We start from the raw sequence: 144,179 nt of genomic DNA on the forward strand, positions 1-144,179 counted from the left end.
TGACAATTTGTTAGCTACAATATTCTTACGAACCGCATAGCATTACAGCAGTATGTTACGATATTGTAATGACCCGGAAACTGGGCTATTGTTCAGGCCACAGCCCACGCCGCTAATGCCGAACGTACACAATTATACATGTCGAGTTAAGGTCACTCTCATAGGAACAGATCAAGGCCCGAACAGAAGAGAGAGATATGAGACACTCATCCCTCTTTATGCATTTCCAAATCCCGCGGGATTACCCATCATACCCCCCCAACCTTTCCATCTGTCCTGACATATTTAACCCCTGCTAGTAGCCATGAGAACCATAACACACCCACAAACACAGAACACAATACCGGGTCGTTACATAGCCCCCCCCTTTCTAAACCCTAGCCCCTAGGGTTACACAACAAAATCCTTAAAACGACCCGGAGGTCGCATCAGTCTCTTGGGCCTCCCCGTGACTCTCCCTGGTGAACCCCCAGAACACTCCTCTGCCCCAATGTCATTTCCAGCGCCCTCCGAAGAAGCAGCCCCCTCCCCAGGCTCAGGTTGCGCTAGAGTCCCCTCGTTAGACTGTTCCCGTGGGCTCACATCAGAGACCTCACTCCCATTCCCTACCGTTTTCCTCCCTCTGTAGGGTGCCAATCGATCCCGGTGGACCACCACCTTCCTGCTCCGTGGAGGGACCTCCACCCGGTACGTCACTTCCCCCACTCTCTCTATCACCAGACACGGCCCCACCCATGCACTGTCCAGCTTTGGGCACCGCCCCTTCTTGCGCGTGGGGTTGTGAAGCCACACACATTCTCCCGCTCCAAAGTGCCTCCCCCTAGCGCGCGAGTCGTAGTGGCGCTTTTGGCGCACCCCTGCGTTCTCGAGTTGCTCTCTTGCGAAGGTGTGAGCCGCTTCTAACCGGTTCTGCAGACGACACACATAGTCCGGGCCAGGCAAAACCCGGTCGCCACTATCAGGAGGGTGGCCAAACGTCAGTTCGGCTGGGGTGCGCAACTCACGACCTAACATTAGTAGTGCTGGGGAGCACGCAGTCGATTCTTGAACAGCCGACCTACACGCCATAAGAATAAACGGTAAGTGGGTGTCCCAATCTCTCTGGTGTTTTGAGGTAACGATGGCCAGCTGCTGTGCTAATGTTCTGTTGAATCTTTCCACCAACCCATCACTCTGGGGGTGAAGCGGAGTAGTGCGCGTCTTCTCCGCGCCTAACCGTCTACACAACTCTGTGAACACCCGTGACTCGAAGTTTCTCCCCTGGTCGCTGTGAATAGACTGTGGCACCCCGAACCGACTGATTATTCCCCCCACCAACGCATCAGCTACTGTCCCCGCCTCCTGGTCTGGGAGAGCGTAAGCCTCCGGCCACTTGGTGAAGTAGTCCATAGCGGTTAGAATCCACCTGTTACCGCTGTCTGTGGTTGGAAACGGCCCTACTATGTCTACCCCCAGTCTCTCCATGGGCTCCCCTACTGGGAATTGTTGTAGGAGGGCGTGTGACTGACCTGGAGGTCCTTTTTTAGCAGCACACTCATCGCACTGCCTACAAAAGTCCTCAACATCCCTCCTGTGCCTGGCCCAATAGAATCCTTTACGCATGCGCTTTAACGTTTTGGAGACCCCAAAATGCCCTGCGCCTACTCCCCCATGAAGCTGCTGTAACACGCTCCCCTGCAGCCTTTTGGGCACCACTACCTGCCACGTAATTTCTCCAGTCGCTGGCTTTTTCCACCCCCTCTGGAGCACTCCCTCAGCCACTCTAAGGACTGTGAATTTAGCCCACAGTCCTTTGGTGACTGGTGACAGAGGGGCTACGTCCCCCCACGGCGGTCGTCTTCTCTCTTCCACCCACCGCAGCACAGGACGCAGCTCTGCGTCCTCCTCCTGGCGACGCCTCCACTCCCCAACATCCACAGCCTCAAGCTCCCGGCACTCTGTCACACTCAGCTGACTCACCGTGGCGGTGACTCCCTCCTCCCTGCACAGTTCTCTCTCTCGCTCCACCCGTTTGGCGCAGTACCCACAGCCATCCTCAGCACACGGGCGGCGGGACAAGGCGTCTGCATTGCTGTGGCGAAGGCCGGCTCTGTGCTCCACCTGGAAGTCGTAGGGTTGTAGCCCCTCCAGCCAGCGGGCAATCTGACCCTCTGGCTCCTTGAAGGAGAGAAGCCACTGCAGGGCGGAGTGATCCGTCCGGACCACAAACGGCAGGCCCCCCAGGTAGTACTTGAAATGGCGTACTGCTGCCACGACAGCCAAAAGCTCTCTCCTTGTCACGCAGTAGCGTTTTTCAGCCTTATCAAAAGTCCTGCTGTAATAAGCTACTACGTGTTCCCCATCAGGACCCCGCTGAGCCAGCACAGCCCCCAACCCCTCATTGCTTGCGTCGGTGTCCAGGATGAACGGACGGTTCGGGTCTGGTGAGGCCAGGACAGGGGCCTCCATCAGGGCCCGTTTGAGGGCCTCAAACGCCCGCTGGTGCTCTTCGGTCCACTGAAAAACAGTGTCCTCCTTGAGTAGCTGGTTCAAAGGAGCCGCTACCCCCGCAAACCCCTTCACAAACCTACGATAGTAGGATGCCAGCCCCAGGAAGCTCTTAACCTCTTTTTTTCCCCCTGGAACTGGCCACCCCCTCACAGCCTCTACTTTGTCTGGCATCGTGCTGATGCCCTCACCACCCAGCTGATGCCCCAGGAACGCCACCTCCCTTTGCATGAAATGGCACTTTCCCGGATGTAATTTTAGCCCCGCCCCCGAGATTCTCTCCAACACTCGCCTAATTGCCCCCAGTGCCCCCTCAAACGATGTGCCGTGCACCAATATGTCGTCTAGGTACACAACACACTCGTCTCTCGGAACCCCCGCCAGCACTCTGTCCATGAGCCTCTCAAAGGTGGCAGGAGCATTACAGAGCCCGAAGCACAGCACCTTGAACTGCCAATGGCCCCTATCTGTGGAGAAGGCCGTTTTTTCACGTGCCCCTGGCGAGAGGGGCACCTGCCAGTAGCCACTGCGCAGATCAAGGGAGGAGAACCACGAGGACCCTCTCACGTGGTCTAGCGACTCATCAATCCTCGGTAGGGGATAAGAGTCTTTAGTGGTGACAGAATTTAGGCCCCTGTAGTCAACACAAAACCTAAGTTTACCCCCTTTCTTAGGCACCATGACGACCGGCGCGGACCATGGGCTATCTGATGGCTCAATGAAATCAGCCCGCAACATGTCAACAATAGCTGTGTCTGCTGCTTCCCTCCTGGCAAGGGGAATACGACGGGGCCGAATTTTAATGGGTCGGGCGTCCCCAGTGTCTATTTCGTGCTGAACTAGGTGCGTTTGTCCTACCTCATCTTCCCCCCAAGCGAAGCTATCTTTAAAGTCCAACAGCAGCTGCTTTAACTGTCTCTGTTGTCCCTCATCCAGACCCTGACAGTTCTTCAGCCACACAGCCTCGACGGCGTCGATAGCTTCCTCCTTCCCCCCGTCGGGCTGATGGGTTGAAGGGGCCAGTGTGTTTTGGGCTACTGGGCTGCCTGTGCTTGCACCATGATGGGGAGTGAAGGCCGTCGCCGCCGGAGACAGCTGCTGGGATGGCACAACGACCAAGGGAGCAGCCGGGATGACCGGTGGAGTTTCTGCAAGCTTGGAGGAAGACGGAGGAACAGCCCTGCCCCCTGCTGGCCCTCCCGAAGGCGACATTCCCACTGTGGGCCCCCCCGACAGCCTCAAAGTACCTGACGCTAAGTCCAACTGAGCCCCACAGTTTTTCAAAAAGTCCATTCCCAGTATACAGGGGTCCTGCACCGCTGCTACCCACACCGGACACCCCACAGTTCTCCCCCCCACAGTCACAGATAGCTGACACTTCCCTAACATGGGGGCTAGCTCCCCCGTGACAGTCCGTAGCTGGACATGGGTCGGCTCCACCCGCACCCCAACAGGTAGTATGTCTGGTCTCACCAGGGTTACTGTAGAGCCCGTGTCGACCAGGGCCAAACATTCCACCCCCTCTACCTTGACGACGACATTGCAGAAGTCCCCAACGGTGGTACGTCCCACCACAACTACCGGACTAGGAAACACGGCGGCAGCTACACCCTGGGGGAGCAGGTCCCCACCCTCTTGTCTGCGCTGCTGGGTACCTCCTTTGCTTACAGTGGGTTCGGGGGCGGGGGGGTGGGCCCGCGCTGCCCCCTGCGCGAGAACCCGTTGTCGTTTCCCTGGTGACGGGGGAATCTGCCACACTCCCGCTGAATGTGGCCAGGTTGGCCACAACCCCAGCAGACAATAGGAGTTGAGCTGACACTGCGACGTTGCCTGGAGCCCCTCTCCATGACAAGCGAAGCAGTCTTGACTAGCCCGCCCAACTCGTCAACCCACTCTGGCTTTGTGACCCCTGGCACCCCAGCCACCGCTGCTCTCACCTCTGGTTGACTGGTGACTTCCACTCTCACTCCCTCACCCCAGATCAGCTCCCTCTTCCTGGCTATCTCCACTGCAGCCTGCAGAGATGGTGGGTCCGCCATCTGAACATGCTTACCCAGTTCGGTGGAAGAGAGCGCTCTAATAAAACTGTCCCGTGCCAGCTCGTCTTGCACCCCAATCGGCATAGTTGCATAAGCCCGCCTGGTCAGGCTCAGAATACCACTTGCCAACGCCTTTAATGATTCCCCCTGAAGTCTCTTTTTGTTACACAGTTCAATACGCAGCATGTTGGGCTGCGCGTCGCTGCCGAAACGGCCCCCCAATGCCTCCACTAGTGCACCGTAGTCGCCCCTATCGCCCGGGGCTAGCGTTAGCAGGCATTCCGACGCCTCCTCCGCCAGGCTCAGGGCAAGCTGTAACGCTTTCGTCTCGTCAGACCACCTCCCGGCTCTAGCCAACAACTCGAATTGAGTGAAAAAAACTTCCCATTTACCTTGTCCATTGAACTTTGGTAGTTTAGCCGCTACCGTGGCTAATGGCAATAGGTCGCCGCCATCTCTGTTTACATAAGCAGGCCCAGCCATTTCCGCACCCGGTGACGTCGATATCCCCGTCGCCGTGACGTCTGCTCTCGAGCGATGTGAAGGAAAACCCGCCAGTTCTGCCATCTTGCTGACTGACAATTTAACTCCCGCCAAGTGGCTCTCAAGCCCCTCCACGGCAGTCGCCGCCTGACCCTCCCGACCGGGTACCCCCGAGCTCACAACGGACACTTTGTCCGACTCTTCCTTAATTTTCCGCCTCGCCCCAGGCATCATGACCGTAGATGCGAGTCACGCTAAAGCCAACCCGGCCTATACTGAACAGCTAACTCGCCTAGTCTCGATCCCTTAGTTCGAAAGCACTTCTGACACCAATGTAATGACCCGGCTGGGTCATTAAAGAGAAAAGAGACGGACTCCAGGTGTAAAGGTCAGAACACAGGTTTATTCCTAAACTGGGCTATTGTTCAGGCCACAGCCCACGCCGCTAATGCCGAACGTACACAATTATACATGTCGAGTTAAGGTCACTCTCATAGGAACAGATCAAGGCCCGAACAGAAGAGAGAGATATGAGACACTCATCCCTCTTTATGCATTTCCAAATCCCGCGGGATTACCCATCATACCCCCCCAACCTTTCCATCTGTCCTGACATATTTAACCCCTGCTAGTAGCCATGAGAACCATAACACACCCACAAACACAGAACACAATACCGGGTCGTTACAATATGTTAGCTAGTTACCTAACATTATTTGGCTAATACATCGAACTTGCCAGGCAGTATATTAACTAACTACCCAACGTTAATTGACTTGATTATTCACATTCTTAGCTAAGTGCTATAGTCGTTGTGCGTTCTCAATGGGCATTGTTAATTCTGGCTATCTACTCCGATTTCAGAGCACTCTCATCTGAGCGTGCAGAGCACACATCTAATGAATGTAGGAATGCTCAACACTGTTGAATGTGGCCGTTGTCAGTGAACGTAAAAGCGTAATTAAATTGTTGCCAACAGCACAGTTACAGTCACCAACACTCTGGATGAAATGAAAACAGCCTAACCATCTCTGCTAGGGCAAGTAAAATGGTCAGAGCTAGGTGTTCTCTCATTTGTGTCTGGAAGTAGCTAGTCAACGTTAGCAAGTTAGCTTAGGTGCTTGACTGCCGTGGAACACTCGGTTCAACCCTATTCTTCAGCCAGAGCGTCCAGTGTGGGCTCTGGATGTACAAACGGACAATCTGACAATGCTCCAGATTGAATTTACGAAACACCCAAAGTCATAAAATGTCTAGCTAGTCATTTGTTACACTAACAAGCTAGCAAGATGTTGCATAGCAACATAACCAACTTCCGGTAGACAGGCGAAACTATAGTAGGCTCAACTGAAATGATACGTTTCGTTTACAGTATAATAAAATGAACTAATAGTAGGTAGTATACAGTTAGAGTATTCGAACACAGATACAGTCTTTACACCGAGATACAGTACGGCCAAATATTGTTTTATAACTAGCTCATTGTTCTTTCTGTGGTAGGCCTACAGACTGGAACGCGCCCATTTTCAAGTCTGCGCAGTCGCAATGACGAAGGCATCGGAGAAACAGCGCCATTTTTGCTTAGCTTGCGCCTCAGTCGGTGTCTGGCATTGTGTTAGAAATCTGAGAAAAAATTACTTGTAATAATGAGGGTAATTGTGAAATTTTGGGGGGAATAAGCCCATATAGTGCCCCGTTTGCATAAGGTGCATTTTACCAGCTCAAGATGTCCTCAGAGATGCTCAGGTAACGTTAATATAGCAAAGGTCTCCAGCTCCCTGAGCATGCTAATCGTGCAAGCAATAGCTAACTAGCTAGTTTATTTGCTGCAGATAGTCCTAAAGTAGCTAGTTAGTCAGTTCTCGCATTCAAGCTGCTAGTCCTACTTGTAACATTTACATTCAATTAGTGCGTGCATCAAGATGGCCACATATCTGTACCCAAAGTTATGCATTTTGTTTGATATTTAAGTATGATAGCTACTAGCGAACGTTAGCTAGCTAACGTTAGCTAGCTAAATTGTTTTGTCAATGATCTGGAATGCATATCTAGCCAAGTATTGAATCATGATAATAACTGTGCCTGAAGGAAATGGACCGATGCGCACAAGGACAGATATGTCCACATCATAGCTATATCATATCCACACACTTTTTTGGTTAGGGGGGGGGGGGGGGTTGTTGAAAGAAACTCGCATGATTGAGGACATTTGTTTAATTACTGGTCATTCTATTCATTCCTTTTAGCGTTCCTCCTGGCACGAGCAAGCTCGATGTGTTGGTGACTAAACTGCATGAGTTCTTGGCTCATGCTCCAGAGGATGATGAGAACACACTGGTGACAGAAAGTCCTGATGGTGAGAACTTTAATAAGTGAAACTTTAACTCAGGCATGGTGGTGTTTGTAGTAATATTAGTAGTGACTCACAATTGTCTACTGATTTTAATTCACAGGTATGACAAACAAGGACTGTGTGGAGCCACACTCAACAGACCGAACCCGTCTTGAGGTATTATGAGAAGTATCAGTTTAGGCTGTTATAGACCAAAGAGTATTCTGTTTTGATGCAGATCTAGAAGATATATTTGTAAAATGTTCTTGTTGAATACAGCCTCAACAGACCTCAACAGACACCCTGAAGCAGTCTGGATGTGGTTCCAGGAGGTGGGCTTCCTTCCGATATTTTGAACAATTTGATAGTTCATGTACATTGTTTATGGATGGGGAAACATAAAAACACAGTATATTGATGTATGTGCATACTCTAATGGATGTCACTTGTATTACAGAAAACCTTCAGTTGTGATTAAACACAGTGGACTGGATGAATCTGGTGCTTCAAATGAAAGTGATGATGATGATGATGGCTTGATCATCAATTCAAACGGTTATCCTGATGTAACAAGATTACCTAAAGGTTAGTTTTTCTACTACTGCTTGCAATTAAACTGTACGAAGATATTAACACTGGAAATTAATAATGTAATGCATTTATTAACTGAAAATGCTTTGGCTTTCATTCATGTGTTTTTACATGTCTTATGCACAGGCACTGTACTGGTGAGGCCTGAGCCAGTGGAAAATGTCAGAGATGACTTCAGAGGTCCCGAATTCCGTTGCGGAAAATCTGGCAATCTGAAGAGAGCTTTTTCTAGGAGACGTGGAGGTGAGCTTTCGTTAATAAATAGGAAAAGACATATCCTTTACCTTAAAATAGTGTGCCGCAGAATGACGATTGATGTGTGTTTGTAGGTGGTGAACACTTGGAGATTGTTAGCTGTACAGCCTGTGGCCAGCAAGTGAACCACTTCCAGAGGGACTCCTTCTATCAGCATCCAGTACTCAAAGTACTTATTTGCAAGGTGAGGGGATCCTGGGTCTGTCAAAGAATGGGTCAATTAAATAAATAGGCTTAATATCACATTGGTTAAAATGGGCATTCTCCAACAATGTTGTTGAGCTCATCTACATTTTTAGGGGCTCCATTCCTAATGTTCTTGTCTTATTATTTTCTCAGTCTTGTTTCAAGTATTACTCAAGTGATGACATCAGCAAGGATTGTGATGGCATGGATGAACAGTGCAGGTACGATGGGGTGGTTCTCTTGTACAACAAGATGCTCCAAGCAAATCCTGAGATGTTAATAAACATACAGGTTGTTACGTTAATCATTACTTCAATCTATTATATTTGCTTTTTACAGATGGTGTGCAGAGGGGGGAAACCTGATCTGCTGCGACTTTTGCCCCAATGCCTTCTGTAAGAAATGCATTTTGCGGAACCTGGGGCGAAAAGAGTTGTCTGGCATCCTGGATGAGGAGAGTAAGTGGTACTGCTACGTATGCAGCCCAGAGCCTCTTCTGGACTTGGTCGTCGCTTGTGACAACGTCCTTGACAACTTGGGGCATTTGTGGCCAGAGCACCGCAAGAGGGGCAGAGGCGAGGGAAAATCTGGACATTATGACTCCCATCCAAGGCATTCTCAAAACATTCCCGTGGGTCATTGGAACCATGGTGGCATGGATGGTCACGTTGTGTTCAACTACAACACCCTTCAAATTCCAGAGGAGATGGCGAAAAAGGCTAAAAACCTGGTGGACTCTACAAACACCGTAAACACAACTTTTGTGAAGTTTATTCAAGGTGGCATGCAGCAGAAACAGACAACCGAGTTAAAACTACAATACCTGAAGACTTTCCAGTCAGTACTGAAGGGTCTGAAGAAGTCTCAGACAGCTCTGGAGGAAGCCCTTTTGGAGGAGTTCAGAGAGATGGGTTTGCCAAATGGTGGCGAAAACCCCACGTTTGAGGATACTGATGTACCTCAACAAGAACAAGAGGGTTGTGTGGAAATTGACATTTCTGATAAGAATGGCCTTCATTACTTAAAGAAAATTGCAGCTGAACATTTGGAAGAGAATGATTCAGACTCAAATGGCTTTATGGATGATGGAAGGCCTTCGTCCTCAATTGAAATGAAAGGTGTCCTTGGCACAGAGATAATTCCCCGACGAGGTAGAGGCAGGCCGCGGAAAAACTCAAAGCCTGGAGAAGATGCTTGCAACGTGACAAAACAACTGGTGGTGCAAATTTCACCTGCCCCTGTTGAACAAGAGCCACTCTCTGGCCCCCCAGAGTTGGAGGTGGAAGTGGAGTTGGAGGCAGAGGAGGAAGAGAGAAAAGAAAAAGTGGAGGAACGGGAGGGAGACTGTGAATCTATTGAACTTGTAACAGAGGGGGAGTATGAATCTGCTGAAGGAAGCGAATCTCTGGAACTGGAAGAGGAGCCAGATAATAGACGCTCACCTCGGGTAAAGACCACACCCTTGCGCAGGCCAGGTGAGGGCAAGATCCAGCCGACCCCCTCGGGCGCGGACAGTGAGAGTGATTCGGACCCTGACACCAGCCCCAATGCTGAAGTGCCTCAAGGAGCTGACGAGGGAGGGCTTGGGAGAGGAACTGATGACTCTGACTCCGATGAGGTCCCAGCTGTCCTCCAGCGGGCCGCCATGACGCGCAGTTCAGACGAAGCCGAGAGTGACGATGGAGACCATCGGAGTGTGACCAAGAAATGCCTCTTCGGCCTGAAGAAGAACACACCCCTCTCTCCAGAAAGAGTTGTCCGCAAACGCAAGGTGCCAGACCGCTCCTCTGACTCTGATTCCTCCAGTGACGATCCGGACCTGCAGAAGGAGATCAAGACTATGACCAGGCCCAGGGGGAGGCCTCGGAAGGTTAAGAGAGAGGATGAACCTACCCCCAGCAAGGATAGTCCGCAACATAGGCCCAGGGGCAGACCTCGGAAGGTCAAGAAAGAGGATGAATCTACATCCAGCAAAGAGGGTAATACCCAGGCAGCCAAGCCTCAAAGCACACCTCAATCTGAGCATAGAACGAAGCAGACGCCATCCTCTTCCAGTCAAGAAGAGGGGGACCTGGACTCTGAGTCTAGCGATGACAGTGGTGACCAGAAGATCAAGCCTATCACTGAGGAGGTGGCCTTACTGGGGGCAGCAGCTTTCCACCAGTCATCCGGTGAGCTGGTCTCTCACTTTCTCTGTACTTTTTAGACAATGCACTGCATTCATGAGCTGTATTTTAACAATCTTCAGCTTGCGGTGTAGATTTCCTGTAGCAAATGTTGAACTAACCTTCTCATTTTTTTTGTACTCTGTAGGCGATGAAGAGCAGCCCCAGTCTGGGCCTTCTTGGGCAGCAGAAGATGATGACGATCCAGAAAATAGGTATGGTTCAGAACGAACGGACATAGCGTTTGTAACACACCCTAGGCGCAGGAGAAAGGTCATGCCACGGAACCCTAAGTTGAGTGCTAATAATGGGGACTCCTCCGTTGTCAAGACCCCGTCCCAATCGAAAAGGTCTCGTCCTACTCGCAGCTGCAGTAAACCAGCAGCTATCCCATACAATTTCTAGTGTTAAGTTCAGAGGTACGTGTCAAGCGCAGGGAGAAACCCCTCATACCTTGCTTAGGCTGTGTTATAAATGATAGGCCACTTATGCCACTCTGTTTTCGTTGATTACCTATTCTTTAATTCATTTTTTTGTCTTTCATTTGAAGTTGTGTGACGTGTCTTAGCAGAATGTGGCATCAGTTGAGTCCATGTCTCTGTGCATACTAAGGCGATTAAGAGTGGAAAATGCTGTTTAATGCATCAGTTTGCACAAAAGCATTATACACTTATTAAAACAGATTAAATAAATTATTTTATCTCATAGTTTCTTATTGGTTAACTATTTTGTAAGTCCGGGGTGTCAAACTAATTTCCCCCCGGGGCCGCATTCAGTCTTAAACGAGGTCCAGAAGGTCGCATATTTTTGGTATTTCCTTGCCGTCAAAATGTGCTATTTTTTTCCTATCTTGTCGTTTTTGGAATTTGCGATGGTCCTTGACTGTCTCGCTGTAATTTCTGGGATTTATAAATGAACTGGACTCCGTCAAGAAACTAGGAATGTTGTTTGATTATCATTTTTACAGTTTCGATTTGGTTTGAGTCATTTTAAGGTATATTGAGTTCGCCCCGACCCACCCCCCTGCGGGCCGGATTGCACGCCCTCCCGGCCCGCGTACCGTATGTTTGACACCCCTGCTGTAAGTCATCCTTATTTCTTCCACATACAGTGTTCTTTAAATTTTTCACACAAATAAATAACTGTATACTGAATATTAAAACTTATTTTAAGCCATGTTAAGGATTTGATTGCATTATTTGTAAATAATGTATAATTTTATTTGCTCCAAATATGTTAAGTTACACTCATTTGAATCTGGATTCGGTTCTTGATCTATAGTCTGATGGTAGAACATGCATTAAAACAAGCTAGCAAGGTGATGTTTTTGTAGAATTTTTGTTTTTCGCAAAGCATATCCTAAAATGGTTAACTAATAAACCACACCACCAATCCACACAAGTGTACACAATACAAACCTGAAAATGCCCTTAGACTTCACTTACAGATCTGGATATATCTGTATCATTATACTAGATGGGGTGAATTATGTTCCTCTCACTGGGAGTTGGTCATCATGGAATATTATGTTATTTCTGAAGTGACTGATTTAGAACCCAGACCCTGATGATATAATACATGCCCTAATGGTCAACTCATGATCAGGCATTCTTTAGGGTGGCATTATTGTACATCACTGCACCCTTGTACAGTGGTGTAAAAGTAACAAAGTAAAAATACTTTGAAGTACTACTTAAGTTATTTTCTTGGGTATCTGTACTATTTATGTTTGAACTTTTTTACTTTTACTCCACAACATTCCTAAAGAAAATAGGTTATTTTTACTCCCCTTTTCCTGGACACCAAAAAGTACTTTGTACATTTCAAATGCTCAGGCAGGACAGCAAAATAGTTAAATTCACGTACCTATCAATATAACGGGTTGTCATCTCTACTGCCTCTGATCTGGCGAACTCACTAAACACACAAATACTGCGTTTTATAAATTATTTCTGAGTGTTGCAGTGTACCCCTGGCTGTCCGTGAATAAAATAGTTTGCATAATATAAGGAATTTGATGAATAGCTTCTACATTTACTCAAGTATGACAATTAAGTATTTTTCGCACCAATACTTAAGTCAATTTTAAACCACTTTAACTCAAGTAGTCTTTTACTGGGTGACTTTACTTGAGTCATTTTCCGTTATGGTATCTTTACTTTTTACTCCAGTATGACAATTGAGTACTTTTTCCACCACTGTCCTTGTGGCTGCTGGGTTTGCTAATTTCTCTAAGTCATTGTAAAATCACACAAGTTTCTGCGAGCATTTGGTAATTCTGTTGGTTTATGGTTACAATATGGAGAATTCTTTCTTTGATATATTGATAACGTTCATGTGCAATATGCCAGTGGTGATGTGGCTGTTTTACGTGCTGCTATTCTCATACTAATACGATGGGTTGACAATCCGATTATCTCTGAACAGAATGGCAAGAAAATCTATTCTGCTTGATTCAATTTTAAAATATATGATTTATCGCTTCTGACAGGTTGAGGGCTTAGCAGAGAAGGAGGACTTGTGATGCTAAACATCAGTATACCAAATACACTGATTATTAGACCTACTGTACTGTATTTGGGAGCTGTTTGTTTTTCCTACCACAGGCACCAAGCTGAATTTCTTGTATGCTTTGTTTATTGTACTCGATCCATAATCATATTTTCAGTATTTTCATGTCTGTTTTGCATGCAAGGCCACATTTATTGGTCATTTAGCTACATTTAAAATTATTTAAAGTTTAAATGCAATTGCATTTCACTTTGGAGGAGCTCGATGCCCTAAGCAACAGCTCTGAAAGCTGGTCCTGTAAGAGTGGTTGTAATGCATTTTATTCAACCACAACTTTGACCTTTGAGGTCAGCCTTACAACATTACTGTGAGACGAGTATGTAGTGAAGTGTCTTTTTTTCTTCCATTTTTCTCTCTTCCCAGTTTAAACACTTGAGGTAAGGCCCAGGCCGAGGCTGTTGCCGGCCGCTGCTGTTTGTTACTGCCTCATATGGGGCCCTCATCATGTACACGTACTTCTCGCTGAGGCTTCATCAGAGGCTTCGTTCAACTATTACTATCTGCCAAAAGGATTCTTTCTGCAAAACATATTCATGTCTAAATGGATACGTACGTGTATTTCACAGTATCGAACTTGGAAAAGCCCTACAAAACCATTTTGACCCTGTTTTTTTTTTACCCTTTACAAACTTTCTTTCGTACCAACTAAAAAAAACAGTGGTTAGAAAACGTATTTTCAAATTGAATTAATCATTTATGTTGTCTTTAGCTCTGAGGTGCTGTAGTGTTAGCCTTGTAGAGGCCTGTTACTTGTAGAGCATGCATTAAACAAGGATATGTTCTTACTTTTGTAATTGAATGAACTCTGTAAGAGAAACTATTCGTTGTAATAAATTAATACCCTTTATGATGTCTCGTATGTCTTCCTTATTCTATATAGGACCGGGTTTGTTCATCTTGTTCTGAGTGATAAGTCTTAGATATTTGTTATGGAGGGGTTGTTTACAAGGTCATTAAGTCATCTGACTTTTGACTCCTCAATGTGTTGCATTAAGACAAAATTAAATGAAGTGAAATCGTCCTTGACAGTGTTTTAGCTCTATCTATTTGCTCAGAGCATACATTATATATGCAAAAGTATGTCGACACCCCATAAAATTTGTGGATTCGGCTATTTTTGCCGCACCTGTTGCTGACAGGTGTATTAAATTTAGCACACAGCCGTGCAATCTCCATAGACAAAAAATGGCAGTAGAATGGCCTTAAGGAAGAGCTCAGTGACTTTCAACGTGACACTGTCATAGGATGATACCTTTCCAAAAAGTCAATTCGTAATTTTTTTGCCCTGCTAGAGCGGCCCAGGTCAACTGTAAGTGCTGTTATTGTAAAGTGGAAACGTCTAGAAGCAACAATGACTGAGCTGTGAAGTGGTCGGCCATATAAGCTCATAGAACGGGACTACCGATTGCTGTAGCACGTTAAAATCGTCTGTCCTTGATTGCAGCATTCACTATTGAGTTCCAAACTGCCTCTGGAAGCAACGTCAGCACAATAACTGTTTGTCAGGAGTTTCATGAAATGGGTTTCTTGCTGAGCAGATGCACACAAGCCTAAGATCATGCGCATGCTCGATGCAAAGCGTCGGCTGGACTGGTGTAAAGCTCACTGCCATTGGACTCTGGAAACGCGTTCTCTGGAGTGATGAATCACGCTTCACTATCTGGCAGTCCGAATGACGAATCTGGGTTTGGCGGATGCCAGGTGAACGTTACCTTCCCAAATGCATAGTGCCAACTAAAGTTCAGTAGAGTAGGAATGATGGTCTGGGGATCTTTTTTATCATTCTGGCTAGACCCCTTAGTTCCAGTGAAGATGAATCTTAACGCCAAAGCATACAATGACATTCTAGACGATTCTGACTTTGTGGCAGCAGTTTGGGGAAGGCCTGTTCCTGTTTCAGCATGACAATGCCCCCATGCACAACGCGTGGTCAATACAGAATTGGTTTGTCAAAATTGTTGTGGAAGAATTTGACTGGCCTGGACAGAGCCCTGACCTCAACCCCATTAAACACCTTTGGGATGAATTGGAATGCCAACTGCGAGCCAGGCCTAATCGCCCAAGTTCACTAATGCTCTTGGCTGAATGGAAGCAAGTCCCTGCAGCAATATTCCAACATCTAGTGGAAAGCCTTCTGAGAAGAGTGGAGGCTGTTATAACAGCAAAGGGGGACCAACTCCATATTAATGCCCATTTTATTTTGGAATAAATTGTTTGATGAGCAGGTGTCCACATACTTTTGGTCATCTAGTGTATTCACATCAGTAAAGAAAACTTTCAACTACTTAATGCAATGGCCTTTCCCCTCACATAGTCACTTAAACTATATTGTTGGCTGTTTACAGGTGGGGGACTGCAAAGTGATATTAGAATAGCTAACATTACCTTGTTATTTTCATTAATTCTATAATAAATGTATCTCCTGGTAATATTACGTTTAAGGTGAAATCCTGTATAAATCCTGTATAAATTTCCTATATAAAGACAAGTTCCTTTAGAGAATAAACCTATTAAGCAGTGCTTGATGGATTTGATGTGATGATCATTAAAATGATCCCCCGGTCCCTTTCCCTCTCTCCCTTGCTTCTGAAAGAATCGCTAAGAAAATGCTCTTGGCCCAAATCAAAGCCAACTACTCATCGGGGGAGGATTTCTCTTCAGATGTGGAGTCATCACATGATGATGAGTCTGACAGGGAAGAGAAGGAGCAAGAAGATGTGAAAGATGAAAGCTCCGATGAGAATGGTGGGTGATCCCTCCATACCGCCGCTACAATTTCAAGTTTATTTTGAGATGCAGCAATAAGCTCAATTTAGTGTTGCTTTGAATAAGGCAATTTTTTTGACATTAGGCTGAAATACTTATCTGACATCACCTGTTGCTTAGTAACTGAACATTTTAAAGTAGGTCCATTATTGTTGTGATGATCTAAACCATCACCCTGTGTTACTGTGTGTTAGTGTACAGGTTGCATTGACATTCACTATGGGAGTATGATGTCCTCCTGACAATATACCATGTTGTTTCTGCTGCAGGGGAGACTTCCAGTTTGACCTCTGACTCTGAGTCCAGTAAAACATGTCACAGACATCGTCTGCTACGCCACAAGCTCAGCCTTGACAATGGAAATCCAAGTGATCAGAAAACCGCTGAAGAAGATGGGATTGAGCAGAAAGTCAGGAAGTCTAGAAGAACCAAAGGTTTGTATGGGATGGGTTCTGTGGTACTACTATGATTGGATACCATCAGTGCCATAGTGTTGGAGTGGCTCTTTTACCCAGAGTAAACTCATTCTCTGCTTTCTTCCATCGCCTCAGGTGAGAAATTGGATAACCAGAGTAGTGATGATGATAGCCAATCACAGCAGGAAGAGTCTGGTATGAGTGAAGAGCTGAGCCAATCGGAGAACGAGGGCAATGAACAGATGCTCAAAAGGTAAGAAGACCACTTATTGGTCAGTGCTGCTAACCAGGAAGGAAACCTCATTTTCTTTCATTACATGTGCATTTCTTTCATTACATGTGCATTACATGTGCATCAGTGAAATAACTTTCTGCTCTTTTGTCTCCTTAGCTCTACATCATCTTCCTCTAGAGTCGAGAGGGAATCAGTCCGTAGTTATCTACAGAAGAAGCAGCAACCCCCATATATTGTGCTGTCTGACTCCAGTGTCGATAAGGTAACCAATCACTAGTTGTCGCATCCCCAGCTGAATGAATGGTCAACTCTCAAACTGATGGTTCATGAAAGTTTAATGCGGTACCATTTCCATAAACACCGTAAGAGATGATGGAGAAACAAACCAAAAATGCTCTTACAATATGAACAATACAGTGCACAAACAATACACTTTTACACAACTTTACATTGGCATGCTTCGTACATGAAATGCATCAATAAGCATGAGAATTTCTACCCAAATAGTTGATTACGTGCTAATAGCGTGTTAAAACTTCTTGTGGATAGGGGGCAGCATTTTCACGTTTGGATGAAAAGCGTGCCCAGAGTAAACTCCCTCTTACTCGGTCCCAGATGCTAATATATGCATATTATTATTAGTATTGAATAGAAAACACTCAGAAGTTTCTAAAACTGTTTGAATCATGTCTGTGACTATAACATAACTTATTTGGCAGGCAAAACCCCGAGGACAAACCATTCAGATTTTTTTGTTGTTGAGGTCACTCTTTTCAATGGGTTTTCACTGGGAATCCAGATTTCTAAGGGACCTTCCTGCAGTTCCTATCGCTTCCACTGGATGTCAACAGTCTTTAGAAATTGGTTGAGGTTTTTTCTTTGAGAAATGAAGAAGTAGCCATGTTCAGAATAAGGCTCCAGTGAAGTGGACTGTTTGTTAGAGGAGAATGACCAGAAAGCATGCTACACATTGTTTTCCTCCGGTATTGAACAAAGATCATCCTGTCTTCAATTTTATTGATTATTTACGTTAAAAAATACCTAAAGTTGTATTACAAAAGTAGTTTGAAATGTTTGGACAAAGCTTACAGGTAACTTTTGAGATATTTTGTAGTCACGTTGTGCAAGTTGGAACCGGTGTTTTTCTGGATCAAACGCGCCAAATAAATGGACATTTTGGATATATATCGACGGAATTAATCAAACAAAAGGACCATTTGTGATGTTTATGGGACATATTGGAGTGCCAACAGAAGAAGCTCGTCAAAGGTAAGGCATGAATTATATCTTTATTTCTGCGTTTTGTGTCGAGCCGGGGGGGTTGAAATATGATGGTCTGTGTTTGTTTGCTTGGTTGCTATCCTCAAATAATAGCATTGTTTGCTATCGCCGTAAAGCATTTTTGAAATCTGACACGTTGGCTGGATTCACAACAAGTGTAGCTTTAATTTGGTATATTGACTGTGATTTCATGAAAGTTTATTTTTATTTTTATAGTAATTTATTTGAATTTGGCGCTCTGCATTTTCACTGGATGTTGGCCAGGTGGGACGCTACCATCCCACATATCCCAGAGAGGTTAATGTGGTGCAAGATTAACTAATATTAGCCAGCACCAACAGTGGAGCTAGGCTACAGCTAATAACGTTATATTCCTAGCATACTTCAGAAAATCAATTACAATACAAATATCTGTAAAGAATTAGAAAGATTTCTGAAACAAGACCAATATTGAAAGACACTAAATACCTTGTTCTCTTTCCAGCTAGGTGCTAAGTTTGACGTTGTTTCTTGGACAAAAAAAGTAATTTTCCTTTTTCTCTCACGCCCATTTCCCATGTACCCTTTGCGCGTAAAACAGGCAAAAAACATGCTGTCAAAATGTTTATTTTAAAAATGTATTTATGGATCGGTGTCCCGTCCACGGGAGAGTTGAGCTCATGTGATTAGCGGATTAGCGTGAGGTTGTAAGTAACTAGAAAATTTCCCAGGACATGGACATATCTGATATTGTCAGAAAGCTTAAATTCTTGTTAATTTTTTATTTTATTTTTTTATACATTTTATCCCCTTTTCCCCCAAAATTTTCGTGGTATCCAATCGCTAGTAATTACTATCTTGTCTCATCGCTACAACTCCCGTACGGGCTCGGGAGAGACGAGGGTCTAAAGCCATGCGTCCTCCGAAGCACAACCCAACCAAGCCGCACTGCTTCTTAACACAGCGCGCCTCCAACCCAGAAGCCAGCCGCACCAATGTGTCGGAGGAAACACCGTGCACCCGCCCCCCTCGGTTAGCGCGCACTGCGCCCGGCCCGCCACAGGAGTCGCTGGAGCGCGATGAGACAAGGATATCCCTACCGGCCAAACCCTCCCTAACCCGGATGACGCTAAGCCAATTGTGCGTCGCCCCACGGACCTCCCGGTCGCGGCTGGTTGCGACAGAGCCTGGGCGCGAACCCAGAGACTCTGGTGGCGCAGCTAGCACTGCGATGCAGTGCTCTAGACCACTGCGCCACCCGGGAGGCCTTCAATTCTTGTTAATTTAACTGCACTGTCCAATTTACATTGTGGTCTGACACTTGTTTTTAGGGTTTCATTTACACTCCCACCAAATCATGAGTGATTTGGAGCAATTTACATGGTATACACAAAGCACAAATTATTTCTGTACTTTAAATGACTTATGACCATAAATTGGGTATCATAAAGGTATGGAATCATAGTACAAACCATTCAAAAGTACGAGATTATGGTTAGATACCAGTCTCCAGCAACAAGACCAGCTTCTGAACTGGGTGTTCGAACACTGACAGCTTGGTGAGACGCTTGCCTGTCTTGTCTAACATCCGATCACCAACACATATTTTGACTCTCTTTACTAGTCCATCTTTATCAACAGTAGTCTCTGAAACTCTACCCAAGCGCCACTCATTCCTAGGCAGATCATTGTCTATCATCATCACTATGTCACCGATTCGCAGGTTTCTCTTCGGGGTGTGCCAGCGCTGCCTGATGGCGATGTTGGCTAGATACTCTCTTCGCCAGCGGCTCCAAAACTATTCTGCTAGATAATGAACATTCCGCCACCTTTTCCGAGCGTACATGTCCTCCCTCATGAACATGCCTGGAGGAGGTAGAGCTGTGGTAGATTTCATAGTAAGTAGATGATTAGGCGTGAGTGGCTCAAGACTGTTTGGATCATTGAGGATGTGAACTGTGAGTGGGCGATTGTTTACAATTGCCATTGCTTTGTAGAAAAAGGTTCGTAGAGAAGAATCATCTAGTCTACCAGAAGAGAGTGTGGAGCTAAGGACACCTCTCACTGTCCTGATATATCACTCCCAGACGCTGCCCACGTGACTTGAATGGGGGAGCATTCATGCTGAAGTCACACTGTTGAGTGCTTCCTTCAGTTCATTTTTGGCTCCCACTAATTTGCTTCCTTGGTCACATTTAATCTGACGAACTGCACCACGTATGGCTTTGAAGCAACACAGACCATTAATGAAGTCATCTGTTGACATGTCATCCAACATTTCAATATGAACGGCACGAGAGCAAAAACGGGTGAAGAGAAGACCATACCTTTTGTGCACTCTTCGTCCTTACTTAATGATAAATGGGCCAAAACAATCCATACCACAGTATGTAAAGAGAGGTGATGAGTCCATGCACTCTGGAGGGAGATCAGCCATATTTTGCTCTTCTGTGGGTCTCCTGAGCTTTCTAAGTCACACTTTGGCGAAGATGAGGTGCTACGGCCCGATTAATACCTGGGATCCAGTAGTCATTTGACCTGATCTCATTAATGGTGTGAGGCCTTTTACCCTGGTGTTTCACCGTTTCCATGGTAGTGAGCAATTATAATTTTCGTGATGTGGTGTTCCTTGGGCATGATTGTAGGGTGTTTGACTGAGTTAGGAAGAGGTGAGACAAAGTCTTCCTGCCACCCTGAGCACAGAAATTGTGTCTAGGAAGGCATTGAGGCAGTACAACTCATTTTGGAGTGGCAGCTGAGTCCCTTTACCTAGTAACTTAAGCTCATCTTCATACAGTGCATTCGGAAAGTACTCAGACCACATGACTTTTTCCACATTTTGTTACGTTACAGCCTTATTTTAAAATTGATTAAATAGTTTTCCCCCTCATCAATCTACACACAATACCCCATAATTACAAAGCAAATACAGATTTTTAGCAAATGTATTACATAAAAAAAAAATATATATATCAAATTTACTTAATTATTCAGACCCTTTACTCAGTACACCGTTGAATCACCTTTGGTTGCGATTACAGCCTTGAGTCTTCTTGGGTATGACCCTAGAAGCTTGGCACACCTGCATTTGGGGAGTTTCTCCCATTCCTCTCTGCAAATCCTCAAGCTCTGTCAGGTTGGATGGGGAGCGTTGCGGCACAGCTATTTTCAGGTGTCTCCAGAGATATTTGACCGGGTTCATGTCCAGGCTCTGGCTGGGCCACCATTTGTCTTGATGATAGCTTTGCACACTCTTGGCATTCGTTCAACCAGCTTCATGAGGTAGTCACCTGGAGTGTATTTCAATTGACAGGTGTGTCTTGTTAAAAGTTCATTTGCAGAATTTCTTTCATTCTTAATACGTTTGAGCCAATCAGTAAGTGTTTTGACAAGGTAAGGGTGGTATAAAAAAGATAGCCCTATTTGGTAAAAGACCAAGTCCATATTATGGCAAGAACAGCTCAAATAAGCAAGGCGAAATGACAGGCCTTCATTACTTTAAGACATGAAGGTCAGTCAATCTGGAAAATGTCAAGAACTTTGAGAGTTTCTTCAAGTGCAGTTGCAAAAACCATCTAGCGCTATGACGAAACTGGCTCTCATGATGACCGCCACAGGAAAGGAAGCCCCAGAGTTACCTCTGCTGCAGAGGATAAGTTAATTAGAGTTACCAGCCTCAGAAATTGCAACCCAAATAAATGCTTCACAGAGTTCAAGTTTATTTTTAATTTTTTAATTTCACCTTTATTTAACCGGGTAGGCTAGTTAAGAGCAAGTTCTCATTTACAACTGCAACCTGGCCAAGATAAAGCAAAGCAAAACAACACAGAGTTACACATGGAATAAACAAACATACAGTCAATAACACAATAGAAAAAGTCTATATACAGTGTGTGCAAATGAGGTAAGATAAGGGAGGTAAGGCAATAAATAACCCATAATGGCAAAATAATTACAATTTAGCAATTAAATAATGGAGTGATAGATGTGCAGAAGATGAATGTGCAAGTAGAGATACTGGGGTGCAAATGAGCAAAAATAAATAACAGTATGGGGATGAGGTAGTTGAATGGGCTATTTACAGATGGGCTATGTACAGGTGCAGTGATCTGTGAGCTGCTCTGACAGCTGGTGCTTAAAGTTAGTGAGGGAGATATGAGTCTCCAGCTTCAGTGATTTTTGCAATTAGTTCCAGTCATTGGCAGCAGAGAACTGTAAGGAAAGGCGGCCAAAGGAGGAATTGGCTTTGGGGGTGACCAGTGAAATATACCTGCTGGAGCGCGTGCTACAGGTGGGTGCTGCTATGGTGACCAGTGAGCTGAGATAAGGCGGGGCTTTACCTAGCAAAGACTTACAGATGACCTGGAGCCAGTGGGTTTGGCGACGAATATGAAGCGAGGGCCAGCCAACGAGAGAATACAGGTCGCAGTGGTGGGTAGTATATGGGGCTTTGGTGACAAAACGGATGGCACTGTGATAGATTGCATCCAATTTGGTGAGTAGAGTGTTGGAGGCTATTTTGTAAATGACATCGCCGAAGTGAAGGATCGTTAGGATAGTCAGTTTTACGAGGGTATGTTTGGCAGCATGAGTGAAGGATGCTTTGTTGCGAAATAGGACGCCGATTCAAGATTTCATTTTGGATTGGAGATGCTTATTGTGAGTCTGGAAGGAAAGTTTACAGTCTAATCAGAGACCTAGGTATTTGTAGTTGTCCACATATTCTAAGTCAGAACCGTCCAGAGTAGTGATGCTGGATGGGCGGGCAGGTGCGGGCTGCGATCGGTTGAAAAGCATGCATTTAGTTTTACTTGTATTTAAGAGCAGTTGGAGGCCACAGAAGGAGAGTTGTATGGCATTAAAGCTTGTCTGGAGGTTAGTTAATACAGTGTCCAAAGAAGGGCCAGATGTATACAGAATGGTGTCGTCTGCTTAGAGGTGCTAACAGTAACAGCCACATCTCAACATCAACTGTTCAGAGGAGACTGCATGAATCATGCCTTTATGGTTGAATTGCTGCAAAGAAACCACTACTAAAGGACACCAATAATAAGAAGAGACTTGCTTGGGCCAAGAAACACAAGCAATGGACATTAGACCAGTGAAAATCTGTCTTTTGGTTTGATGAATCCAATTTTGCGTTTTTTTTTGTTCCAACCGCTGTGTCTTTGTGAGACGCAGAGTAGGTGAATGGTTGATCTCCCCATGTTTGGTTCCCACTGTGAAGCATGGAGGAGGAAGTGTGATTGTGTGGGGGTGCTTGGCTAGTGACACTGTCGGGATTTATTTAGAATTCAAGACACACTTAACCAGCATGGCTACCACAGCATTCTGCAGAGATACGCCATCCCATCTGGTTTGGGCTTAGTTAGACTATCATTTGTTTTTCAACAGGACAATGACCCAACTCACCTCCAGGCTGTGTAAGAGCTATTTGACCAAGAAGGAGAGTGATGGAGTGCTGCATTAGATGACCAGGCCTTCACAATCTCAACCCAATTGAGATGGTTTGGGATGAGTTGGACCACAGAGTGAAGGAAAAGCAGCCAACAAGTGCTCAGCATATGTGGGAACTCCTTGCAGACTGTTGGAAAAGCTTAACAGGTGAAGCTGGTTGATAATAGTGTGCAATAGTGTGCCAAGTGTGCAAAGCTGTCATCAAGGCAAAGGGTGGCTACTTTGAAGAATCTATAATCTAAACCCTTTTTTGGTTACTACATGATTCCATATGTGTTATTTCATAGTTTTGATGTCTTCACTATTATTCTACAATGTAGAAAATAGTCGAAAATTGAACGAGTAGGTGTGTCCAAACCTTTGATTGTTACTGTACCTGTCCCTGCACATCTTTGATTATGAGATGCTCTGCGTTTATCCTGTTCCATTACCAATGAGAGACCATTTGATCTGGCCTTGGTGATTTGTCCAAGAATATGTGCAACAGCTTGAGAAGCCCTAAACCAGGATGAGAGGTTAGACAGGTGTGGTGGCATATTTCTGCATTAGCAAATGAGGAGAGTTACAAACTTCACACACCAGTCAGAGTTAAACTTAAACTACATCTTTAATAATAAGAGCTTTGCAATAGCCTTTTTGACTTTCAATGATGCGCTATTTCTAATGAACCATTGAAAGTGACCACAGAAAAGTACAAAGATCTTTTATAGCCAAGATACACCCCTCTCAACCTACATGACGAACCACAGATCTTAGGAACAGTTCACAAAGGTTACGATTTGTATGCAAGATATCTATAAAACATAGCAGACAGTTACTGCTGTGTCAACAGTTTTCATTGTAAAGACCAGTGTCTGGCCCTCCTACTCCAAACTGGAACTGTCTCTCCCTGGTACGGTATTGAACAGAACCATTAGCTCATGTTCTCTGGAATGCTCTTTCGGTTTTATCACCCAAAGACATCGTAAATCTCCTCTGTCAGTGTTATCTCATAGAGGCCCATCCTCAGTAGAACACACACACAATAGTTAACCTGTTTGGGCTGCAAGCTGAATATTGAAAAAAATGGAAAATGTGTGCACATTTTCAAACGGCCTCCTAAGAAACTTTTTATTTTCCAATATGCATATATTTACTACTGTTGGATAGATAACAGTCTATAGTTTCTAAAAAGGTTTGAATTGTTTCTCTAAGTCGAACAGAAATATTTTTACAGCCATTTTCCCAGCCGAATTGAGATTTCCAAAATGCGATGTGTCTCTTTAAGACCTTCTCTATAAAAGGCCCTTTGACTTGGGACCATAGGAACACGTCACACGCCTTCGTCAGGCTGTAATGCGGAAGTGAGAATTGAAAGGAGTCGAATATCTCGTCCATGGACTGAATAACACACCTTCTTGTGAGACCTGCGCAGTTAAAAAAAAATTCCGGGCGCGAAGCATAATTTGGTCTCGGCTTCTGGAACAAGGTAGATAACGGTGAATATGATGTCTGACTACAATATTATTTGATACATGTCACAAAATCATCCTAAAGTATGTTTTTTCAATATACTTTAATTATATTATTGCAATTTATTCTGGACTTTAGATGTGATACGACGGAATAATTTTTTGAAGAAACGCTGTGTAGCGCCGCAATGCTATTGTGCTTGCTAACCAAAGAGGGAAATAATTCGTTCTGGAACCCAACTAAAGACTCTACTGGACATTGGACCCCGTTACAACATTCTGATGGAATATCAACAAAGATAAGACCCAATTTGGGATGCTTTTTCATATATCTGTTGAGCTGTGCTGTGCTAAGTGGGCTAACTGTGCTAGGCTAGCGCTTGACCAATGCTAGTGCTGACTTATGCTAGCTTATGTTGTTAGCTAATATAACGATATATTGTGTTTTCGCTGTAAAACACTTCAAAAATCGGAAATGTTGGCTTTATTCACACGATATCTGTCTTTCATTAGCTATCCACCATATGTTTTTCTGAAATGTTTTATGAGGTGTAATTAGTAGCCGACGTTGGTGTATGTATTTTCTCTGGCTACTCCCGTCTGGATTCAGACTCTAGCTATGTGTTAGCATTTATGTTAGCATCAATGTAAAACTGATTTATAGCTAAAATATGCACTTTTTATGAACAAAACATAGATTTATTGTGTAACATGTTATATGACTGTCATCTGAGGTAGTTTTTTCTGGGCTCTTTAGGTTGGTTTTAGTTTATTTCGGTTGGCTTGTGCATGCTACTTGAATCATAATTCATACTTCATAATCATATCCATACGTGTCTGTCCACTTTTGTATTTGGTGGTGAGCTAACATAAATATATGTGGTGTTTTCTCTGTAAAACATTTAAAAAATCGGACATGTTGGCTGGATTGACAAGATGTTTATCTTTCAAATGCTGTATTGGACTTGTTAATGTGTAAAAGTTAAAATATTTTTAAAAAATAGATTTTGAATTTCGCGCCCTGCAGCTGTTGTCATTTTCGTCCGATTTCGGGCTTGCAGCCCAAACAGGTTAACAGAATACTCTATTCGGTCGAATAAAACAACCATTATAATGCAATACAAGCATTATAACATAATCTTGCAATTTTCCACGACATCTCCCCCATTTTGAGAATCTTCTCAACTTAACCTTAACGTGAGACGTTAGCGTCCCACCTCTTCAACAGCCAGTGAAAGTGCAGGGCGCCAAATTCAAAACAACAGAAATCCCACCATTAAAATTCCTCAAACATACATGTATTTTACACCATTTTAAAGATACACTTGTTGTAAATCCAGCCACAGTGTCCGATTTCAAAAAAGCTTTACGACGAAAGCAAACCAAATGATTATATTAGGTGAGTGCCTATTCACAGAATAACACAGCCATTTTTCCAGCCAAAGAGAGGATTCACAAAAAGCAGAAATAAAGATAAAATTAATCACTAACCTTTGATGATCTTCATCAGATGGCACTCATAGGACTTCATGTTACACAATACATGTATGTTTTGTTTGGTAGTTCATATTTATATCCAAAAATCGGAGTTTACATTGGCGCCTTACGTTCAGAAGTCACAAATATCCTTTGATTTTGCAGAGAGCCACATCAATTTACAGGAATAATCATAATAAACATTGCTAAACGATACAACAGTTATGCATGGAATTTTAGATGCACTTCTCCTTAATGCAACCGCTGTGTCAGATTTCAAAAAAGCTTTACGGAAAAAGCAAACCATGCAATAATCGGCGCTCGGAGCCCAATCAAGATACAAATATAGCCGCCATATTATGCAGTCAACAGAAGTCAGAAGTAACAATATAAACATTCACTTACCTTTGATGATCTTCATCAGAATGCATTCCCAGGAATCCCAGTTCCACAATAAATTTTTGTTTTGTTCGATAATGTCCATCATTTATGTCCAAATTCCTCCTTGTTGTTCTAGCGTTCAGTACACTTTCCAAACTCACGACGCGCGGGCAGGTCCAGCAGAATGTACGGACGAAAAGTTTAAAAAGTTATATTACAGTCCGTAAAAACATGACAAACGAAGTATTGAATCAATCTTTAGGATGTTTTTAACAGAATTCTTCAATAATGTTCCAACCGGAGTATTCCTGTGTCTTCAGAATTGCGATGGAACAGAGCTCGCTCTCACGTGAACGCGCATGGTCAGAGCATGTTCAGGTCATGGCAGACCTGACTCATTCTTCTCTCCTTCGGCCCCACTAAACAGTAGAGGCATCAGACAAGGTTCTAACGACTGTTGACATCTAGTGGAAGCCTTAGGAAGTGCAACATGACCAATATCCCACTGTATCTTCAATAGGAACTGAGTTGAAAATCGACCAACCTCAGATTTCTCACTTCCTGGTTGGATTTTTTCTCAGGTTTTTGCCTGCCTGATGAGTTCTGTTATACTCACCGACATCATTCAAACAGCTTTAGAAACTTCAGAGTGTTTTCTATCCAAATCTACTAATAATATGCATATTCTAGCTTTTATGGCTTTGTAGCAGGCCGTTTACTCTGGGCATGCTTTTCATCCGGACGTGAAAATACTGCCCCCTACCCCAAAGAAGTTAAAAGAAAATTACAAGATTTAAGAACATTCATTCACATAGAAAATACATATATTCTACATAAACCAAAAATCATGACCAGCTTCCACAACACTAACTCAGCCTCATTCCAAGAAACTCAGCACTGTCTCTTATTTCAATCCCCAACACATTTTCTAAGCACTCTAGCAATTTGTCTGGGAAGGTTATGATCCACAGTCATCTGCACGAAACCACGAAGAAAAAGAAAAAATACATACAGTTAATGAGATTCAAAGCTATAATTTCCATAGACAGTGAAAGGCACATGTTTAATGCATAATGCAGTGCATGCAACAATGGAGTTTAATAAAATAAGCTTTAGTTATCTATCACACTCCAATGGATCAGCATAGTATGTTGGAAATGACTATGTCCATCCCAGAAACTAAAGTTAGCATATCTTGTTGTACAAATCCAGGTAATGACTCCTAGTTAAAATAAAATGTATCTCTTTGGTGCCTAATGAACATGACCAAAGACAAGCATCATGATTCCACTATTTATAAGGCAATGCCTATAGAACAAATAGATTAGGATCATTTTCACTCTCCAGATCAGAGTTCACCCATCTCCATTCACCATGGCATGCTTATAAAAGTTTCAACGTCTTTAGTTCATAACAACAATCATTCAATTTCCAAATAAAATCATAATTAGAACCCAACTAATTATCCAACCAAAATTTAGAATGACATTGCTCAGTGATTCAAATTGGTCCTATCGCTCAAAGTAAACAACTTAATTTAACACACATCGACATTGGCAGAATGTACATTTATTAACATCCAATATAATTATCCCATAATTCTACTATGAACTTTTTATCACGATTATAATACAGATCAGTATCTCAATGCATTCTTAATCTAAATTACTATAATTTTACGTGGTGTAGACCTATACCCCAATACCTATACCCCAAAAGTCTAAACAAGAATTTTTTCCCCCCAGTTGACCAACCCCCTCCTTCAGGCACTGATTCTTCTGGCGTCTTTTTCGTTCTTCTTCAGATAGCTTTACAGTTCAAAGTGGATGGCCCATGATAATGTCCCAATTTCAATGTTTCACCTTAGACGCCATCACCTTTACCACCCATTATGTCTTGTCCATTCGTCAACCAGTATACCAGCAACATAAGAGAAGTTTAGAACAGATTTCTCTCCATGCTCACTCCACGTGGACTCCTCTCACACACCTGAGAGAAACATGAGAGAAAAGCGGTTGATAGAGAACAGATCTGATGCTGTACACCGATTTCTGGCCCAGCTCCTTTCTCTCGGTAGAAGTGGTTCGGACAAGGCCTTTGTCACTTTTCTTCAGCCAGTTAGAGGGGGATTTGAGGTACACACACTGTTCGGTCCAATTATCTCTTCCATGCATTAAGATACCGTCTGATGTCACTTTTCATGATAACCTCGAAAGAACAGCTCAGAACAACAGTTTAGTTCAGTTCATTAGCTACATGATAAATTATTACTTTTACCAATTATTCTTAATACAAATGTCTAAACATATTTCAAAGAGAATAACAACATATTCTATTGAAACTATTCTTTCAAATGGGCTTATACTCCCCATCACAATTTCAACTTCATCGCAGAGCCACATGATCAGGAAGTTAGACTTATAACCCATCGGGAATAGAACAGAACAAACAACACAACAATACACTCCTTCACATCACTCAAGGTGTGTAAACTTCAATCCAAAACCTCAAAGAACTGAATCCAAAACCTCAAAGGACTGTATCCCCTCCCATTTTTAACACATAACTCTTCATGAGAGTAATGTATAAAACAACACTACTACTGGTCAAAAGATAAAACAAAATGTCAAATAACCTAATCAAATTAAAATCACTACTCTGAAAAACTCCACAAAGAAAAATGATTTGACCCATATGGTCATAGGAAAATAGACTTAAAGCAGCCTACCGTTAGTCAAAGGCAATGCCCTCTCCTTCTTCACATTGTTCCAAATTACAAATATGGCTAAGAACTATAAAAGAACTCCACAATAATTATCAATTACACAAATTACCTTGAAATCATTATTACAAATTACCTTTAAATTCATTATCCAAATGGCTTTCCAATGAGGCTGATCAAGCCACAATGAAAAGTCATGATACGGGTCATAGGTCATACAAACCCTTCAAAGAAGTGTTTGTTACTATATTAGACAAATAAAAAATAAAAAAAATTGTCAAACATTTCCTACATGTTGTATCCCAGTTCCCAGAACATTCCTTTATCAAAAGAATTCACATGTTTAATTAAAACTCAGAAGAAAAAAAATTCCATGTGCGTGCGTGCCCCTTTAAGATACCTTAGCACTAAGTGAAATGGAAAACTCACCAAACCCAAAGGAAATTTAAAAAACAAATCAAACATAGTATTTTAAAAACACCAACAAATAGTCATAACAAATGTGTTGTGTGTGTGGGTATTTGCAAACCTTAAGGTAAAACCAAACAAAAAATGTCCGGGCCTTTTCAATTTGGTAGTTTACGGCCTCAATCTCACTCACTCTCCCCAAGATTATATTCCCAGGAAACATTCCAAAGAGAGACAATGAAACCCCCATTTTCCCAGAAAAAACACAAAACACTTCGTTAGCATACATTATACTACACCGATTCAGAAACCCAAAAGTTAACTATAAACAAAACCTAATGATAATTCCACTCTACCTCAAATCATTAATCATACATTTTAATCTACATCAATGTATATGTATGCTTAATTGAACATACGCTACCCTTAGATACAATTATCCTGGTATCATTACTATCTAAATGTAAGAATTTTTTCCTCTGTCGCAAATGTAGTACATTTCTCAGCGTAAGGAATCAGTGATATTTAATCGCAGGCATTTAATAAAAATGTAGACGTGTTCTCCTGTGTCTCCTTAAACATACTGTCACAATTCCAATGGTGGACATGAAAGAGTCAGGTGCAGAGAGCAGGGTAATCTCAATCAAGTGGATTTATTATTTCACCCAGAAATAATCACATAAACGACGACGCCACACAAACAACGGGCGCGTCAAAATACTGTCCAATAAAAGTAGGACTGAAATCCACTATAAGGAACACCACCAACACAAACAGAAAAACAAGCCCGCACAAAAGTCGGCGGGCCAACTGGGTTTAAATAGCCCCCTACCCTAAACACAAAACAGGTGATACCAATTAGACAAACTCAAAAGAAAACAGAAAAGGGGATCGGTGGCAGCTAGTAGACCGGAGACGAAGACCGCCAAGCGCCGCCCGAACGGGAAGAGGCACCATCCTCGGCGGGATTCGTAACACATACATACTTTAGGTAACTTCCATCCGTCCCGGAAGAAAGAATCCTACTCAAACACATCAGATAATACAATGTTTAATTAAGTAAAATCAACACCTAAATTAAACAATAAACAGTAAACAATAAACAAACCCATAACCCCTTTCCAGCAATCTAATCATTTCAACCTGTTGCATAAATGTAGTAAAAACAACCCTGTTGTTTAACAAATCTAAAACCTTTCAGAAGTTGGTGCTGTCTCATCAGTGTAAAAATCAAAACTAACTTTTTCCCACTCATATCTACAATGTTTGCATTCCCCAAAGGTCAATACTGTTCAGCTCGTACATTAATGATCTTCCTTCTGTCTGTACAGGGTCTAACGTTCCAATGTATGTAGATGATATAGTGATAAATGCATGCAAACAACAAGCTAAACAAGAACTCACTACTGTAATGGTTCAGATGCCAAAGTTGCTCAGAGACTCATGTTTGCATCTCAATTTAAAAAAACACAGTCTGCATTTTCCTTACAAAGAAAACAACGCTCTGTCCTAAGTCAGTTCAAACAGCGTAGGGCTCATCATTTTCACCTAAAATCACTTGTTTTGGTGCCATTGCCCTTGAGCAGTTCTAGCCTATCAGAAGTGTCGTGTCTGTGATGATCATTAAATGTGAAGACTTATTTATATCAAATCAGTTCTCTCTAGGTTTAATTATTACATGATTAAACTTATCATGTAAACATTAATTAATTAGGAAGTCGGGGGACCACGGAAAATGTTGAGATTAAAGTTATAATTTTCTGAATATAACTTCAGATATTTAAATTTCTGATGAATTAATCTTCTATTAATTCATTATTAATTGTTACCTCATTAGTCTCATTCCAAACGTCGTAAAATTCTTGGTTATCTGCACGAACCCTAGTTTCCATAATGAGTCAGCAATATACAAATTGTCTTAATAATTTATTTTCTAACTAACTAAATAATCACAGAAATACATCACAAACAAACAGTAGATATTGGTTACTAACTGATAGAAAAGTCCAGAGTGGGCTAAGCCGATATGACGGCTTGGTAGACAAAGGAAAGGGGTGGGGACTGAGAAAGTGCGGGAAAGAAAAGGGATTTACGACACACAGTCTATAATTGTATTAATTGAAATGCTAATCCTTTGCACGTGAACACATGGATACTTCAGAGTACCATTCGGAAATGTTTTCATAGATAGATGCTTCGGCGGTTGTCAGTATTCTCGTTCTAGACTAATGTCATTTCTAGATGCAGACTAGTAATTATTCGTCTAAGATTTACTTTTATTCTGTAGTGATCGATAGTCTCAGAGTTTAACCATTTCCGTGTATCCAAACTACAGCTGTATGGTCTCCGATGGCCTATAGAATTGTAGCCACTGACTAGTTCATCTTTCTATGAAAATCCATACTCTAATTTAGAAGGTTAACATGACATTATATCTTTTCGCAAATAGTTTCATGTTTAATCACATACGTTTCACAATATTTAGATGTAAACCTGACAGCTGGGACATGTACACTTTAAGAGATACAGTTATGTGTGTTTCCTGTCCTTCATGAGATCACCAAGTGAAACACACTCGTCATAACCGTCCCTTAAGTGTCCACGGACCATTCCCACATTCTCAAAAATATAAATATTATATATATAGAAATATTGTTTAGTTCTCCCATTTTGGGGATTAGTAGTTTTGAACAAAATATGTACTTTGTTCTGGTAGACTCTCTCAATACTGCATGGCAGTTTCTACCAGGTATTTATGACCTGCCGTAAAGTCATAATACTGTGGAGAGAGAGAGGGGGGCTATGATCCTCCCCCCAGGGCACGTCATGACAGAAGGCCAACCTGACAATCCTTCAGTGTTGGGATTTCATCTACTACCATGGAGAGATGATTCCAGTTTGACCGTTTCACAGGTCGGAATGTGGGTGTGGTTTACAGGTATGCAATCCTTGGTGTAGGTAGGACGAAGATTGATTTGGATGGTGGAGCTGTAACCTCTCACACGAAGCCCTGAGACTATTTTGCTTTTCACAACTGTCATGTCCTATCATAGTAGTTAATTTCAGTTTCACTGGATACATGTCTGCTTGTAAAGCATTGCTCACTTCCTGGTCAATGAATTTAGTATCACTCTTGATGTCAAGCAGGGCGTAGACAAGTTTTTCAGCACTTGACATGTTCCTTTGACACCCACACTGGTTTGATTATGAAAGTGTTAGTAGATTGTCCTTCTCCAGCTACGTTGAGTGACAATGCAGTTGCTGCCTCATCCATATTATTTTGGTAAGAAATTGGCAGAGGTGTAGGCTTTTCCCGTTTTACCTAACTGTCAGCGTGGAGACACGTGCGATGCTTTCCTTTGCAGGTGTCAAAGGTGTGATGATGACGACAGTCCTTTGCACTGTGACCAGATTTCAAGCACCCATAGCAAAGCTTATTTTCTTTCACATATTTCTGTCGCTCCTCCAGAGACTTGGTCATGAATTTAGAACAGCCATGGAGCTGATGCTTATTGTCCTGGCAAAACATACACAGAGGCCTTGCACTTCCTTTGGCTGACTTTTGATTCTCTCTATCTGTGAATGTTTGAGTGCTGAGAACACTTGCCATGCTCCTCTTGGTCTCCCTGACATTTCGTTTCTCAGTGGTACATTCGGATGAATTCGGAGAGAATAGAAAGAAGTTATCTGATTGCAAGCAATCTCTGCTTCCATTGTCATCAACGTAGCAAATTCCTGGAAACTGGGCAATTCTTGACTATTGTTCAAGGTTTGTGTAACTTGTCTGTTCCAATAAGAAGCTACCCAGTCAGGCAGTTTTTGAAATAGCTTCTGATTCTATTTACATTCATTTAATATCTGAAGACCTTTAACATAGGTATAGCATCTGACAGGCACCTGACAGGCATTTCAAAAATCTGAAATGTCTCTGAGTCCTACGGTGTTCTTAAGTTGAGTTTTTGGCCAGTTTGCAAGCCTTTCTCTAAATGCCCTCTGTATGGTTGAGTTTGTTCCACACGTCTTTGTAGGCCTCGTCATCATTTCTGTAGAAAGTACCATCCAGGGTCTTACGAGCTGGGCCACCCACATACTTCTTAAGATAATAAAGATGTCAACTGACAAGACACTTCTTTGATTGATAAATGACACAAATGAGGCTTTCCACTCAAGGAATTGAATTGGATCACCATTGAATACAAATGGCTCTGGCATTGGAAGTCAATTAAGGACTTTACTATCTTGGAAGGCTTGAGCCAGAGAAGTCACATCCACATGAGGTGATGATGCTGGGGCATTGGAGAGTTGTTGAATGGTAGTTGGAGTAATGTTGTTGACAGTTCAGAAGCTAGTTTTCCATACTACCTCCTGGTTCTAAGCCTACAACCTGGCCCGAGTTGCCTTTACATCTCTCTTTGCCTGTAGTTGTTCCAACTCACATCCTTCCTTTACTGCTCTTCTGAGTGTTGTATCATTTCCTTTTGTTTCTTTTTCTCCAGCAACACTTCATACTCAACTTCCTTTGCTGTCAGCTCTGCTGCTGCATCTGCACGTTTGGCTGCCATACATGAGGCCATGGAGTGATGGGTGGATTGAACACTGGACTTGTGACTAATTTGTGAGACTATAGATCCGTAAATGGAGCGAGTGTAGTCGCGATCAAGTAACTCACTGAGACAATGGTTTTCCTGTTCGGCATAAAACTCTTCATCAATGCCTGATATCTTTTCATAGGCAATTCTGATAATATCTGCTGTAACTCCCTCACCTGTGTCGACACAACGCCTTAACTCAGTTGACTGTGTGATGTGATCTTGAATTTCAAGATAGATGCTCATGACATCATCCGTTCCTTGCTTCAATGTGTCGATCAGAAATACCAGCTGGCTCTCTGTTACATCTGACTTTAGCTGCTCTCTTGCTTTGCGGGCTTGGATCTTCCATTGGTCATACATGGAGATAAGTATTTTTTCCTTTTAATGTGCCGCTTCTCTTTGCAATGCAAGCATTTTGTATGTAGGGTTCTTTGGACGGACAGAGCATCGAAGCCTTGAGGTTCCTCGTAGACATCTTGAAGTTTACCTTGGAGGTCATTCAGAGCTTGTTCTTTGGCTTGAATTTCTTCCTCTAGGCGATATCACCATCTCATTTTACATTTGCATTGTCAGTCACCCTTTTGTATCCTTCTTACTAACTTCATTGATGTGTAACTATTGGCTTTCTGAGATGTATGATGATCATTTTGCTATTCTTGTTTTATTGTTTGTGTACTATCAGGTGCTAAATGTATCATTGTTAAAATGTATGTTCTTTTTTACAGTGTGTTCAAGGGTTCTTTAACTGCTGGTGACTTACTGATCTATCTATCTAAACAGAGTGACGATGAAGAGAAGGACGGCGAGGAAGGGGACAACAAAGATACACCTAAGGGCCGCAAGAAGATCCGCAGGATCATCGTAGACGAGCACCTCCGCTCGGAGACCCAGAGAGCCCTGAAGGAGGAGGAGGAGAGACGCAGACGCCTGGCAGAAAGAGAGCAGAGGGAGGACTTCAGAGAGGTACACTACACACAGCTGACCCTCTCCATGCACACTCACTGTAGAATCCATGCACTATCAGAAATGTCATACTACTACTCTATTTTATTTTATTAAATTATATATTATACCATTTTATATTAGCAGTTTTGGTCAAATGGTGGTTTCCTCGCAGGTGATTGTTATTGAGGATGAGGCGTCTCATGTGGCCTGTCCCATCACCACTAAGCTGGTCCTGGATCAGGATGAGGGGACAAAGGAGCCACTCATCCAGGTGCACAGGAACCTGGTGACCAGGCTCAAGCCTCACCAGGTGGATGGTAAGTCTCGGTTTTTATTTCAGTTGTACAAACCCAATACAGACAGTAAGTCAAATACAGTGGCTATCAGCATTGCCCCTTCAATTTGCTGTATCTCTTCCTCCTTCTGATAGGTGTGCAGTTTATCTGGGACTGTTGTTGTGAGTCTGTGAAGAAGGCCAATTCAACCCCTGGATCAGGCTGCTTACTGGCCCACTGCATGGGCCTAGGGAAGACACTGCAGGTAAAAGGAAGCGAACAGTAGGAGTGTTGTCATATTTTATTTTTATTTTACCAGGTAAGTTGACTGAGAACACGTTCTCATTTGCAGCAACAACCTGGGGAATAGTTACAGGGGAGAGGAGGGGGATGAATGAGCCAATTGTAAACTGGGGATTATTAGGTGACCATGATGGTTTGAGGGCCAAATTGGGAATTTAGCCAGGACACCGGGGTTAACACCCCTACTCTTACGATAAGTGCCATGGGATCTTTAATGACCTCAGAGAGTCAGGACACCCGTTTAACGTCCCATCCGAAAGACGGCACCCTACACAGGGCAGTGTCCCCAATCACTGCCCTGGGGCATCGGGATATTTTCTTTTTAGACCAGAGGAAAGAGTGCCTCCTACTGGCCCTCCAACACCACTTCCAGCAGCACCTGGTCTCCCATCCAGGGACTGACCAGGACCAACCCTGCTTAGCTTCAGAAGCAAGCCAGCAGACATATGCATATGTCATTCATAAAACAGTATCTTTTGTTAACAATACTAGAGATACTCCACCAGAACAAAAATATAAACACAACATGTAAAGTGTTGTTCCCATGTTTCATGAGCTGAAATAAAAGATCCCAGAAATTTTCCATACGCACAAAAATCTTATTTCTCTCAAATTTTGTGCGTTAATTTGTTTACATCCCAGTTAGTGAGCATTTCTTCTTTCCCAAGATAATCAATGCACCTGACAGGTGTGGCATATCAACAAGCTGATTAAACAGCATGATCATTAGGGATGCGTGCTTAGTCCCCTCCTGTACTCCCTGTCCACCCACGACTGTGGCCAAGCACGATGCCAACACCATCATTAAGTTTGCTGACGACACAACAGTGGTAGGCCTGATCACCGACAACAATGAGACAGCCTACAGGGAGGAGGTCAGAGACCTGGCAGTGTGGTGCCGGGACAACAACCTCTCCGTCAATGTGAGCAAGACAAAGGAGCTAATCGTGGACTATAGGAAGAGGAGGGTCGAACAGGCCCCCATTAACATCGATGGGACTGAAGTGGAGCGGGTTGAGCGTTTCAAGTTCCTTGGTGTCCACGTCACCAACACCTGTACCCCGCACATTGACTCGTTACCGGTACCCCCTGTATATAGCTTCGTTATTGTTATGTACATTTCTTGAGTTACTTTTTGATTGATTAGATTTTTTTACTTTAGTTTATTTAGTAAATATTTTATTTACTATATTGAACTGCATTGTTGGTTAAGGGCTTGTAAGTAAGCATTTCACAGTAAGGTGTATTCGGCGCATGTGACAAATACAATTTAATTTGATTACACAAGTGCACCTTCTACTGGGGACAATAAAAGGCAACTCTGAAATGTGCAGTTTTGTCACACAACACAATGCCACAGATGTCTCAAGTTTTGAGGAGTATTTCTGTCTGTAATAAAGCCCTTTTGTGGGGGAAAATTCATTCTGATTGGCTGGGCCTGTCTCCTTAGTGGGTGGGCCTATGTCTTCCTAGGCCCACTCATGGCTGCGCCCCTGCCCAGTCATGTGAAATACCTAAATTAGGGTCTAATGAAATTATTTCAATTGACTGGTTTACTTCTATGAACTGTGACTCAGTAAAATCTTTGAAATTGTTGCATATTGCGTTTATATTTTTGTTTAGTATATAATACTTTATAATATATAATAGTAGAAGCTCTTCAATATTTTCTCATGTAGGTGGTGACATTTCTCCATACGATGCTGCAGTCAAAGTGCATGAACTTCAGGACTGCCCTGGTGGTGTGTCCACTCAACACCATCCTCAACTGGGTCAATGAGTTTGAGAAGTGGCAAGTTGACATGGGAGCTGACAAAGTCAAGGTAGCCAAGAAGATTTTAGTTTTTGTTTTGTCAAATACATGCAGAGGTTATTGATATGCATTGTAGTATATTCAAGGTATTTCATGTTTCTTTTTTTCCATCTCGTAGGTGACAGAGTTGGCCACACTGAAGCGACCACAGGAGCGTTATATTGCCCTGCAGAGATGGCAGATGGATGGAGGTGTTATGATTATGGGCTATGAGATGTACCGTAACCTCACACTAGGCCTCAAAGTCATCCACGGAAAATTCAAAAAGACCTTTGACAGTACTCTAGTCGATCCAGGTACATCCTCTACCAATTATATGCATGTGAAGTGTTGAGAGGTATGTACAATTTTGAAGTAGTATAATTGATTGGTGTTGAAACTCTAATACACTACATTTGTTGTACTCCAGGTCCAGACTTTGTGATCTGCGATGAGGGTCACATCCTGAAGAACGAGGCATCCAACATCTCTAAAGCTATGAGTGCCATTAAGACCAAACGGAGGGTGGTGCTGACAGGCACACCACTGCAGAACAACCTCAATGAGTGTAAGGAGGCCTGCTTCAGTTTGAACACAGCCTATGACTGCCTTTCCATTTAAGCTACTTCTCTGGGCAGTATGTCAACGTTTGGGTTAGTTTATTCATGTTTCAGTTTTATTATATAAAAAAATTATAGTAGTCAAAGGTGTAGCCGTGTCTTATATATTTTTGTTTTCTCAGACCACTGCATGGTCAACTTCATCAAGGAAAACCTTCTGGGCTCAATCAAGGAGTTCCGGAATTGCTTTATCAACCCCATTCAAAACGGCCAGTGTGCAGACTCCACCCCCAGAGACGTCCGCATCATGAAGAATCGCGCCCATGTCCTTCATGCAATGTTGGCAGGGTGTGTACAGGTGAGACAGCTCAATTACTAGGAGTGTATGGCACCTTTATTTGTAGTTTATCAGAACCACTGCTTACTTTTTTACAAGTATTTGTTGCAAAGTTCTTTGTCAGTTTCCAGTGGATACACTTATTGTGTTTTCCTCTCTGTCAGAGAAGAGACTACTCAGCCTTGACCAAGTTCCTGCCCCCAAAACATGAATATGTTATGGCAGTGAGGGTGACCCCTCTTCAGTACAGACTGTATTGCTACTACCTGGACAACTTCACTGGTAAGAACCTCCATCGTTAGATCAGAAAGCTCTGTACATATCAATGAAATGTGCATGATTTAATAAACCTTTTGGAGAAAAAAGCTGCATATGTGTTTAGGAGCTAGGTCTGTGGTTGAGGGAGCCAGGGGCAAAGCCGGAACCAGCCTTTTCAAGGACTTCCAGATACTCAGCCGAATCTGGAACCATCCCTGGTGTCTGCAGCTCAACTATATCAGCAAAGAAAATAAGGTAAAGACCCATCAGATGCAGGTTTGAACAAAAACTACTATTTTCTCATCTGCAGACGGATCCTGAGGTATGTCAGTCAAACCGTCATCAACATAGATGCTCTTTGTTTTCAGGGCCATTTTGATGGGAAGCACCAGGGGAAAACTGAGAGGTGTGTAAGCATGAGTATTCAGTAGGCTACCCAAATCTTTTAACTGCTACCGCTGTGTGATGCCTGAAGTAGTCTATTACCACCTAATGACAAATTAAATAATGCAAATAATAGATTGTTGTCTTTCATTACTTTTCCTTTATGTCCCACTCAGGAAAGAGAAGGAGAACAAGGGGAAAGTGGTGAATGCTGATGAAGACAGCAAGGATGTGGAGGTGATCCTTGTGTGGAACAGCACATCAAAGGGTGTCGATGTGGAAGGAGACCAGCGAGCAGGTCCACTGGTCCCAGTGGTAAAAGGTAGAGTTGTCTCTTCCATTCAGGAAATGACTTTACCGAGTCTATTACAATACCTTCTAGTGTTACTATTGAACATTTTGAATGATTTAACTTATGTTAATGACTTATTTGTTAGTCTCATTCATTTGAAGTCAGTGGTGATATTGTATGCTCTGTGTTCAGCGTTGAGAGCGTCCACCAGTTTCAGGCCTGACAGTCCGGCTGCAGACTGGTACAAGTCAATGCTGAGTGACTCTGACGCCACCATCCTGGGACACTCAGGGAAGATGGTGCTGCTGTTTGAGATTCTCCAAATGGCAGAGGAACTGGAAGACAAAGTGTAAGGCTGAATCCCAAATCATCCCCCTTCCCCTCGCCCCTCCATTTATGCGTTCACGCACGCCTCCGCCATATGCACTAGTGTCCCAAAGCTGAGGAATTGAAAATGATGGAGGGTGTAGGGGCTATTTAGACCCTCCGATAAACACTTTGACCAAGCAAGCTATGCTTCAGAGCGAAGTGGTATCCCAAAAACACACCACATTATTTTGAGTTTGCACAAATTCACACAAAAGAATGGAGAGGCGTGCCTAATTATAAGCCACCTATATTTGTTTTTTTCTGATTTCTAAGCTTGACACATGTAACATATGAAATACATCCCAAATTAAATGTTTAACTGTTACTGATGTTTATATCTTGTAAAACGACAGGGAATTTTCTCATTTGAATTTCATGCTAATTTTTTTATTTAAATGTGGAACATGAATTGAATCATTCAAGTCACGAGTGTGTCCCGAAGTTGAAGGGTTTATTTGATCCCCCCCGCCACTCTTGAAGTCACCCTCCAAGTTTCGTCAGCAACATGACAACAGAGGGCCCTCCGAGCGAGTTGGTAGGGGTGAGGGGCTGGTTTGGGATTCACCATATGTGTGCTTGGGAAATGGATTCAGGCACCAGGGGTGCATTTAAAAAAAAAAAAGATCAAGTTAGCCAGTTTCACAGAGCAGATTTGTTGAATTAACCTTTTCTTAATCAGTTTTTGTTGTATATTCACAGGTTGGTGTTCAGTCAATCCTTGATCACATTAGACATGATTGAAGATTTCTTGGACCTCACCAACAAAGCCAAAAACAACAGGCAATCATCCCTATACAAAGGTACCAGTCCCATTGGCTTTTCAAATGTTATAGTTTTACAACAAAACAATGCATCTTCAGAGTCTATTATTGTGTAATATTTTCTTTGTTTCCTTTTCTAAACTGTAGGTGATGGCAGCTGGATCAGAAACACTGACTATTACCGTATTGACGGGTCCACCAGCGCCACATCCAGGATGAAATGGGTGCAAGATTTCAATGATGCCACCAACGAGCGGTACATTTCTGTCTGACTGCTGTACTTTTCTACATCTCACATTTCGCTGTGCCAAACCTCAACACAGTATGCAGCATAACACTTTACTTAGTGATGTATTACTATATGGCAAGGCATCAGTAATTGTAGCCCTAATGTGAATTGATGAGATGGTCTGTTTTTAAGATCCCACTCACAATCACTCCTTTGATTTACTTTTATCCCCCTTTTCTTTCAGGGGTCGTCTGTTTCTCATCTCGACAAGAGCTGGGTCCCTTGGGATCAACCTGGTAGCAGCTAACAGGGTCATAATTTTTGACGCTTCGTGGAATCCCTCCTATGACATCCAGAGCATCTTCAGGGTGTACCGTTTTGGCCAGCTGAAGGCTGTGTTTGTCTACCGCTTCTTGGCTCAGGTAATCACATCTCGTATGAACCTATCTCCTGTAATATGATTGTGGGACACATTGTATGATTACATATAAACTCAGCAAAAAAAGAAACGTCCCTTTTTCAGGACCCTGTATTTCAAAGATAATTCGTAAAAATCCAAATAACTTCACAGATCTTCATTGTAAAGGGTTTGAACACTGTTTCCCATGCTTGTTCAATCAACCATAAACAATTAATGAACATGCACCTGTGGAACGGTCGTTAAGACACTAACAGCTTACAGACGGTAGGCAATTAAGGTCACAGTTATGAAAATGTAGGACACTAAAGAGGCCTTTCTACTGACTCTGAAAAACACCAAAAGAAAGATGCCCAGTGTCCCTGCTCATCTGCGTGAATGTGCCTTAGGCATGCTGCAAGTAGGCATGAGGACTGCAGATGTGGCTAGGGCAATAAATTGCAATGTCCGTACTGTGAGACGCCTAAGACGGCGCTACAGGGAGACAGCTGATCATCCTCGCAGTGGCAGATCACGTGCAACAACACCTGCACAGGATCGGTACATCCGAACATCACACCTGCGGGACAGGTACAGGATGGCAACAACAACTGCCCGAGTTACACCAAGAACACACAATTCCTCCATCAGTGCTCAGACTGTCTGCAATAGGCCGAGAGAGGCTGGACTGAGGGCTTGTAGGCCTGTTGTAAGGCAGGTTCTCACCAGACATCACTGGCAACAATGTCGCCTATGGGCACAAACCCACCGTCATTGGACCAGACAGGACTGCCAAAAAGTGCTCTTCACTGATGAGTCGCGGTTTTGTCTCACTAGGGGTTATGGTCTGATTCGTGTTTATCCTCGAAGGAATGAGCGTTACACCGAGGCCTATACTCTGGAGCGGGATCGATTTGGAGGTGGAGGGTCCGTCATGGTCTGGGGGCGGTGTGTCACAGCGGCATCGGACTGAGCTTGTTGTCATTGCAGGCAATCTCAATGCTGTGCTTTACAGGGAAGACACCCTCCTCCCTCATGTGGTACCCTTCCTGCAGGCTCATCCTGACATGACCCTCCAGCATGACAATGCCACCAGCCATACTGCTCGTTCTGTGCGTGATTTCCTGCAAGAAAGCAATGTCAGTGTTCTGCCATGGCCAGCGAAGAGCCCGGATCTCAATCCCATTGACCACGTCTGGGACCTGTTGGATCGGAGGGTGAGGGCTAGGGCCATTCCCCCCAGAAATGTCCCTGAACTTGCAGGTGCCTTGGTGGAAGAGTGGGGTAACATCTTACAGCAAGATCTGGCAAATCTGGTGCAGTCCATGAGGAGGAGATGCACTGCAGTACTTAATGCAGCTGGTGGCCACACAAGATACTGACTGTTACTTTTGATTTTGACCCCCCCCTTTGTTTAGGGACACATTATTCCATTTCTGTTAGTCACATGTCTGCGGAACTTGTTCAGTTTATGTCTCGGGTGTTGAATCTTATGTTCATACAAATATTTACACATGTTAAGTTTGCTGAAAATAGACACAGTTGACAGTGAGAGGACGTTTCTTTTTTTGCTGAGTTTATAAGGCCCTATAAAATCTTATATTTTTTCCCAAATTCGGTTTTCTTCGTTTTTGTTTGGCCAGGTTTCGGTTTTCCTCAGTTTTTTTTCAGGTTTTCCATCTTAAATTCACTTTTTTACTTTTTATAGGAAAAAAACAAATAAAATTTGGATGTTCTAAGTACACAACAATGCTCAGGAGACCAATTTTGGGAAATGGTCTGGGAAAACTAGAAGAAGTTTGGTTATTTAGGTGTAGTAACCCTGTGTGCACCAGCAAGAGACCATTGCTATGTTAGCTATGTTTCTGTAGAGCTCATGCATTGCAGTGTGCAAAACATATGGCCACTGGATTGATGCAAATAATCATGATATCATTCTGCCAGGTAGGCATAGGTTACTTTGTAGTTAACATTTAATTGAGATGGGTTTTTTGGCACGCCTTTCCATCTCTACCAGAAGAAGGTTATTATTAGCATCATTGCAATGGCTACACAGTTTAGACACTGCACACACACACTCGGACAGGGACATTCCTGTGACATTTTCAGAAAGTTGCAGGAAAATATGAATCACTGATGCATTTTATTCATGTCTTGTGAACTTTGACAAATTAATGATTTTTCTAATAATACATTTAGTTGATTTTCTACTAAGTTCAATACATTTTTGAATATTGTTGAATTCCGTTTTAATGTCTGGATTCCGTGATTCCATCAGCGTTCTTCGCAATGCGGATTTTATAGGGCCCTACATATAATTCTGTAATCACTGATATTGAATTGCTGATTCATTCCAGGGCACCATGGAGGAAAAGATCTACGACCGGCAGGTGGCCAAGCAATCACTGTCGTTCCGGGTGGTGGACCAGCAGCAGATACAGAGACACTTCACACTGTTTGAACTGACGGAGCTCTACATGTTTGAGCCAGACCTGCTGGATGACCCCAACTCTGAGAAGAAGAGCAAGAGGACCACACCGCTGCTGCCCAAGGTGACCAGAGCTACAAATTAAACACACAAGACCATTATAATCTCAATTATTAGAGTAGGGAGTTGCGTGACATTGTTTGTCTGTGTTTCCCAGGACATGGTGCTGGCAGAGCTGCTGCAGAGCTGTAAGGGGCAGATTGTCTGCTACCATGAACACGAGTCCCTGCTGGACCACAAAGAGGAGGAGGAGCTCAGTGAGGCTGACTGCAAAACTGCCTGGGCTGAGTACGAGGCAGAGGTAAAGAGGAACTACTATACATTAGTTTTACAACACAGCTAAATATGTTTTCATGGACAGTGGTGAGCAGTCTAGTAGTCAAATCAAAAGTAATATTTTATTTTTCACATGCGCCGAATAAAGCGGGTGTAGACTAGCGTGAAGTGCTTGCTTACGAGGTCTTCCCAATGATGAAGAGTTAAAAAAATAAAAATAATAGTAATACAAGGAATAAAATACATTAGAATGAATCTATATTCAGGGAGTGCTAGTACTTTATCACTGTGCAGCTGTACAAGGTATTTGAGGTAGATATGTACATAAAGGGAGGGTACTATCCATCAGGATAGATAATAATAAGAGTATTATAAAGAACAGTACGTAGTGCGGATGTAGTATATGTGAATGTGCGTGAGTGTCAGTGTAGTGTGTATGTATATATATATATATATATATTGTCTATATAGTTTTGTGAGTATGCATAGTCCGTGCAAGATGGGGTCAATGCAAGAACACATTGGCCTCCATCATTCTTAAATATAAGAAGTTTGTAACCACCAAGACTCTTCCTAGAGCTGGCCACCCGGCCAAACTGAGCAATCAAGGGAGAAGGGCCTTGGTCAGGGAGGTTACCAAGAACCCAATGGTCACTCTGCCAGACTTCCAGAGTTCCTCTGTGGAGATAGGAGAACCTTCCAGAAGGACAACCATCTCTGCAGCACTCCACCAATCAGGCCTTTATGGTAGAGTGGCCAGACGGAAGCCACTCCTCAGTAAAAGGCACATGACAGCTTGGAGTTTGCCAAAAGGCACCTAAAGGACTCTGACCATGAGAAACAAGATTCTCTGGTCTGGTGAAACCAAGATTGAACTTTTTGGCCTGAATGCTAAGTGTCACGTCTGGAGGAAACCTGGCACCTGGCATGGTGGTGGCAGAATCATGCTGTGGGATGTTTTTCAGCAGCAGGGACTGTGAGACTAGGCAGGATCAGGGGAAAGATGAACAGAGCAAAGTACAGAGAGATCCTTGATGAAAACCTGCTCCCGAGCACTCAGCACCTCAGACTGGGGCAAAGGTTCACCTTCCAACAGGACAACAACCCAGGGGTGGCATCGGGACAAGTCTCTGAATGTTTTATAGTGGCCTAGCTAGATCCCGGACTTGAACCCGAATGAACATCTCTGGAGAGACCTGAAAACGCTTCCCATCCAACGTGTCAGAGCTTAAGAGGATCTGCAGAGAAGAATGGGAGAAACTCCCCGAATACAGGTGTGCCAAGCTTGTATCGCAATACCCAAGAAGACTTGAGGCTGTAATCGCTGCCAAAGGTGCTTCAACAAAGTACAGAGGAAAGGGTCTGAATACTTATGTAAATGTGATATTTCATTGTTTTCTCTAGTTTTTTGGGGGGCAAGAATTTCTAAAAACCTGTTTTTGCTTTGTCATTATGGGGTATTTTGTGTAGATTGATGAGGGGGGAAACTATTTGATCAATTTTATAGTAAGGCTGTAATGTAACAAAATGTGGAAAAAGTCAAGGGGTCTGAATACTTTCCGAATGCACTGTAATTAACTAATTAGCAGTCTTATGGCTTTGGTCCGTGACCCGATGCCCTGGTACCGTTTGCTGGACGTTATAGCAATTTTTCTGTCACCGCCTGATGGAGGTCCTGTATTGAAGGGAGCTCCCCCCCCCACTTCTGCTCTTGCCTGTAAACATAGAGTAATTATGGTTTTGAGATATTGCGACTTCCTTACTTGAACTCTTGTTCATCAAAAATAAGTAAAGTGTGAATGATATATGTATGATGTGTAAAAACAGCTGTATGTCTATCTCTCCACTATGAAGGGTGCTTTATTCTTGAACAAGGCAGAACACAGCAACACCAATGTTCCCAGCCCCTCCACCTCCACTATGGCTGTCAGTCTGTCATCCCTGTACAAGAAAACTAATGGGCAGCTGAAGGTATCAGGCCTGTCTCACCACCACACTTGTGTGATAATCAGTTGCTTATCTCTAAAGTTTCTGTTTGAGATTATCTGTCAGTGGATAGATGCCTCTTACATTAACATTTGAATGCGTCTCTCTCCTGAAAAACAGAACATGATTTATTCTAGCTGTGAGAAGGTCAACGAGGCCATCAAGTCCCTGCATTCCTTACTGAACCTCTCCCTGGATGACTATGTGTTGCGCTTGGTTAGTCCCTCATATTATATTACATTAATATTAGTATTTAATATTACACTGATGCCTCCTTGAAGTATTGTGTGGAATAAATCAAATGCGCATTACAATGACTTGTGTTTTTACAGTGGCAAGATAACCCAAGTCTAGATGAGAAGCAGGTGAGAGCTGTGGCCCAGACCTGGAAAACCAGCAATGACAAGGAGCGGGAGCGACGACAGGCCATACATCGCGACCTTCTCGCAAAACAACAATCAGTAAGCCGCAATTCTCAACATTTTATTTTTTCTTTCTGGTTTTGATATGTCTTTAACTTGTAACTGCTTAACCTTACATCTTTCCCTGATTCCCCTCGACAGCTTACAATGTACATCCAGACCATTTTGGCCAGTAGAAAAAACGAAATTACCCATACTGCCACGGTCACCAATCGCACACCAGCTCTGACAGATTCCGCCAATAAACCTACACAGTGAGGCAGGAGGGATGTCTCCAGCCTCAGTCCCCTGTTCCACTAGAGGACGCTCTAGTCTAACCACAGTAACTACAGAGGGTTCTTAGTGCTTATTCCCCTCAAAGGGGTGACAGACAACATTTCCGTTAAGGATTTACTTTATTTTACATTGAAAATGAATGCATGTTCTATAGCAAAGGTATTGTTAAACATATGTTATGTTAAATACATATGTTTTGGTATTTTTCTGCCTTAAAATTATTTGGAAAAGATTTTCCTATGTGATTAATTGTATATTTCTCTGTCTTTCTCTAACGCTATAATAAAAACTTTGTTTTTACCATTGTCTAAAACGTTATAGGTTTTATGGTGAATTTTTTGCTTTGGTCGTTACACTTTATTTTATGGGTACAGTCAAATTACCAGGTAGTTGACCTCAAATAAGATGGTAATAATGATTGGTACTACTTGGTACTTAATTAAAAAATATTTAATTAGTAACATTTGGATGATATGTCACTGTTAGTGAGGTACTGAATCACTTCAATAATACATCCTGTTCAATACATCCTCTCTCAGCGAAAATTACACATTCAGGTCAAGAAAACTGTGGTTTACTAGGATTGGAGAGATTGTTCATCAGAAGAAGTGTTTGTGCTCTGTAGTTTTGTTTTTACTTGGGTGTAGAGCGGATGCTAAACTGATCTTTATCTCTGATGCTCCAGAAAGGTTGAATCAAACAGAAGAAAACAGGTCAGAGCCTGTCATGGAATGAAAACACGAACATTGCATGTTACAGTAAAAACTGCAAAACTCACTATAACATTGCTTTTTATAGGACATTGTGAAACTACTTAAGTGGATCTAATTGCATGCACAGAGGTTTGTCAAAAACGGTGACAACTGTATATTCCATTATAAACTGTCTCAATCATATTTCAAATGTTATCTTAACTTACCCAAAGCTACAGCCTTGTCATAAAAACATAATTGAACACACAGTTGCTTTGCATAGCAGTTGAATAGCCTCAGTGAACTGTTTACAATGGCAAATGAGGTAGAATTGGACTTAGAGAGCAGCAGAGTGGTATTGCAATACATCAGAGGAAGTCACACCCCGAGTAAACCCTGAAGGCATTGTAGAGAATGAGATTGCACTCATTTGTGTTTGGCTTTCTCCAGATATAGTTCAGACACTTATTACCATAGCCATCAGAAGACTGATTCAACAGGGTTCACTGGACTGGCGACAAGTATGCAACAGTATTGGACCACAGAGAGAGGTACTGTCAACTTTCTCATGTTTATTTTTGTTGTATTTGATATTAGACCTATTGAAACGAGTGAATACTAAATCCACATATGAGAAACCAGATTCCCTGAAATAAATCAACAGCAGATCTAATAGAGGGCTCTCCAACCCTGTTTCTGGAGTACTACAGTCCTGTAGGTTTTCCTTCCAACCCTAATCTAGCACACCTGTTTCTAATAATTATCTAGTTGATCATCTGAACCAGGTTAGTTACAACTGTGGTTGGAGCGAAAACCTACAGAAGGGTAGCTCTCCAGGAACAGGGTTGGAGACCCCTCGTCTAATATCATTAATTTACAAAAAAAAATAATTAGACATTGGACATCAATTCGGAAAGTATTCTGACCCCTTGACTTTTTCCACATTTTGTTACGTTACAGCCGTATTCTAAAATTGATTACATTGTTTTTCCCCCCTCATCAATCAACACAATACCCCATAATGACAAAGCAAAAAGATTTGTTGACATTTTTGCAAATTTAAAAAACAAAATAAACAGAAGATCACATTTACATAAGTATTCAGACCCTTTACTCAGTACTTTGTCGAAGCACCTTTGGCCTCGAGTCTTCTTTGGTATGTCACTACAAGCTTGGCACACCTGTATTCGGGGAGTTTCTCCCATTTTTCTCTGCAGATCCTCTCAAGCTCTGTCAGGTTGGATGGGGAGTGTCGCTGCACAGCTATTTTCAGGTCACTCCAGAGATGTTCAATTGAGTTCAAGTTCGGGCTCTGGCTGGGCCACTCAAGGACATTCAGAGACTTGTCCCGAAGCCAGTCCTGCGTGGTTTTGGCTGTGTGCTTAGGGTTGTTTTTCTGTTGGAAGTTGAACCTTTGCCCCAGTCTGAGGTCCTGAGCGCTCTAGAGCAAGTTTTCATCAAGGATCTCTCTTTGCTTTGCTTTGTTCATCTTTCCCTCTATCCTGACTAGTCTCCCAATCCCTGCCGCTGAAAAACATCCCCACATCATGATGCTGCCACCACCATGCTTCACCGTAGGAATGGTGCCAGGTTTCCTCCAAACGTGACGCTTGGCATTCAGGCCAAAGAGTTCAATCTTCGTTTCATAAGACTAGAGAATCTTGTTTCTCATGGTCTGAGAGTCTTTCGGTGCCTTTTGGCAAACTCCAAGCGGGCAGCCATGTGCCTTTTACTGAGGAGTGGCTTCCTTCTGGCCACTCTACCATAAAGGCTTGATTGGTGGAGTGCTGCAGAGATGGATGTCCTTCTGGAAGGTTCTCCTATCTCCACAGAGGAACTCTGGAGCTCTGTCAGAGTGACCATCTAGTTCTTGGTCATCTCCCGGCAGCCAGCTCTAGGAAGAGTGTTGGTGGATCCAATCTTCTTCCACTTAAGAATGATGGAGGCCACTGTGTTCTTGGGGATCTTTTTTGGTACCCTTCCCTAGATTTGTGCTTTGATACAATCTTATCTCGGAACTCTAAGGACAATTCCTTCGACCTCATGGCTTGGTTTTTATTCTGACATGCACTGTCAACTGTGGGACCTTATATAGAGACGTATGTGCCTTTCCAAATTATGTCCAATCAATTGAATTTACCACAGGTGGACTCCAATCAAGTTGTAGAAACATCTCAAGGATGATCAATGGAAACAGGATGAACCTGAGCTCAATTTTGAGTCTCATAGCAAAGGGTCTGAATACTTATGTAAATAAGGTATTTCTGTTTTTATTACTAATATATTTGCAAACACATTTGCAAAAGTTTTGGTTTGTCATAACAGTGTGTAGATTGAGGATTTTTAAAATTTTTAATCCATTTTAGAATAAGGCTGTAACGTAACAAAATGTGGAAAAAGGGAAGGGTTCTGAATACTTAACAAATGCACTGTATGTGAAAAATACTTCCTGTAAAGTGGCTCTGGCTATTTTTGTTAGAAAAACACAAGTTTAAAAATCTATCAGTCATTGTTGCCCAGTTTTATAAAGTAACCACACCATCTGATAGTAAAGCATATAATCAGATTATCTCTTTATGCCCCTCATGTGGCTGTAAAAATGTACGGTAAATAGGTAGCATCAGAAGAGGAGAGGTCTGTAATTAAATGCCTCAACATAATGTACTGTTAGTATTCACCTTTTCAGTCTTTTGTTTGCTGTCTTTTTACCTTCCAGCACTTGCAGTACATTTTCCATACCTGTGTCTCCCTCCCTTTATTCCCAGGTCTCACTGGAGGCACAGGCAATACGAGTCTGGAATCAGAGGTGAGGAATCTGACGTGCGATTGTCCCATTGACAGCTTCAAACGCAGCGTGTTTCCTGCTGCATACCTGCTCTTCTTCTTCCTGGGTCTGATTGCCAACAGTGCCTCCCTCTGGGTCTTTCTCAGCATGTACAGGAGGAAGAGGAGCATCACCACAGTCAACCTGTACATGTTGAACCTGCTGTTGTCTGACCTCATGCTGGTGTGCTCACTGCCACTCAGGGCAGCATACTACCTGCTGGACTCCCATTGGCCGTTTGGGGACATCACCTGCCGCCTGGTCTCCTACGTATTCTATATCAACATGTATGGCTCTGTCTACTTCCTGCTGGCCCTGAGTGTCCTCCGTTACCTGGCCGTATCGCGCCCCTATACGTTCATGAATCTGGAGGGGGGATCCTGTGGTTGGGGAGGGTGTCTACTCATCTGGATCTTTGTGTCCCTGGCCTCCGCACCCCTACTGAGTTCTGGGACTATCCAGGAGGGGGAAGAGCGGACCCGCTGTCTGGAATTGGGCAGCAGCCTTGGCACCATCATCGTCCTGAACCGTGCTGCCCTGGTGGTTGGCTTCATCCTGCCCTTCACTGTCATCTCTGTCTGCTACGTGTGTGTGCTGCTCAGCCTGAGGCAGTGTAGGGCTGGGGTGGAGGGGATGAAGAGGCCATCCAGGAGGAAGTCTTGTGCCCTCGTTATCCTTGGTCTCGGCATCTTCATGATCTGCTTCTTGCCCTATCATGTAGTACGAACCTTCTTCCTGGCAGCAGAGCGGAATGCTCAGCTAAATGGTTGTGAGGATTCTTGCAGCTATCTCCAGGTGATTCGGAAGGCCGCCGTGGTAACGCTCTGTCTTGCAGCAGGGAACAGCTGCCTGGACCCCTTCCTTTTCTTCTTTGTGGGAGAAAACTTCAGAGATTTCTGTATGAAAAATGGTAGGAGACAGAGGAGAGTTGTTAACAACACAGAGAGACATAGGCTTCAAGTGCTTCAGCCCATTGAATTAACAGTAAATTGATCAACTTTACACTTTTTTTTAAACATACCAACAATTTTGCATTCACTTTTACATCCAATGTTTTTTAATTTTTTACATTTGCTTATCTGGTATTGCATTATGAACTTTTGTTAGGGGTTGTGTCAGTCATTTATCTATCTGCTTTAAAATAAATACATTTCAATATGTAAAGAGTGATCTCAATAAATGAACTTTATACTCAATCTGTCTCGACTTGAAATGTATGATTGGGCTACTTTTACAAAGCACAAATTGGGCCTGGAGGCCTGTGCCTGTCACCCTGCTCTATGGATGGATGACTTGTAGTTCTGTAATTCGTATAGAGCCAAATTGTTTGTGTTTTTATATTTATGGGAGCATTGAAAATAAGTTTATAATAATAATGACAATATTTCATTTGTAGAGCCCATTTCCCATGCTCAATGCACATAAGGTAGAAAACAAAACAGCATCAATACATCAATAAGTAGAAACATCAAAACATTACCTACTAATGCAAAATATTGACTTTAAGAAAATTAAGCAATCAAACATTAAAAGCTAGCTTGAATATGTATGTCTTAAGTTGTTTTTTAATGGTCTAAGCCCTTCAATCGCAGCAAATACTGAGGCTAAGCTAACATATGGAATTGTTTTTTTATATGGTCATAAAATGTATAGTTTAGTCATTTGATTTTGAATTTTAGCACCCATGTAGGTCTAAAAAATATATATATAAAAATATATTTTATGAAATCTTGAATTTGGCCTTTACTGCTATAGCTCATAGAAACGCATTGAATAACACATTCATAAATGGCAAAACAGAAAGTCAAATAATAAATCATAAGGAACAAGGTTTTGAAGTGTCTGTCCTATAGCTGTACAGCCCGGTCCTGGGTTACCTACAGATGACTCCCCTGAAGCTTGTCCACCAGAGCTGTTGCCAGAGAATTTAATGTTCATTTCTCTACCATAAACTGCCTCAAATGTTGTTTTAGAGAATCTGTCAATACGTCCAACTGGCCTCACAACCGCAAACCTCTTGTAACCACGCCAGCACAGGATCTCCACATCTGGCTTCTTCACCTGCGGGATTGTCTGATACCAGCCAACCGGACAGCTAATGCAACTGTTGGTTTGCACAAGCAAATAATTTCTGCACAAACTGTCAGAAACCGTATCAGTGAAGCTCATCTGCATGCTCATCGTCCTCACCAGGGTCTTGACCTGGCTGCAGTTCGGCATTGTAATCGACTTCAGTGGGCAAATGCTCACCTTCCATGGACACCGGCCTGCTGGAGAAGTGGGTTCTTCAGGATGAATCCCGGTTTCAACTATACCGGGCAGATGGCAGACGGCAAGCGGTTTGCTGGTGTCAACATTGTGAACAGAGTGCCCCATGGTGGCAGTGGGGTAATGATATGGGCAGGAATAAGCTACGCACAACGAACACAATTGCATTTTGTCGATGGCAATTTAAATGCACAGAGATATCATGACGAGATCCTGAGGCCCATTGTCGTGCCATTCATCCACCACCATCACGTTTCAGCATGATAATGCACTGCCCCATCTCGCAAGGATCTGTACATAATTCCTCGATTCTGAAAATGTCCCAATTCTTCAATGGCCTGCATACTCACCAGATGTGTCACCCATTGAGGATGTTTGGGATGCTCTGGATTGACTTGTACGACAGCGTTTCCCACTTCCCATCAATATCCAAAAAATTCACACAGCCATTGAAAAGGAGTGAGACAACATTCCACAGGCCACAATCAACAGCCTGATCAACTCTATGCGAAGGAGATGTGTCGCGCTGCATGAGGCAAATGGTGGTCACCCCAGATAGTGACTGGTTTTCTGATCCAGGCCCCTACTTTTTTTATTTTTAGGTATCTGACCAACAGATGCATATCTGTATTTCCAGTCATGTGAAATCCATAGATTAGGGCCTAATGAATGTATTCCAAATGACTAATTCCTTTATATGAACTGTAGCTCTCTAAAACAACATTTGAGGCAGCTGAGTTCCGACAGAGATGGCCGCCTCGCTTCGCGCTCCTAGGAAACTATGCAGTATTTAGTTTTTTAAGTATTATTTTGTTGTTACCCCAGGAAATCTTACGTTTTATTACATATAGCCGGGAGGAACTATTGGATATAAGAGCAACGTCAACTTACCAACATTATGACCAGGAATACGACTTTCCCGAGGTGGATCCTCTGTTTGGTCCACCACCCAGGGCAATGGATCGGATCCCAGCCGGCGACCCAAAACAATGGCGCCGCAGAAGGGGCAGACGGAGCTGTCTTCTGGTCAGACGGGCACATCGCACACCACTTCCGAGTATACTACTCACCAATGTCCAGTCTCTTGACAACAAGGTAGACGAATTCCAAGCAAGAGTTGCCTTCCAGAGACTTCAGAGATTGTAACGTTCTTTGTTTCTCGGAAACATGGCTCAATTGGGATACGTTAGAGTCGGTACAGCCACCTGGTTTCTTCACGCATCGTGCCGACAGAAACAAACATCTCTCTGGTAAGAAGAATGGTGGGGGTGTATGCCTTATGATTAACAAGACGTGGTGTGATCATAACAACATACAGTAACTCAAGTCCTTTTGTTCACCTGACCTAGAATTGCTGTCCGCATTATCTACCAAGAGAATTCTCTTCGATTATAATCACAGTCGTGTATATCCCCCCCAAGCAGACACATCGACAGCCCTGAAAGAACTTCATTGGACTCTGTAAACTGGAAACCACATATCCTGAGGCTGCATTTATTGTAGCTGGGGATTTTAACAAGGCTAATCTGAAAACAAGGCTCCCTAAATTTTATCAGCATATCGAATGCGCGACCCGGGCTGGTAAAACCCTGGATCATTGTTATTCTAACTTCTGCGACGCTTACAAAGCCCTCCCCCGCCCTCCTTTCGGAAAATCTGACCACGACTACATTTTGTTGCTTCCAGCCTATAGACAGAAACTAAAACAGGAAACGCCCGTGCTCAGGTCTGTTCAACGCTGGTCCGACCAATCGGATTCCACGCTTCAAGATTACTTCGATCACGTGGACTGGGATATGTTCCGCATAGCGTCGGACAATAACATTGATGAATACGCTGATTCGGTAAGCGAGTTAATTAGCAAGTGCATCGGTGATGGTGTACCCACAGCGACTATTAAAACCTTCCCCAACCAGAAACCGTGGATTAATCAGGGCACGGCGACCGGAAACATGACCGAATACAAACAGTGTAGCTATTCCCTCCGCAAGGCAATCAAACAAGCTAAGCATCAGTATAGAGACGAAGTAGAGTCGCAATTCAACAGCTCAGACACAAGAGGTATGTGGCAGGGTCTACAGTCAATCACGGACTACAAAGGAAAACCAGCCCCATCGTGGACCACGATGTCTTGCTCCCAGACAAACTAAACAACTTCTTTGCTCGCTTTGAGGACAATACAGTGCCACTGACACGGCCTGCTACCAAAACCAGCTGGCTGGGGTGTTTACGGACATGTTCAATCAATCCTTATCCCAGTCTGCTGTTCCCACATGCTTCAAGAGGGCCACCATTGTTCCTGTTCCCAAGAAAGCGAAGGTAACTGAGCTAAATTACTATCGCCCCGTAGCACTCACTTCCGTCATCATTAAGTGCTTTGAGAGACTAAGGACCATATCACCTCCACCCTACCTGACACCCTAGACCCACTCCAATTTGCTTACCGCCCCAATAGGTCCACAGACAACGCAATCACACTGCACACTGCCCTAACCCATCTGGACAAGAGGAATACCTATGTGAGAATGCTGTTCATCGGCTACAGCTCAGCATTTAACACCATACTCCCCTCCAAACTCGTCATTAAGCTCGAGACCCTGGGTCTCGACCCCGCCCTGTGCAACTGGGTACTGGACTTCCTGATGGGCCGCCCCCAGGTGGTGAGGGTATTAAACTACATCTCCACCCCGCTGATCCTCAACACTAGGGCTCCACAAGGGTGCGTTCTCAGCCCTCTCCTGTACTCCCTGTTCACCCATGACTGCGTGGCCATGCACGCCTCCAACTCAATCATCAAGTTTGCAGACGACACTACAGTGGTAGGCTTGATTACCAACAACGACGAGACGGCCTACAGGGAGGAGGTGAGGGCCCTCGGAGTGTGGTGTCAGGAAAATAACCTCACACTCAATGTCAACAAAACAAAGGAGATGATCGTGGACTTCAGGAAACAGCAGAGGGAGCAGCCCCCTATCCACATCGACGGGACAGTAGTGGAGAAGGTGGAAAGTTTTAAGTTCCTCGGCGTACACATCACGGACAAACTGAAATGGTCCACCCACACAGACAGTGTGGTGAAGAAGGCGCAGCAGCGCCTCTTCAACCTCCGGAGGCTGAAGAAATTCGACTTGTCACCAAAAACACACACACTTTTACAGATGCACAATCGAGAGCATCCCGTCGGGCTGTATCGACGCCTGGTACGGCACCTGCTCCACCCACAACCGTAAGGCTCTCCAGGGGGTAGTGAGGTCTGCACAACGCATTACCGGGGGAAAACTACCTGCCCTCCAGGACACCTACACCACCCGATGTCACAGGAAGGCCAAAAAGATCATCAAGGACAACAACCACCCGAGCCACTGCCTGTTCACCCCGCTATCATCCAGAAGGCGAAGTCAGTACAGGTGCATCAAAGCTGGGACCGAGAGACAGCTTCTATCTCAAGGCCATCAGACTGTTAAACAGCCATTACTAACATTGAGTGGCTGCTGCCAACATACTGACTCAAATCTCTAGCCACTTAATATTTAAAAATTGAATGTAATAACGTAGCCACTTTAAACAATGCCACTTTATATCATGTTTACATTACATACCCTACATTACTCATATCATATGTATATACTGTACTCTATACCATCTATTGCATCTCGCCTATGCCGTTCAGCCATCGCTCATCCATATATTTTTATGTACATATTCTTATTCATTCCTTTACACTTGTGTGTATAAGGTAGTTGTTGTGAAATTGTTAGATTACTTGTTAGATATTACTGCATGGTCGGAGCTAGAAGCACAAACAGTTCGCTACACTCGCATTAACATCTGCCAACCATGTGTATATGAGAAATAAAATTTGATTTGATTAAAAATATTGCATGTTGTGTTTATATTTAGTGTACTAATGAACAGCAACTTGATTATAATATTTAGCCGTCAAATAGTCATTGCAACAAAATATTTGTATGTATTTTTACTAGGCAAATCAGTTAAGAACAAATTCTTACTTTCAATGACGGCCTAGGAACAGTAGGTTAACTGCCTTGTTCAGGGGCAGAACGACACATTTTTACCGTGTTAGCTCGAGGATTCGATCAATTTTTCGGTTACTCGTCCAACGCTCTGACCGCTAGGCTATCTGCCGTGTACACAGTGTTAAAGTCCCAAACTGTAATCCTGTCAACCAATCACATATTTGGGGACCCTATTAATTAGTTTTTTTCAATTGAGTCTGGTATGAGAACGGTAGCCCATATATGCAAAAGCACTTTGTCTGCGGAAAGCTGAGTATCTTAGCTATTGATCGGTGCCTTAAAATCTTTGGTGTGATTTACTACCATATATGGGCATACAAAGTTATAAAGGCAGGCCTTGCCGAATACCTCTTTTTAAGATGGCTGCTACCTACGTTTCGGATAGCGTCGTGAAGCATAGACGAAATAAAACTAGCAATTTCAATATCGAACATGAACCTAAAAAGAGGATTTCGATTCGGGCCCGAAGAAGATTGCTTTCTGGAAGGATTGGATCCACTTTTAGATCTGTAAGTAAATTATTTTAATGACTTTATATAGTTATATTACTATATTTAGATATCTGCTTTTTGTGCATTGGATTTAGTTTACATATGCCTACGTAAGTTAGCAAGTAATTTCAATGTTATATAATTCCAAAGAAGTTATTCATTATGTTTCATATTAGTTCACTCTTTACTGTTCTAAGTTTCATCCTTGTAACTTTGGAGAGGCCACTAAACTTTCATGGACATTGTTTATTTGTGCTTCTCACATCTGCCTTTGTATCCAAAGTGTTACTTTTTGCATTGTTTGTGTGTGTTTCATACCTTCTATGTGAATCACTGTACAGATAAAGTTTAGGCTTGGTGTTTTTTAAATTACAGTAATGTCGTTTTGTAAATTTAGTCAACAGTAATTCTGTGTGTCTTACAACAATATATCCCTTTATTTTATTCACCACAGGGTGGAGGATGCAGAGGATTTGGATGATGCCACCCCTCCCCAGCAAGCCTGTCATGGTCTAAACCCTCCCACTGCTATGTCATTCACCCTGTCTAAAGGTTCTACATCCACTTTTCATAGACCTCTTGAAAAAGATAATAGGGGCTTGTGGCACCATTTGTCCTAACAGAATCGGTTTCCCGAAGACCAAGGTAAATGACATGACAAAGACAGCAGAGAGGTGGACCATACGTTGGATCAGGACTAACAAGCTGCCTTTTGTGAAATGGAAGGACACTAGGGAAGTAACCATGCTCACCATACAGCATAAAGTATTCAATAACAAACATGTCTCAAGGAGGGTGAAAAATGCCAGTGGGGCATGGGTGAGGAAGAATGTCTCCATTCCTGTTTCTGTGAAGGACTACAATGCCAACATGGGGGGCGATGTCTACCTATCTGATGCTCTGGCTACTACCAGGTCCTCCACAAGACCAGGAAGTGGTATAATACTTTTTTTTTTAGCACTTTATGGACATTCTTACTGTAAATGCGTTCATTCTCCACAAGCAGATGGCCAAAGCAAAAGGTCAAACCCCTCTTTCCCAGTTGGCCTCCCGAGAGCAACTGGTGTTGGAAATGGCTGAATTGGGGTCCCGAAGTAACCTCACAAATAGGGTTGCATATTTTAGGAAATAGTCAGAGGTCGAAACTTTCTGTGGGAATTAACCGGAATATGTGGGAATTAACCGGAATATATGTGAAAATTAACAGAAATATATGCAAATTAATATTAATACCATTTAAATGTAGATGTTTTTTGAATTGGATATATTTACCATATCATATGGAGACAGAAACATAAACCTTTTACCTTATCATAAGTATACATAATTGCAAATGATTAAATTCTTCCAATAGAAAAACTAAAAAACATTTAGTTACGAATTTAACTTTAATTAAGTGTGTTGACTCTTCACATGGGATGATTTCACTGAACAACAAAAGAAAGGGAATATTGAATGATCCCCAATTATCCATTGCTTCTCCCCAAAAGACTTTTCAACATGCATCTGTAAAATGGTAGTCCAGAAACTAAAGCTTTGGTTGTCTTCCTCTCAGGCTTCCATGTCTTTTCCTTGGACCTCCTCAATGTCCACCTCTTGAACATCAGACTCTGAGGCCTCATCTTCACGGTCACTTTCCAACCTTGCTGGCTCGATGTAAGGCTCAAAAAGCCTCATTTGCCCCGATGCCCACCAATTCTTCAACCCTTGTATTGGTCAGCCTGTTGCGTGCTTCGGTGTGTGTGTTCCCAAACAAGGACCAGTTGCGCTCTGAGGTGGCTGATGTTGGTGGGATTTGGAGGATGATGGAGGCAACAGGGGAAAGAGCCTCAGATCCACAAAGTCCCTTCCACCAGGTGACTGATGAGATTTTGGCACAACTGCCATTTTGCATCTCCATCCCAAAGCCCTTGCTTGGAAGTGTACTTTGCCAGACTGCCAAGAATCTTGCCCTCATCCAGCCCAAGGTGATGACACCATAGGCCTTGTTGATCTCTGCATTAAACAGGATGGTCTCTCCAGCATACTTGGGGTCCAACATGTACGCTGTGGCGTGTATACACTTTTTGATGTATTTTATAACTGTCGTTTCCTCTGCTTGGAGCAACAGTGAAGTGGGCAGGGCAGTACAGGTTTCTTCTCTTACATCTGCAAGCAGAGTCTGAACATCAGACAAGATGGCATTGTCTCCCTCAATCCGTGCAATGGCTACTACTATAGGTTTCAGGAGTTTCCATATCGGCAGACTTTGATATGGCCATTTCTTGGAGAGACTCCTTCCCCGCCAGGAGACTGTCAAACATGATGACAACACCACCCCAACGGGTATTCCTGGGCAGCTTCAATGTGGTGCTCTTATTCTTCTCACTTTGCTTGGTGAGGTAGATGGCTGCTATAACTTGATGACCCTTCACATACCTAACCATTTCCTTTGCCCTCTTGTAGAGTGCATCCATTGTTTTCAGTGCCATGATGTCCTTGTGCAGATGCAATGTATGAGCACCACAGGCAATGGGTGTGATGTGAGGTTAGGACTCCTCCACTTTAGACCAAGCAGCCTTCATGTTCGCAGCATTGTCTGTCATCAGTGCAAATACCTTCTGTGGTCTAAGGTCATTGATGACTGCCTTCAGCTCATCTGCAATGTAGAGACCGGTGTGTCTGTGCTCTTGTAGAATACTGGTTGAGGGGTGGAGATTATGTAGTTAATTATTCCTTTCCCACCAACATTCGACCACCCATCAGAGATTATGGCAATACAGTCTGCTTTCTCTGATTTGCTTGACCTTCACTTGAACTCTGTTGAAATCTGCATCCAGCAAATGAGTAGATAAAGCATGTCTGGTTGGCTACTGCTACTCTCTGTTCATCATATATGCATAGTCACTTTAACCATACCTACATGTACATACTACCTCAGTAAGCCTGACTAACCGGTGTCTGTATATAGCCTTGCTACTCTTATTTTCAAATGTATTTTTACTGTTTTATTTCTTTACTTACCTACACACACGCATACTTTTTTTTCGCACTATTGGTTAGAGCCTGTAAGTAAGCATTTCACTGTAAGGTCTACACCTGTTGTATTCAGCGTACGTGACAAACTTTGATTTGATTTGAGGGGTGAATGCTGGGCGAAGAACATTCAGAAATCTCTTCCAATACACATCATCTGTGAGCATCAGAGGTGAGCCAGTTGCATACACAGCTCGAGCAAAACATTCATCAGCATTTCTCTGACTACGTTCATCCATTGAGTCAAAAAACGTCCAATTTCAGGAGGACCATGAGCTATTGCTATCGATAAGGTGTCTGATTCATAATTTTCACCTCGAATAGAAGTAGAGGGACTTTTGTCAGAGGTTGTGAACGATGAAGGAACTTTCTGCACTTGCCCAGATGATTCTGCATCGTTGTTGCATTCTTCACATATGATTTGGCACAGTATTTGCAAATGTACACAGCTTTTCCTTCTACATTAGCTGCAGTGAAATGTATCCACACAATCAAATAGTGCCCGTGGCATTTTCCTGTAAAGATTCAAAAATAAAATGTCAAAAACAACAAATACTATTCCATGTACAGATAAATAGTTAAGGAGTTAGATTAAATAACTCCTTTGTAAGATAAATGTTTTAAAATGAAACGTGTATGGAAACAGGTGAATTAACACTCCTCAGTTAGCAGGTTGAAGCAAGCTAAAAACCCACAAGGTGACAAAAACTAACTCAGAAATAGTTAACAAGTTAGAAATGATTTAAACACACTTTGCTGTAGGCTACTATTTACTAGTTAACAAAAAATCATGTATGTCATATAAAATATATTCACCCCACCCAGTATTGTAATCAAAACTTACCAGAAAGCATGTAGTCCTTGACTCAGACAGTGTAGTAGTGTGGGCTCAATAGCATCTCATTAGTGTACAAGATCTTGAGAATCTGTACATGTGATGGAAAAATGCTCTGTGCATGCAGTTGGTTGCATTTCCATTGAATTGGGGAGTTTAACCAAAATATGCCACAATTGCCTTGTGTATCCCCAAAAAAGGTTAATGTTATAAGCTAACTTTTTTGATGAATTTAAGCAACATTCCCCCAAATTCCGGGGCTTAACTTCCCATGGAAAATTCAGTAAATTTACCGGATAGATTCCGACCTTTTGCAACCCTTCTCACAACAATCACAAGACCCCCCGCCCCCCCGTCCCCGTCCCCCGTCCCTCAAGGTGAGCGCCACTATCCAACACCCAACACACATGACAAAAGGAAGAACTGCACAATCTTCTGTTCGCTTTTTGTTTCCTGGCAGAGAGGGACTGCTTCAAAGACTATCACCACATGCACAAGCTATGGTGAAAGTGAAATCTAATCATCTACACCTGGGATGTAAAACGAACACGAATGCCATTTGCTCTTTTCTAGTTGTTAGGTCTATCAATCCCATTTTTTTTGCTGATATTGTTCGCATGTTGTGGAAGCCATCTAATCTGTTTCCAGATCTGGTCATCAATAATTCACTTATAGCTTGTCAATGAAAACATTTTAACGGTTTTGTGTGTGCTTGATCTTGTGTATTCTGAACTATGTAAGTCCTATCTTCTGATCATTTCCTCAACGTTTTTGTGTCAGAATCATGTAATTACACATGAATAGAAGTTACTTTTGGGTATGTCTATTTAGGCAGAAATCTAAATTTTGCCATTACATTTTAAGAGGTTAACGAAAGTTCCAGAGTTAGTTTATCACCCTTTGACTCCTGGTTTTGGGTGGTGGGGTGAGGTGAGGTGCTTGAGAGTGCTGCGAGTTGGTGAAGTCACCAGCAGGGGACTTCCTAACACAGGCTTCCTTATGTATTGTTACAGATCGAGAATTTTCCAAGGAGGTCCATGGACAACTCTGCTCGGGGGGCTTCAGAGATGTCTGGAATTCACCCACATTAAGTAAAATTATTCATGCTTACATGATAAAACAGCATGTATTTTCTTTTCTGAATTCCTTAAATTAGATACCATACGCTTAGTGTTATCTCTGTATTTTCCCCCCTATATTTTAAGCATCAACCAGCACATGCGTCTGTATCTGCTGTTCAGACTCCTCCATTGAGAACTGCATTGAACTTGTTGTCAATGGTAAATATTACATTTTGTCACATTTTTCCTGAACTACTATAGCTCTGCTACCATGATATAACACATTCAGATAATCCTTTCGACAGGTGACTTGGTTTCCTCCTCTGTTCATTGTGACCATTATGGTTTTTTTCTCTCTTTTGCAGTTTAATAAGAAAAGATTTTGGGGGCTCTCATGTGTCTGCAGCAAGACCAGCCCTTAATTTGGCAAGGAAGCCTGCTCAGGTGAATCAAATACAGGCAAAACTGTCAAAAGCTTGGTTTGTGTTGATCTGTTTTTATAACAGTATAATCTTAATGTAATTATACACAACTGTTCAAAAGTTTGGGGTCACTTAGAAATGTCCTTGTTTTCCATGAAAACATACATGAAATGAATTGCAAAATGAATAGGAAATATATTTAAGACGTTGATAAGGTTATAAATTATTATTTATTTTTTCAAATTTAAATAATAATTGTGTCCTTAACTTTGCTTTCGTCAAAGAATCCTCAATTTGCAGCAATTACGGCCTTGCAGACCTTTGGCATTCTAGTTGTTAATTTGTTGAGGTAATCTGAAGAAATTTCACCCCATGCTTCCTGAAGCACCTCACACAAGTTGGTTGGCTTGATGGGCACTTCTTACTTACCATACGGTCAAGCTGCTCCCACAACAGCTCAATAGGGTTGAGATCCGGTGACTGTGCTGGCCACTCCATTATAGACAGAATACCAGCTGACTACTTCTTCCCTAAATAGTTATTGCGTAGTTTGGAGGTGTGCTTTGGGTCCTGTTGTAGGAGGAAATTGGCTCCAATTAAGCGCTGCCCACAGGGTATGGCATGGCGTTGCAAAATGGAGTGATAGCTTCCTTCTTCAATATCTATTTTACCCTGTATGAATCTCCCACTTTACCACCACCAAAGCACCCCCAGACCATCACATTGCCTCCACCTTGCTTGACAGATGGCGTCAAGCACTCCTCCAGCAAGCACTCCTCTTACGAATGTTCTTCTTTGTGATCCGAACATTCGTCTGTCCAATACACTTTTTCCAATCTTCCTCTGTCCAGTGTCTGTGTGTTTTTGCCCATCTTAATTTTTTCTTTTTATTGGTCAGTCTGAGATATGGCTTTTTCTTTGCAACTCTGCCTAGAAGGCCAGCTTCCCGGAGACGCCTCTTCACTGTTGATGTTGAGACTGGTGTTTTGCGGGTACTATTTAATGAAGCTGCCAGTTGAGGACTTGTGAGGCACCTGTTTCTCAAACTAGACATTCTAATGTACTTGTCCTCTTGCTCAGTTGTGCACCGGGGCCTCCCACTCCTCTTTCTATTCTGGTTAGAGCCAGTTTGCGCTGTTCTGTGAAGGGAGTAGGACACCGCGTTATATGACATCTTTGCAATTTCTCGCATGGAATTTCAATTCATTTCCCAGAACAAGAATAGACTGATGAGTTTCAGAAGAAAGTTCTTTGTTTCTGGTCATTTTGAGCCTGTAATCGAACCCACAAATGCTGGTTCTCCAGATACTCAACTAGTCTAAAGAAGGCCAGTTTTATTGCTTCTTTAATTAGCACAACAGTTTTCACCTGTGCTAACATAATTGCAAAAGGGTTTTCTAATGATCAATTAGCCTTTTAAAATGATAAACTTGGATTAGTTAACACAACGTGCCATTGGAACACAGGAGTGATGGTTGCTGATAATGGGCCTCTGTATGCCTATGTAGGTATTCCATTAAAAACCAGCTGTTTCCAGCTGCAATAGTCATTTACAATATTAACAATGTCTACACTGTATTTCTGATCAATTTGATGTTATTTTAATGGACAAAAAATGTGCTTTTCTTTCAAAAACAAGGACATTTCTAAGTGACCCCAAACTTTTGAAAGGATGTGTATGTTTTTTTACATATACAATATGTCAGTAGCCCGGCCAAGTTGTCTACAGCCTCTGTGAGTGCCCCCACCCTTGCACCAGCCTCTGAGGGCTTCAAGGAGAAAAACAATTGTGTGCCATGTTTTAAATAACACATGACTGTATTGTCGGTACTCATATCCTTTTTAAAAATGTATTTCCTTTATCATTTCAGCATGATTTGCCTCGGAAGCCTGTTCGGGTAAATATTATCTTGCTTAACCTGTCAATAGCTTGTTTGATTACATATATTTGTTTTTAATACTGTTTACCCTCAAATCATTTTCATATTAGGTTATATAATGATCTTTTACCATTTCACCTTTCTCCCGGCCACTTTCCAGCCCTGATACAGCCTCTGTGAAGAGTACCACTGCCTCTGCCGTCTCTCAGCCAGCTATGCTAGAGCCTCTGTAAGTGCTCTCCTCTGCTATAGAACTGATGGGTTTGGAATTCTGAGCTTTATTATTAATTATTAGTTATTTTATTAATAATTTGTAATAGAAACATAACGGGTGCCATAATGAAGCTTGGGAGGGGTTGAGAGCAGGGAAAACGGGCACGTGTCCGTCGTGTTCTTACTCTAATAATTAGAACCAAACAGCATCTAAGAGGAACCTCAGTACATAACACACTGTCATTTCTTAACTAATATCATTACATCTATTAAAACGGGTCAGGAAAAAAACTGTCGGTGTTTTGATTTGATGAAGATATTGTGAGTAATTGTTGTTGGCTTCTGAGAATATGAAATATACTTAATGTCACTAAGGGAGAAAGGGTAATGTATAACGTTTACATTATGTCAGGATATGTTTTTATTAGCCATCAGAGATCCTATGGGTGGTGTTTTCTGGGAGGAGAAGAGACACATTCTGGTACCAGTCACCATGACAGCCGTGAGTTTGGGAGGAGTGAGCACTTTGGGGTAGAGGTCAGGTCAGATGAAGTGAGGAAGAACAGATGTCACTAAGGTTCTGTCTAGCAACAGAGATGCATTGGCTGTTCAGATGTGTAGGAGGAGACTCCGCATAGGAGAAATGAATAAATGTCAGTGCTTGTGTGAATATGTTTTTTTGTCTAATGCAGCTGTATTGATCCTCTGGGAAGAATAAACTTGGTTTAAGCTTTCATAGTGTCCATTGAGTTTTTACTCTGAGAATTAGAACCTAACATCATATTCATCTATTTCGTTCTGATTTTGCATTGTTGTCTTTTTAATTTTCAGGAGAGCTGATTGGTGTGTGGACTACCTGCTCAGGCAGACTGGGAAGGCCATACATAGCATATGGACCCTGACTCAGAGGAGACTGAACCCCACAGTTGGTAGTCTTCTGGATGACTTCACCACCACCACTGCTGACTTCTCTGCTGCCAGCCCCACTAAAAGCTGCTACCACTAAAGTCCATCCTGCTTCCTCCAGTGCCAAGTCTGCTGCCACCAGAATCTGGCCTGCTTCACCCACAGCCCAGTCTGCTGCTAGCCAACTCCACTCATGCAAAAAAAAAAATGGCAACGTGTCACTAGTTTCCATATAGACTCTGCTGTACTCCAGCCCTTTTTATTTTCTTTCTAAAATTAGAGGCTTGACTCAATCAGATCGAGCGTTGACCCGCGGATGCTCTTGTGTGTCACAAACCACTCCCTTCCTTCCCACTGGGCACACAGTGGTTGGCTCAACGTAGTTTCCACGTCAATTCAATGAAATTACGTTTACCCAACTTGGAATAGACGTTGAATAGACTTTTGTGCCCAGTGGGTTATTGTCCCTACCACATTAGAGGTTCAAAACAGCACTAGAAAATGTAGGCTATTGCATAATTAGTATGTTAATTTGGAGTGGAGACTTTAAGGCCTATCAGTCTAATCGGGAGTGAGGCCTATAGCCTACAATAGAACATCACACATTCAAGTGTTTGAACTTGTAATGTGGATGCAGGAACTTCTAAGGCAGCTGCATGGGATTTGGCGGATATTAAGTCGGGTGGTTTTCATTGCATCCAACGCAGTGTAGGCGATAAGGTAACACAAGGAGCCGTTTGTAGATTTTTCCACCTCCGACACTTCCAAAACAACCGCTATGCGGGTATCGACCAACGTTCAGATGGGAGTTTTTGCATGAATGTTGTCATGTTTGGATCCTGTTGTCTTATTCACTCAGAATCAGTCAGTTAGTTGCCATACCCACAACAAGGCTCCCTAAATTCTATCAGCATATCGAATGCGCGACCCGGGCTGGCAAAACCCTGGATCGTTGTTATTCTAACTTCCGCGACTCATATAAAGCCCTCCCCCGCCCTCCTTTCGGAAAATCTGACCGCGACTACATTTTGTTGCTCCCAGCCTATAGACAGATACTAAAACAGGAAGCGTCCGTGCTCAGGTCTGTTCAACGCTGGTCCGACCAATCGGATTCCACGCTTCAAGATTGCTTCGATCACGTGGACTGGGATATGTTCTGCATAGCGTCGGACAATAACATTGATGAAAATGACGATTTGGTGAGTGAGTTTATTAACAAGTGCATCGGTGATGGTGTATCCAAAGCGTCTATTAAAACATTCCCCAACCAGAAACCGTGGATTGATGGCAGCATTCGCATAAAACTGAAAGTGCGAACCACTGCTTTTAATCAGGGCAAGGTGACCGGAAACATGACCGAATACAAACAGTGTAGCTATTCCCTCCGCAAGGCAATCAAACAAGCTAAGCGTCAGTATAGAGACAAAGTAGAGTCGCAATTCAACGGCTCAGACACGAGAGGTATGTGGCAGGATCTACAGTCAATCACGGACTTACGAAGGAAAACCAGCCCCGCCGAGGACAACGATGTCTTGCTCCCAGACAGACTAAATTACTTCTTTGCTCGCTTTGAGGACAATACAGTGCCACTGACACGGCCCGCTACCAAAACCTGCAGGCTCTCCTTCACTGCAGTCAACGTGAGTAAAACATTTAAACATGTTAACCCTCGCAAGGGGGACGGGCCAGGCGACATCACCAGCCGCGTCCTCAGAGCATGCGCAGACCAGCTGGCTGGTGTGTTTACGGACATTTTCAATCAATCCTCATCCCAGTCTGCTGTTCCCACATGCTTCAAGAGGGCCACCATTGTTCCTGTTCCCAAAAAAGCGAAGGTAACTGAGCTAAATTACTATCGCCCCGTAGCACTCACTTCCGTCATCATGAAGTGCTTTGAGAGACTAGTCAAGGACCATATCACCTCCACCCTACCTGACACCCTAGACCCACTCCAATTTGCTTACCGCCCCAATAGGTTCACAGACGACGCAATCACACTGCACACTGCCCTAACCCATCTGGACAAGAGGAATACCTATGTGAGAATGCTGTTCATCGACTACAGCTCAGCATTTAACACCATACTCCCCTCCAAACTCGTCATTAAGCTCGAGACCCTGGGTCTCGACCCCGCCCTGTGCAACTGGGTACTGGACTTCCTGACGGGCCGCCCCCAGGTGGTGAGGGTAGGAAACAACATCTCCACCCCGCTGATCCTCAACACTAGGGCCCCACAAGGGTGCGTTCTCAGCCCTCTCCTGTACTCCCTGTTCACCCATGACGGCGTGGCCATGCACGCCTCCAACTCAATCATCAAGTTTGCAGACGACACTACAGTGGTAGGCTTGATTACCAACGACGACGAGATGACCTACAGGGAGGAGGTGAGGGCCCTCGGAGTGTGGTGTCAGGAAAATAACCTCACACTCAATGGCCACAAAACAAAGGAGATGATCGTGGACTTCAGGAAACAGCAGAGGGAGCAGCCCCCTATCCACATCGACGGGACAGTAGTGGAGAAGGTGGAAAGTTTTAAGTTCCTCGGCGTACACATCACGGACAAACTGAAATGGGCCACCCACACAGACAGCGTGGTGAAGAAGGCGCAGCAGCGCCTCTTCAACCTCAGGATGCTGAAGAAATTCGGCTTGTCACCAAAAACACTCACAAACTTTTACAGATGCACAATCGAGAGCATTTTGTCAGGCTGTATCCTGTCAGTTGCCTGGTACGGCACCTGCTCCGCCCACAACCGTAAGGCTCTCCAGAGGGTAGTGAGGTCTGTACAATGCATCACCGGGGGCAAACTACCTGCCCTCCAGGACACCTACACCACCCAATGTCACAGGAAGGCCAAAAAGATCATCAAGGACAACAACCACCCAAGCCACTGCCTGTTCACCCTGCTATCATCCAGAAGGCGAGGTCAGTACAGGTGCATCAAAGTGGGGACCGAGAGACTGAAAAACAGCTATCTCAAGGCCATCAGACTGTTAAACAGCCATCACTAACATTGAGTGGCAGCTGCCAACATACTGACTCATCTCAAGCCACTTTAATAATGAAAAAATTAATGTAATAAATGTATCACTAGCTACTTTAAACAATGACACTTTATATCATGTTTACATATCCTACATTACTCATCTCATATGTATATACTGTTTACGATCTACTGCATCTTGCCTATGCCGTTTGGCCATTGCTCATTCATATATTTTTATGTACATATTCTTATTAATTTCTTTACACTTGTGTGTATAAGGTAGTTGTTGTGACATTGTTAGGTTAGATTACTTGTCAGATATTACTGCATGGTCGGAGCTAGAAGCACAAGCATTTCGCTACACTCGCATTAACATCTGCTAACCATGTGTATGTGACAAATAAAATTTGATTTGGTCATTAATAAACATGTTTCTATATTTCAACAAATTCTTTGAATGACATTTGATTGTAGGTCAATCATTGTTCACTTTTAATGACATATGTGGCTCTCAGAGTAAATTGTCATACATCCCACTGGGCACACATTGGTTGAATCAATGTTGTTTCTATGTCGTTTCAATCAAATTACGTTGAACCAACGTGGAATAGATGTTGAATTGACGTCTGTGCTCAGTGGGATGTGATGTGTTTAAAGTTAGATCAGGTAATATGCAGTCCACAAGAAACCTCAAAAGATAACTAATTTAAGATACTAATTGCATAAACAAAGTAACGGGAGTATAGTAAAGTAATAAACCAACCTCATTAGAATAACTTTTTTATATGTTATGATTATTATGCTATCTTAATCATTCCATGAACTCGTGATCTTTAATTCACAAATGTGAAAAATAACACTTTTGGAGACTAGCGGTTGTTTAGAAATGTTATTTATAGCCGAGGCTGGATTCAAACTAGCGACCTTCAGATCCACTCTTCCCCTTCCTCAAACACAGAAAAAAACGGAAGGGTTTCTGGTGTGAATACCCGATTCGACAAGATGAAAAATCTGTTGATGTGCCCTTAAGCAACTGCTATAGGGTTGCTGTTGAAAATAGCAGACCCTGGCCGTGACCCCACTCTAAGGGTGTCTCAGGGAGAGTTGAGATATGCATAAAACACATTTCCAATTCACACATGCATATTAATACACCCTTGTGCATGTGAAATATGACAAATATAAGCACCCACCAAAATATTATTATTATGGCATTTATCAATGTTATCCATAGTTATATATAGATTATAAAGCTGATTACTTGCATTGTGATGAACACTGTATAGGACTTGGAAGATAGTCATTAGGAGAAAGGGATAAAGAAGGAGGAAAAGGATGAAGAGCCAGTTGCTCAGCTGAAGAAAGAGAGAAAGGTAAGATTCGTCCTCTGGTCATTTGTGTTCTTTGCTAGGTTTGAATTAATCTGTCTATGTTGGCAAAATTATTGGTTGCTTCAGCTTGATGTTACACATAATAACATGGGATTTTAAATCGGTTTTCTTGAAGGCCAAACTGAAATCGAAGAAGGTTCAAGATTTTTCTATATTAAAATATTGATTTTCCCAGTACGGTGGGCTACTGTTTGGTTAGCGTGCTTTTTGTTGTGCAGATTCATAAAAACTCATTTATTTAGTTCTTCAGGTCTCTCTGTGGCATTCTGTTCGTCCAGAGCCCAGTCTCCAGATAAATACCAAAAACAGAGTGGAAGAGGACATCTGCTTCCCAATCCTGATCAATGAGGAATGTCACTGATAGGTATGCTGAAAATCTTTCAGTAGCGCGCAATCTACAGTTGAAATCGAACGTTTACATACACCTTAGCCAAATACCTTTAAACTCAGTTTTTCACAATTCCTGACATTTAAACCTAGTACAAATTGCCTGTTTTAGGTCAGATTTGATCACCAGTTGATTTTAAGAATTTGAAATGTCAGAATAATAGTAGAGATAATGATTTATTTCAGCTTTTATTTCTTTCATCACATTCCCAGTTGGTCAGAAGTTTACATACACTCAATTAGTATTTGGTAGTATTGCCTTTACATTGTTTAACTTGGGTCAAACGTTTCGGGTAGCCTTCCATAAGCGCCCCACAATAAATTGGGTGAATTTTGGCCCATTCCTCCTGACAGAGCTGATGTAACTGAATCAGGTTTCTAGGCCTCCTTGCTCGCACACGCTTTTTCAGTTCTGCCCACAAATGTTCTATAGGATTGATGTCAGGGCTTTGTGATGGCCACTCCAATACTTTGACTTTGTTGTCCTTAAGCCATTTTGCCACAACTTTGGAAGTATGTTTGGGGTCATTGTCCATTTGGAAGACCCATTTGCGTGAAGTGCGCCAGTCCCTCCTGCAGCAAATCACCCTCACAACATGATGCTGCAACCTCCGTGCTTCTCGGTTGGGATGGTGTTCTTCGGCTTGCAAGCCTCCCCCTTTTTCCTACAAACACAACGTCGGTCATTATGACCAAACAGTTATATTTTTGTTTCATCAGACCAGAGGACATTTCTCCAAAAAGTACGATCTTTGTCCCCATGTGCAGTTGCAAACCGTAGTCTTGCTTTTTTATGGCGGGTTTGGAGCAGTGGCTTCTTCCTTCTTGAGCGGCCTTTCAGGTCATGTAGTTTCACTGTGGATATAGATACTTTTGTACCTGTTTCCTCCAGCATCTGCACAAGGGTCTTTGCTGCTGTTCTGGGATTGATTTGCACTTTTCGCGCCAAAGTACATTCATCTCTAGGAGACTGAAAGCATCTCCTTCCTGAGCGGTATGACGGCTGCGTGGTCCCATGGTGTTTATACTTGCGTACTATTGTTTGTAAAGATGAATGTGGTACCTTCAGGCGTTTGGAAATTGCTCCCAAGGGTAAACCAGACTTGTGGAGGTCTACAATTTTTTTCTGAGGTCATGGCTGATTTCTTTTGATTTCCTGTGATGTCAAGCAAAGAGGCATTGAGTTTGAAGGTAGGCCTTGAAATACATCCACAGGTACACCTTCAATTGACTCAAATGATGTAAATTAGCCTATTTTCTGGAATTTCCTAAGCTGTTTAAAGGCACAGTCAACTTAGTGTATGTAAACTACTGACCCACTGGAATTATGATACAGTGAATTATAAGTGAAATCATCTGTCTGTAATCAATTGAAATTGACATTTGTGGAATGGTTGAAAAACGAATTTTAATGACTCCAACCTAAGTGTATGTAAACTTCTGACTTCAACTGTATATACAACAAACCTGCCCGATCCACTACAAAACAACTGAAAATGTTAATTTGTGTTTTTAGCAGAAAGTAGAAGGTTATTCAAGAGAGCATGTGACATAAATTAATCTATACATTTGATGTATGATTATTTAATAGAAAGTTGGACATAAAGTTTATCATATTGACTACTAAGCACTAACACCACAGCCTCTCAAAAATAAATATCATGCTCTTTTTTTATATTGAAACAGACAACCAAAGTACACCTTGCCAGAATGTGCGGGAAGATAATGAAAGCGGTTTCCTACATAACGGATAGAGATCCTCATCCCGGCCCTTGCACACATACTAGAGCTTGATGCCGCTAGAGAAGCTAGCACCTCTCCCTCACTGACTGGATCAGAGTGCTCCACCATTGCAAGCATCCAGGAACGCATGGTGAGGTTTAATAAAGAAGGTCTACCCAAGATGCCTGGCAGTGGAAAGTTTCTGTGCACTCAACAGGTCAAGACTCCCCACCCCTCTGCCATTGAAATTGAACATAGGCTGGAGTTGATCCACGAACACAGTTACCACAGCGGCGGTGGCAGACATTATTACAGCTTCCGCACACCCACTCCACGTTCTTATTCTAGAAAGTATGTTAACCAACCACACCTGAACTGTGTGCCAGACCAAAATAATACTTTCACTGTATACATACCCAATTCAGGTTAACCTTTTCACACATTACACAACATGTGAGATTTCTGAGAATACAAAGCAAAGATCCCACTGGGCACAAACTTGTGAATCAACATTGTTTCAATGTGATTTGTCAACGTATTGTGACATGAAATCTATTTGGAAACTAGATTGGATTTGCAAAAAGTAATCAACATAAACTGTTGTCTTGAGGGTGAAATTTCAACCACAGGATTATGTCATTACGGTAACCAATTTTTAATTTAGACCAATATGTTGCATTTTCACCTTTGAAACAACCTTATATCCACTATCAGAAAATAAAACAATAAACTGGGCAGCACCTCCTACTGGTAAGTAAATATACTGTATATACAGCTATCCCTTTGACGTCCCATCCCGTGTTTTAATGAAGCCCAGCTTAGCTTTGATATTTGTCTCTGACTACTACCAATGTGCTATCATGAGAATGATTATTAAGAGATCTCCACTTAATTACTAAATTGATTCACTGTTGTTATCAAAGTCATTCCAAAAGGCAGGTTTAATAGAGCAAATGAAATGTAACCAATGTATTCATATTTGATCAATTATACTATTTAGGCCTATATAGCATTTATGAAGTCATCAACAGCTATGGTTTCAATATAGGCCTAGGGTTTGAATGTCACGTCTTGACCATAGTGCTTATGTGTTTTGCTTGTTTTAGTGTTGGTCAGGACGTGAGCTGGGTGGGCATTCTATGTTGTGTGTCTAGTTTGTCTGTTTCTGTGTTCGGCCTAATATGGTTCTCAATCAGAGGCAGCTGTCAATCGTTGTCCCTGATTGAGAATCATATATAGGTGGCTTGTTTTGTGTTGGGATTTTGTGGGTGGTTGTTTCCTGTGTCAGTGTTTGTGCCACACGGGACTGTGATGGTTAGTTTGTTTTGTAATTGTTTAGTGTTTTCATGTTCATTAAATCATGGAAACTTACCACGCTGTACATTGGTCCTCCGATCCTTCTCGCCTCTCCTCGTCGGAGGAGGAAGACTTAGACTGCCGTTACATTGAAGCTTTGGTTGATTTCAAATTTAATCTTCAAATTAATAATTCATGTGTTGGATTAACGTTTCCATCTCAACAAAAAGTCAAAGTTAAAGAATAGGACAATCAAATCAAACTTGATTTGAAGTGCATTTAAAGCTGGATTTGACTTGATTTAGTTCTATTCTTTAACTTGGATTTTTAGTTTAGATGGAGATATGAATACACCATATCAAGTATTAATTTGTAGACAAACTGGAAATTGAATTGTGTTTGGTTGTCAACGCAACCAAATATCAACATTTGACTGAGTCTGGCTTTAATTTCAGTTTGTCTACAAATGAATAATTGCTATGTCGGATTCACGTCTCCATCTTACAAACTACTGTAACAGTATTTATTCAACCTTAAAATGAGTACCACATCCATGGCCACCTTTTGAGGTTACTGTAACAGTATTTATTAAACCACATCCATCTTTTGAGGTTACTGTAACTATAAATGTCTTTATACATATGTAACAGTTTAACTTTACGTCCGTCCCCTCGCGCGAACCAGGGACCCTCTGCACACATCAACAACAGTCACCCACAAAGCATCGTTACCCATCGCTCCACAAAGGCCGCGGCCATAGCAGAGCAAGGGGAACCACTACTTCAAGGTTTCAGAGCAAGTGACGTCACCGACTGAAAGGCTGCTAGCGCGCACCACCGCTACCTAGCTAGCCATTTCACATTGGTTACACATAGTCATAGATAGCGTGCATGTTCAAGAGCATCCAAAGGTGACAGGAGATTGCTTCACAATTGCTATAATAATCTATGCAGAATCTCTGAGGGCAATAAGGAGGAGTAGTGGCTTCAAAGGCCTTTATCTTCTTTATTTATGTACTGCAGCAAAAGCCTCAAGGTCTCAGTAATGTGAAAACACTCCTATACTCCCAGGAACTCCAAGTTCAACTGAGTGGCTGAACAATTCCTTCCCTACCATTAGAAGCACATGTATTGATGCAAGGGATGATATTACGTCGAAGGCCTCATTGAGTGAAAACATGAATGATGTGAGTATCATCATTGAAAATCTTGATCCTGAAGTGTTGCAGTAAATCGCTTCTCTAGACTGATCTAACACGGATGGAAGAACTTATCTCAAGGGAGAAGATTCATTCATTGTGCCATAACCTTGTGGATCAACTTGAGAGCCTCATTCGGGAGCAGAGTAGCATCCCACTAATCACATTGGTAATAGGCGGTAAGTGCGTCTCTGACACAATTCTGCTTAAAGGGGAAGTTCACACAAAAACACTTCTGGGCCCTTTATAACACTTGCCTGGCCGTTTGTCAGTACCCCAGACAGTTTTTAGGTTCATTACTTGAGTATTTAGATGTAGGTAATAAAATTATTATACCCCCGCCTTCCCCATAGAAACCCCATGCAACGTCAAAGTCCATCATAAATACCTCCCAAACACACCGATCTGGCCTCCCATGAACACAATAGTGCTTGTAATGACTTTCTCGGCACAATTTTCAGATCTTATTTCAGTAGGCAAATTTTAGCCAATGTATTTTGTTATTTTTGTATTGAATTCCAGGAAGTAGATTAATGCGCGCCAACGAGTTGAAACCTAGGTCGGGACTTCTGAGGTGGGTGTGGTTGAAGGTGAAGATGTAAACAATAATTTTCTGTTCCCACTCTGCCCTCACAGTAAAATACAGAAATCTAAATACTCAAACAATTTCTGGTCTACTGATAAACGGCCAGGCAATTTCTATAAAGGGCCCAGAAATGTTTTTGGGTGAACTTCCCTTTTAACTGTGCAAGGAGAGATAACCAAGCTAGGAAGCCCTTCTTCTCCGAACTCATCTACTTGTTCACTGAGGAGTCAGTGAAGCGATTTCTGCTTCCCCATTGGGCACAGACATCAACAGACGTGATACCATGAACCTGTTCACAAGGGCAACATGTCACCAAGTGATAGACTATGTGTCTGTGGCTTCTAGTCCAACAGTGAATGACAACATCCATGATAGAGGTATCTGTCATAGCCACTGGATCTGTGGAGCAAATCCGGAGTCTCTTCAGTGCTCTTCAGGTTGTCAAACAAGCCAAAGGGAGGTTCAGATTCTTGCCAAAGATCGCCAAGTTCAAAATCAACCTCAAGGTACACCAGAAATGGTCTTAGTTTAAATGTTATTGTTGACTATTGTTTTTTGTATTTGGTGTTTATATGGGTATCTTACAACAAAACATGAAAACCTGTTATTGGTATTACTTGTCTTGTCTTTAATTAGTAACCCTGTTAATTGCTGTTGTGTAAATTATGGCGATTTAAGAATTACAATCATTAAGACAGACTTTATTTGGAAACAGTGCTTCAACAAAAAGGAGGTCCGGTCCGCAGATGAAACACAGGACCAGAGGTAGGTTTCCAGATCAGGATGAGCATTGCATTAAGTCCAACTGCTATTCATTATTTTATCACAAACTGTATTTCCCAGTCCCACAACATTAGCAACATGAGTACAAATTTATGTAGGCTTATGCACTGAAATTCATGCCAACTTTCTCGGTTGTCTCTAGCACCCCACATAGTGCCGAAGCTGTTACGGCTACCCCTGAGGAAAGTCTTCCCTCCACCTCTCACCCCGAGAAGAAGGAACAAAAACCCTCCATCTTTGTCAGGATGTTCTCGGCCATCAACAAAGGCCTTTGCAACACCTTCATACGTTCATCTAAAAGGAAGCTATTGTTACAATAAGTGACTTAAATCATTAAATAAATACTATTGCATTAAATTTCCATTGTCATCTTTTGATGTCTTATTTCACAAAAAGTGTCAAATTCAGTGTAACTCACTTGGTTAAATGTATTTCAATAGAGAGTACTGAAATACATTTGAGGCTCCTGAGTGGCTCAGCAGTCTAAGGCACTGCATCTCAGTGATAGAGGTGTCACTACAGACCCTGGTTCGATCCCAGGCTGTATCACAACTGCCCATGATTGGGAGTCTCATAGCGCAGCGCACAATTGGCCCAGCATCGTCCGTGTTAGGGGAGGGTTTGGCCGGGGTAGGCTATCATTGTAAAATAAGAATTTGTTCTTAACTGACTTGCCTAGTTAAATAATAAAGGTTCAATAAAAAATGTATACTGCTTGAGTGTGGGGGTGGGATATTTCACCAACCACAAGAGCATCAGACTGTTCTGAATGTTAAAGCAGTAGTTCACTAATCAGAAGTTTAAGCTGTTTCTTTATCAGTTTGCATTTGGTTTAGCCTTGTCAATATTGAATGAACACTGTAGATGGGGGCCCTGAAAACGTATTATTTCAGTTTATTGGAAAAACAATTGTAAGGAACCTGTAACATCATGTATTTGAGAGATCTAGGATAAATACAAATGGAATATAGAGGAAACCTTTACTTTTCACGGCAACATATTATGTACTGTAGCATACATAAAAAATTGCCAACAACTCTGAAATAGAATGCGCAATAACACACAAAAAGGACAAGTTGAGATAACATTCTGAAAACATTGTATGGCCTACAGTACTACACACTGTCTTCAGAGATGAAGTCTCACTGGAGACACTTATTAGATTAGATAAGACACACTATTTTCAACATCATATGATTAGGGGAAATAACTTAGAATTCTAGAGAGAACTCAATCTGTGTTTAGCAGTAGTTTTAAAGCAATTAAGCCAAAACCCAAGATAGAGGGGCTGAGTGAAAGAGATATGGACTCTGACGAGGAGGGTAATTTTGTACCAGACGCTATAGTAGAAGGACATAGCATAGTGCCTGCCTGGTGATCCAAATACAATCCTACTCTGAAGGACTCGTTCTAGTTTGTGCTTGTATTAGAGAGGCAGGAGTTTTGAAACTACAGAAAATGACAGACGCATACATGTGTGTGTATGTGTGTGTGTGTGTTTGTCTGTTTATGGCAGCTCCAACATGTCGCATTGTTCCAGTATGGCCTGTGTGCATGTGTGTACCTCTCTCATAGAGTTTATTACAATGTTTAGCACCGTCCTGCCTCCTCTTCCTCCTTGCTCACACAAACACACTAAATCCAGGAACACTCTTCTGTCAGGCTGTACTGCATACAGCAGCTCAGCCACTTTGCGGATCAACCAGGGGTGATGGGGAGCCAGGGCCATGGTGTACACATCCCTAGGCAACAGGGGCAGGGTTTGTGTGTGTGTGACTGTGCTTGTCTGCATACATGTGTGTTGTTGCAATTAAATAATTCCTACTGACCAAGTGCCCGCCAGCTTACTATGTTCTGTTCTGGTAGAACAGCTACAACAGTATTTAGCTCGTTGAGGATTTATATTTACAAAGCCGTGTTGCTTATCATGGGGCTCAGCATCACTTTCACTAGAGGGCCTCGGAGCTGATGCTTGAGCACCCGCGAGATCCTCACAGCGTTTACATGTGATTGACGGTAGCTCCACCCAATCAGAGTTCCTTGTATCGTATTTTAGATCAATAGATTTACATGACATTTTGTAGGGGGCGGTAGTTATGCATTCCCGGTTAATGAACCGCTACATTCAACAGTGGCGGCGGCTTCCAAACTGTCAGGTATCAAAGAGGGGTGTACTCTTTAATGCCAAAGACATTATCTGACTTAATTAGGTATTTGTATTTTATTTTGAGAAAAACAATGCTATCCAAGGTGTAGCAATTTGGAATCTGTGTTCGAGCACATCACTACGGGTATGTAGCTAACCAAGCATATATTAGCTAGCTAGCAAGCTGGCTAACGTTAGCTAGCTAGCTAACTTAGCTGTTATTTACCAACACAAACCGAGCAAGCACACTTGCCCACTAGTTTAGTTACTTGCTAGATAGCAGTGTAATTAAGTTATCATACAGTATTATAGTTAGCAGAAAACAGCAGTTCATTTGCAAGCCTGATCGCTAGCTGGAGTAGTTATCGTTCTTTAGCTAGCACACCAGATGTTGTTGGCTAGTTAAGTTCTCTCCAGCTAAACTAACGTTATTTATTTTATTTAACCTTTATTTAACTTGGCATATATTAGCTATATTACGTTCCAGCAAAGATTCTTAATCACATTTTCATTGGCTAGTTACTCAATACTAGGCCTACATTTAGTTTGTCAACATTGATGCCCAGTAGTGGGCATGTGTGAGATGTTGTGAATCGATTGATGGTCTGTCTCGGTCTTGTAGGTCTGTAGACGTTGCTAACCAAAGCAGAGAGATGGAGGTGGGCTCAGTGGTACAGGAGGACATTACTTTCCGAGGAGTAGGGTTTGCTGTGAAGATAGAGCTAGAAGAAGGATTGCTAATAGTCGAGATATCTGATGCAATGACAGCTGACCAGTGGAGGGGAGAGTTTGATCCAGCCTGTAAGTGAAGCGTTGTTAAATTACAATTAATTTATATGGACATTGTAGACATGACTATTTATGGTCTTGTCATGTTTTCATTGTGTTCCAGACATCGAAGACCTCACTCGCAAAACAGGCAACTTCAAGCAATTTCCCATCTTCTGCAGCATGTTGGAATCTGCTGTTAGTAATGTGAGTCTGTGAAGCATTAAAGGAAGCTATAACATGTATGATTTAAAAGTGTTGTGATTATAATGCATTATTTTTCTTCAGTCTAGTGAGTCTGTTACCCTTGACCTCTTGACCTATGCTGACCTGGAGCTCCTGCGGAACCGGAAAGCTGGGGTTGTTGGTCGTCCGCGTGCCCAACAGCAATCTCCTAACCTCAGTGCCAAAAGATACCTCATCCTTATCTACACTGTTGAATTTGACAGGTTTGTTTATCTTTTAGCGATCACTATCTTAAACTTCACTATCAAACTCTACTTGAATCTTACAACTGCAAACTTGCCAAGTTAACCTTTCCTTATCAATGATTTATATAGTGCCTTCAGAATGTATTCATACCTCTTGACTTATTCCACATTTTGTTGTGTTACAGCCTGAATTTAAAATGGATTATAACATTTTTTATCTCACACATCTAGGGCTGTTGCGGTGACCATATTCCAAATCCAATTGTATTTGTCACATGCACTGAATACAACAGGTGTAGAACTTACAGGGAAATGCTTAATTACAAGACCTTAACCAACAATGTAGTTTTAAGAAAAATAAGTATTAAGTAAAAATATAAAAATATTTATTTATGTATTTTTGGTTGAAAAATAACAAATAATTAAAGAGCAGCAGTAAAATAACAGTAGTGAGGCTATGTACAGGGGGTACTGGTACAGAGTCAGTGTGGGGGCACAGGTTAGTCGGGGTAATATGTACATGTAGGTAGAGGTAATGTGACTATGCATAGATAATAAACAGAGTGAAGCAGCAGTGTAAAAGAGGGGGGCAATCCAAATAGTCCGCATAGACATTTGATTAGCTGTTCAGGAGTCTTAAAGCTTGGAGGTAGAAGCTGTTAAGAAGCCTTTTGGACCTAGACTTGGCGCTCCGGGTACCGCTTTCTGTGCGGTAACAGAGAGAACAGTCTATGGCCATTTTTAGGGTCTCCCTCTGACACTGCCTGGTATAGAGGTCCTGGATGGCATGAAGCTTGGCCCCAGTGAGGTACTGGGCCGTATGCACTACCCTCTCTAGTGCCTTGCGGTCGGAGGCCGAGCTTTTGCCATACCGGGCAGTGATGCAACCAGTCAGGATGGTGCAGCTGTAAAACTTTGAAGATCTGAGGACCCATGCCAAATCTTTTCAGTCTCTTGAGGAGGAATAGGCTTTGTTGTGCCCTCTTCTCGATTGTCTTGGTGTGTTTGGACCATGATAGTTTGTTGGTGGTGGATACCAAGGAACTTGACGCTCTCAACCTGCTCCACTACAGCCCCGTCGATGAGAATGGGGGTGTGCTCGGTCCTCATTTTCCTGTATTCCACAATTATCTCCTTTGTCTTGATCACGTTGAGGGAGAGGTTGTTATCCTGGCACCACACGGCCAGGTCTCTGACCTCCTCCCTATAGGCTGTTTCATCGTTGTCTGTGATCGGTCCTACCACTGTGTGTCGTTGGAAAATGTAATGTGTTGGAGTCATTCCTGGCCATGCAGTCATGGGTGAACAGGGAGTACAGGAGGGAACTGAGCACGCACCCCTGAAGGGCCCCTGTGTTGAAGATCAGCGTGGCACCTGGGGACAGCCCGTCAGGAAGTCTAGGATCCAGTTGCAGAGGGAGCTGTTTAGTCCCAGGGTCCTTAGCTTAGTGATGAGCTTTGAGGGCACTGTGGTGTTGAATGCTGAGCAGTGATCAATGAATAGCATTCTTACGTAGGTGTTTATTTTGTCCAGGTGTGAAAGGGCAGTGTCATCTGTGGATCTGTTGGGGTGGTATGCAGATTCTAGTGGGTCTAGGGGTAATGGTTTTGATGTGAGCCATGACCAGCCTTTCAAAGCACTTCATGGCTACAGATGTGAGTGCTACGGGTTGGTAGTCATTTAGGCAGGTTACCTTAGTGTTCTTGGGCACAGGGACTATGGTGGTCTGCTTGAAACATGTTGGTATTACAGACTCAGACAGGGAGAGGTTGAAAATGTCAGTGAAGACACTTGCCAGTTGGTCAGCGCATGCTCGTCCTGGTAATTTGTCTGTCCCTGCGTCCTTGTGAATGTTGACCTGTTTAAAGGTCTTACTCACATCGGCTGTGGAGAGCGTGATCACACAGTCCTCCGGAACAGCTGATGCTCTCATGCTTGCTTCAGTGTTGCTTGCTTCGAAGCGAGCATAGAAGTCATTTAGTTTGTCTGGTAGGCTTGTGTCACTGGGCAGCTTGCGGCTGTGCTTCCCTTTGTAGTCTGTAATAGTTTCCAAGCCCTGCCACATCCGTCGTGCGTCAGAGCCGGTGTAGTACGATTCAGTCTTAGTCCTGTATTGGCGCTTTGCCTGTTTGATGGTTCGTCGGAGGGCATAGCGGGATTTCTTATAAGTGTCCGGGTTAGAGTCCCGCTCCTTGAAAGTGGTAGCTCTAGCCTTTAGCTCAGTGCAGATTGTTGTGGAATATCAAATCAAAGGGAAGAGAGACTGCAGATTCTTTCAAACAACACTTCATCATAAGATTTGCAAAGATAAAGCAATCAACATCACCAAGAATGGTTGAGTTGAAAGCTTAACAAACATAGCCGCGTCTCTGCTTTTATAGAGAAAATACATACAACCCCTTTCTGTATACGTGGCTGTCAGCAGATAGTGTGTAAAAGGTAATTAGTTAGCACATTCGCAACAGTAAAACGCTATAATGTGCTCCTTTCTGCAAGTTTAAAAATAAATAGTTGGTAAATAGTGTGGTCTACAGCTTATCATAATAAATTTAAAAAATGTTTTAATGCAACTAGGCGAGTCATTTAAGAACAAATTCGTATTTACCATGACGGCCTACACTGGTCAAATCCGGACGATGCTGGGCTAATTGTGATACAGCCTGGATTAGAACCAGGGTGTCTGTAGTGACGCCTTAAGCACTGAGATGCAGTGCCTTAGACCGCTGTGCCACTCGGGAGCCCATTATGTGATACTCTACCTCAGACGAGCAAAACCTCGAGACTTCGTTGATATTAGATTTCGTGCACCAGCTGTTGTTTACAAATATACACCGACCTTGTTTTACCGGAGGCAGCTGTTCTATCTTGTCAATGGACCGAAAACCCAGCCAGCTGCATGTTATCCATGTAGTCGTTCAGCCACGACTCTGTGAAACATAAGATATTACAGTTTTTAATGTCCCGTTGGTAGGATATTTGAGCTTTTTTTTCGTCCATTTTGTTATCCAATGATTGTACGTTGGCTAATAGGACTGATAGTAGAGGCAGATTACCCACTCGCCGTCGGATTCGTACAAGGCATCCCGACCCAGCACTCTATTGTCCCTCTAATCACTCTGACATCAATGGAATTGTAATCGAAAATCTAGTCAAACACTTCATGAGAGCTCATGTTGCGCAATATTTCTATAGGTTATGCAATTGTGCAATAATCCCATCAGGATCCCATCAGTTTTCTGTAGGCTAGGCCTACTATATTTATTTCTCAACTTTCCTAATATTAAGCACATTGCTTATATTTACAACAGGAGTATAGCCTACCTGGCTGGCATGAAAATGAACCACGTGAAAAGCGGCCTCCATTTGCTATTTAAGTGCTGCATGATAATGGTCCATTCTAAATAAAAACAAATGTCACATATTATTTAGTAAAGGTAATATTAAGTCAAGAATAGTCTGATGGGGGACAGTATTAGCCTATCACTTGTGAATTCTATATTATCATGATGAATGATGCCCAACATCAGAAACTGCTTTTTTTGCAACTTTTTCAAATCATAGTTGCACACTTAATGTAGCCTAGCCCAAGGTTTGTATCACATTGAAAGTTACCAAATAACTTCTTAAAATTAAGCACATTAATCTGCTTTACAAGCGGTGTAGAGCCTAACTGGCATACATAAGCAGCATGTGAGTTTCAAGTTTGGGGATGATCATTTTCACATAAAAATCCACCATTATAATAAAAGCATTAAATGCATACCGTAATTGCATTTGTGGTCACTTTTGATAATGGTGTTTTCTGCTAATGGAACATTCTCGCTTCTAGCCTACTACCATGTGCGCATTGTTGAGCCTAGAATGTAAAGACATAGCCTAATACTTTATCAACATTTTAAGCTAAACGTTCGGATCTGTTGCGATAGCCATATTACGTAAATGTTTTTTATTTTTATGCTAGTGGTTGTATTAATTTGGGATCTATCGCATCCCACAATTGTCCCAGATTATATTTGGAATATTTATATCTTGCACAGAATAGAATATGCCGACTTTTGTACTCTGGGGGATAGTAGATTTGACATCAAATCAAATGTTATTTGTTACATGCGCCGAATACGACCTTACCGTGAAATGCTTAGTTACAAGCCCTTAACCAACAATGCAGTTCAAGAAATAGAATTAAGAAAATATTGACTAAATAAAGTAAAGTTAAATAAAATAACAATAACAAGGCTATATACAGGTAGTACCGGTACCGAGTCAATGTGCGGGGGTTAGTCGAGGTAATTTGGACATGTAGGTAGGGGTAAAGGGACTATGCATAGGCTAGTGATTTTGCTTTTGCTGTTCGTTAGGCCTACTCATCTTGTTGGCTGACGACAGTAAATGTGGACAGTTCTTCCAATATCTTCAATATGCACCTTGGAATTGGATAAAGACGCTTGCAGTTGCGTCCCCAATGTGTCTGTCTTCACTTGTATTCTGTGAGAAAGACCCGATCACGTGATGGAGAGCCATGTGAGTGATAGGTGATTTGGAGTGCGCAGCACTCAGGGAGAAGGGCACAACGGCCACTGGCCGCAAAAGGCATGGATTTGTTTAGGGTGCATTACGGCCACACGAAGGGGATGCCGCCGTGAAATTCTAGGCATTATCAAGTGCTTGTCAAATTGTGAATGAGTGGCTGATTTAATGTTTACAGCCTGCGCAAAAAAACAAAGCAGAGCTCATGCCTTTTCAAGTGACTTTTTTCAAATCATTATTAGAGTCACATCATGCAGCCTTACAATGTATTAAAAATTAAAACATATAGCCCAATGTTTGTAGAACAACTAAAGTTACATTAATAACTCTAAATTAAGCATATAGGAGTACCTATTTCTTTGTTAACTGCTCAACACAGAATAGGCGCATGTGCGCACTCCCTCAAATAGTTTGGAGAAAATGTCCTTTTTATTTTATTCAGCTTTGTTCAATTGTATTCTTCATGCTATAAAATATGCAAAGCAAATTCGAAGAAAATCATGTCTGCTAAATTAGCTAGTGTAGCCCACAGCTATTTGGCATAGCCAAATCAGGACCTAACATAAGGACAACTCAGAGTATGTTCTTCTGAAATAGACTACATTTTCTTCAAATCATGCTTCTTTAGACTTGTCTAAAATAAATAATGGATTTATTGTGAAGGTGTAGGCTATATTATATGGATTTATTAGGCTTTTTAAAATGTAGAAATTCCAAAGGTCTCCATGTGGTTTGTGTGGAAGCCAAGAGATGCTAAATGTGTTTATGTTAATTAACGGTCAATTATCGTGAGACCGACAGTTATTTGCTTGACAATCACCGGCTGATGAAATTTAGTGACCGCCACAGCCCTATACCCATCTACACACACTACTCCATAATGAGAAAGTGAAAACATGTTTTTAGAAAAATGTTAGCAAATTTATTGAAAATGAAATACAGAAATGTCATTTACATAAGTATTCACACCCCTGAGTCAATACATGTTAGAATCACCATTGGCAGCGATTACAGCTGTGAGTTTTTCTGAGTAAGTCTCTAAGAGCTTTGCACACCTGGATTGTGCAATATTTGCAAGCTCTGTCAAGTTGGTTGATTTTGAAGCCGATTTTTAAGTCAAAACAATACTAGGCCAGTCGGGAACATTCAATGTCATCTTGGTAAGTAACTCCAGTGTATATTTGGCCTTGTGTTTCAGGTTATTGTCCTTCTGAAAGGTGAATTTGTCTCTCAGTATCTGTTGGAAAGCAGACTGAATCATGATTTCCTCTAGGATTTTACCAGGGCCTAGCTTCCATTTATTTTTATCCAAAAAGACTCCCTAGTCCTTACTGATGACAAGCATACCCATAACATGATGCAGCCACTACCACGCTTAAAAATTGTTTTGGGGAGTGGTACTCAGTGATGTGTTGGATTTGTTCCAAACATAACACTTTGTATTCAGGACATTTTTTGCAGTTTTACTTTAGTGCCTTATTGCAAACAGGATGCATGTTTTAGAATATTTTTATTCTGTACAGGCTTCCTTCTTTTCACTCTGTCAATTAGGTTAATATTGTGGAGTAACTACAATGTTTTTGATCCACCCTCAGTTTTCTCCTGTCACAGCCATTCAACTCTGTAACTGTTTTAAAGTCACCAGCGGCCTCATGGGGAAATTCCTGAGCGGTTTCCTTCCTCTCCGGCAAATGAGTTAGGAAGGATTTCTGTATCTTTGTAGTGACTGGGTGTATTGATACACCATCCACAAGAACTGTACATGACACACTGTTCACAGCCCTCTTGTTGGCGGAGAGAACATTTTGCAGGTTTATATTGCCTGCAATTCTACATATTTTGTCATGGAGTGCAGAGGCCATTATGCTGTTTTAAAACTTTTTTTTTTGCAATGCTATACATTTTGCCATGTCTAATGTGTATTAATTTGATATTTGACTGCAAAATCTATGGGCTTAAAAAACTTAGCTAAAAAACAGCTGACGGGCTAGTGATCTGGACATTTCTGAGAAGTTATAAATGGCTCTCTAAGGTATGCAATGACTGACATGACAAGAGGAAAACAAATTTGAAATTTTACCTTCTGCATTCCAATTTTCAGTGGTTCCCCCTGGTTTGGAACCACTTCACTAGATGACCGACGGGGCGCCCCCGCCATTGTAAAAAAAAAAAATGCAATTATTGTCTACAGTTGATTTTGTCATGTTCATTATATTACAGACACCTTAATGCATGCTTTTAAATTATATTATGTGAGCTAAACAATTAAAGAAAAAAAACATGTACTTTAAATACTGTAGAATTCCATTCATTTCTATGGAGGACTGCTCCTTCTGGGGAGTGCCAATATGACCAACCTGTGGCTTCAAAGCCTCTGATTGGACAATACATAGCATCAGCAATCCAGGGTTTACATGCATCATTATTTCCTATAGGATCCACTACCCCCTGCCTCTGCCCTACCATGGCAAGCCTGACCCTGCTGCCCTGCAGAAGGAGATCAGAGCCCTGAAGACTGAGCTAAATGCCATTGCCAACCATGCAGGTCACAAACCAGCAGAGCCAGAGATACGCCGGCTACGGGCAGAGTAAGTTATAATCTATTGTTGTTCTCTAGGCTCTTGGCCAAACTCAAGCTAGAGGTTAAGGGCCCTGACTTCTCTCTGTCTGTTGTCAGACTCGCCTTGGTGAGAGAAGAGAAGGAGGCCCTGACCAAGGCTCTGGAGCGTCTGCAGATAGTGGGGGTTGGCTCCACTTCTGGAGGAGGGGCTCGGGGGCTCAGAGAGGTGGTCAGGAGTTTAGAGGACCAGCTCCTCAGAGAGAGGGCCAAGAGTCAGCGCTCTGCCACCAAGAGGGGTCAGGAGCAGCGCCTCCTACTGGAGCAGGTTGGTCCTTGCTTGCATCCTATTTCAAGTAAGCATGTTGTCTGTAACTTTTATAACTTTAAATAATTCAGCATGACTGGCTTTGTGTTGATGGAAATAATGTAGCTAGTAAGATAGATTCCTGCATACCATAACAAGGCCTTGTGTGCATGTCAAGACTTAGAAGTACTAATTTGTGTGCCATTATAAGTAGCATTGTTGGTGCTGATTCCTCTGTTAAGCTGGTAATTCAGACGTTTCCTGTCTCCTAGTTGGAGGAGCTAAGAGCATCGGAGCGAGCTCTCCGGATTCGCGTTAAGAGTTTGACCAATGAGCTGGCGTTGCTTAGGCGAGGGTTAGTCAATCTAAGCATGTATGTCTTTCCTTTTTCTTTTGTCTCTTTCACTCACTTTCCTACTTACTTACTGACTCATTCACTCCTTATGATACTCTCTGCCTGTGGCTAATGTTGTATACTATGTGTGTCTTTAGTAGGTTGACCCCTGCCCTCTCTGGGCGCAGTGCCTCACGGGGTGATGGGGAGATCAGGCGCTCACTGTCACGGGAGCGCAGTTTGGGACGTGTTGTGGTCAGGGCTCACTCAGGGTCCAGGGAGAGGACAGAAGAGAGGGGTCGAAGGTCAGAAGGTCGTAGGGCAGACTCCTCAGGGCCCCGCTCGCATGTTTCCAGACCCTCACCTTCTCCCACAGGTATTACATGTTTTCTCTCTTTATTAGACTTTGGAGATGAAAGGTAATTTAGCTTCATTGCATTGTTTTTGACTTAGTATAAGCTTGGTAATGAAATGGATTCAATCAAAGTTGAGTTACCACCAAGTCTGAGTAAAGCTGTCAGAGCTTGACTCTCTGCTTGGTTTTTTACTAGGAGCTCCCAGTCAATGCTGTCGTTCCTATTTCCAGGTTCGCGAGCACCACGCTTTGACCCCACTGCATATATCCAGGACAGACAGCGCCGACTGAGAGAGGGGGAGCTCAAAAAGTCAGATATCTCCCTCTAATCATTTAACTGTCATAACTATCTGCAGTGCACGCTTGTGCCAATTATACCAGTGTTTCATGCATGTGAACACTGTTATAGTGATTTTCATCTGCTGAAATACATTCAAGGATTTCAAATGGCAACCCATTTTAGCTTAATGCTAATACAAAAACCAATACCGAGTGATACTTTGACTAATCACGACTTAACTTGGCCTCCTGTGTACTCTCTCTCCCTCAGCCAGAGGAAGGTCCGGAGGGACATGCTAGCATCGCCTGTTCTGGAGAGGGGCCGATCTCGGTCCAGGGAGGCATATCCCCAGCTAACCAGGGCAGGCAGTGGGAGCAGAGGGAGGAGTTTATCAATAGAGAGTAGGAGGAGCAGACAGTCCTCTGTGAATTCATTGGTGGAGTTGGATGAGTTGACAATCGGGTAAATTATTCTGTAACTTGCATCTATATCATATGGTATTAAAGTTCTAACTGGGTTTGTTTGAGAAAATGGGAGATGTTCTGTTGCTTTACTGCGTGTCTCAGACAGTTTCTAATTTTGTTATGCGTTTCAGAGGAAGGAAGCAGACCTACAATGGTCCAACCATGGTGAGTGCGGTGTTTTTTGTTTTATTTACAGCTGGTGATAGACCTTGACTTTTTGAGTGAACGAGTGACAGTGATTTATTTTTGTAGCCCAGAGGAAATTTGACCAGGAAGCCCCATTGCAGTACTCCCACACGCAGGATACGATCAGACAAAGGTAACCAATCCATGCCCTACTCTCCAATCTAAAGTGTAATCAGAGTCACTTAGCTAAATAAATTACTGTCTTTTTAATATGAGCCCTGGTATCATTCTGTGTGAGACCATTCCAGAAACAAATAATTTAACATTGGCTGTGTACTGCTTGTCTTTTACCCAGAGGGCTCCATAGATGGGGCTGACCTGTCTGAGATCGATGCCCGGTTGCAGGCATTACAGGACTACATGAGGGACCTGGACACGGGACACTAAAACCATCAATTCTGCACACTCCCAATCCAGACAATAAGTTCTGACATGTGTTTCCTGTGCTGCAAACTGAGACCAAGGACTACAACCGGAGTCGACACTGTGACTAAACAAGACCACTGCACTACACCTATGATATTTTTGCACACAAGCAGACATTATCAACCGATAGGCTTATTTTTATGCAAGTGCAAACACGGATGCACACACAGCTTATTCTGTCGTCCTCTGGCAGACGGTGCCTGATCTGTGGATAAAGATACCACTGTGAAGGCTGTTAAGCCACAGTTTGTTGAACTTGAACTGAGTAACTGATTTTATACTATGGTTTTATAACTCATGCATTGTGTATGTTGTGACAGTAATACCTCATTTCCCTTTTTATAAAACAAGTGATTGATGAATACAGAGCTTATTGTGATTTTATGTATTTGAGTCTGTAAATATTGATACTTTTACTCAACGTATCTATGCTATTAATCATCACTGCAGCAGCTTTTCCTCTTAGTTGTGTGAGTGAACTAAGTGCAGTGTCCTCTCTCTGTAGTACAGTTAGTGTTGCTTGGATGGGCTGAAGGTTCCTCCTTATGGCTTTTTTCAAGGGGCAGCTGCCACTACAGCTGGCTGGGTCTCATTAATTAATATTGAATCTTCCAGGCCTGGACCCTTCCACTCCTGGGTGAGCAGCTGGAAGAGCTGCTTCCATCTACTACTGTAGGAGGATGAGAATATTGGATGAAGTTGACAGGCCTTTTGTGCTGTTTTTTGGAGGGGAGTTTTGGTTTTTAGATTTGACCTCCACTGCTAATAAAATGTCAGATGCTTTCCATTTAACTAAATCACTATCTATCAGAAGTTGTTTCTTAGAGGATCATTCATAACTTTACACATTTAAAATTGAATGGCCTCTCAATGGGTTTTAGTTATGAATGCAAAATGCTGTGCTTGTGTAGCACGTGCTCAATACTTTATAACCATTTTTAACTAAAATGGCAATTCTCCAGAAAATAAAGGCAAGACTAGTTCTTTATAATAAGCTGAGCTACAGCCCCATGGCAAGACAGCCACTTATCGATGATTAACATGTGGCCAACACAGTGTAGCTTATGGGCGGGGTTATCTGTGTCAACAGGGAGTGGCTAAAGAATAACTAATGCAATTCTAGCACCCCTACGTGGTGAAGAATTGTTGCCAGCATCTGGTTGAAAACATTTGGTCGCGGTTATAAAAATGTGAATGTGTTTGCTAATTAAAACATCGCAATACCTGCCTTATTACCCGTGCAAAAGGTAATGTAAAAATAGGCATGCTTAGGTGGTTAAACTGTTTTGGATGGTTCAAAGGGGCATCGAGTTGCTGAGATCAGCCAGGTTATTGTTTCCCTTCGGAGATGAAATGCACCGTGGCTCTCTTTTCGTTTGGATTAGCTAGCAAACCTCGGCAGCATCGAAATCAGGTGAGGCTGCACTCATTCACCGCAAAATTTCCGATGAGTATGACTAAAACGCAGTGACCACAGCTCATAGCCCGATATGAACCATAGTTACCCAAACGTATCGGGGGTTCCTGTATGGTCGGCAAACGGGAAGGGAGACTCTACAAAACATGCCGCTGATTTCCCCTCATATTGCGAAAACGCACACGAAAATGTTCCACAACTGGTGGTCAAATGTAATACAAGCCCATGCCGAATTGAATTGGAGTCCATCAGGGTTAGCGGGATCTCCGTTGGCTCTCATCCCGACGAGGATTCGTTTTGTTCGGACAGTGGGTTCGGAGGCTCCCCCGCATCACTTCTACTCAGAAAGTTGTCAAACTCCTCATCGTCTGAGTTGTCACCCGCCTCGTCTTTTGAAGAATACGAGGACGACCGCGGCTTTCCTGATGAGGTTCCCCGGGTGAGTGTGTGCGGGGTAACATTTTGGGAGTGCGCCCCTGTGATGGAGGGCCCAACCAATATTATGTTAATGATATCATTCTCTATCAACTGCCATATGATGGGACCGATCAGCATGAGTCTGAAATAATGTAACATTCTGCTCAGGAAGATGCAGGTTTCATTAGATTATATGATTAGAACTGGCTTTGGCTCAACAGTTCTGCTAAATTTAGTCTAAACTGCTGGAAATGAGGGCAGCGTGTGTGATTTCTCCAGTCCCGGTAAATCTCAATCTGTCATGCCTGTACATCTTATGCAATTTCTATTACTGTGAAGGCAAAGGGAAAAGAAGTCCACAATGGCACAGAAACTCGAAACACTTGTGATCTGTCTCCTAGGTGCCCTCTCTCGCTCCCTCTCCTCATCCCTCTGTATCTACAGACAGAGGCTCAAAGCCTGTCACTGTATAGACTGAGCTGGGGATAGGATATTTGTATCATGCTAGCAGCTACGTAACCTTTTCGGGCATTAAAGAGTATTAGACTGATACAGAGATGATTACAGAATTTCACCCCCGGCAGCACCAGGGTGTTGCATCATGTCTACTAGTCAACACTCCACAGTGTTATATAGTGAGTATTGTCTACATGAACTAAGGTTTTCCACCCTCTCATTCCCTGATAATACGCAGGCCTCTCCCTTGGCATCCATCATTTATGGAGTTTATCTGCTCTGGCTGCCCACTATCCTACAGTTGACAACATGCAGGAGAGAGGGAATGGGTGATAGAAAAAGGATGGGCATAGATGTGTGGGGATATATTAGAGATTGGACAAAGATGGGACAATTATTCTTTGAAATCTCATTGTATTTGTATAGAAAGAAAGTAGTCTAGTTCTAGTCAACTAAGTTTTGAAGAACAAAAAGGTTTGGTCAACTCCTTCAGGTGTACACTCTCCTTACCTGGGGGTTTGTAGTTTCAGGTGTAGCTGCAGGCCACTACACTAATGGAGAACAGATTGGGCAAGTATTTCCACACAAATGCATATCCTCATCTGTACATACTGGGGGAAATGTTTTAGAATATTGTCAAACTACAGAGACCTAGAGCAGAACAACAAACTCAACACCTACTGTGCATACTCACTGTGGTACTTTAACGTGTGGGTGTGGTCTCACATTCACTACATCTTTGATCAAAACAAGTCCAGCAGCCTGTAAATGTTTGATGAATGTGCAGCTGTTGCACCAGCTATTAACAATATTGTCTAGTCAGGCCATTACTGTTCCTGCTGGCCGATATGCGTTATTAGGTAGGTGATAAGCGTAGCACAAAGACCCTTTACTTGGCGATTCTTCCCTAATTCCCGACTTGGAAGACAACACTTCTTCTAAACTTCCATGTCTAGTTTGTTTGAATTTAGAAAATGCTCCGTTATTAAAATAATTTGTGTGATTTACTTTGTGGCACAAAACATTTATTTAATGTAATAATGGCACATTTTCTAAATTCAAAGAACCCCCTGAAACTAGACATAGAAGTTTAGAACATGTGTTGTCTTCCAAGTTGGGAATTTTGGTAAGTAAAGGTTTGGTTGAAAATTCTCTGTGCTACACTTAACATTACCTACCTAATAACGCATATCGGCCAGCAGGAACAGTAATAATGGTCTGACTAGGCAATATTTTTAATAGCTACTGTTGCGTAAGATCCCAGCCCAACCTCTCCTACATGTCTTGGCTCAGTCTGGTGGTCGGTCAATAGCTGTTTCCATAGAGACACTCAGCCATAGGTCAAAAAGTTGTGTGACGGAGTCTGAAGTCTGAGGTTGTCTTTCTCATGACGGTGTCTCTCAGTGGAGTTACAAGGGAGGAAATGTAGCTAGAGGTGTTGCACTGTACGCTAAGGAATGGAGTTGTGAGGTGTAATGTGCACGATTGCTTGCTCTTCCCATGCAGGGCGTCACATGGAAGAAACCCGGAAGTACAGGGACCTTGCCTCCCCTCCCCGTGCCCCCCAAGAAGCCACAACCCTGGGTACAAGTGGTCGGACATGCAGGTTGGTTCTTTGTCGGGCTTTCTTTAATTGGTCTTTTGCTGCCTTGATGGTTTTGTGAAGTTAGTATTTATTACTGCTAATACAAATGGCTGTGTAGTACCAAATGTGTTTTGAAAGTATAACATGCATAGTCTCCCCCCTCCCTCTTTTCCCCTTTCGTGGCTGGTGTTCCAGGGAGCTTCCATGCAGGGGACTATGGGATGCTGCTGAAGCGCTACTCTGAGGGGGAGCAACAGTGCCTGCAGAGGCTGATGGAGGACTCTTTGAGGCCCTTCGTACCAGGCTACCACGGAGTGGTGCAGCGGGCTGAGCAGGACTACAACATGATGGATGACCTGCTCACTCACTTCAACTCCCCCGCCATCATGGACTGCAAGATTGGCACCCGGTGTGTGACTGTGTGATTTAGAGACACTGGGAGCTGGTTAACCCTGACCCAGATAAAACCAACCTCTGGGCTAAAGTGTTCTTTTGAGTCCAGGAATAGGCAAACCGACTCTGGGTGTGTTGTCTTGTGATGAGTATGTATATAATATTGAGCTGTCTGCTCTGTTAGGACATACCTGGAGGAGGAGCTGACGAAGGCTCGGGAGCATCCCCAGCCTCGTCAAGACATGTATGAGAAGATGGTGGACGTGGACCCAGAGGCCCCCACTGCAGAGGAGCAAGCCCTACAGGCAGTACTCAAGACCAGATACATGCAGTGGAGAGAGACCCTGAGTTCCACCACCACTCTGGGTTTCCGCATCGAGGGAATCAAGGCATGGACACACACACACACACACACACAGACAGACAGACAGACAAATGCAGGGAGACGAGATAAGTTGGTCAGATGTATTGATCCATTGTGTTTCTATGGTTTAAGTGCTGTATGACCGGAGCCAAGGCTGTTGAACTTTGTAAGAGAAATTACATCTTAGTCATTTAGCAGACAAAGTGGATTTATTTAAGATACTCTTTAAAGAAGTAGGGTTTCAGACATTAGACATATCTGAAATGAACTTACATCATACTTTTACATTTTTAAAAAAGTGTTTATTATTTAACCTTTCATTTAACTAGGCAAGTCAGTTTAGAACATTCTTATTTACAATGACGGCATACCAAAATACCTCCTGTGGGGCCGGGGGCTGGGATTAAAAATAAATATAGGACAAAACATGCATTATGACAAGAGATACAATGCTACATAAAGAGAGACCTAAGACAACAACATAGCAAGGCGACAACACATGGTAGCAGCACAAAATATGGTAAAAGAATTAGCGGGCAATGCTTCCTCATACTATAGCCTGAACCATTAGTTGTCTACAATCTTTTTTCAATGCTTGAACATTTGTGTCATAGTGAGCGAGAGAACTTCCCTCTGTTTTTTCCCCTGCATAGTCCTAGAGATAAGGAAGCAGGGATTGACTTTGTGGGTTGCTTGGTGCAAGTTAACTGAGCACGTAGCCAGCAGCAGACCACCCTGCATCCCACTGCTGGCTTGCCTCTGAAGTTAAGCAGGATTGGTCTTGGATGGGAGACCAGATGCTGCTGGAAGTGGTGTTGGCGCGCCGGTAGCAGGCACGCTTTCCTTTGGTCTAAAAACAATGTACCAATGCCCCAGGGCAGTGATTGGTGCTGTCTTTCAGATGGGACATTAAACACGTGTCCTGACTCTGTGGTTAATAAAGATCCCATGGCGTTAACCCTGGTGTCCTGGCTAAATTCCCAATCTGGTCCTCATAGCATCATGGCCACCTAATCACCCCCAGCTTCCAATTGGCTCACTATTCCCCAGGTCTTTACTCTAAATGATAGTGTTCTCAGTCAACTTACCTGGTAAAAAAATAATAATAATAAACTGCTCTGAGGTTGCCCCAGTTGATAAAAAAAATACAACTCGAAACAACAAAACTGCAAAGAATTCTACTAGGCCTAGCCTAAAACATATTTTTGGTTCATACCCATTGTTTTGTTTAAGTGAAAGACTGACAATTTCAGACTGCTCTGGGGTTTTCCCATTAGGCAGGTGATTTTTAAAACCGAAAACAACCATACTGCAAATCATTTCAATAATCTAGCATAGGACCTATACTGGGGCCCAAGTTTCATTGAAATGAATAGGAGCGTCTCACGCTTGGCAAAAGTTGCATGTTCAATGTCGCTAGCAGGCCAGTCAATTTTATTTATTTTTCTGTTTCCTACCTGTTGTTTTAGGGCCTGAAAAGTTATGGCATTTCTGCGTGTAAACAACTATTTCCAAATGTATGGGCAAGTGGCAATAATCTTTGGGAAACCAAAAAATACTCCTTTGCCTTTCAGACCTAAATGTAGTTCCCTGAGGATGTTGCCAAAATATATTTTAAATTAAGGTGCCCACACACGTCCTCCACCAGGTAAGTTTACCACTGTTCCAGGGGTTTTCAACTTCTTAATTGTTGCCCTAATAGTGGTAAGTGGTATTTATTTTTCTATACACTTTTTTGTTGTTGCACCCATTGTTGGGATTTATTAAGAGAGACAACCATTTGTCTCTTTTCATTTGTGAGTTCTTTGCATTCCTCCATGGTGATGGATGACAAAGGGATTTTACCCAATGTTTATACCCCAGTGAAACGGGAAGCAGTGGAAGGCCAAAATACAGTTCTTTAATTAAAGGGAGTTGTTATTTCTAAGAATATTTAGGGTTGCCAATAATTTAACAAATGTCTTTCTCTGAGCAATATTAGTATAATATCATTTCCAAATGTTTTGGAGCATGCAATATAGCAAGGTATTTGTACTGTATGTATTTTGTAGTCTTTTATCAAGGGTGCCAATAATTTGATGTGACTGTCTACAACATTTTTAAATCCCTGTTTAGAAGGCTGATGGTGTGTGCAACACAAACTTCAAAAGGACCAAGAGCAGAGAAGAGGTGATGCAGGCACTGCAGGACTATGTGGATTGCAACGCTCTAATTGTGGTGAGTGTGTGTCGCTCTTAATCTTACCCTCTTCCCCCTTCCTCTTTCAGGATTACATTTCTCTTCTCCATTTTCAGAAGGGATATCTAAGACGACTGAAGGAGCTTCAACTGGTGTTGGAGACATCTGACTTCTTCAGGACACACGAGGTAAGCTGTTTTGCACTGCTTTCACAGTATAATGCATGCTTTGCATGTCTTGATGCTGGTCTATGTATGGAGAGGTGCACAATAACATCTGTCTCTCTCTGCAGGTAGTGGGCAGCTCCCTGCTTTTTGTGCATGACAGTACAGGGAAGACTGGAGTATGGATGATTGATTTTGGGAAGACCGTTCCCCTGCCGCCTCCTCTCACCCTGGACCACCGCACCCCCTGGGAAGAGGGCAACCGAGAGGACGGGTACCTGTGGGGGCTGGACAACCTCATTGACGTCCTGACTGACATACTGCCTCAGCTGAACCTCAATCTGACTGACAGGACCTCATCAAAAACAAAACACCCTCTCCAACCTGAACCATACTGTATCTGAATGGCCACGTCACGTTTCACCTTAGAGGGTTGGACAACCGAGAGACTGTTCACACATTGGACTTGGATTCTGTGTTGGTGTTTTTAACCACATCATTAATGATGTTAGATACTAGTGTTTGTTTTTGTAAGAGCGCTTTTATAGATTAAAGAATGCAATGAATTGACCTATGTGACTTCAATGAGGGCCAGCCTACTTTCTGGTAAAGAATGCAGTGATGTGTTCTGAACCTGTCGCCTGTAATAAAGCGTAGTGTGCTATGATAAACTGCTTCTAATGGCTTTAATGTAATGTCAGCTGCATTCATATACAGTGCATTTAGAAAGTCTGCAGACCCCCACTGAATTTAACATTTTGTTACGTTACAGCCTTAATCTAAAATTTATTTTAAAACATTAAAACACATGTCTATGTATGTATATATATATATACACATACACAGTTGAAGTCGGAAGTTTACATACACCTTAGACAAATACATTTTAAACTCAGTTTTTCACAATTCCTGACATTTAATCCTAATACAAATTGCCTGTCTGACATCAGTTAGGATCACCACTTTCTTTTATGATTGTGACATGTCAGAATAATAGTATAGATTTATTTCAGCTTTTATTTCTTTCATCACAGTCCCAGTGGGTTATAAGTTTACATGCACTCAATTAGTATTTTGTAGCATTGCCTTTACATTGTTTAACTTGGGTCAAATGTTAAGGGTAGCCTACCACAAGCTTCCCACAATTAGTTGGGTGAATTTTGGCTCATTCCTCCTGACAGAGCTGGTGTAACTGAGTCAGGTTTGTAGGCCTCCTTGCTCGCACACTCTTTTTCAGTTCTGCCCACAAATTTTCTATAGGATTGAGGTCAGGGCTTTGTGATGGCCACTCCAATAACTTGACTTTGTTGTCCTTAAGCCATTTTGCCACAACTTTGGAAGTATGCTTGGGGTCATTGTCCATTTGGAAGACCCATTTGCGACCAAGCTTTAACTTCCTGACTGATGACTTGAGATGTTGCTTCAATATATTCACAATTTTCCTCTCTCATGATGCCATCTATTTTGTGAAGTGCACCAGTCCCTCCTGCAGCAAAGCACCCCCACAACATGATGCTTCCACCCCTGTGCTTCATGGTTGGTATGGTGTTCTTCGACTTGCAAGCATCCCCCTTTTCCCTCCAAACATAATGATGGTCATTATGGCCAAACAGTTCTATTTTTGTTTCATCAGACCAGAGGACATTTCTCCAAAAGTACGATCTTTGTCCCCATGTGCAGTTGCAAACCGTAGGCTGGCTTTTTTTATGCCAGTTTTGGAGCAGTGGCTTCTTCCTTGCTGAGCGTCCTTTCAGGTTATGTCGATATAGGACTTGTTTTACTGTGTGTAACAGTTTAACTTTATGTCCGTCCCCTCGCCCCAACCCGGGCGCGAACCAGGGACCCTATGCACACATCAACAACTGACACCCACGAAGCATCGTTACCCATCGCTCCACAAAGGCCGCGGCCACTGCAGAGCAAGGGGAACCACTACTTCAAGGTCTCAGAGCAAGTGACGTCACCGATTGAAAGGCTATTAGCGAGCACCAGCTAGCCATTTCACATTGTTAAAGGAATTTTATTCCTATGTTTATCAACCAATTCAATTAAAACACTCTGCCCATAAATAAGAATTTGTAAGATAATTATCAGCATTAAATGGACAGAAACCAGTCTTAAAATCAATCAATCAATAGCGTTTATTCTCGAGAGTACTGAATCATAGTACAATTTACATCAGGTTATATAATAAAGATGATGTCATAGGTTTTAATGTCCATCCTCCTCTAGAATACAATGGCAATACAGTTAGAGTTCTCATTACTATCTGCAACCAACCCAAGGTCTTTCCCCTCCCTGGGTAGAGACATCATTCTCGCCTGTCTGAAGATAAACCCATTCTTTCTAACAAGGAACACATAACATTCAACATTATGATTATAATAAGATTAATTCTTACAGTAATATAGTAGTATTCTGTTAGTTTATAATTCTAAGTCAAATGTATACATATTTTAGTCATTAAACACAAAAATCCCGTAACACACATCCGTTACATGTGGATATAGATACTTTTGTACCTGTTTCCTCCAGCATCTTCACAAGGTCCTTTTCTGTTGTTCTGGGATTGATTTGTACTTTTTGCACCGAAGTACGTCCAACTCTAAGTGACAGAACGCGTCTCCTTCCTGAGCGGCATGACGGCTGCGTGGTCCCATGGTGTTTATACTTGCGTACTATTTTTTGTACAGATCAACGTGGTACCTTCTGGTGTTTGGAAATTGCTCCCAAAGATGAACTGAAGTCTTGGCTGATTTAAATTTGATTTTCCCATGATGTCAAGCAAAGAGACACTGTTTGAAGGTAGGCCCTGAAATGCATCCACAGGTACACCTCCAATTGACTCAAATGATTTCAATTAGTGTATCAGAAGCTTCTAAAGCCATGACATTTTCTGGAATTTTCCAAGCTGTTTAAAGGCACAGTCGACTTACTGTATGCTAACTTCTAACCCACTGGAATTGTGATACAGTGAAATAATCTGAAATAAACAATTGTTGGAAAAATTACTTGTGTCATGCACAAAGTAGATGTCCTAACTGACTTGCCAAAACTATAGTTTGTTAAACCAATCAGTTATGTTGTGACAAGGTGCGGGTGGTATACAGAAGATAGCCATATTTGATAAAAGACCAAATCCATATTATGGCAAGAACAGCTCAAATAAGCAAAGTGAACCGACTGTCCATCATTACTTCAAGACATGAAGGTCAGTCAATACCGAAAATTTCAACAACTTTTAAAGTTTCTTCAAGTGCAGTTGCAAAAACCCTCAAGCGCTATGATGAAACTGGCTCTGATGAGGGCCGCCACAAGAAAGGAAGACCCAGAGTTACCTCTGCTGCAGAGGATACGTTACTTAGAGTAAACTGCACCTTAGATTGCAGCCCAAATAAATGCTTCACAGAGTTCAACTAACAGACACATCTCAACATCAACTGTTCAGAGGAGACTGTGAATCAGGTCTTCATGGTCGATGTCCTGGAAAGAAACCACTACTAAAGGACACCAATAATAAGAAGAGATTTGCTTGGGCCAAGAAACATGAGCAATGGACATTAGACCAGTGGAAATATGTCCTTTGGTTTGATGAGTCCAAATTTTTGATTTTAGATTCCAACCGCTGTGTCTTTGTTAGACGCAGAGTAGGTGAATGATGATCTCTGCATGTGTGGTTCCCACTGTGAAGCATGGAGGAGGAGGTGTGATGGTGTGGGGGTGCTTTGCTGGTGACGCTGTCAGTGATTTATTTATAATTCAAGGCACACTTAACCAGCATGGCTACCACAGCATTCTGCAGCGATATGCCATCCCATCTGGTTTGCGCTTAATGGGACTATCATTTGTTTTTCAACAGGACAATGACCCAAAACACACCTCCAGGCTGTGTAAGGGCTATTTGACCAAGAAGGAGAGTGATGGAGGGGTGCATCAGAAGACCTGGCCTCCACAATAATCTGACCTCAACCCAATTGTGATGGTTTGGGACGAGTACGACCGCAGAGTTAAGGAAAAGCAGCCAACAAGTGCTCAACATATGTGGGAACTCATGAAGCTGGTTGAGAGAATGCCAAGAGTGTGCAATGCTATCATCAAGCGAAAGGGGGGCTATTTTGAAGAATACAAAATATATTTTTATTTGTATAACACATTTTTGGTTACTACATGATTCCGTTTGGTTACTACATGATTCCGCGCCCACGCCCAGCCAGTTAGCTCCGTGCTGCTGCGCCCGGACACCTGCAGCCTGTTGACTGCCTCCGTGGGGGGCTGGGTTAAGGAGTGGAGCCGCGGGGGAGACCTGCTGTTCAAGCTCTATGTGGACTCGCCTGGCGGGGTGAGGGGCATGTCACTGATGGGGCAGAACTGCATCCTGTGCCAGTCTCCTTCTACGCTGGCAGTGTGGCGGCTGCACGGTCTGTACCGCCTCTTCAACAACACAGGCTGTGGCCTGAAGGTGATGAAGCGGGTGGAGTCTGGGCAGAGCAGGGCGCGGCTGCTGGTGGTGACGCACGATGGTGTGGCAAGGCTCCTCTCTCCAGCTAATGGGGAGCTGCTGGTGCTCTCATGGCCCTTCCTCCACCTGGACAAGGCTCTGGGCTTCGCCTACAACCCCAGCCAGGAGGAGCTGTTTGTGGCCTATGGAGCCCCAGAGGTCCTAGTGCTGGATATGTCTCTCAGCCCCTGTCCAGTCAAGCACCTCATCTGCACCTCCAAGGATCACAGTGATGGTGTGATGTGTGTGGAGGCATTGCAGGTGGAGGGGATTGGGTGGGCTGGGACTCAGGCCCCACTTTGCCTAGTGTTCAGTGGCCATCGTAGTGGGAAGCTACAGTTGTTGTCTCCCCGTGGGCTGCACTGCCAGATCCAGCAGGCACACATGGGGACCATTATCCAGACCAGCAGCCTCCCAGGCCCAACACCCCTTATATGTTGCTACGCCACAGACCACCAGTTCAGTGTGTGGTCAGTCAGAGTGGGGGTGGGGCGGGTGGAACTGACCCTGAACACTAAAGTGAACTGCCCTGCCACTCCAGTGCTGTCCTGTCTGCTGCCTTTAATAACGAAGAACACTTAACAAACAATACAAAATGAACGTGACCGCTATAATACTGAGTGAAAACATGCAACATCACATAGACAATTACCCACAATAGCCTAATGCCTATGGCTGTATGGGGTTGTGTTCAGTATAGATGTTTAGGAAAGTCTATGGTTGCCTGGTTTGGTTCTCAATCAGAGACAGCTGTTTATTGTTGTCTCTGATTGAGAGCCATATTTAAGGCAGCCATAGGCATTACACAACTTTGGAAGTATGGTTGGAGTCATTGTCCATTTGGAAGACCCACTTGCGACCAAGCTTTAACTTCCTGACTGATATCTTGAGATGTTGCTTCAATATATCCACATACTTTTCCTCCCTCATGGTGCCATCTATTTATTTATTTATTATTTTATTTTATTTTTTAAATTTTATTCCCTTTTCTCCCCAATTTTCGTGGTATCCAATCGCTAGTAATTACTATCTTGTCGCATCGCTACAACTCCCGTACAGGCTCGGGAGAGACGAAGGTCGAAAGCCACGCGTCCTTCGAAGCACAACCCAACCAAGCCGCACTGCTTCTTAACACAGCGCGTTTCCAACCCGGAAGCCAGCCGCACCAATGTGTCGGAGGAAACACCGTGCACCTGTTGGTGCCATCTATTTTGTGAAGTGCACCAGTCCCTCCGGCAGCCAAGCACCCCCACAACATGATGCTGCCACCCCCGTGCTTCACGGTTGAGATGGTGTCCTTCGGCTTATTCAGTATTCAGACCCTTTGCTATGAGACTCAAAATTGAGCTCAGGTGCATCCAGTTTCCATTGATCATCCTTGAGATGTTTCTACAACTTGACTGGAGTCCACCTGTGGTAAAATAAATTGATTGTACGTGATTTGGAAAGGCACACACCTGTCTATATAAGAACCCACAGTTGACAGTGCATGTCAGAGCAAAAACCAAGCTATGAGATCGAAGGAATTGTCCGTAGAGCTCCGAGACAGGATTGTGTCGAGTGTACCAAAACATGTCTGCAGCACTGAAGGTTCCCAAGAACACAGTGGCCTCCATCCTTCTTAAACGGAAAAAGTTTGGAACACCAAGACTCTTCCTAGAGCTGGCCACCCGGCCAAACTGAGCAATCAGGGGAGAACGGCCTTGGTCAGGGAGGTGACCAAGAACCCAATGGTCACTCTGGCAGAGCTCCAGAGTTCCTCAGTGGAGATGGGAGAACCTTCCAGGAGGACAACCATCTCTGCAGCACTCCAGCAATCAGGCCTTTATGGTAGCCACTCCTCAGTAAAAGGCACATGACAGCCCACTTGGAGTTTGCCAAAAGGCACCTAAAGGACTCTCAGACCATGAGAAACAAGGTTCTCTGGTCTGATGAAACCAAAATTTAACTCTTTGACCTGAATGCCAAGCATCACGTCTGGAGGAAACCTGGCACCATTCCTACGGTGAAGCATGGTGGTGGCAGCATCATGCTGTGGGGATGTTTTTCAGCGGCAGAGACTGGGAGACTAGTCAGGATCGAGGGAAAGATGAACAGAGCAAAGTACAGACAGATCCTTGATGAAAACCTGCTCCAGAGCGCTCAGGACCTCAGACTGGGGTGAAGATTCACCTTCCAACAGGACAACAACCATAGGCACACAGCCAAGACAACGCATGAGTGGCTTCGGGACAAGTCTCTGAATGTCCTTAAGTGGCCCAGCCAGAGCACAGACTTAAACTCAATCGAACATATCAAATAAAATGTTATTTGTCACATGCGCCGAATACACATTTGTGGCCTGCTGAAGGTCATTTTGCAGGGCTCTGGCAGTGCACCTCCTTGCACTAAGGCGGAGGTAGCGGTCCTGCTGCTGGGTTGTTGCCCTCCTACGGCCTCCTCCACGTCTCCTGATGTACTGGCCTGTCTCCTGGTAGCGCCTGCATGCTCTGGACACTACGCTGACAGACACAGCAAACCTTTTTGCCACAGTTCGCATTGATGTGCCATCCTGGATGAACTGCACTACCTGAGCCACTTGTGTGGGTTGTAGACTCCGTCTCATGCTACCACTAGAGTGAGAGCACCGCCAGCATTCAAAAGTGACCAAAACATCAGCCAGGAAGCATAGGAACTGAGAAGTGGTCTGTGGTCACCACCTGCAGAATCACTCCTGTTTTGCGGGGTGTCTTGCTAATTGCCTATAATTTCCACCTTTTGTCTATTCCATTTGCACAACAGCATGTGAAATTTATTGTCAATCAGTGTTGCTTCCTAAGTGGACAGTTTGATTTCACAGAAGTGTGATTGACTTGGAGTTACATTGTGTTGTTTAAGTGTTCCCTTTATTTTTTTGAGCAGTGTATATATGTACAGTACCAGTCAAAAGTTTGGACACAGCAACATTACAGGGTTTTTCTTTATTTGTACTATTTTCTACATTGTATAATAATAGTGAAGACATCAAAACTATGAAATAACACATATGGAATCATGTAGTAACCAAAAATGTGTTAAACAAATCAAAATATATTTACACATGAGATTCTTCAAAGTTGCCACCCTTTGCCTTAATGACAGCTTTGCACACTCTTGACATTCTCTCAACCAGCTTCACCTGGAATGCTTTTCCAACAGTCTTGAAGGAGTTCTCACATATCCTGAGCACTTGTTGGCTGCTTTTCCTTCACTCTGCGACCCAACTCATAGCCCTCTTTATACGTCTATTGGTCCATTTTTAAGCTAGGACTCCGGTAAACAGATGGGTGGTACAGATGTGGCGGTAATGCACCATAACATTGAATGCCAACTGTCAATAAAACCCACAGAAGAGGCGGAGGCGACAACGGTAGCCAGCTAGCTAGGACCACGGGTAGACCATGTCCTTCTAACGACGGTAAGGGCAGGCATTCGGCAGGAATTAGAAGACACAGGGTGCTAGTTAGTTAGTTAGCTAGCTAGGACTCTGGTTCACAGGAGGCAGGATAGGTATTTAGCTAACGATAGCTAGGACACCGGTAGATGGTGTCCTTTGCCCCTGCTTGTTGGGCACTGTTTTCCTGCAGTTCTGTTAACAACAGCGAGGGCAGGTGTTCAGCAAGCAGGAGCGAAGGACACTGTGTGCTAGTTAGCTAGCAGGCAGTTTTGGTAGCTAGCTAGCACACCGATAGACAGTGTACTTCACCCCTGAAAAACTCAGATAATACTTTTATTACAATTTTGACCAACATTTTAATCTCATAGACAATCAGTGGAAATCCAGAATATCAAAAGTGTCGCACAAGCATAAAGATGGCATGCTCGAGGGGGGGGGGTGTTCATGCAGGAACCAGTGGGATGCTCGAGGGGGAGGACGTTCATGTAGGAACCAATGGGATGCTCAAGAGGGGGAATTGTAGGAAGATGCAGGAACGACCACATGCAATCACAAATTGATTAAAGTTGGACAATTCAATAAAATTCTTGAAAAACGAATAGGTTGCTAGACAGAGAAGGATATTAAAAACAGCTGCTAGTTTGTCAGGAAAAATATGAAATTCTATGGGAGCTTGTGTGACACACACACACACAGTGGACAGAGGCTGAGAGCACTGTGAGTTTAGGATATGTGAACTGGCTCATTGACACTGAAGAGAGGTAAGTATTCTGTTTTTCCTCTACAAGTTATTCCCTGATTTCTCTGGAATGTGATTTAGCATATGCAGATGATGGCTAAGAAATTGTATTATTGTCTGCTGTCAACAACAGAACGTCAGTGGTGACTGATAACATAGTCTAAGTACTTATTAACAGGAGTTATCCAGCTGTTTTGTGAGTGGTCATGATTGACGGATGCTTTTGGAAATTTTGCTGATGGTCTTGACCACAGACAGATAGCCTGCTGTAGTTGTTATGTGCTGGCATTATGCCTGTAGGCACTAACCTGTAGGGGTTAGCCGAGACACTTTTGCAACAATAACGTTTTACAACCTGTTCTCTAAAGATGACCGGAAGAATGGTCACTGATTTGGTTGATACATGCATTATGATTGGGATGTTAAAATTTATTGATATTAATGGAATAAGGTCTTGCAGAAAAAATCAATTGATGACATTTCATGAATAAATTCCTTCAACATTAATTTCTTCAATCTGTGCTATTCAGAGCAACCCAGAGCTCCGAATCCCAGTGCAGCACAATGCAGCTATGTGTTAACAAGGAGAGCATTGACCACACTCACATTAACAATCAGCCCTCTATTCCTCAGGGCCAGAGCATATAGCGCGTGCCTCTTCTAGGCTGGCTCTGGACAGTCCCTCCTCTTATATAGTGAAGCCTTAGCTCAGCTAAACCAGGCAACATGTTTTGCTCGTGTTAGGGCTGAACAAGGGTGCCTAGTACTACCACACATGCTTACGCATTTCTCTATCCCTAATTCTCAGTTTTACATTTTCAAGCCAGTCTGGTCATCCATTCTCCCATAGCTGCCATTGAACATACCAACCATCACCTCTGTCCAACACACTCTATTTCTCAGGTGGAGTTGCTGTGCTCCCCCCCCCCCCCCCCCCCCCCAGCAGTGACACTCTCTCCGCCATGGCCTCCTGTATCACTGCCCACAAGGGCTGGTTTGGTGAGAGGGGGGTTCACCAGGGGGTTGGGCTGGACATCCTCTTCAGTGGCAGGGACTTTGACACACCAGATCTGTACTCCCCAAATGACACTAAACAACCTCAGGAGGCCAAGTCACATTATGCCTGTCCCAGGGCCCCCCAGAGGTCCCTGCATGGCTGGGGCACATACAGCCCCCCTCCACAGAGATTCAGCCCCAGCACTGAGAGCAGAGGGGGGGCATCCTCTTCTGCCAGGCCTGTCTCCCTCAACCAGTGCCAGGGCTACCACGCCCACACCCTGCCCCTGCCCCGCAGAGCCCTGGCTGTCTTCAGACCCAGGTGAGTAACAGACAGGGGGAGTAAGGGAGTGAGGGAGGGACACCTGGTGGGTAAGACACCTGGCGGGAGTGAGAGCCAGGAAGTTGGGCAAAAAGGGAGGGAGGAAAGGGACACACAGGTGAGAGACAGGCATAGTGAGACAGAGACCATAGTGGGAGGGACCCTGGTATAGATTGATGTGTGTAATGATACCCACATGGGGGGACCACCACCATCGTGTGACACATAACTGTTACATACAACCACACTGGGTGGGGCATCGGGTTAGCAATAAATGATTGGATTAATGCTTGGATAATCTCAATAATGTCGACATTTCTCTATCCGTCCCATGTGCGAGTTTGCACATCTGCACTGTGTGTGCATTTCTTTGGTGTGTTTGTTTGTACTGCTGTGTGTGTCTATGTTTGTGCTGTACCGGTGGTTCTGATATGTGTGTGTTTGTTTTGCCTGCAGTGTCTACAGCAGCCCTCAGGGATATAAGACTACCACAGTGGACAAACCTCCCATGCTTAGAGCCACTATCAGATCCCGCCCCTCGGACCCTAACCAGTCTGGCCGACAGCAGAGCCAGCACCAGAGCCAGGACCCGCACCAGAGTCAGCCTTTCCAGCACCAGCAGCAGCCCAGACCAAACCAGCAGCAGCACCAGCCAAGCCTCAGCCCCAAGCTTCTCTACCAGCCAAGCCTAAGCCCCAAGCTTCTCTACCAACCAAGCCTTCGTCCCAAGCCGGTCTACCAGCCAAGCCTCAGTCCCACTCTTCCTGTCTATAGGAGACTCACAACCTGGCAGCACAAGGACAACACCAACACAGACGGCAACACCATCAAGACCAACAACAGCTCTCACAGTAACAGTATCAAGAGGTGAGTTTGAGCTTAAGAGAGAGAGAGAGAGAACGTTATTCTATATTATTTCAGTTATTATTATTTCAGTTATTGCAGTTCTATAGTGCATGTATCAAGTACTTACTTCATTCATGTGTAATTCATTGATTTGTAATTTGATTCTAGTTCTATAATGTTTAGAGAAAAGGCTATGTGATCTGAGTTGACAAAGGAAGGTTCCAAGAAAATGTATATTGAGTTGATCCAAACAGGATTTGCAGCGTGTTGAGATAGATTATTAATTACTGAGTAATTGTGCGGTACCACTCTGTAATCAGAGAGGTGGACATAACGTCCCAGAACGTGTTTGGTCAGCCACGTGTCCTGGCCTCGCTGCGGGGACCTCCCTCTCCGCGACAGACCCGCAAGACAACAAATCTAGAGGAGGAGCTGAGGAGGCTCATCATAATGGACAACACATCAGAGGACTCAGGGAGGGATGCAGTGAGTTAAGACCACAACACACATCATAGAGGCACAGGTGTTGAATATTGCTCTAACATACTCAAATTCAATATGAGTACGAACCTTACAAATGTGATTTTCCTGTGTTTTATATATATTTCCACACTATGAAGTTGGAATAATACTGTGAAATTGTGAAAATTATGATAATGCCCTTTTAGTGTATGAGCTGTTTGAAAAAAATGCTTGAAAAGACCGCTTGAAATTGACATTTCAGCCTGTCTTGTGGGACGGAGTTTTGGCCTGCCTGGTGACATCATAAGTGACCAATAAGAAAGAGAGTTCCAAACCTCTCTGTCAATAACAGGTAGTTTTCAGTTTTTCCATTCCCACTCAGACCAGTCCCAGACAGTCCTACCAAAATTCTTGTATGAGAAATTGCTCTTTGCTAAGAAGCTATTTTCATTTTATTTTGACAATTTCAATTGAAAACAATTACAGTAAGGTACTTAATTGTTACCCAGAAATTATTTGATATTAAGATAAAACAGCTGCATTGAACCTTTAAAGTTCAAAATTATGTCCATGTACACATTTAACTGACCACAGCTCATTTTGCTTCTGTTCCCTAGTACTGCCGTCATAGCCTCTCTACAGAGATCAGTCTAGGCAGTGGTCCCATGGACTATAGTCTGGCCTGTTCCCCAGTGACTGACTGCTCAGAGTTGGCAGGGCTGGAGGACCTGTCTGCCTCTGAGCTGTCCCTGACAGAGGGCTGGGACTCTGGGCACATCCCCCTACCGGACCCTGCAGGGAGCCTGAAGTGGAGCAACCTGGTCAACACTGCCAAGGCCTATGAGGGTATGTGTGCAAGAAGCATGTACATGTGCCTGAACTTGCCTATGAATGCTTGTGAGATGCATGGCATTTAAGTATAAATGAGAATATGCAGGGATTTTTGTGATATCAGTGTATGGTGCATTTATTTTTCATGTTTGTAGCACAGAGGACAGTGGAGCCCATTCCCCCCAGTAAGCCCATGAAGCATGGATCAAAGGGTGGACCCACGGCTTGCACACCCAATTACTACCCTCCTCAGGACTACAATTTCCAGCCTGCAATAAGAAGGTACTGTACACACATTATCTCCCCCTATGGTTCCATTCCCTTTACTGTGTGGACATACACACATAATGGCTCTACTCTGACTTAATGAAACTGTGGGTCCAGTAAGATCTGGCTATTCATTCTCAAAGGCACATGGGAATAGTATGGAGTGTGCCATTATGGAGTTGTACATTTTAATTCACCTTCTGCACATAATTTTTTTCCCTCATGAAGCTTGTGTTGAAGTTATTCTGTATTAACAAGATGTTCTCTAAAGTGAAGTGCCCAGTGATCTGTCTGATAGACTTCACGACCTGGAGGTGCTGCTGAGACACTTGGAGAGCAACCTGGAGAAGGTGAGACATTTCTACCTCAGATACACATTCATCATTAAATCCATGTGTTGACCACCTCAGCATCTCTTTTTAAATAACCCCAATGACCTCTCTCTCTCTTTGTCTCTCTCTGTGATGGTCAGGAGAAGCAGGACAGGATAGCCCTGATGGGGGAAGTGACGATTCTGAGGGAGACCAACCAGCGCCTGTGGGAGGAGTCTCTTTCATCCAATGAAAAGCTCTGTAAACTCAGCCTGTTGTTCAACGTGGCCCCAGGAATGGTGCCTAGAGAGAGAGAATGACCAACAACACTAAGAGGAGAGAGGGATAACTTGAACAGAGGGGTGGAGGACTGTCTGCAAAATGTGATCAGAGAACGAGGATATATGAACTTAGCAAAAAAAGAAACGTCCTCTTACTGTCAACTGTGTTTATTTTCAGAAAAATTAACGTGTAAATATTTGTATGAACATAACATGATTCAACAACTGAGACATAAACTGAACAAGTTCCACAGACATGTGACTAACAGAAATTGAATAATGTGTCCTTGAACAAAGGGGGGGGTCAAAATCAAAAGTAAGTCAGTATCTGGTGTGGCCACCAGCTGCATTAAGTACTGCAGTGCATCTCCTCCTCATGGACTGCACCAGATTTGACAGTTCTTGTTTCGAGACGTTACCACACTCTTCCACCAAGGCACTGCAAGTTCCCGAACATTTCTGAGGGTAATGACCCTCGCCCTCACCCTCCAATCCAACAGGTCCCAGACGTGCTCAATGGGATTGAGATCCGTGCTCGTCGCTGGCCATGGCAGAACACTGACATTCCTGTCTTGCAAGAAATCACGCATTGTCATGCTGGAGGGTCATGTCAGGGTGAGCTTGCAGGAAGGGTACCACAGGAGGGAGGAGGATGTTTTCCCTGTAACGCACAGCGTTGAGATTGCCTGCAATGACAAAATCTCTGTCCGATGACGCTGTGACACACCGCCCCCAGACCATGACGGACCCTCCACCTACAAATCGATCCCTCTCCAGAGTACCGGCTTCGATGTAAAGCTCATTCCTTCGACGATAAATGCGAATCCAACCATCAACCCTGGTGAGACAAACCGTGACTCGTCAGTGAAGAGCACTTTTTGCCAGTCCTGTCTGGTCCAGCGATGGTGGGTTTGTGCCAATAGGCGATATTGTTGCTGGTGATGTCTGGTGAGGACCTGCCTTACAACAGGCCTACAAGCCCTCAGTCCAGCCTCTCTCAGCCTATTGCGGACAGTCTGAGCACTGATGGAGGTATTGTGCGTTCCTGGTGTAACTCGGGCAGTTGTTGTTGCCATCCTGTACCTGTCCCACAGGTGTGAGGTTCGGATATACCGATCCTGTGCAGGTGTTTTTACACGTGGTCTGCCACTGCGAGGATGATCAGCTGTCCGTCCTGTCTCCCTGTAGCGCTGTCTTAGGCGTCTCACAGTACGGACATTGCAATTTATTTCCCTGGCCACATCTGCAGTCCTCATGCCTCCTTGCAGCATGCCTAAGGCACGTTCACGCAGATGAGCAGGGATCCTGGGCATCTTTCTTTTGGTGTTTTTCAGAGAAAGGCCTCTTTAGTGTCCTACGTTTTCATAACTGTGACCTTAATTGGCTACCGTCTGTAAGCTGTTAGTGTCTTAACGACCGTTCCACAGGTGCATGTTCATTAATTGTTTATGGTTCATTGAACAAGCTTGGGAAACAGTGTTTAAACGCTCTACAATGAAGATCTGTGAAGTTATTTGAATTTTTTTAATTAGCTTTGAAAGACAGGGTCCTGAAAAAGGGCTGTTTCTTTTTTTGCTGAGTTTATATACAAATATATATATACAGGGGCCTCCCGGGTGGCGCAGTGGTCTAGGGCACTGCATCGCAGTGTTAACTGCGCCACCAGAGTCTCTGGGTTCGCCCCCAGACTCTGTCGCAGCCGGCCGTGACCGGGAGGTCCGTGGGGCGACGCACAATTGGGCTAGCGTCGTCCGGGTTAGGGAGGGTTTGGCCGGTAGGGATTTCCTTGTCTCATGCGCTCCAGCGACTCCTGTGGCGGGCTGGGCGCAGTGCGCGCTAACCAAGGGGGCCAGGTGCACAGTGTTTCCTCCGACACATTGGTGCGGCTGGCTTCCGGGTTGGAGGCGCGCTGTGTTAAAGAAGCAGTGCGGCTTGGTTGGGTTGTGCCTCGGAGGACGCATGGCTTTCGACCTTCGTCTCTCCCGAGCCCGTATGGGAGTTGTAGCGATGAGACAAGATAGTAATTACTAGCGATTGGATACCACGAAAATTGGGGAGAAAAGGGGATAAAAAAAAGAATAAAAAAATAAAAAAAATAAAAAAATATATATATATACAGTACCAGTCAAAAGTTTGGACACACCTACTCTTTTCAGGGTTTTTCTTTATTTTTACTATTTTCTACATCGTAGAATAATAGTGAAGACATCAGAACTATGAATAACACATATGGAATAATGTAGTAACTAAAAAAGTGTTAAACTAATCAAAATATACACTGCTCAAAAAAATAAAGGGAACACTTAAACAACACAATGTAACTCCAAGTCAATCACACTTCTGTGAAATCAAACTGTCCACTTAGGAAGCAACACTGATTGACAATAAATTTCACATGCTGTTGTGCAAATGGAATAGACAAAAGGTGGAAATTATAGGCAATTAGCAAGACACCCCCAAAAAAGGAGTGATTCTGCAGGTGGTGACCACAGACCACTTCTCAGTTCCTATGCTTCCTGGCTGATGTTTTGGTCACTTTTGAATGCTGGCGGTGCTCTCACTCTAGTGGTAGCATGAGACGGAGTCTACAACCCACACAAGTGGCTCAGGTAGTGCAGTTCATCCAGGATGGCACATCAATGCGAGCTGTGGCAAAAAGGTTTGCTGTGTCTGTCAGCGTAGTGTCCAGAGCATGGAGGCGCTACCAGGAGACAGGCCAGTACATCAGGAGACGTGGAGGAGGCCGTAGGAGGGCAACAACCCAGCAGCAGGACCGCTACCTCCACCTTTGTGCAAGGAGGTGCACATTTGTGGCCTGCTGGAGGTCCTTTTGCAGGGCGCTGGCAGTGCACCTCCTTGCACAAAGGCGGAGGTAGCGGTCCTGCTGCTGGGTTGTTGCCCTCCTACGGCCTCCTCCACGTCTCCTGATGTACTGGCCTGTCTCCTGGTAGCGCCTCCATGCTCTGGACACTACGCTGACAGACACAGCAAACCTTTTTGCCACAGCTCGCATTGATGTGCCATCCTGGATGAACTGCACTACCTGAGCCACTTGTGTGGGTTGTAGACTCCGTCTCATGCTACCACTAGAGTGAGAGCACCGCCAGCATTCAAAAGTGACCAAAACATCAGCCAGGAAGCATAGGAACTGAGAAGTGGTCTGTGGTCACCACCTGCAGAATCACTCCTGTTTTGGGGGGTGTCTTGCTAATTGCCTATAATTTCCACCTTTTGTCTATTCCATTTGCACAACAGCATGTGAAATTTATTGTCAATCAGTGTTGCTTCCTAAGTGGACAGTTTGATTTCACAGAAGTGTGATTGACTTGGAGTTACATTGTGTTGTTTAAGTGTTCTCTTTATTTTTTTGAGCAGTGTATTTTATACTTGAGAATCTTCAAAGTAGCTACCCTTTGCCTTGATGACAGCTTTGCACACTCTTGGTATTCTCTCAACCAGCTTCACCTGGTGACTACCAAATTGAATTACCAGCACTGTGAATATACTTTTATCTGAGATGCCCAAAGTCAAGTAATAATAACTTCTCAAAGACTACTAAGTATACTTAGTTTGAGGGCACAGTGGCCTTGACTTTAGATTATGAAAAACTGAGTTATAACAATGTGATTTTTACAAAGAATTAATGTTAATAATCTAAAATACTATATTGTGGGGTATTTAAAATAAATGTTAACTCGTCTCAAATAACTCAACAAAGTAGTAATAACAATTTAAGAACTTTTATTTACAGACCATACACTATATGACCAAAAGTATGTGGACACCCCTTCAAATGAGTGGATTCGGCTATTTCGGCCACACCCATTGCTGACAGGTGTATAAAATCGAGCACACAGCCATGCAATCTCCATAGACAAACATTGGCAGAATGGCCCCTACTGAAGATCTCAGTGACTTTCAACGTGGCACCGTCATAGGATGTCACCTTTCCACAAAGTCAGTTTGTAAAATTTCTGCCCTGCTAGAGCCCTTGTCAACTGTAAGTGCTGTTTTTGTGAAGTTGAAATGTCTTGGCACAACAACGACTCAGCTGCGAAGTAGTAGGCCACACAAGCTCACAGAATGGGACCGCTGAGTGCTGAAGCGCGTAAAAATCGTCTCTCCTCGGGTGGTTTGTTGAGATCAGTGTGGAAGAACTTGACTGGCCTGCGCAGAGCCCTGACCTCAACCCCATCGAACACCTTTGGGATGCTCTAGTGGCTGAATGGAAGCAAGTCCCTGCAGCAATATTCCAACATCTAGAGGAAAGCCTTCCCAGAAGACTGGAGGTTGTTATAGCAGCAAAGGGGGACCAACTCCATATTCATTCCCATGATTTTGGAATTAGATATTTGACGAACAGGTGTCCACAGACTTTTGGTCATATAGTGTATTCACATCAGTAAAGAAAAACATTCAAATGCTTAATGAATTGTCCTTTCTCCGCTCATAATTACTTTAACTATATTGTCGGCTGTTTGCAGGTGGGGGACTGCAAAGTGATACTAGAATAGCTAACATGTTATTTTCATTAATTCTAGTAGAAATGTATGTCCTGGTAATATTACATTTAAGGTGAAATCCTGCATCTTGATTGTAAATTCCTATATAAAGAAAATGCTCTTGGCCCAAATCAATGCCAGTTACTAGAATAGGTAACATTACCACATACTTTGTCCATGTAGAGTATAAACATATTTTGACACCATGCATAGAAACACTTCAGCAAACTTCAATTCTCAATTTGAATAACTAAATACAACAGTAAGACTTCAGTTCTTACCTGCCTGGTAAAAAAATACTTTACACAATGTGTAATATAGAAACACAGACCTAACACATATATTCATAAATGCAATGTGTATAAATAGGTAATAAATACATCTCAGTCCATGGTGCAAGTGATTGTTTTGTGCTACATACTGTGTAGTCTGGAATTTATTTGGTCCTTTGCATTATGATCATAAATACAGAGTGATGAAATAAATGTCAGAATGACATGACTAGTAAAACACTGCCTTGGCATTATAACCCATGGGAAGACCTCACTTTATGTAAATAGAAAACTCCCAAGTAAAAATGTAATCAATGATATCTGTAAAATCAAGTTTGAACATTTTGTATAAATACATTTCAACTTGAAGTAGAAAACAATAAGTAACAGTTAAAATGTGGTGTGCAAGACAGAGATGAAGTGTCTGCATTTGAAAATATAATTGAATCTCCAACGAACTCCATAATTAACTCATACAGTAAGACTCTTAAATAAACAGTGTTTATTTGAATATGGACACAGATATAAATATGGACATCCAATGCTAGATGCATATGGTCAGTGTCAGGAGGTAGCTTCTCTAGGAGCCTCCTCTGGCTGCAGCACGTGGAGGGGGCTGGGTACAGTCCTCTTCCTCGCTGTCTTCCTCTCCCTTCACCAACTCACTCCTCACGTTACGGTTCTGCTGGCGGCTGAAGCGACGAGCCTTCAGACTGAGAGAGATAAAGCGAACACACATTCCTCTAAAGAAACTGATGAAGCACATCCTCTCATTACCAAACTACAATATCAGAGTACAGAGACTAACACAGTGAGAGGGATACTGACCAGTAGACACGTCTCTCCTGCTTGAGCATGACGTGCCACAGGCTGGCCAGCTCCTTGGTGACCACAGTAGACGGAGTGCGAGGGTGAGTGCTGTTCAGAGACATGGCAGCCATCTTAGTTATAGACACAGAGGTAGAGAACATCCAGCTGAAACACAGGGTTATGGGGGCTAAAGGAGTTACTCATCAGAGGTAGGTCTTCCTGTTGATGCGGCAGAACATGATAAAGCCATTGACACACTTCTTCTTTAGAGGTGGAGGGACTTGAGGGTGAAACCTGGTGGAGGCGTTGCAACTGCACCGGCGTCCTGTGCTGCTGGTCTTCGACTTCAGAGGGACTAGTTGTTGCTTGGGGGTCCAGGTGATGTCCCCCTCCTCCCCCGGGGAGGACTGCCACCCTCCGTCATGCCTCACCACAGCTTCACCCTCCGACAGCTAGGCGGAACAGTGGTCATGTACCTAACATAATTTCAAATCAAATTTTATTAGTCACATGCTCTAAACACAACAGGTGTAGTAGACATTACAGTGAAATGCTTACTTACGAGCCCCTAACCAACAATGCAGTTTTAAAAAATACGGATAAGAATAAGAAATAAAAGTAACAAGTAATTAAAGAGCAGCAGAAAGATAACAGCAGCGAGACTATATACAGGGAGGTACCGGTACAAAGTCAATGTGCGGGGGCACTGGTTAGTTGAGGTAATATGTACATGTAGGTAGAGTTATTAAAGTGACTATGCATAGATGATAACAACAGAGCGGTGTAAAGGGGGGGGGGGGGGGGGGGGGGGGTCAAAGCAAATAGTCTGGGTAGCCATTTGTTTAGATGTGCAGAGACTTATGGCTTGGGGATAGAAGCTGTTTAAAAGCCTCTTGGTCCTAGACTTGGCGCTCCAGTACCGCTTGCTGTGCGGTAGCAGAGAGAACAGTCTATAACTAGGGTGGCTGGAGTCTTTGACAATTGTTAGGGCCTTCCCCTGACAACGCCTGGTATAGAGGTCCTGGATGGCAGGAAGCTTGGCCCCAGTGATGTAGTGGGTCGTTCACACTACCCTCTGCCTTGCCGTCGGAGGCAGAGCAGTTGCCATATCAGGCAGTGATGCAACCAGTCAGGATGCTCTTGATGGTGCAGCTGTAGAACCTCTTGAGGATCTGAGGACCCATAAAACATATTTTCAGTCTACTGAGGGGGAATTGGTTTTGTCGTGCCCTCTTCACGACTGTCTTGGTGTGCTTGGACCATGTTAGTTTGTTGGTCATGTAGACACCACAGAACTTGAAGCTCTCAACCTGCTCCACTGCAGCCCCGTCGATGAGAATGGGGGCCTGCTCGGTCCTCTTTTTCCTGTAGTCCACAATCACCTCCTTTGTCTTGATCATGTTGAGGGATAGGTTGTTGTCCTGGCACCACACGGCCAGGTCTCTGACCTCCTCCCTATAGGCTGTCTCGCTGTTGTTGGTGATCAGGCCTACCACTGTTGTGTCATCGGAAAACTTAATGATGGTGCCTGGCCGTGCAGTCATGAGTGAACAGGGAGCACAGGAGGGAACTGAGCATGCACCCCTGAGGGGCCCGGTGTTGAGGATCAGCGTGGCGGATGTGTTGTTACCTACTCTTACCACCTGTGGGCGGCCCGTCAAGAAGTCCAGGATCCAGTTGCAAAGGGAGGTATTTAGTCCCAGGGTCCTTAGCTTATTGACGAGCTTTGAGGGCACTATGGTGTTTAGAGGATTCTAAACAGCTTCTACCCCCAAGCCATAAGACTCCTGAACATTTAATCAAATGGCAACCCAGACTATTTGCATTCCCCCCCCCCCCCCCTTTACACCGCTGCAACTCTCTGTTGTTATCATATATGCATAGTCACTTTAATAACTCTACCCACTTCTACAGTTGAAGTCGGAAGTTTACATACACTTAGGTTGGAGTCATTAAAAAGCGTTTTCAACAATTCCACAAATTTCTTGTTAACAAACTATAGTTTTGGCAAATCGGTTAGGACATCTACTTTGTGCATGACACAAGTAATTTTTCCAACAATTGTTTCCAGATTATTTCACTTATAATTCACTGTATCACAATTCCAGTGGGTCAGAAGTTTACATACACTAAGTTGACTGTGACTTTAAACAGCTTGGGAAAATCCAGAAAATTATGTCATGGCTTTAGAAGCTTCTGACAGGCTAATTGACATAATTTGAGTCAATTAGAGGTGTACTTGTGGATGTATTTTAAGGCCTACCTTCAAACTCACTGCCACTTTGCTTGACATCATTGGAAATTCAAAAGAAATTAGCCAAGACCCCAGAAAAAAATGGTAGACCTCCACAAGTCTGGTTCATCCTTGGGAGCAATTTCCAAATGCCTGAAGGTACCACGTTCATCTGCACAAACAATAGTACACAAGTATAAACACCATGGGACCACGCAGCTGTCATACCGCTCAGGAAGGAGACGCGTTCTGTCTCCTAGAGATGAATGTACTTGGGTGCGAAAAATGCAAATCAATCCCAAAACAACAGCAAAGGACCTTGTGAAAATGCTGGAGGAAACAGGTACAAAAGTAACTATGTTCACAGTAAAACGAGTCCTATATCGACATACCCTGAAAGGCCGCTCAGCAAGGAAGAAGCCACTGCTCCAAAACCGCCATAAAAAAGACAGACTACGGTTTGCAACTACACATGGGAGCAAAGATCATATTTTTTGTAGAAATGTCCTCTGGTCTGATGAAACAAAAATATAACTGTTTGGCCATAATGACCATAGTTATGTTTGGAGGAAAAAGGGGGAGGCTTGCAAGCCGAAGAGCACCATACCAACCGTGAAGCACGGGGGTGGCAGCATCATGTTGTGGGGGTGCTTTTCTGCAGGATGGACTGGTGCACTTCACAAAATAGATGGCATCATGAGGCAGGAAAATGATGTGGATATATTGAAGCAACATCTCAAGACATCAGTCAGGAAGTTAAAGCTTGGTGGCAAATGGCTCTTCCAAATGGACAACACCCCAAGCATACTTCCAAAGTTGTGGCAAAATGGCTTAAGGACAACAAAGTCAAGGTATTGGAGTGGCCATCACAAAGCCCTGACCTCAATCCCATAGAGAATTTGTGGGCAGAACTGAAAAGGAGTGTGTGAGCAAGGAGGCCTACAAACCTGACTCCGAAATTCACCCAACTTATTGTGGGACGCTTGTAGAAGGCTACCCGAAACGTTTGACCCAAGTTAAGCGATTTAAAGGCAATGCTACCAAATACTAATTAAGTTTATGTAAACTTCTGACCCACTGGTAATGTGATGAAAGAAATAGCTGAAATAAATCATTCTCTCTACTATTATTCTGACATTTCACATTCTTAAAATTAAGTGGTGATCCTAACTGACCCAAGACAGGACATTTTTACTAGGATTTAAATGCCAGGAATTGTGAAAAACTGAGTTTAAAGGTGTTTGTAAACTTCCGACTTCAACTGTACATATTACCTCAACTAACCGGTGCCCCACGCACATTGACTCTGTACCTGTACCCCCTGTATATAGTCTCGCTATTGTTATTTTACCGCTGCTCTTAAACTACTTGTTACTTTTATTTCTTATTCATACCTGTATTATTATTTATTTTTTAACTGCATTGTTGGTTAGGGGTTCGTAAGTAAGCATTTCACTGTAAGGTCTACCTACACCTGTTGTATTCGGAGCATGTGACTAATAAAATTTGATTTGTTGAACGCTGAGCTGTAGTCAATGAATAGCATTCTCACATAGGTGTTCCTTTTGTCCTGGTGGGAAAGGGCAGTGTGGATTGCAATAGAGATTGCATCATCTGTGGATCTGTTGGGGCGGTATGCAAATTGGAGTGTGTCTAGGGTTTCTGGGATAATGGTGTTGATGTGAGCCATGACCAGCCTTTCAAAACACTTTCTGGCTACAGACGTGAGTGCTACGTGTCGGTAGTAATTTAGGCAGGTGTAACGTTCGTTGTCTGAAGATGAGGAATCATCGGACCAAAGCGCAGCGTGGTAAGTGTTCATGTTAATTTATTAAAACAGAACACTAAACAAAATAACAAAGAGAATGAAACGAAACGAAACAGTCCTGTCTGGTACAGATGTAACCGATGTGAAATGGCTATCTAGTTAGCGGTGGTGCGCGCTAATAGCCTTTCAATCGGTGATGTCACTTGCTCTGAGACCTTGAAGTAGTGGTTCTCCTTGCTTTGCAAGGGCCGCGGCTTTTGTGGAGCGATGGGTAACGATGCTTCGTGGATGACTGTTGTTGATGTGTGCAGAGGGTTCCTGGTTGGCGCCCGGCTCGGGGCGAGGGGACGGACGAAAGTTGAACTGTTACATTGGTGCCGTGACCCGGATCACTGGTTGCTGCGGAAAAGGAGGAGGTCGAAAGGGGGGTGAGTGTAACGGATGTGAAATGGCTAGCTAGTTAGCGGTGGTGCGCGCTAATAGTCATTCAATCGGTGACGTCACTTGCTCTGAGACCTTGAAGTAGTAGTTCCCCTTGCTCTGCAAGGGCCGCGGCTTTTGTGGAGCGATGGGCAACGACGCTTCGTGGGTGACTGTTGTTGATGTGTGCAGAGGGTCCCTGGTTCGCGCCCGGGGCGAGGGGGCGGTCTAAAGTTATACTGTTAGATTGATGCTGTTGACCCGGATCACTGTTTGCTGCGGAAAAGGAGGAGGTCGAAAGGGAGGTGAATGTAACCAATGTGAAATGACTATCTAGTTAGCGGTGGTGCGCGCTAATAGCCTTTCAATCGGTGACGTCACTTGCTCTGAGACCTTGAAGTAGTGGTTCTCCTTGCTCTGCAAGGGCCGCGGCTTTTGTGGAGCGATGGGTAACAATGCTTCGTGGGTGACTGTTGTTGATGTGTGCAGAGGGTCCCTGGTTCTCGCCCGGGGCGAGGGAACGGACGAAAGTTGAACTGTTACACAGACACAAAGACAGAAAACAACTACCCACAAAACACAGGTGGGAAAAGGTTTCCTAAGTATGGTTCTCAATCAGAGACAACGATAGACAGCTGCCTCTGATTGAGAACCACACCCGGCCAAACACACAGAAATAAAAAACATAGAACACAAAACATAGAATGCCCACCCCAACTCACGCCCTGACCAAACCAAAATAGAGACATAAAAAGGATCTCTAAGGTCAGGGCTTGACAGCAGGTTACCTTAGTGTTCTTGGGCACAGGGACTGTGGTGGTGTGCTTGAAACATGTTGGTATTACAGACTCAGACAGGGAGAGGTTAAAAATCTCAGTGAAGACACTTGGTTGGCCAGTTGGTCAAAGCATGCTCAGAGTACACGTCCTGGTAATCCATCTGGCCCCGCGGCCTTGTGAATGTTAACCTGTTTAATTACTCACATTGGCTGCGGAGAGCATGATCAGTCTTCCAGAACAGCTGGTGCTCTCATGCATGTTTCAGTTTTATTTGCCTTGAAGCGAGCATAGAAGTAGTTTAGCTTGTCTGGTAGGCTCGTGTCACTGGGCAGGTCTTGGCTGTGCTTCCCTTTGTAGTCTATAATGGTTTGCAAGCCCTGCCACATCCAACGAGCATCAGAGCTGGTGTAGTACGATTCGATCTTAGTCCTGTATTGATGCTTTGCCTGTTTGATGGTTCGTCTGAGGGTATAGCGGGATTTCTTATAAGCTTCCCGGTTAGAGTCCCACTCTTTGAAAGCGGCAGCTCTAGCCTTAGCTCAATCCGCCGCCCCTTGTCTTACCAGACGCCGCTGTTCTATCCTGCCGGCACAGCATATAACCAGCCAGCTGTATGTTCATAGTGTCGTCATTCAGCCACGACTCCGTGAAGCATAAGATAATACAGTTTTGAATGTCCCGTTGGTAGTTCAATCTTCCGCCTAGGTCATATATTTTATTCTCCAAAGATTGCACGTTTACTAGCAGAATGGAAGGAAGTGGAGGTTTATTTGATCGCCTACGAATTCTCAGAAGGCAGCTCGCCCTCTGGCCCCTTTTTCTCTGCCTCCTCTTCACGCAAATCACGGGGATCTGGGCCTGTTCCCGAGAAAGCAGTATATTGTTTGCGTCGGTCTTCTCAGACTCGTTAAAGGAGAAAAAGGATTCTGCAAGTCCGTGGTGAGTAATCGCAGTCCTGATACCCAGTACCCAGAAGTTATTTTCGGTCATACGAGACGGTAGCGGCAACATTATGTACAAAATAAGTTAAAAAATAAGTTAAAACAACACAAATAAACAAACAAAAAAACTATCGGTTGGGGACATGTAAAACGTCAGCCTTCTTCTCCGGCGTCATACTATACACTCAACATTTGTGTTGTGAAAACATGATTCTGTGAGGCGTACCAAGTCAGTGGGGTCATGGCGGGGCAAGCGGGACACTTTCGTGTGGGTTGTTTTAGGGGTGACCCAAACATCCTTCGAATAGCACTGTAAAAAGATGTGTTGGCTCTTGGCTATGTTTCACTCTCTCCCTCTCTGTCTCTCTCCCTTGCACCAGGAACTGTAGATGATTAAAATCTGATGGAATCCTTCCAAATGAGTTAAAGCCAGCTTTTACAGACTGCACTGCTTGGTAGACTGCACACTACAGCGAGCTTCCCTTAATCTATTTGAAGTCAGACACTTCAAATGCACTTCAATGGTTAGGAACCAATATAAACAGGCAGTTAGGAAAGCAAAGGCTAGCTTTTTCAAACATAAATTTGCATCCTGTAGCAAAAACTCCAAAAAGTTCTGGGACACTGTAAAGTCCATGGAGAATAAGAGCACCTCCTCCCAGCTGCCCACTGCACTGAGGCTAGGAAACACTGTCACCACCGATAAATCCACGATAATTGAGAATTTCAATAAGCATTTTTCTACGGCTGGCCATGCTTTCCACCTGGCTACCCTTACCCCGGTCAACAGCCCTGCACCCCCCACAGCAACTTTCCCAAGCCTCCCCCATTTCTCCTTCACCAAAATCCAGATAGCTGATGTTCTGAAAGAGATGCAAAATCTGGATCCCTACAAATCAGTTGGCTAGACAATCGGGACCCTCTCTTTCTAAAATTATCCGCTGAAATTGTTGCAACCCCTATTACTAGCCTGTTCAACCTCTCTTTCGTATCGTCTGAGATCCTCAAAGATTGGAAAGCTGCCGCAGTCATCCCCCTCTTCAAAGGGGGAGACACTCTAGACCCAAACTGCTACAGACCTATATCTATCCTACCCTGCCTTTCTAAGGTCTTCGAAAGCCAAGTTAACAAACAGATCACCGACCATTTCGAATCCCACCGTACCTTCTCCACTATGCAATCTGGTTTCCGAGCTGGTCATGGGTGCACCTCAGCCACGCTCAAGGTCCTAAACGATATCATAACGGCCATTGATAAGAGACGATACTGTGTAGCTGTATTCATTGACCTGGCCAAGGCTTCCGACAATCACCACATTCTTATCGACAAGACTCAACAGCCTTGGTTTCTCAAATGACTGCCTCGCCTGGTTCACCAACTACTTCTCAGACAGAGTTCAGTGTGTCAAATCGGAGGGCCTTTTGTCCGGACATCTGGCAGTCTCTATGGGGGTGCCACAGGGTTCAATTCTCAGGCCGACTCTTTTCTCTGTATACATCAATGATGTCGCTCTTGCTGCTGGTGATTCTCTGATCCACCTTTACGCAGATGACACCATTCTGTATACATCTGGCCCTTCTTTGGACACTGTGTTAAACCTCCAAACGAGCTTCAATGCCATACAACTCTCCTTCCGTGGCCTCCAACTGCTCTTAAATGCAAGTAAAACTAAATGCATGCTCTTCAACCGATCGCTGCCCGCACCTGTCCGCCCGTCCAGCATCACTTCTCTGGACGGTTCTGACTTAGAATATGTGGACAACTACACATACCTAGGTGTCTGGTCAGACTGTAAACTCTCCTTCCAGACTCACATTAAGCATCTCCAATCCAAAATTAAATCTAGAATCGGCTTCCTATTTCGCAACAAAGCATCCTTCACTTATGCTGCCAAACTTACCCTCATAAAACGGACTATCCTGCAGATCCTTGACTTCCTTGATGTCATTTACAAAATAGCCTCCAACACTTTACTCAGCAAATTGGATACAGTCTATCACAGTGCCATCCGTTTTGTCACCAAAGCCCCATATACAGTGGGGCAAAAAAGTATTTAGTCAGCCACCAATTGTGCAAGTTCTCCCACTTAAAAAGATGAGGCCTGTAATTTTCATCATAGGTGCACTTCGGTACATAGGTACACTTCAACTATGACAGACAAAATTAGAAAAAAAAATCCAGAAAATCACATTGTAGGATTTTTTATGAATTTATTTGCAAATTATGGTGGAAAATAAATATTTGGTCACCTACAAACAAGCAAGATTTCTGGCTCTCACAGACCTGTAACTTCTTCTTTAAGAGGCTCCTCTGTCCTCCACTCGTTACCTGTATTAATGGCACCTGTTTGAACTTGTTATCAGACACCTGTCCACAACCTCAAACAGTCACACTCCAAACTCCACTATGGCCAAGACCAAAGAGCTGTCAAAGGACACCAGAAACAAAATTGTAGACCTGCACCAGGCTGGGAAGACTGAATCTGCAATAGGTAAGCAGCTTGGTTTGAAGAAATCAACTGTGGGAGCAATTATTAGGAAATGGAAGACATACAAGACCACTGATAATCTCCCTCGATCTGGGGCCCCACGCAAGATCTCACCCCGTGGGGTCAAAATGATCACAAGAACGGTGAGCAAAAATCCCAGAACCACACGGCGGGACCTAGTGAATGACCTGCAGAGAGCTGAGACCAAAGTAACAAAGCCTACCATCAGTAACACACTACGCCACCAGGGACTCAAATCCTGCAGTGCCAGACGTGTCCCCCTGCTTAAGCCAGTACATGTCCAGGCCCGTCGAGGTTTGCTAGAGAGCATTTGGATGATCCAGAAGAAGATTGGGAGAATGTCATATGGTCAGATGAAGCCAAAATAGAACTTTTTGGTAAAAACTCAACTCAAGTTGCATTCAAAGAACACCATACCTACTGTGAAGCATGGGGGTGGAAACATCATGCTTTGGGGCTGTTTTTCTGCAAAGGGACCAGGACGACTGATCCGTGTAAAGGAAAGAATGAATGGGGCCATGTATCGTGAGATTTTGAGTGAAAACCTCCTTCCATCAGCAAGGGCATTGAAGATGAAACTCGGCTGGGTCTTTCAGCATGACAATGATCCCAAACACACCGCCCGGGCAACGAAGGAGTGGCTTCGTAAGAAGCATTTCAAGGTCCTGGAGTGGCCTAGCCAGTCTCCAGATCTCAACCCCATAGAAAATGTTTGGAGGGAGTTGAAAGTCCGTGTTGCCCAGCAACAGCCCCAAAACATCACTGCTCTAGAGGAGATCTGCATGGAGGAATGGGCCAAAATACCAGCAACAGTGTGTGAAAACCTTGTGAAGACTTACAGAAAACGTTTGACCTCTGTCATTGCCAACAAAGGGTATACAACAAAGTATTGAGATAAACTTTTGTTATTGACCAAATACTTATTTTCCACCATAATTTGCAAATAAATTCATTAAAAATCCTACAATGTGATTTTCTGGATTTTTTTTCTCATTTTGTCTGTCATAGTTGAAGTGTACCTATGATGAAAATTACAGGCCTCTCTCATCTTTTTAAGTGGGAGAACTTGCACAATTGGTGGCTGACTAAATACTTTTTTGCCCCACTGTACTACCCACCTCTGCGACCTGTATGCTCTCGTTGGCTGGCCCTCGCTTCATATTCATCGCCAAACCCACTGGCTCCAGGTAATCTATAAGTCTCTGCTAGGTAAAGCCCCACCTTATCTCAGCTCACTGGTCACCATAGCAGCATCCACGCGTAGCACGCGCTCCAGCAGGTATATTTCACTGGTCACCCCCAAAGCCAATTCCTCCTTTGGCCGCCTTTCCTTACAGTTCTCTGCTGCCAATGACTGGAACTAATTGCAAAAATCACTGAAGCTGGAGACTCATATCTCCCTCACTAACTTTAAGCCCCAGCTGTCAGAGCAGCTCACAGATCATTGCACCTGTACATAGCCCATATGTAAATAGCCCATCCAACTACCTCATCCCCATACTGTTATTTTTTTATATATATTTTTTTCTCCTTTGCATCCCAGTATCTCTACTTGCACATTCGTCTTCTGCACATCTATCACTCCAGTGTTTAATAGCTAAATTGTAATTATTTCACCACTATGGCCTATTTATTGCCTTACCTCCCTTATCTTACCTCATTTGCACACACCGTACATAGACTTTCTCTATTGTGTTGTTGACTGTATGTTTGTTTATTCCATGTGTAACTCTGTGTTGTTGTTTGTGTCACACTGCTTTGCTTTATCTTGGCCAGGTCGCAGTTGTAAATGAGAACTTGTTTTCAACTAGCCTACCTGGTTAAATAAAGGTTAAAAAAAGACAAACAAATGGCAAGCAGGGTCTCATATGTACTAGAGGTCGACCGATTATGATTTTTCAACGCCGATACCGATTATTGGAGGACCAAAAAAAGCCGATACCAATTAATCGGACGGTTTTTATATATATATTTGTAATAATGACAATTACAACAATACTGAATGAACAATGAACACTTTTATTTTAACTTAATATAATACATAAATAAAAACTATTTAGTCTCAAATAAATAATGAAACATGTTCAATTTGGTTTAAAAAACGCAAAAACCCAGTGTTGGAGAAGAAAGTAAAAGTGCAATATGTGCCGTGTAAAAAAGCTAACGTTTAAATTCCTTGCTCAGAACATGAGAACATATGAAAGCTGGTGATTCTTTTTAACACAAGTCTTCAATATTCCCAGTTAAGAAGTTTTAGGTTGTAGTTATTATAGGAATTATGATGCGTTGACTATTTCTCTCTGTACCATATGTATTTCATATGCCTTTGACTATTGGATGTTCGTATAGGCACTTTAGTATTGCCAGCCTAATCTCGGGAGTTGATAGGCTTGAAGTCATAAACAGCGCAATGCTTGAAGCACAGCGAAGAGCTGCTGGCAAATGCAGGAAAGTGCTGTTTGAATGAATGCTTACGAGACTGCTGCTGCCTACCACCGCTCAGTCAGACTGCTCTATCAAATCATAGACTTAATTCTAATATAATAAACACAGAGAAATACGAGCCTTTTGTCATTAATATGGTCAAATCCGGAAACTATAATTTGGGGATTTTTTAAAATTTTATTTCAGTGAAATACGTAACCGTTCCGTATTTTATCGAACGAGTGGCAACCCTAAGTCTAAATATTGCTGTTACATTGCACAACCTTCAATGTTATGTCATAATTTTATAACATTCTGGCCAAATAATTACGGTTTTATTAGGAAGAAATGGTCTTCACACAGTTCGCAACGAGCCAGGCGACCCAAACTGCTGCATATACCCTGAGTCTGCTTGCACTGAACGCAAGAGAAGTGACACAATTTCCCTAGTTAATATTGCCTGCTAACATGAATTTATTTTAACTAAATATGCAGGTTTAAAAATATATACTTCTGTGTATTGATTTTAAGAAAGGCATTGATGTTTATGGTTAGGTACATTTGTGCAACGATTGTGCTTTTTCGCGAATGCACTTTTGTTAAATCATCACCCGTTTGGCGAAGTTGAAGTAGGCTGTGATTCGATGACAAATTAACACACACCGCATTGATTATATGCAACGTAGGACAAGCTAGTTGACCTAGTAATATCATCAAGTATGTGTAGTTAACTAGTGATTATGTGAAGATTGATTGTTTTTACAAGATAAGTTTAATGCTTGCTAGAAACTTATCTTGGCTCCTTGCAGCCACAAGGTCCTTTTGATGCTGCACTCACGTAACAGGTGGTCAGCTTGCCACGCAGTCTCCTCGTGGATTGACGTCCAAAAAGTCATAATTGACGTCCAAAAAGGCCGATTACAGATTGTTATGAAAACTTGTAATCGGCCCCAATTAATCGGTCAACCTCTAATGCGTACCCAATAACATAAAGCAGCAACACCCTGGTCACTAAGGATAAGGTTCAAACAGCTTAATATTGAGCGTGTGATGTTAATAAAAGTGTTACCCTGGAGCTCCTCCTTGCCTTCAGGCAGCAGGCAGTGGCTGAGACCCCGGGCAGGGGACGTGAGGAGGGATGGGCTGAGGTTCAGACTGTCTCCAGTCCTAAACAGAGGCAGCAGGGTGGGGCATTGGGGTGTAGCAGCAGGGCTTAGGCAGGGCTCCCTTTTCCTTCCCATGGGTGGGATAACACCAAGCATGCGGTCCTCCAGGAAAAGTGATCCTGACCTGAACACACACATATGGGTTGAAAACACATGCAATAATACTATACTTAGTAATAATGTAAAAAACAGGCATGAATGCCAGCGACTACAGGGATGTAAACCCACCCAGTAGGAGAGTGCGGTAGTAGGAGACTGCTCTCACTGCCGGTGCGGTCCTCACAGACAGAGCAGTGGCCTACCTGTGTTGGAGATGGAGTCCACAGAGTCCCACTGCTCCCTAGGGAAGACATATAGAGAGGCATTGACTCATGTACATTTGTCCTAAACATACCTGTCCTGTATATCCCTGAAACCTCTGAGGACCCTCCAGTCTAACTCACCCTCCAGAAGCGTGCTCAAGGGAAGCAGCTGATTGAGACTGAAGCCTGAATCCAGGGAACTCGGCTGGGAGTCGCTGTCATACACACTAGACTGGACACTAGACTATCACTAGACTGGAGCTCTGACCAATCAGAATGCACTCCCCACATGGGGACAGACACACCCTTCTCCTCTGGGTCATCTATTTTTCCATTGGCTACAGCTTTGTACAATCTCCTTCTTTTCATCTGAAGCTCTGCCTTAACATCTGAGTAAAGCAAACAGAAAATCAACATCCTGGTTAGTGTGATGTTATTACGCACAAAACTACAGTTTGTAATCATATTTGATGTAATTAACAGAACAACTCTCGTCACTTCACAATAGTCTTTAACTGTGTTGAACATAATGTCATGGGAAGTTGGGGGAGAGGTGTGGGGCTGGTACCTGAGGTGGGGGCAGGTCTCTTGTGGGAACGACTGCAGACATACTTGCGTTTGGCCTTTAGATTGTGAGGGGGAGTACAGGGCTCAGAGGGGGTGTTCTCTTCACTCTCAGAACCTGTGCATGCACACACACACACACACACACACACACACAGTGTAAATGCATTGATATGAAACTCAAGCACATAGTCTGTACTTGTCTTGATGCTTGGGTGGGGTGGTACCTGTGTCGGGTTCCTGCTTAGGGATGCATTGGGGGGGCAAGCGGCACTGCAGGGTCTGGATCCTACTCTGAAGAAAGTCAAAATAGCGCAGCATGTGGACCAGAGTCTCCTTCTGAACATAGATTAGAGGAGAGACATCACACACAGAAACACCCACCCACACAATGTAACCGTACTGAATTCAGGCAAAGACATGCACCCACATACTGTCTATATAAACGGATACAAAGACTCGTACAGAGAATCCATGAATACAAATAAATCAAGAACGTCAGTGCATAAACCTTGGTGAGTCTTCGGCCATTCCTAGGCTCAGATATGGGCAGGAGGCCTGCAATCTCTTTCAGACTGTTACTGAAGCATGTGCTCCAGTCCAGCTGATCCTTACTGTAAGATACGTTACTCATTTTTTAGCTACAGTAAATAATTCTCATAATCTCATTCAAGCCTCGTTTCTAATTATTTTTTGACAGTGACATGCAACAGGCCATTTTAGAAGCTAAAACTACCTTTTCCAGCGAGTCTCGTCCCTGCCTGCGGGTCCTGGTGCCATTGCTCAAATCTGCCACAGGGGGAGTCAAATATGCACGATTACCGTTCACAGTCCCATACAAAGTAACGTTAGCTTGCTAGCTAGCTGAAGTTTGCCATCTCTCAGTCTAGCTAACGTTACTGGTTTTAAATTCACGCCTTTTACCAAATATTACTTTTACTTTTATATGCTTTGCCTCTTCCTCATCTGCTTTAACTAAAATATCTTAACGTAACTACGTTTGAGCTAACGTTAATTCTATAGCAAAATCGATATAGCTAGCTAGCCAGCTAACGTTAGCTGAGTACTCATTTTTTTTGATAGTGAGCGGACGAGCAGAGATAAGCAAGCGAAATATAAATTACAATTATTGATATTTTTATTTAGTAGCTAATATCTGTGGACTTAATTGTTAGTGTTAATTTTCCGGCCAATCACTTACCAGGCAGAAGTTTAGCAGTGAAGGAAATTGTGCCTATCTTTCTCTATTTATCAAATAATTTTACTCTAGCCATCTAGTCCTAGTCATATCACCAAATTGGCAATAAAAAAATACCAATCCCTTTGCAGGAGGCTAGACACAGACCTATTTTAGCGAGTACATTGAATGTTCTAAGATTTTTAGGAAATATATTGGATTTGAACATTACCATGTGGAAATGTGGCCTACTTGATTAACCAATCAGTTGTTTGGTTCAATCATTTATTCAACAATGTACAATTATACAGATATTGATAGAACAATACACATATAAAGATATATTTTGGGGGCTAATGTGGGATTCTTTTATTTGTTTAAATCTAGCCTGTTGTCTTTTCAGAATGTATTCCAAAAACACTACGCCACTTTTCCAGTATTTGAATTTTCTCCATCGATTGTAAACCTAAACCTTTTCGCGCACGACAATTTTCACAGCAGGTACCGGTCTGAACTTGTCTGCCTGAATACACTAAATAGCCACCACAGTAGTGGCGGGCTGCTCTTGTTTTTGCACCAAAGGCAGACACAGAACTTCGGGGTGCAAAAATGAGGCAATAACGAATGATATGGCGGAATCAATATTCGACTAGTGTGGACGTTGGTATATTTAATTTAATAGATCCGCCGATGCATGCATGTCCCAACATGACTGCGTAAGTGTTCCATTCAGGTAAATTATCCTCTATGTTCTTGTTGAATGGTAGACTATCCTGTTGATATTGTGTCAAATGAAATAATAGATGTCATACATAGGCTCGAGTCTAAGCAGCCAGTGGCCTCATTAATTACATAAACAGTCAATCAGTCATGGAAGGTGTCGAATTGTTTTTTTGTGATATTTAACATGCGCGTTGTTCTCCATTGCCATACGCCAGCCTGGAATCATACGCACTGTAACGCAAATAGTTGAGAAAGGCTCTGTACCAGACTGTACTGTTGTGTGAATCTATCCATACTTCAAGTCATGAGAACCATCCGGAGGCACCGATCTGCTACGGGCACCGAGCTGCTACTGGGACGCTGCAACCTGCTCCGGATGTCCCGAGTTCGGATGCTTCTCGTTTGTCTATGCGGGATGCTGGCTATGGCTCTGACACTTGGATTTTATTTGTCGAGTAATGATACAAGAGATGATGATGAAAGTATTCATATGCACGATAACATACAATTTCGTGTGCCAGACCTAATAAGAGACAAGGTAGGTGATAGATACTGTATTGTTTATTGTATGTTGTAGCCTCCAGTTTTCCAATATTGCACCAAGCTGAAACCGAAAGGAGTAGCATACTTTTTAGGTGATGCTATCTTGCTACAGCCTACATACCCCAGCTAGCAGGAATACTTAACCCTGTCTGTTCAACTATAGATGCTATAATAGCATCTATATTGATACATTTCACTGATGGCAGAAACTTAACCTCAAGTCAGATATTTGATTGCTCAATAATAAACAATATTTTCTGCAAGGTAACAGACAGTTTTTCAAAATGCATATGTGAAAAAAATACTGCAACTGCCTCCTCTCTCCTGCTGTCCTCCCCTTCTGCAGTTGACCCATAACCCCCGTAGGTCCACTGTGGCCCAGATCAAACGTCTGGTGGGCCAGGTAAATTCGGGGAGGCTTTGGTACTCTCTCCTGAGGCCCATCCTGGTAGAGAGACTGCCAGGTACAAGGGGCAGCCGTAGGGTGCGTGAGGTTAGGAACTTTATTGACTCCTGCAAGAGACATCAGGGTAGAACGTCTTAACTGGTATCTCTCAATCTCTGTTTTACATGTTATTCTAACAATTAACATTTTGTTTACTGAAATTAAAATCACACTTTTTTTCTGTGATTGCACAAGCACATCTACAGCCATCTGGAGTTCCTGTCAGCGGGTTGGTCGTTGGAGGTCGACTCCTTTAACTCTGCTACCCCAAAGGGACTAATCACCTTCTCCAACCTGCTAGCAGTCCTGGACCCCTCGGCCCCGCGTCGTCTGCTGCTGGCCTGCCACTACGACTCCAAGGCCATGCCCCCAGCTTCCAAAACCCCCGACGGTCCTCTCAGGAGGTTCCTAGGGGCCAGCGACGCGGCTGTCCCTTGTGCCATGATACTGGAGCTGGTGACTGCACTGGACGTCCACCTGAAAGTGCTAAAACAACAGGTAAATACTGTGTCTGCCACTGCTACTCTGCTACTGTAGGGCAAAGGTATGCTTTAGAGGGCAAGGATGAAAGTGATGACTTCACAGATCCTTTTAAGTTCTCGGTTGCATGGGGAAAATAAAATGTTGGATTTGCAGAAAGCGTAGGAAAACAGATGAAATGATGTGCTTTCGTGTGTGGGTGGACTACCATCTGAAGAGTTTGCCACTCTCCCGAGATGTCAGACTATTTATAGATCTGGAGTTTTACCCATGCTTACACATTAATTATTTATACATTTATTTCCAATTTAAACTGCAGACATTGATGGGTTGGAGCCCAGACATCATTAACACTCACTTGTCATCTCCCATGTTGGCAGCAGAAACAATGCATTTTAAAGGATATTGAATGGTAGTCACATATTATTCGACCAATAACTTTTTTTTCTAAACATACTATGTTATATTACAAGAAGATCTACCACTCCATCCCCTGTACATTTTTTCTCTCTGTCTGTTTTTCTCTCTGGTAGAAGTCACAGGTGACATTGCAGTTGGTCTTCTTTGATGGTAATGAGGCGTTTCAGCAGCCGAGCCCCTCCGACTCTCTGTATGGCTCACGTTACCTTGCTGATCAAATGTCCCGCACCCCTCACCCCCCAGGAGCCGAACATACCACCCTGTTAAATGCTTTGGTGAGGCTTTTTTAGTGTATGTTACAATGTTCCCTTGCCAAGCCATATGTAGTATGCAATGTGTTTTGTGTGTTGATTTGCTGACTTTTACTGGCAGGACCTGTTTGTTCTGTTGGATCTGATTGGTGCACCTGACCCTATGTTTGTCAACCACTTTGACAACACTGTACGCTGGTTTGATGAGCTCATATATGCAGGTAAGGCCCCCCACCCCACTTCTCAACATTTTACTCCACATACAGGATCACAAAAATTGTCAGATAAATGAATGAATTGTTATCACATTGATTGCTCACTGTAATCATAATGGGGCAAAAACATGTTGTAATGGAGATTGTGAAATAGAGGGAAGGAGGCAGAGGTACACTAGAATGACAAAAAGAGCCAGGGAGCAAGGCAAAAAGAGTTTGGCAGGTGGATGACTGACTCATGCTGATACAGGACCAGGCTCTCCAGTGCTGATCTGACTTTAATTTCACTCGGGCACAGTAATAAGACACCTGGAGTGAGCTGTTCTTACTCCCTCCTCTCTGCTTATTCCTCCCGTTCTTTATCATTGGCCTTGACCATGGCCCGCGGTGGCTGTCATGTCCGTCTGCCAGAGAGGAGGCTCCATAAGCTGGGTCTGCTGTCCTCCCACCCCAGAGAGGTGAGCTACTTTAGGAAGGACATAAACCTGGGCCCTGTGGAGGACGACCATGTGCCCTTCCTCCAGCAGGGTGAGAGAGCACACCCACATAGATAGACAGATGGTTAGAGAGCACATTTACTGACTAACAAGAATGGATGTTTAACAGTACACCTTGAATACCTACACAGCTGATTAGTGTTATGCTGATGAAGGAGGACCCAAAAGCGACGAAATAGAAACAGAGTCTTTATTCCAGTCTTAGACAAAAACGATACTCCTGATATATCTAAGGTAAAAACAAAACAGGAAAACTGAAATCCTCTCGTCAGTAGAGATGAACGACTGGAGACGCGACCACTAGACACCTGCTCACACGCAGCATCTGATGAAGGCAAAAACACGATAGGGCGGAACAAGGACACAGAACAGCAAACATCAAACAAGAATCCGACAAAGACAGAAGCAGAAAACAGAGGGAGAAATAGGGACTCAAATCAGAGGGCAAAATAGGGGACAGGTGTGAAAGAGTAAATGAGGTCGTTAGGAGAAAGAGAAACAGCTGGGAGCAGGAACGGAACGATAGAGAGAGAGCGGGGGAGGGAGAGAGGGAGGAGGAGAGAGAGGAATAGAAAGAGGGAAAGAACCTAATAAGACCAGCAGAGGGAAGCACAGGGACAAGACATGAAGATCAAAGACAAAACATGACAGTACCCCCCCACTCACCAAGCGCCTCCTGGCGCACTCGAGGAGGAACCCTGGCGGCGACGAAGGAAATCATCAATCAACGAACGGTCCAGCACGTCCCGAGATGGAACCCAACTCCTCTCCTCAGGACCGAAACCCTCCCCATCCACTAAGTACTGTTGACCACGTCCCTGAGAACGCATGTCCATGATCCTCCGTTCCTTGTAAATAGGTGCGCCCTCGACAAGGACGGGAGGGAAGACGAACGGGGGCGCGAAGAAAAGGCTTGACACAAGAGACATGGAAGACAGGGTGGACGCGACGAAGATGTCGCGGAAGAAGCAGTCGCACAGCGACTGGATTAACGACCTGAGAGACACGAAACGGACCAATGAACCGCGGAGTCAACTTGCGAGAAGCTGTCGTAAGGGAAAGGTTACGAGTGGAAAGCCACACTCTCTGACCGCGACAATACCTAGGACTCTTAATCCTACGTTTATTGGCGGCTCTCACAGTCCTCCCCGCAGACGAAGGCAGACCGGTACTAAAGTCTAAGGCGATCTGAGACCATGGTCGAGAAGGAATGGGAAGCGGTCTAAGACGACCGGCATGAGGAGAGTTACCTGACTTAGTCTGCGCGCAGTCCGGACAAGCAGCCACGAAACGGCGCGTGTCCCGCTCCTGAGTAGGCCACCAAAACCGCTGGCGAATAGAAGCAAGCGTACCCCGAACGCCGGGGTGACCAGCTAACTTGGCAGAATGAGCCCACTGAAGAACAGCCAGACGAATAGAGACAGGAACGAACAGAAGGTTACTAGGACAAGCGCGCGGCGACGCAGTGTGAGTGAGTGCTTGCTTTACCTGTCTCTCAATTCCCCAGACAGTCAACCCGACAACACGCCCTTCAGGGAGAATCCCCTCGGGTTCCGATGGCGACAATCGATGAGAAAAGTAAGCGCAGGGACGGACCTTATCGTCAGACTGGAAGCGCTGGGACAGAATGGCTCCCACGCCCACCTCTGAAGCGTCAACCTCGACAATGAATTGTTTAGTGACGTCAGGAGTAACAAGGATAGGGGCGGATGTAACACGCTTCTTGAGGAGATCAAAAGCTCCCTGGGCGGAACCAGACCACTTAAAGCAAGACTTGACAGAAGTCAGAGCTGTGAGAGGAGCAGCCACTTGACCGAAATTACGAATGAAACGCCGATAGAAATTAGCGAAACCGAGAAAGCGCTGTAACTCGACACGTGACTTAGGAACAGGCCAATCGCTGACATCCTGGACCTTAGCGGGATCCATCTGAATGCCTTCAGCAGACAGATAATCATCGAGAGCCTTACGTTCGGAAGCCGACAGAGAGAATAATCTACCCCGAGGAGAAGTGGTCCCCGGATGGAGATCAATACAACAATCATACGACCGGTGAGGAGGAAGAGAGTTGGCTCTGGACCGACTGAAGACCGTGCGCAGATCATGATGTTCCTCCGGCACTCCTGTCACATCACCAGGCTTCTCCTGAGTAGAGGGGACAGAAGAAACAGGCGGAATAGCAGACATTAAACACTTCACATGACAAGAAACGTTCCAGGATAGGATAGAATTACTAGACCAATTAATAGAAGGATTATGACATACTAGCCAGGGATGACCCAAAACAACAGGTGTAACAGGTGAACAAAAAATCAAAAAAGAAATGGTCTCACTGTGGTTACCAGATACTGTGAGGGTTAAAGGTAGTGTCTCATATCTGATACTGGGGAGAGAACTACCATCTAAGGCGAACATGGGTGTGATCCTCCCTAACTCTGAGAGGAATGTCATGTTTCCGAGCCCATGCTTCGTCCATAAAACAACCCTCAGCCCCAGAGTCTATCAAGGCACTGCAGGAAGCAGCCGACCCGGTCCAGCGTAGATGGACCGACAAGGTAGTACAGGAACTTGATGGAGAGACCTGAGTAGTAGCGCTCACCAGTAGCCCTCCGCTTACTGATGATCTCTGACCTTTAACTGGACATGACATGACAAAATGTCCAGCAGAACCGCAATAGAAGCAAAGGCGGTTGGTGATTCTCCGTTCCCTCTCCTTAGTCGAGATGTGAACACCTCCCAGCTGCATGGGCTCAGTCTCTGAGCCGATGGAAGGAGATGGTCGAGATGCGGAGAAGGGAAGCCCCGCTGACGCGAGCTCTCTTCCCCGAGCTCGGTGACGAAGATCTACCCGTCGTTCTATGCGGATGGCGAGTGCAATCAACGAGTCCACGCTGGAAGGAACCTCCCGGGAGAGAATCTCATCCTTAACCTCAGCGTGGAGTCCCTCCAGAAAACGAGCGAGCAACGCCGGCTCGTTCCAGTCACTGGATGCAGCAAGAGTACGAAACTCTATAGAGTAATCCGTTATGGATCGATCACCTTGACATAGGGAAGCCAGACCCCTGGAAGCCTCCTTCCCAAAAACTGAACGATCAAAGACCCGTATCATCTCCTCCTTAAAGTTCTGATAAACGTCAGAACACTCAGCCCTTGCCTCCCAGATAGCTGTGCCCCACTCCCGAGCCCGCCCAGTAAGGAGTGATATGACGTAAGCGATCCGAGCTCTCTCTCCAGAGTATGTGTTGGGCTGGAGAGAGAACACAATATCACACTGGGTGAGAAAGGAGCGACACTCAGTGGGCTGTCCAGAGTAACATGGTGGATTATTAACCCTGGGTTCCGGAGACTCGGAAGACCAGGAAGTAGCTTGTGGTACGAGACGAAGACTCTGAAACTGTCCTGAGAGATCGGAAACCTGAGCGGCCAGGGTCTCAACGGCCTGACGAGCAGCAGACAATTCCTGCTCGTGTCTGCCGAGCATTGCTCCCTGGAACTTGACGGTAGTGTAGAGAGAATCCGTAGTCGCTGGGTCCATTCTTGGTCGGATTCTTCTGTTATGCTGATGAAGGAGGACCCAAAAGCGACGAAATAGAAACAGAGTCTTTATTCCAGTCTTAGACAAAAACGATACTCCTGATATATCTAAGGTAAAAACAAAACAGGAAAACTGAAATCCTCTCGTCAGTAGAGATGAACGACTGGAGACGCGACCACTAGACACCTGCTCACACGCAGCATCTGATGAAGGCAAAAACACGATAGGGCGGAACAAGGACACAGAACAGCAAACATCAAACAAGAATCCGACAAAGACAGAAGCAGAAAACAGAGGGAGAAATACGGACTCAAATCAGAGGGCAAAATAGGGGACAGGTGTGAAAGAGTAAATGAGGTCGTTAGGAGAAAGAGAAACAGCTGGGAGCAGGAACGGAACGATAGAGAGAGAGAGCGGGGGAGGGAGAGAGGGAGGAGGAGAGAGAGGAATAGAAAGAGGGAAAGAACCTAATAAGACCAGCAGAGGGAAGCACAGGGACAAGACATGAAGATCAAAGACAAAACATGACAATTAGACTATGGCCTTATGACTGTACTGTATCTACAGAGATTGGTTCCCTCCTGCTTTAGTTTTATCCCTGTAGAACTTAATGTACCATCTGCCTGTTTTCTCTCTCGCTCTATCAAACTCTGTCTACCCTATCTGTCCACTACACTCTACCCTATTTCATTTTTCTTCTCTCCTCCCCTATCTCTCTGCCATTCCCACCCACTCTGCTCTATGCCTGCAGGGGTTCCAGTACTACACATGATCACAACGCCTTTCCCCTCCTTTATGCACACTCTGGAGGACACAGCGGAACACATCCATTCTCAGACTATCGAGAATCTCACCAAGGTGCTAGTGGTGTTCCTTGCTGAATACATAGGACTCTGACTGACATTTTTCCCCCATTATTATTGATCATACACATTGATCCGTTCTATTTTATGCCACAATCACCCACCCTTGTTTTATAATACCAGCCACTCTCCCACTTACAGTTAATTACTTGATTACTTAGTATCACATCCCCACATCATACATTTCCAAAGTCCTATCACACCAAGCAATTTTTCCACATCACCTATAATCCCACATTCTATACCCTATTCTTATTGTTTTTTCTTTATCCATTCAGGAGCCAAACTAGAAAACTGTTGAAATTAGGATTGTGATTATAGAGGCCTTTTACATACCCTGTCCCTCTATTTCTCATAATCGATGTGGGTCTCAGATTTATGCAGAAACACATGGCTAAACTTGATAATGTGCCTTTTTTCGATATGTTCAGTAAATAAGGTTGTGAACATTAGAGTATATAGTGCTTCCCAGTGAGGGATAAAAAAAAACAGTTTAAAAGGCGAAATAAAGAGGTGATATACAGACATTACTGTACATATTTGTTCACCCAAAAAGTAATTTATATTCCAGCCCAGTAATAATATAGCAATAAATATGTGCTTTGACAAGTGCCAGATTATATGGAATATAATTGTGCATGTAGCTAATACAAGTAATACAAAGTAAAAGTTTCCAATATTACATACACCCAAGAACTCTGTTTGTTGAAATATATGTATTATGTATTAGGATGAAGATGAATCAAATGTATTGGTATGACTTTGTATATGGAGCATTAAGATATTTAGAGATATTCGTCTAAAATCAATACTAGGTTCAGTTCAAATGCTTTACATATCACTTGTATACTGAAAGAGTTGCATCCACCAGTTAACTGGCCAAAAGTGATAAAAACTAATTGAAAAGTATTATCTATTGCATACTGTATGCATCCACTATTGTAGCATAACAATGGCCTTGACATGAGGTGTCAGCCAGCAAATGTAAAAATGCATAATGAGAAATGATTTAATGCGCAATACTTGTTACAACATATTCAGTTCCAACATTATTATACTGTGTGAATGGATGCTGAAACTGCCACTGTTTTGTTACATAGCCTGGGTTCCAGTCTGTTTCTGCTAATGTAGCACATGGGGATGTGTGAAACTTACTCCTCAGCCTGAAGTGTCCCTACTTGCACCAGTGTGTAGCTAGCTTTTCACGTGGTGTCGACTGGTAAGATGCTTCCGGAAGGCGGTCACGTGTGTTAGCAAGGCAGAGGTCCTGGGTACGAGCCTCATGTGAGCTGAGTCAAGAAGAAGTGGTACTTGCTAAGTATAATGTCTGTAAACACTCAGTTGTTTATGCACAACAAGCAGGCACCCAGGCTCCAATTGGAGTCATCCAATCGCCTATGTGAAAGATTGATTGATGCTATACTTAAGCAATAAGGCCGGGGGGGTGTGGTATGTTGGACATAAACCACAGAGGTGCCTTATTGCTATTGTAAACTGGTTACCAATATAAATAGAGCAGTAAATAAGTATTTTTGCGTCATACCCGTGAAAGGCTGAAATACTGTTTTAGCCAATCAGCATCCAGGACTCAAAATACATAGTTTGTAATGTACCTCAACCCTTGTATTGCACTAATATCTGACATTGCCTCATACTTTCATTGTAGGGTATAAAAAACAGATGTGAAATGAATGATAGCTTGCATAGAATTCCTCTGAGAATATTTTCTTAAATAAAAAATATATGAACTTGTTTGATTTGTTTTATTTCATATATGAAAAAAATTGTTGAAACGTTAATTTCCCCCCAACATCTGAGCTGCTACCTTCCAGCTGGCGGTACCGGAGCATCAGGTGTCGTCTGTCCCAGGACAGCTTCTTCCTCTAGGCCATAAGACTGTTGAACAGCTAACCCTAAGCAGTCTACCTGCACAGACCTGTCTACCTGTACTCACCTGCACTAGACTATTTGCACTTGGCTCTTTTCACACCTGTATCTTAAAGAGACTATTTGCAGACTCACCCACCCTTACACACACATGCACCATTGCTGCTACTATTTGTCTAAGCTACTCTACCATGTCCCTACTCACTTTAGCAAATTTCATAGTTAGGTCTGTATATTCTTATTGTGTGTAAATATTTACAAACATTATCACTTACTGTGTATTTGTTTGTATAAATGTGTATTGCACTGTTTCTGAGAGTTCGCAAGTAAGCATTTCACTATACCATTTACCTCCGGTATCCTGTGCATGTGACCAATACACTTTAATTTGATTTGAGCTGACAGCAACATTGAGAAGTGAGACATCCAAGTCAATAGAGGGAAGTGTAATACCCAAAGCAATAGCACCGTCGTCTTTGGCTTTCGTAACATGAACATAACATGAGTTATCATTAAGGTCGTACTGTTTGCTAGTGGCTAGTATTTTTTTAATTTTTTAACTAACCCAAGATAGACCACAGACTCGTTTCCAACAGAAGCAAATTAATCATAGTGGGCTGAGCCAAGCACGAGCTAGCGAGATCCTATTGGCGGGTTCTAGCATGAATTTGCATATTTCCGTCAGGGAACGCTTCTTCTGTGAAGTGCGCATGTGCAATAACTCAATTTACCGACTGCTTATGTCGCTTATGCCTGGAACCGACCCTGTACAAGGGGTACGAGGTAATTGAGGTTGATGTGTACATACAGTTAATTCGGAAAGTATTCAAACCCCTTCCCTTTTCCACCTTTTGTTTTACGTTACAGCCTTATTCAAAAATGTATTAAATTAATTTCCCTCATCAATCTACATACAATACCCCATAAAGACAAATCGAAAACAGGTTTTTAGAAATTTTTGCAAATGTATAAAAACATGAACCTTATTTACATAATTATACAGACTCTTTGCTATGAGACTTGAAATTGAGGTCGGGTGCATCCTGTTTCCATTGATCATCCTTGAGATGTTTCTACTACTTCATTGGAGTCCACCTGTGATAAATTCAATTGATTGGACATGATTTGGAAAGGCACACACCTATCTATATAAGGTCCCACAGTTGACAGTGCATGTCAGAGAAAAAACCAAGCCATCGTTGAAGGAATTCGAAGGAATTGTCCGTAGATCCCTGAGACAGGATTGTCAACCATCTCTGCAGCACTCCACCAATCAGGCCTTTTTTGTAGAGTGGCAAGACTGAAGCCACTCCTCCATAAAAGGCACATGACAGCCCGCTTGGAGTTTGCCAAAATTCGCCTGAAGGACTGTCAGACCATGAGAAACAAGATTCTCTGGTCTAATGAAAACAAGATTGAACTCTTTGGCCTGAATGCCAAGTGTCACATCTGGAGGAGACCTGGCACCATTTACGTCCGGTATCCTGTGCATGTGACCAATACACTTTAATTTGATTTGAGCTGACAGCAACATTGAGAAGTGAGACATCCAAGTCAATAGAGGGAAGTGTAATACCCAAAGCAATAGCACCGTCGCCTTTGGCTTTCGTAACATGAACATAACATAACATGAGTTATCATTAAGGTCGTACTGTTTGCTAGTGGCTAGTATTTTTTTAATTTTTTAACTAACCCAAGATAGACCACAGACTCGTTTCCAACAGAAGCAAATTAATCATAGTGGGCTGAGCCAAGCACGAGCTAGCGAGATCCTATTAGCGGGTTCTAGCCTGAATTTTCATATTTCCGTTAGGGAACGCTTCTTCTGTGAAGTGCGCATGTGCAATAACTCAATTTACCCTTGCACTCCTAAACAACGCACATTTTTAGAAGCTTTGGCAAAGTGTAAAGTCTACAAAACGTAGTCCACTCTGTTCTTAACAGAGTTTAGTTTTGGGAACAGAAAATTGTTTTGAGATCAAATATTTCATCGATGATAAAAATGTGCAGTATGTCGGCCAAAATCCATCTCGCTCCATATTCTCCCACTGCCAGCCGCTGAGCTTGCTTTGATCACCATATTTGGTGGTGAGCGATAACGCCAACCGGATGCTTCAGATTTACACATCTGGTAAAAAGTCTGGCTCATTATTCTCATCTGTGGTAGTGTGTGTTAGCAATATTCTCCTCGGGCTGATTAAGTTGTTGCTAAATAGGTTATTAATGAAAGGTTCTGAGTTGATATGAGACCCACTTCTTTGTCAAAGACAAGCGAAGCTATTTTCGAAGTTGACACTGACTGTCAAGGTAGGTTAGCTGGCTAGCTAGCAGTTCTAGCTAACTTACCCCTGTAAAGCTACGCTAGCTATCTAGCTAAATGACTTTAACCCATATTGTGGTGTTTCGGTATCAGTCTATATGTAAAATGTGTTGTAAAGTTTTCCTCTTTGTTGTTTGTATAGGTCAGTCAGAAAGCGCGCAAGCTAGAAGTTCTCATATTTTATTGATGTGACTCACTGATATAATACTGTTGCTGTACTGTTCACACTTTATTAATCGTCAGGGATAATAAGGTTCATGGGCTGTCATCAAATCAAATTTTATTCCTCACATGCTTCATAAACAACAGGTGTGGACTAACAGTGAAATGTTTAGTTATGGGCTCTTCACAACAATGCATAGAGATATTTTTGGGGAGAAGTAATAGAAAAGTAAAACACATTATAAAAGTAATAATAGATACACAATGATGAAATATAACTTGGCTATATACAACCGCGGCCCTCCACCTCACGGTAAAACATAGTGGCCCCTTCTCTTGACGGTGGAGAGCATTGTATGTTTTATAGTTAATTTTCTGCAATTCTACACATTTTGCCATGGGGCGTAGAGAAAATAATGTAGATTTAAAGCGAGTTTTCTGCGGGAGAAGTAATAGAATAGTAAAACACATTATAATAAAAGTAATAATAGATACATGATGATGAAAGATAACTTGGCTATATACAAGCGCAGCCCGGTTCAAGACTTTTGGGGACCCTAAGCAAATGAGGTTGGGGGGCCCTCCACCTCATGATAAAACATTATAGTGGCCCCACTCTTGACGGTGGAGAGAAATTTATGTTTTCCTGCAATGCTACTCATTTTGCCATCGGGTGGAGAGACATTTTTGCAGTTTTAAAGCTGATTTCCTGCAATTCTACACATTTTGTAATGACTTATATTAATATGATATCTTAGTGAGAATGACTTACATAAGGAATGGGGGCCCCCTGGAGGTCAGGGCCCCTGGGCACTTGCCCTGCGTGTCGGTCGGTATTCGGACATAAATACTACAAGTTTAGATAACTGGCTAGACTAACTAACAATCTAAAAGTTGTTAGCTGACATGGCTAATTGAGTGACTGTCAGTGACTGATATAACAAGAGAAAAACTGCTGATGCACAACCAAATTTCAAAATTGCACATGGTGTATTCTATTATTCGAACTCTAGTCTAAATAGTAAGTTTAGACCCTGACTGAATTCCTTAGGGTCCCCTAGCAGCTGGGGGCCCTAAGCGACTGCTTATGTCGCTTATGCCTGGAACCGACCCTGTACAAGGGGTACGAGGTAATTGAGGTTGATGTGTACATACAGTTAATTCGGAAAGTATTCAAACCCCTTCCCTTTTCCACCTTTTGTTTTACGTTACAGCCTTATTCAAAAATGTATTAAATTAATTTCCCTCATCAATCTACATACAATACCCCATAAAGACAAATCGAAAACAGGTTTTTAGAAATTTTTGCAAATGTATAAAAACATGAACCTTATTTACATAATTATACAGACTCTTTGCTATGAGACTTGAAATTGAGGTCGGGTGCATCCTGTTTCCATTGATCATCCTTGAGATGTTTCTACTACTTCATTGGAGTCCACCTGTGATAAATTCAATTGATTGGACATGATTTGGAAAGGCACACACCTATCTATATAAGGTCCCACAGTTGACAGTGCATGTCAGAGAAAAAACCAAGCCATCGTTGAAGGAATTCGAAGGAATTGTCCGTAGATCCCTGAGACAGGATTGTCAACCATCTCTGCAGCACTCCACCAATCAGGCCTTTTTTGTAGAGTGGCCAGACTGAAGCCACTCCTCCATAAAAGGCACATGACAGCCCGCTTGGAGTTTGCCAAAATTCACCTGAAGGACTGTCAGACCATGAGAAACAAGATTCTCTGGTCTAATGAAAACAAGATTGAACTCTTTGGCCTGAATGCCAAGTGTCACATCTGGAGGAGACCTGGCACCATTTACGTCCGGTATCCTGTGCATGTGACCAATACACTTTAATTTGATTTGAGCTGACAGCAACATTGAGAAGTGAGACATCCAAGTCAATAGAGGGAAGTGTAATACCCAAAGCAATAGCACCGTCGTCTTTGGCTTTCGTAACATGAACATAACATAACATGAGTTATCATTAAGGTCGTACTGTTTGCTAGTGGCTAGTATTTTTTTAATTTTTTAACTAACCCAAGATAGACCACAGACTCGTTTCCAACAGAAGCAAATTAATCATAGTGGGCTGAGCCAAGCACGAGCTAGCGAGATCCTATTGGCGGGTTCTAGCATGAATTTGCATATTTCCGTTAGGGAACGCTTCTTCTGTGAAGTGCGCATGTGCAATAACTCAATTTACCCTTGCACTCCTAAACAACGCACATTTTTAGAAGCTTTGGCAAAGTGTAAAGTCTACAAAACGTAGTCCACTCTGTTCTTAACAGAGTTTAGTTTTGGGAACAGAAAATTGTTTTGAGATCAAATATTTCATCGATGATAAAAATGTGCAGTATGTCGGCCAAAATCCACCGACTGAAGCCACTCCTCCATAAAAGGCACATGACAGCCCGCTTGGAGTTTGCCAAAATTCGCCTGAAGGACTGTCAGACCATGAGAAACAAGATTCTCTGGTCTGATGAAAACAAGATTGAACTCTTTGGCCTGAATGCCAAGTGTCACATCTGGAGGAGACCTGGCACCATCCCTGCGATGAAGCATGGTGGTGCCAGCACCATGCTGTGGAGATGTTTTTCAGCGGCAGGGACTGGGAGACTAGTCAGGATCGAGGGAAAGATGAATGGAGCAAAGAGATCCTCGATGAAAACCAGCTCCAGAGCGCTCAGGACGTCGGACTGGGGCGAAGGTTCACCTTCCAACAGGACAATGACCCTAAGCACACAGCCAAGACAACGCAGGAGTGGCTTCAGGACAAGTCTCTGAATGTCCTTGAGTGGCCCAGCCAGAGCCCGAACTTGAACCCGATCAAACATCTCTGGAGAGACCTGAAAATAGCTGTGCAGCAACGCTTCCCATCCAACCTGACTGAACTTGAGAGGATCTGCAGAGAAGAATGAGAGAAACTCCCCAAGTACAGGTGTGCCAAGCTTGTAGCGTTATACCCAAGAAGACTTGAGTCTGTAATCACTGCCAAAGGTGCTTCAACATAGTACAGAGTAAAGGGTCTGAATAAATTTTTTTTTGCTAGGTAAAGCACCCACCCGTAGCAAGCGTGCCAGCAGGTATATTTCACTGGTCATCCCCGAAGCCAACACCTCCTTCGGCCGCTTTTCCTTCCAGTTCTCTGCTGCCAATGACTGGAACGAATTGCAAAAATCACTGAAGTTGGAAACTTATCTCCCTCACTAACTTCAAGCAACGGCTGTAAAAAGCAGCTTACCGATCGGTATAGCTATACACAGCCCATCTGTAAATTGCCCATCCAAACTACTACCTACCTCATCCCCATATTTGTCTTTTTGTTTTTTCTGCTCTTTTGCACACCAGTATTTCTACTTGCACATCCTCATCTGCACATCTATCACTCCAGTGTTAATTGCTAAATTGTAATTACTTCAAAACTATGGCCTATTTATTGCCTTACCTCCTTACTTAATTTGCACACACTGTATACAGATTTTCTATTGTGTTATTGACTGTACGTTTGTTTATCCCATGTGTAACTCTGTGTTGTTGTTTTTGTCGCACTGCTTTGCTTTATCTTGGCCAGGTCGCAGTTGTAAATGAGAACTTGTTCTCAACTGGCCTACCTGGTTAAATAAAGGGGA

At 43.4% G+C, this 144,179-nt stretch overlaps 7 protein-coding genes and 1 pseudogene across 12 annotated transcripts; 6 read left to right on the forward strand and 2 right to left on the reverse strand.

The window, feature by feature from the left end:
• The first annotated feature begins 6,554 nt into the window (after positions 1–6,554).
• LOC129816043 (transcriptional regulator ATRX-like) lies at positions 6,555–46,923 on the forward strand. The gene is made up of 35 exons (XM_055870228.1): positions 6,555–6,755; positions 7,256–7,365; positions 7,463–7,518; positions 7,621–7,673; positions 7,799–7,926; positions 8,059–8,175; positions 8,262–8,371; positions 8,527–8,594; positions 8,713–10,544; positions 10,687–10,753; positions 15,703–15,854; positions 16,145–16,309; positions 16,427–16,544; positions 16,683–16,788; positions 35,054–35,236; positions 35,391–35,535; positions 35,649–35,758; positions 37,476–37,619; positions 37,728–37,905; positions 38,019–38,156; positions 38,331–38,506; positions 38,650–38,767; positions 38,868–38,998; positions 39,112–39,149; positions 39,304–39,449; positions 39,612–39,768; positions 40,488–40,588; positions 40,697–40,805; positions 41,023–41,200; positions 43,533–43,727; positions 43,821–43,964; positions 45,794–45,910; positions 46,046–46,141; positions 46,258–46,386; positions 46,489–46,923. The coding sequence occupies exons 1-35, from the start codon at positions 6,736–6,738 to the stop codon at positions 46,603–46,605; spliced, it is 5,952 nt and encodes a 1,983-aa protein (XP_055726203.1). The 5' UTR covers positions 6,555–6,735; the 3' UTR covers positions 46,606–46,923.
• A 71-nt stretch (positions 46,924–46,994) lies between these two features.
• On the forward strand, positions 46,995–51,258 carry LOC129816054 (cysteinyl leukotriene receptor 2-like). The gene is made up of 2 exons (XM_055870233.1): positions 46,995–47,866; positions 50,081–51,258. The coding sequence occupies exons 1-2, from the start codon at positions 47,839–47,841 to the stop codon at positions 51,130–51,132; spliced, it is 1,080 nt and encodes a 359-aa protein (XP_055726208.1). The 5' UTR covers positions 46,995–47,838; the 3' UTR covers positions 51,133–51,258.
• Positions 51,259–77,710: 26,452 nt separating this feature from the next.
• Positions 77,711–88,759, forward strand: LOC129816090 (centrosomal protein CCDC61-like). The gene is given in 14 exon segments (XM_055870240.1): positions 77,711–77,772; positions 78,385–78,399; positions 78,401–78,563; positions 78,655–78,737; positions 78,819–78,979; positions 85,924–86,076; positions 86,166–86,373; positions 86,625–86,725; positions 86,845–87,062; positions 87,273–87,351; positions 87,592–87,783; positions 87,917–87,950; positions 88,038–88,104; positions 88,267–88,759. Coding segments are annotated over 14 exon segments (1,626 nt in total). The 5' UTR covers positions 77,711–77,712; the 3' UTR covers positions 88,359–88,759.
• Positions 88,760–89,497: 738 nt separating this feature from the next.
• On the forward strand, positions 89,498–96,042 carry LOC129816103 (inositol-trisphosphate 3-kinase C-like). Of its 2 annotated transcripts, none has more exons than XM_055870246.1 (7): positions 89,498–90,253; positions 92,194–92,293; positions 92,468–92,681; positions 92,850–93,054; positions 95,145–95,246; positions 95,324–95,395; positions 95,500–96,042. In XM_055870246.1, the coding sequence occupies exons 1-7, from the start codon at positions 89,888–89,890 to the stop codon at positions 95,773–95,775; spliced, it is 1,335 nt and encodes a 444-aa protein (XP_055726221.1). In that variant the 5' UTR covers positions 89,498–89,887; the 3' UTR covers positions 95,776–96,042. The 2 variants fall into 2 exon arrangements, with proteins under 2 accessions (XP_055726221.1, XP_055726230.1); XM_055870255.1 differs by having other exon boundaries at positions 89,499–89,811.
• Positions 96,043–103,779: 7,737 nt separating this feature from the next.
• On the forward strand, positions 103,780–113,240 carry LOC129816113 (signal-induced proliferation-associated 1-like protein 3). Its single transcript, XM_055870270.1, has 8 exons — positions 103,780–104,045; positions 104,927–105,341; positions 105,798–106,208; positions 106,508–106,673; positions 107,267–107,495; positions 107,636–107,762; positions 108,019–108,097; positions 108,220–113,240. Exons 2-8 carry the CDS (start codon positions 104,986–104,988, stop codon positions 108,376–108,378), a joined length of 1,527 nt encoding a protein of 508 aa, XP_055726245.1. The 5' UTR covers positions 103,780–104,045; positions 104,927–104,985; the 3' UTR covers positions 108,379–113,240.
• LOC129816130 (meiosis initiator protein-like) lies at positions 111,677–126,282 on the reverse strand. Of its 2 annotated transcripts, XR_008753529.1 has the most exons (3): positions 126,067–126,282; positions 113,942–114,031; positions 111,677–113,826 (listed from the first exon to the last, which is right to left on the reverse strand). XR_008753529.1 is itself a non-coding variant. In XM_055870326.1 (2 exons), the coding sequence occupies exons 1-2, from the start codon at positions 114,082–114,084 to the stop codon at positions 113,694–113,696; spliced, it is 276 nt and encodes a 91-aa protein (XP_055726301.1). In that variant the 5' UTR covers positions 114,085–114,507; the 3' UTR covers positions 111,677–113,693. The 2 variants fall into 2 exon arrangements, 1 of the variants encoding a protein (XP_055726301.1); XM_055870326.1 differs by lacking the exon at positions 126,067–126,282 and having other exon boundaries at positions 113,942–114,507.
• Positions 126,283–126,333: 51 nt separating this feature from the next.
• LOC129866935 (uncharacterized) lies at positions 126,334–128,715 on the reverse strand (annotated as a pseudogene).
• An 11-nt stretch (positions 128,716–128,726) lies between these two features.
• Positions 128,727–137,930, forward strand: LOC129816121 (glutaminyl-peptide cyclotransferase-like). Of its 4 annotated transcripts, XM_055870291.1 has the most exons (8): positions 128,732–128,939; positions 129,232–129,467; positions 129,819–129,965; positions 130,113–130,415; positions 130,931–131,092; positions 131,190–131,289; positions 131,695–131,811; positions 136,067–137,930. In XM_055870291.1, exons 2-8 carry the CDS (start codon positions 129,234–129,236, stop codon positions 136,210–136,212), a joined length of 1,209 nt encoding a protein of 402 aa, XP_055726266.1. In that variant the 5' UTR covers positions 128,732–128,939; positions 129,232–129,233; the 3' UTR covers positions 136,213–137,930. The 4 variants fall into 4 exon arrangements, with proteins under 4 accessions (XP_055726287.1, XP_055726266.1, XP_055726256.1 ...); XM_055870312.1 differs by having other exon boundaries at positions 128,727–129,467; positions 131,695–131,741; positions 136,067–136,174; XM_055870281.1 differs by having other exon boundaries at positions 128,733–129,467.
• Positions 137,931–144,179: the final 6,249 nt, after the last annotated feature.

Source organism: Salvelinus fontinalis, chromosome 2 (genome assembly GCF_029448725.1).
Source record: "Salvelinus fontinalis isolate EN_2023a chromosome 2, ASM2944872v1, whole genome shotgun sequence".
NCBI lineage: Eukaryota > Metazoa > Chordata > Actinopteri > Salmoniformes > Salmonidae > Salvelinus > Salvelinus fontinalis.

Bases quoted from the DNA above. Each gene is read 5' to 3' on its own strand.
- LOC129816043 (XM_055870228.1), top strand. From the start codon at position 6,736: ATGTCCTCAGAGATGCTCAG. The intron at 8,176-8,261 runs GTGAGCTTTCGT...GTGTGTTTGTAG, and splicing joins TTTTTCTAGGAGACGTGGAG to GTGGTGAACACTTGGAGATT. The intron at 39,769-40,487 runs GTAAGGCTGAAT...GTATATTCACAG, and splicing joins GAGGAACTGGAAGACAAAGT to GTTGGTGTTCAGTCAATCCT.
- LOC129816054 (XM_055870233.1), top strand. From the start codon at position 47,839: ATGCAACAGTATTGGACCACAGAGAGAG. The intron at 47,867-50,080 runs GTACTGTCAACT...CTTTATTCCCAG, and splicing joins GTATTGGACCACAGAGAGAG to GTCTCACTGGAGGCACAGGC.
- LOC129816121 (XM_055870291.1), top strand. From the start codon at position 129,234: ATGAGAACCATCCGGAGGCACCGATCTGCTACGGGCACCGAGCTGCTA. The intron at 129,468-129,818 runs GTAGGTGATAGA...CCCCTTCTGCAG, and splicing joins CAGACCTAATAAGAGACAAG to TTGACCCATAACCCCCGTAG. The intron at 131,093-131,189 runs GTGAGGCTTTTT...TTTTACTGGCAG, and splicing joins CCACCCTGTTAAATGCTTTG to GACCTGTTTGTTCTGTTGGA.
- LOC129816130 (XM_055870326.1), bottom strand. From the start codon at position 114,084: ATGTTCTCTACCTCTGTGTCTATAACTAAGATGGCTGCCATGTCTCTG. The intron at 113,827-113,941 runs GTCAGTATCCCT...TATCTCTCTCAG, and splicing joins CAGGAGAGACGTGTCTACTG to TCTGAAGGCTCGTCGCTTCA.
- LOC129816113 (XM_055870270.1), top strand. From the start codon at position 104,986: ATGGCCTCCTGTATCACTGCCCACAAGGGCTGGTTTGGTGAGAGGGGG. The intron at 105,342-105,797 runs GTGAGTAACAGA...TTTTGCCTGCAG, and splicing joins CTGGCTGTCTTCAGACCCAG to TGTCTACAGCAGCCCTCAGG. The intron at 106,674-107,266 runs GTGAGTTAAGAC...TCTGTTCCCTAG, and splicing joins AGGACTCAGGGAGGGATGCA to TACTGCCGTCATAGCCTCTC.
- LOC129816103 (XM_055870246.1), top strand. From the start codon at position 89,888: ATGAACCATAGTTACCCAAACGTATCGGGGGTTCCTGTATGGTCGGCA. The intron at 92,682-92,849 runs GTGTGTGACTGT...CTGCTCTGTTAG, and splicing joins GACTGCAAGATTGGCACCCG to GACATACCTGGAGGAGGAGC. The intron at 93,055-95,144 runs GCATGGACACAC...ATCCCTGTTTAG, and splicing joins TCCGCATCGAGGGAATCAAG to AAGGCTGATGGTGTGTGCAA.